Source organism: Lolium perenne, chromosome 7 (genome assembly GCF_019359855.2).
Source record: "Lolium perenne isolate Kyuss_39 chromosome 7, Kyuss_2.0, whole genome shotgun sequence".
In the NCBI taxonomy this organism is placed as follows: domain Eukaryota; kingdom Viridiplantae; phylum Streptophyta; class Magnoliopsida; order Poales; family Poaceae; genus Lolium; species Lolium perenne.
Genome location: NC_067250.2, coordinates 257,680,720 through 257,824,898, shown reverse-complemented (window position 1 = coordinate 257,824,898; position 144,179 = coordinate 257,680,720). Strand labels below are relative to the sequence as shown.

The following is a 144,179-nucleotide window of genomic DNA, read 5'->3' as shown; positions in this document are numbered from 1 at the left end:
TATAGCAATCGATGCTTTCCTCTTTGAAGGACCATTCTTTTACTTTTATTGTTGAGTCAGTTCACCTATCTTTCTCCACCTCAAGAAGCAAACATTTGTGTGAACTGTGCATTGATTCTTACATACTTGCTTATTGCATTTGTTATATTGCTCTGCATTGACAACTATCTATGAGATATACATGTTACAAGTTGAAAGCAACCGCTGAAACTTAATCTTCCATTGTGTTGCTTCAATACCTTTACTAAGAATTTATTGCTTTATGAGTAACTCTTATGCAAGACTTGTTGATGCTTGTCTCGAAAGTACTATTCATGAAAAGTCTTTGCTATATGATTCAATTGTTTACTCATTGCATTTACATTGTTTCGAATCGCTGCATTCATCTCATATGCTTTACAATGGTATGATTAAGATTATGTTGGTAGCATGTCACCTCAGAAATTATCTTTTATCGTTTACCTACTCGAGGACGAGTAGGAACTAAGCTTGGGGATGCTGATACGTCTCCAACGTATCTATAATTTCCGATGTTCCATGCTTGTTTTATAACAATACCAACATGTTTTGTTCATACTTTATGTCATTTTTATGCGTTTTCCGGAACTAACCTATTGACGAGATGCCGAGAGGCCAGTTCCTGTTTTCTGCTGTTTTTGGTTCCAGAAAGGCTGTTCGGGCAATATTCTCGGAATTGGACGAAATCAACGCCAAACCTCCTATTTTCTCCGGAAGGCTCCAGAACACCGAAGAAGAGTCGGAGAGGGGCCAGGGGGCCACCACACCACATGGCGGCGCGGGCCAGGCCTAGGCCGCGCCGGCCTAGGGTGTGGCGCCCCCAGGTGCCCCCCTGCGCCGCCTCTTCGCCTATAAAACCTCTTTCGACCTAAAAACGCAGTACCAATTGACGAAACTCCAGAAAGACTCCAGGGGCGCCCCCACCGTCGCGAAACTCCAATTCGGGGGACAGAACTCTGTTCCGGCACCCTGCCGGGACGGGGAAGTGCCCCCGGAAGGCTTCTCCATCGACACCGCTGCCATCTCCACCGCCATCTTCATCACCGCTGCTACTCCCATGAGGAGGGAGTAGTTCTCCATCGAGGCTCGGGGCTGTACCGGTAGCTATGTGGTTAATCTCTCTCCATGTACTTCAATACAATGATCTCATGAGCTGCTTTACATGATTGAGATTCATATGAGTTTTGTATCACAATTCATCTATGTGCTACTCTAGTGATGTTATTAAAGTAGTTCTATTCCTCCTGCACGTGTGTAAAGGTGACTAGTGTGTGCACCGTGTGGTTCTTGTCGTAGGCTATGATCATGATCTCTTGTAGATTGTGGAGTTAATTATCATTATGATGGTATTGATGTGATCTATCTGGTTATGTTGATCTATCTTACACTATAAGGTTACTTAAATATGAACAAATTGTGGAGCTTGTTAACTCCGGCATCGAGGGTTCGTGTAATCCTATGCAATGCGTTCATCATCCAACAAGAGTGTAGAGTATGCATTTATCTATTCTGTTATGTGATCAATGTTGAGAGTGTCCACTAGTGAAAGTATAATCCCTAGGCCTTGTTCCTAAATACTGCTGAGTTACTACTGCTTGTTTCTTGTTTTTCTTTGCGTTACTACTGCTGCAATACTACCACCATCAACTACACGCCAGCAAGCTATTTTCTGGCACCGTTGCTACTGCTCATATATATTCATACCACCTGTATTTCACTATCTCTTCGCCGAACTAGTGCACCTATTAGGTGTGTTGGGGACACAAGAGACTTCTTGCTTTGTGGTTGCAGGGTTGCATGAGAGGGATATCTTTGACCTCTTCCTCCCTGAGTTCGATAAACCTTGGGTGATCCACTTAAGGGAAAACTTGCTGCTGTTCTACAAACCTCTGCTCTTGGAGGCCCAACACTGTCTACAGGAAAGGAGGGGGAAAGTAGACATCACTTACCGTGCCGGCGTCGCCTCAAGGGAGCACTGGCTGCCACTCACACCACCATGGATTCGCCGATCTAAGCGATGTCGATGTCGCCGGCGTCGCCACGAGGGAGCACAGGCGGCCACTCGCCCTGCCGCTCCGTGCTTCTCCTTCGATCCTCGCTCGATGGGGCGGTTGGAATTGTGAAGCCTCCATCTCCGTCTCCTTTTCTCCCCGCACAGCAGCTAGCCAAGATCCGCATCATCCTCCTTCTTCCTCACACACTTCGTCACTCAGAAGGAAGAAAGACTTGCCCTGGCACCACTGCTGACCTCCTCCTCCTCTATGCTGAACTGGAGGTTATAGGAGGCCATCGTTGCAGAGGTTGATGTCGGCGTCGAATTTGAGGTGAGCTTCCGCTAGCCCCGCCCTTATCCCCTGCTTCATCCTCATTGCTGATTTAGGTGCAGTAAAGATTGGGCAGAGTGAAGAGTTTCTTGGATGCAGTAAAGATTCAGGTTTATTTCGTCTTCATTATTTCTTACATGTTACGAGAATTTTGCCTTAAAGCTAGCTGTAGTAGATAGTGGCTTAAGACTTCTGTGTGGATGTGATCTTCTCACAATTATGTAGGTTGCTTACTGCTATTTTCCATTGTCTGCCCTTGCTGACTGAGCCAAACTGACACATGGATTTGAGGTTATCATGCAAATCAGCTGGTGCCAGGTGAGCATTACATGTTTATGGCATGCTCCAAATCTGTGACGATGGTCTAAACTGAATCTACATATGGCTTTTTGATATTTATGTTGATCAGAGTTGAAGATCCAAAACTCAGTTATTTGAACTATATCGTGTCTTTGATTTATATTGGAATAAATAAGTTATGTTTGCCTAACACTGCTCTCCATTAAGATATTTTGTGTATTGTTGTCATATGCATTATATGATTTTGATCTCTCACACGCGCTGAAATCTTTGTGTGTCTGCTGACCGACACCTTTTCCCCCTGCAGCTTGTATGGTAAATGGGTAGACTAGCAGTGTTGGTGTGGTTGATCCTGCCGCACAGGACTTCATGGCGGTGTTGGATAGTTCCAAGGCGCACATGGTGATGTCGGACGGTGAGCATGTTTTTCCCCTGTTGCATGACACAAATTATTTATGCTTGTTGCATCTCTTGATTAGGACACATATTAGTTATGTGCTGTTTATCCACATTATTAGTTAGGTGTCACATTGGTGTATATAAAGCACCCCACCGAGGTCATGGATTAAAATATTTTTATGTGATGGATCTCTTAGTTCTTGCATATTAGGTGTTGCTTGTTGGCCAAGCAACCCTGGATTTTGTACAACCGAGTGGCAAGGAGAAATAAGGAATTAGGCGCCAAAGTAATGAGGTCATGGATTCAAATATTGTTCCGTTGATTTTAATACTCCATGTCTTATCTCCACCACTCTCTAATAAAGACTGATCTGTGTGTATTTCTTGCTGATTGTGCATCACTTTTGTTGATGCCTTGATCTTTTTATAAATGCTTAATATATTACTTGATGAAATGTTCTTTTAAACCCGACTTTAACAAAATGATTATCAGCGTGAAATACAGGGGCCGTGTGTCAAGGCGCGCATCCCTATTTTTGCTCCTTTTATGTATCGCATTCCTCTGCTATACCGTCTGCTGCTCCGCACATGACATCGAATTTGTTACTGTATTTGGCTTCAACTAATTTTATCTTGATAATAGTTATTAATATCAGACATGATTAATTCACTTCTACTCTTTGGTTAGTATGCCACTAATGCCACTTATTCTTTAGCATGCTGATGCAGGTGACCTGAAGCCTCGAACTTATGTCAACATGAGAAAGATTGTTCAGGGCAGATGCCACTCTCGCTGAACCTCTATGTATGTCCCTTGCATGATTTCCTCTTATTTATTTGATGTCTTTTGCGTGCATCTTTTTTTTGAAAGGGGCGTGCTTTAATTATGTGTCTTCATAACATTGGCACATCACAAAGTAGGCCTGGTTATTTGCATTTCTATTTGCATTTAACCCTCTTATGGTAAATCCGCGCGTATCGGTTTTACTTGTATGCATTTGTATAGCAGCCTTGTAGAATCTGATTAAATTCTTATTTATGTAGTTTGTAGTTTTGTGAATTACTTCCTCGTTTACCACATTTTATAGTCAGGGGATGCAAATTATTTCTCTGTGGATAACCTTTGTTTTCTTCTTTGGGGGCTACCTTTGTGCTTGTCTTTTCAAAGGTCTCATTTATGTGCGAAGTGTATCCAGACACGCTACCCTAAAAAGATTACCATGCATATGACAGTGGCATCTAGCGCTTGATTATATAGTGTGGAGTTAAACATCTTATATGCTGTCTTTAGTGCTTGATTATTTTGTCTGCTCATAACTGCAAATTATAACAACCCGAGATAAACATTTGTGGTGAAAAAAACCTGCTTTGCCCCATTGATCCGTGATATAGTTTTAATGCTTAAGATTTTGCATGTTCATCTACATAGAGCCTGAAGAACTATCCGAAGCAAACTAGACCAAAGCTTACGGTGCAGAATATGCATGACATAAAGGGCGTCAAAACAGAAATGAGCCCCAATGTGAATAGTGAGGTTCCAGGTGTTGGAGCAAATCAGGGGCTGATTCAGCAGGAGGCATCATAGAATGTTGTTGCAACAAGCAATCATCAGATAAGAAATTGGGGACTGGTGCACGTTTTCCAAATTCTTTTAGAAACATTAATTCACTTTGCTTCCTTCTATGTGATCTCTCTTGACATATTATACTCTGGTAACTCTTTTTTCTATGGTTTCAGCTGCTTCTAGCCAAAATACTTAAAGGAGTTATCTTGGTTGGCAACTTGCTGTATTTTTACTTGGGAATGCATATGCTAACAATCTATACTCAAATTTATTAGGTATGTGCTGCAGCTCTGTTACGTTTTAACCATGGATGTACAAATTTGCTCGGTCCTAAAGGTAATCAGGTATTTATTACGTGTAGCTTTAGATAATGGAAGCAGATAATGTGATAGATGTGAGTGATTTTATACCACACAACTGAGTATCTTTCCACCACAATCATGCGTTGTTTGCTTCTCAGGCCAGTATTTTATCAATTTATAATCCATATATTCGTATCGTATGTGCATTTGTATGTATTATTTTATGCCTGATTTACAATGGAATTTAGGGTTGCTTAGTTGATTTGCTCACTGCCAATGTTGAAAGAAATTAAATTGGACCATCTGTTCGGGTGCATGCTAAGTCTGATATGTTCCTTCACCGTTGTATTTTACCTATGAGATGGATTTCCAGTGACGAGGTCTTACAGTAAGCACACCGTATTCAAAATGATTATTCTTCAATTTTGTAGTTATCATCCCCTTCGATGGGTTTGCTGCCACCATAGCTTATTTGTGGCTGCTTCTCAAGCATTTGTTTTAGGGGTTAAATTCCTTTCAGTTTCTTCCTTCTGTTTTGGACACTCCTTACAAACAAAAAGTTCCTCCACCGTTGTATTTTATCTATGAGACCGATTTCCAGTGACGAGGTCTTACAGAAAGGTTAGCACACCGTATTCAAAATGTTTATTCTTCAGTTTTGTAGTTATCATCCCTGTCGATGGGTTTGCTACCACTGTAGCTTACTTGTGGCTGCTTCTCAAGCATTTGTTTTTAAGTGTAAAACTCCTTTCAGTTTCGTGCTTCTGGTTCGGACACTCCTTTTAAAAAAAAGATTACATTTCGACCCCTGATGTGTTTTGATCATGCCTTCTACTATTTCGTACTCTGAAGCAGATAGCACTAGGTGTTGTAAAATTGGATTTTTTTCATTTAGCTTGAACATTTCTCTAGCCCTGCGCTAGAGAACTCATTATTTTTCAGATTATATGTGCATCACTCTGACTGTTGTACTTGATTAATGCAGTGATGGACTTTTCAGCGGGGTTTTTCTTGAAGATGCCATGATTCTTGAATGTGGGCACTCATTGGGTGGTCTCGTGTTGAATAAAGTCATTGAAATGGTATGCTTTCAAATTTGTATTCAACCTTTATGGTAGCTATCCATGTTCTGGTTTTAAGTTTGAGAATAAAGGTCACTGTTTATGTGAAAATTGTAGTTCTTGACGTTCTGCTAGCTACAACTGAAGTTGATAGTTGTTTTTTATACTTATTTTGGTTTTAAAATTATGTTATATAATAGAGGCAGAGAACTGTTGTATCAGATAATCCAACGGAAACTTACTGAGAAGAATAGTGCCATTTTTAGCAACCTTCTTGCAGCAAAGGTATGTTGTTGTGTACATAGAAGCTTGAAGTAGTGTATGTTTTTTTCCATCTGTTACAAGTCCAGTTTACTAGGAATTTGGGATTCATCGGCTGACAGCTTTTTGCACGAGAAGAATTATGCATCTATTGAACATGTGCTTGAAGCTTATGAATTGTCTTTCTTTGATTTGCACAAATGAATAATTTGCTCTACTAAATCTCATTTTTGTTGTAATTCAAACAGAAAGACAATGCTGCTCATTCACGGCCAGTTCACGTGCATAAGTACTTACTAGATTGGCGTGGTAGATGACAGATTTCTTCATGCATTAGAGTTGTTGCGAGCTGACATTGGTTTTGCCGCCCTCCTGCATAAACAGGCGAGTTGCGCCTCATATGCAGGATCTAACTTGGTGTTGCAGCTTTCCTCTATTATACGGATGATTAAATTTTGCCTCTGTCTTTTGTCTCCTGCTTGGAAGAAAAGATCCATGTGATTCATAGCATTTCCCTTGCAAACTATAGCATTGCTGAGATCAGTGCTGAAATAGCTGTTGAGATCATCGATCTTGACTGTTTTAAACAACATGTGAGTGCTCGCATACACAGTGTGCAAGCCTCATGGTGTATTACTGTCATGCCGTGGTCGTACATAGTGATTCATCTAAACATTGTGTTCTTACTAACTTCCCATACATGTGGTATGATTTGATTGCTTCTTGAATTAAGGCATGTATTTAGTTTACAATTATTTTCTGCTGTATTTTTGTGGTCACTGGTCAACCTTCTATGTATGAAAGACTATGTGTCTATGCTAATAGTATAGCTCCTGAGAATGCTAGGAATTATTTTTGAACCGATTAATGAAATTTAATGCCATGTGTTACAACTTACAACCAAATGGAGGCAGGACCCAACATCCCTGTCTAATATTCGATTTCTATATTATAAGTGCAATTAATTTCATCTGTCTAATATCGCTGTGTTGATAGCTGTAGCTTTACTCTGAATTGGTTACTCTTTCAACACTAGATTGGAACCTTCATTTTTCTCGGAAGTTTGTTTTCTTGGATAACCATGTCTATGTTGCATCATGCTACTGAGTTCTAAATTTTGCATGCTCTGTCTATATTACCAGATTTATAACTATCAATTGTTTGATCCCAATGAAGAAATAAATGAACAAGAAGAATAACTTTGTTGGTTCTAAAAATAAATCTTTTATGTGGTCCGTCCATCAAGCGTTTCATGTTTTTCCATGTTTCTTTGCGGCGAAGCACCCTCTCTTTCGTAGGTAGATGCAGAAATGACGCAATGCTTGGTTAAACTGATTCTCTCGTGTTTGTTTTCTCTAAAGCTGACTAAATCTTGGTTTGGCTCATATTTATCATACCTGGTCCCTTTTTTTTGCTCATAATTATGTAGCCTTCTAGATCCTTTCGAGTTCTGGACATAGTTTCTAACGTAGTTGTTGTGATTTATACCACTTTGATTTGATGTAGCCAAAAGAGTCTAGGGAGGAATGGACTATATATTCACTCTTGATTAACTAAATATGTATTCTCTTACTTTTTCTATTTGATCAAGGAAAGCATATATTTTATGTGTCCATGACAATGAGGTGTTGGCTGCTCTAAGTTTGCGTGCACCACCATTTAATTTCTCCTGGTTTTCTTTGTGTAGTATTTGTTAGGGAGTAAATTTGGAACATGTCTTCCCTGTATATGTTTTATCTATAGAATGTAAAACAATCCCTTTCTTTTACGTCATGTAGGAAGATGCAATCATTATAAGAACATTGTGAGTTCAGCGGTTGTCATTATTATACAAGACCCAAAATCAAGATTATTGGTGCCTGACAATACGAGCTTATACACCTCATAACAAAATTTAGTTTCAGTTCAGACTTGTTCAGCGACATGAATTTGTACGTGTTGTCTCAACAAAGTTACATGTTATTAAGATTTTTCTCTTGATGAGCTAGGATGGAAGTCTATAAAGTTAGATAGTTCTTAATCTTGCATATGTTTGCAACATTAAGATTGCAGATGTAGTCTATGAAGTTTGGAAAAGCTTCCTTTAGTAGGATGCTGCAAATAGTTATATTTTTATTCTGAATTTTCTCAAATACATATGTGATGTGACTATACAGGTAGATTAATTAGATTCATTCAAGAAGAGTGTATTTATCTTTTGTTCGAAAATCTTTTACTCTCTATGTTCAGTATGTAGTGTTGCTTTGGTACTAAAACATGAAATTTGACTCATCTGCTAACAAATTGAGCCTCGGAGATGAAAATGTAATATGGGGTATAAATTCAATTGTTGTTTGGATACCATGGGAGAGTTTCTTAGCATCTTTCTATTGGTTGCCCTTCTCTTTGTTTTACTAGAAACGCGCAACTTTGAAGAAAAGAATATATAAGATATGCTCAAATGCAATTTGAATACTCAAGAGCTACTTCCATGCATACTTCCGTGTTGTGGCGTCTGATGCAGCCTCTTGAAACCGATGAGAGTACTTGTGTATTTCCATGACAGTGGTTCCATTGAGACCATCAAGGTTCCGACGGGCGTTCTTCTGAAAGCTATGCTGAAGAAGTTAGATTTTCCATGTTGGCTGTTCTTTCGTTTATGGTTGGTAGTTAATCATAGCCTCTATGTAATAAATAGTGAATGGTTTGGCAATGAACCCTGTGTGGGCTCCTCTTCGCATCAAACCATATGCTAATAGCTATTGTAGTGTCTTCTGTATCGACCTTGTGCTAATTACTATTGTAATATATTTTCATATTTCGATGGTGCTATGTAGACAATAAAAAAAATGCACGTTTAGAAAAAATTACACTATGTTGGCTAGGTTTAACCCTATGCAATTGGCATAAGCTAATAGATGACTTTGTATAAGATAAAAAAAACCTAATCAAATCCTCAAAATTATTGTCTATACAAGCGGGGCAAGCAATACACGTTATATTCGGAAATTTTTCTCAAAAAACTATATGGCTTATATATAGAAACGGAGGGAGTATTACTTTTGTTGGTCTTACCTTCCATTGCTCCAAAAATATACTTAGTTGTAGCATGTTCGGCTATTTTCCTGATCATGTATAATCGTTATTTTCCTTTTCTGGTTACATTTGTTTAGCTATAATTAGTTCATCATGTTGACTTTGTTTTCCAAATTCAATAAAACATATTTTTATTTACCTGTAGATCGGTATGAACTCCACGGGTTCATGCGCCAAGGCGCACATCTAAATCTAGTTGGTTCAGTTGCATCCTGTGCTCTGCTCCATCGGCCAAACATCATTTCTCCTGCATGCTGTTCTCGTCCCGGGTGTAGGGGGCAACTGGCAAGCTGACGGTAGGACACGGCCGCAGGCCCGCACCGCACGGACGGGAAGACGACGACGTAATAAATCTACGCGATACCATTTGCCCGAAATCGAAATTCAAGCTGGCGCGGGAAAGACAGGAATTCCAGCCTGGTCTCTGTGTTTACAGAGGTCTGGTCTGGTGTGTTTGGTTTATGCTAACATGACTCTAGTTATCCTAAATAACGATATGCACATTCTCAAGGAACATATCTAAATATCAAGAAATCCAAATGCTAGCTCGGGCTACATGTGACGATTTACTTCGAAAAGTTCCAAAACTCGATTTCAAAATTCAGAAAATTATGAAAAACAAAACTTTGATGTGGTCAATAATTTTAAAAAAAACTAGATGAAGTCAACAATGGCAACAAAAAAAAGCCCGCCCATGTAATCAACAATGTATCCTACACAGCTGCAAAATCTCAACACGAGATAGTATATTTATCGATAAGGAAATATATTAATATCGCGAATATACCAACTATAACCAGCCTCTGCAACAACGATATGTTATAAAGATATTAAGGATGAACACAACCCTACTACAAAAAGAAGAAGAACAAAAATAAAAGATCCTCCTATGGAGATCCAAACCTTGTGGCTGCAACACAAACGACTGCCAACACAACACCCAGAGTTCGTGTTTGATGCTTCTACCTCGCTTCACCTTCGTCGCTCCCGGGTGCTTCGTTCTCGCTTGAGGACATCGAGGACTTTAGCTGGGTTTCTTGTTTATCTTGTGTTTGCTGTGGTGTTGGGTGTTGTAAGTTGTTTTCAGCATTCCTGTATCTTCTAGCCATTTGTGGCTTTGTTTATTCAAAGTTCGGCACTTGTGTGCCTTCTCTTAAAATAATAATAATAATAATAATGTATTTAACAAGGCCATTGTTATGCACAACTAATTAAGGCCATGTCTTAGATTTTCACCCAGAAGTAAGTTCGCTCTCTCAAAACAATGTATTTAACAAGATTATTATCATGCACAACCAATGAAATGTCAGATCTTGAATTTTTACCTAAAATATAGACTTTAACTCCTTATGTGTTGTCGCCCCCGCTTGTCTATATTGCTGCTGCTAGTCAAAAACACCAAGCAAAGTCCTCTTCACCACAAAGACTCAGTTCGTCATTACTATATCTCACACCTCAACCACCATAACATTCGGTGCGACTGTCTTCTCCATGAAAATCGAAACAACATGTCACTGTTAATTTTCGTAGAACGATGCGTGTTCTTTTGGGCCATCGGTTGCATGTTATATAGGCAGGGAAATGCCCCTGCATGGCATTACAAGTTTAGCATGTGCACGATCGAAGTACTACTCTGTATCATACCCATAGTGTATTACTGAAGGAGATATGCCCTAGAGGCAATAATAAAGTGGTTATTATTTATATCTTTATGTTTATGATAAATGTTTATATATCATGCTAGAATTGTATTAACCGAAACATTAGTACATGTGTGATATGTAGACAAACAAGAAGTCCCTAGTATGCCTCTTAAACTAGCTTGTTGATTAATGGATGATTAGTTTCATAATCATGAACATTGGATGTTATTAATAACAAGGTTATGTCATTATATGAATGATGTAATGGACACACCCAATTAAGCGTAGCATAAGATCTCGTCATTAAGTTATTTGCTATAAGCTTTCGATACATAGTTACCTAGTCCTTATGACCATGAGATCATGTAAATCACTTATACCGGAAAGGTACTTTGATTACACCAAACACCACTGCGTAAATGGGTGGCTATAAAGGTGGGATTAAGTATCCGGAAAGTATGAGTTGAGGCATATGGATCAACAGTGGGATTTGTCCATCCCGATGACGGATAGATATACTCTGGGCCCTCTCGGTGGAATGTCGTCTAATGTCTTGCAAGCATATGAATGAGTTCATAAGAGACCACATACCACGGTACGAGTAAAGAGTACTTGTCAGGAGACGAGTTTGAACAAGGTATAGAGTGATACCGAAGATCAAACCTCGGACAAGTAAAATATCGCGTGACAAAGGGAATTGGTATCGTATGTGAATGGTTCATTCGATCACTAAAGTCATCGTTGAATATGTGGGAGCCATTATGGATCTCCAGATCCCGCTATTGGTTATTGGTCGGAGTGAGTACTCAACCATGTCCGCATAGTTCACGAACCGTAGGGTGACACACTTAAAGTTGGATGTTGAAATGGTAGTACTTGAATATGGAATGGAGTTCGAATATTTGTTCGGAGTCCCGGATGAGATCCCGGACATCACGAGGAGTTCCGGAATGGTCCGGAGAATAAGATTCATATATAGGATGTCATTTTATGTGAATTAAAATGTCGCGGAAGATTCTATGGAAGGTTCTAGAAGGTTCTAGAAAAGTCCGGAAGAAACCACCAAGGAAGGTGGAGTCCACATGGGACTCCACCTCCATGGCCGGCCAACCCTAGTGGGGGAGGAGTCCCAAGTGGACTCCCCCTTAGGGGGCCGGCCACCCCCCCACATGGGAGGTGGAACTCCCACCTTTGGTGGGAGTCCTAGTTGGGCTAGGTTTCCCCCTCTTATGGAAGGTTTTTGGTTCGGGTCTTATTCGAAGACTTGGACACCAACACTTGGGGATCCACCTATATAATGAGGGGCCAAGGGAGGGGGCCGGCCACCCCTAAGCACCACAAGGTGGCCGCACCACTAGATGGCCGGCGCCCCCCTCCCAAACCCTAGCCGCCCCCTCTCTCCTCTATAGTTCCCGCACGCTTAGCGAAGCTCCGCCGGACTTCTCCACCACCACCGACACCACGCCGTCGTGCTGTCGGATTCAAGAGGAGCTACTACTTCCGCTGCCCGCTGGAACGGGGAGGTGGACGTCGTCTTCATCAACAACCGAACGTGTGACCGAGTACGGAGGTGCTGCCCGTTCGTGGCGCCGGAAGCGATCGTGATCAAGATCTTCTACGCGCTTTTGCAAGCGGCAAGTGAACGTCTACCGCAGCAACAAGAGCCTCATCTTGTAGGCTTTGGAATCTCTTCAAGGGTGAGACTTGATACCCCCTCGTTGCTACCGTCTTCTAGATTGCATCTTGGTTTGGATTGCGTGTTCGTGGTAGGAAAATTTTTGTTTTCTATGCAACGTTATCCTTCAGTGGTATCAGAGCCGTGTCTATGCATAGATGGTTGCACGAGTAGAACACAATGGTTTTGTGGGCATTGATGCTCTTGTTATCTTTAGTTTGAGTACTTTGCATCTTTGTGGCATAGTGGGATGAAGCGGCCCGGACTAACTTTACATGACCGCGTTCATGAGACTTGTTCCTCGTTCGACATGCAACTTGTATTGCATAAGAGGCTTTGCGGGTGTCTGTCTCTCCTACTATAGTGAAGATTCAATTTACTCTTCTATTGACAACATTAGTATCACCGTTGTGGTTCATGTTCGTAGGTAGATTAGATCTCTCTCGAAAACCCTAAACCACGTAAAATATGCAAACCAAATTAGAGACGTCTAACTTGTTTTTGCAGGGTTTGGTGATGTGATATGGCCATAATGTGATGATGAATATGTATGAGATGATCATTATTGTATTGTGGCAACCGGCAGGAGCCTTATGGTTGTCTTTAAATTTCATGTTGAGTAGTATTTCAAAGTAGTTGTAATAGTTGCTACATGAGGTGAACAACCATGAAGACGGCGCCATGAACCTTGACGTTACGCCGACGATGATGGAGATCATGCCCGTTGATGATGGAGATCATGTCCGTGCTTTGGAGATGAAGATCGAAGGCGCAAAGACAAAAGGGCCATATCATATCACATATGAACTGCATGTGATGTTAATCCTTTATGCATCTTATTTTGCTTAGATCACGACGGTAGCATTATAAGATGATCCCTCACATTAATATCAAGATAATAAAGTGTTCTCCCCTCGTATGCACCGTTGTAACAGTTCGTCGTTTCGAAGCATCTCGTGATGATCGGATGTGATAGACTCAACGTTCACATACAACGGGTGTAAGCCATGTTGCACACGCGGAATACTTGGGTTTGCTTGACGAGCCTAGCATGTACAGACATGGCCTCGGGACAACGGAAACCGAAAGGTTGAACACGAGTCATATGGATGATATGATCAACATATTGATGTTCACCATTGAAGCTACATCATCTCACGTGATGATCAGTTTTGGTGTAGTGGATTTGGATCGTGTACCACTTAACAACTATGAGGGATGTTGTATTAAGTGGGAGTTCATTAGTAATTAGATTAAAACATGAACTAATTATCATAAACTTAGTCTGAGTAGTTTTTTGAATAATTTTGTAGTTTTGGCATCCGTTTACTACTATGCGCTAGTCTTGTAATTGAGATAGAAATACTGTTAAGATCTGACAAGAAACTATACGGACTGGTACCGTATTTGTTAAAGAATCAAGAATTGATTAAGTCCTATTGCAAACTTTTAGTAAACCTCACATTGTTGATTCAAAGAACTAAGGTTTCAATTAGTACCTAAAGTTATCTTGTCTCCGTGAAACTTGAAGTTCAAATCTGTTTGAAAAGTAAGGAGCTGAAAATTTAGTTTTCAGAAATTATCAAGGTATGAGATATATGTGATATCTAAGACCTTATTGCAAGATGATAGAATATAATTTGGTGAGACTACATGAACTCATAAGTTTTATGGGAATGTACGAAGGTTGAAGACGCAAGGCGTCACAATCCTCCAACTATTGGGGCACTAACGATATTAACATATCCATGAAGTGACCATCCTTAATATGCACCGTTGCTAAGACTCGTCGTTTCGAAGCATCACGTGATGATCGGGTGTGATAGATTCTACGTGTGCATACAACGGGTGCAAGCTAGATTTGCACATGCAAATACCAAGGTTAAAACTTTACGAGCCTAGCATGTACAGACATGGTCTCGGAAAGTCGTCATGATATGATGGATAAAATTATGAGTGAAATTGTTCATCATATTACAAAGTTATTAATAGTGAAATCTAGAAACACTTATCATATGATGATCAACTTCAAAGTAAGAACCTCAAGGTTATTGGTATTTGACCAACAAACCTAGAAGTTAATGATGTTGAAGTGTTTTTCTGAATAATGAGGAAAGCTAAAAGAGAAACTGCAAAAGATATTTTGGCAAAAAGAAAAGAAAAGACTAGAAAGTCTAGCTCAGGTGTATATAAATGATATACATGTTATGGTTGTATTCCTAGTTAAGTCACACTATGAAATTCTTGGGTATTAGTACTATATTGGTTGGTATGAAGTGTCATACAAAACAACGCAATACAAGAATGCAATGGCCTAAGTGACTGACAAGGAATATGATAGAAATGCACGTCTAGAACAAAATAAAGTGTTATTATGTTTGTCGTTGGCATTCTATCTAGCCCTTAGAATTTATAATAAAGAACTTAATAATTGTTATTTTGCTCTGGTCAAATGAAAACAATGAGTTGTTCAAATTATCACATTACTCCATGTATGATGAAAAAGTTATTATAAATCTTAATGGTGAAACACACATACATAACACTGACGCTAAAAATGCCATAAGGCAAATGATTTGAATTCCACTTATTTGTGGAACCGCCATTTAGGTCATGTTAGAAAGGAACGCATGAAGAAACTCCATGCAAATGGATTTTTGGAGTCATTTGATATTTTGAATCATTTGGCGCTTGCAAATCTTTTCTAAAGAGAATGATTAAAATACCGTTCATAGGCCAAAAGTTGAACGGGCAACTAACTTAGTGAAAAAATACATGATGATGTATGTGGTTCACTGGACATAGTTGTGTGCGGGAGATTCTTCTACTTCATGAAAACTTTCAACAATGAATTGAGTATATATATGTGGATATATTCAATAAGGAAGAAGTTTGAAACATTTGAATGGATTCAAATAAATTTCAGCATGAAGTAGAAATCATCGTAATAGAAAAGTCAAATATCTATGATTGGATCATGGTGGAAATATTTGAATTACGAGTTTTAGCGAACATCTAAGAGAGTTATGAAATTGTTCTACAACTCACATTTCTTGGAGTATCATAATGATGATATAGTATCCGAGATATGTATCCAAACCTTGTTGGATTAATGATGAGATAAAATATTAGACGCCATTATATTTTTGTGAATTCTGCTTTAGTGACTACTGCTTTTACACTGAATAGAGCATCATCATGATCCGTTGAAATGACACCATACGAGTTATGGCATGGGTATAAACCTTAATAGTCCTTTCTTTAAATTTTGGTCTAAGAGTTTTCAACCAAAATCGGATGAATGTCTTTGTTGGTTATCCCAGAGATTTAATTGGGAATTCTTCCCATGAGACAAAGACAAAAGTGTTTGTCAATGTTTCTTATTTCCAAGAAATTGTTTCTAGTGAAGTTTTTGAGTGGGAGGACAATATAATTTGATAAGGTTTATGAACCTGAGCATAATGATCAGAGTAGCGCAGCATCGGAATTGGTTTCGGAAGCGGCTACGACGATCATGGCTCCCATGACTACAAAGTGTTTTAGCCATGGAGATCGAAGCACATATTGAACCTTGTAGGTATGGTTTACTTTGTGATCAAATAAATGATTTGTGGACAAAGGATTGATTTTGAACAATGATAAACCAACTACAAACAAAGAAGTTATGATGGGCCCTGACTCCGTTAAAATGGCTATACGCCATGAAATCCAAGATAGATGAATACTTTTTGAAAGTAAATGGATCTATGAAATTGATGGACTTGGATGAAATATCATTAAAGAAGCTCGACTTGTCGAAAAGTTGTTTACGACAAAGTTCAAAGAGTTGACTACGATAAGATTAGATCTTCCGTAGCAATGCTTATAGTCTATGTGGATTATTCTAGTAATCACTACATATTTCTTTTATGAGATATGCTAGTAGGATGGCAAAATACACTAGTTAACAGAAGTATGTATACAAGATACAACCAAGAGTTTTGCTGATCCGTGGAATACTAGATAGGTATACAAACTTCAATTTGATGAAGTGAGTATCGCGGAGTTGGAATCTTCACCAGATGAAATAGTCAAAGAGTTTTTGATTTCATCAGAAACGATGAAGAGGCTTGCATTTGCAAAAATTAAGTGGGAGCGCTAAGACACATTTATTACACTTTATGTAGGTGACATATAGTTGGTTATAAATGATGTAATTATATACTTGATTAAAAGGTTTCATTGAAAATTAACTTCAATGAAAGGATATGGACTGAAACATATCTAGTGTCAAGATCTATGAAGATAGATTGAAACACATAATAAGTTTAAGTCAAAGTACATAGAATGGATATTGAAATAGTTCAATATAGAAATATTAAGAAAATGTTCTTGTCATGTTAAAGGTTTAACAAGACTTGAGTGTATCTGACACTCGATAAGTAAAAACACATGAGTGATTTTAGATCACGAATAATATGTACAAAATCAGATATCTTGTGCTCTAAAATGTTATGAGCATTTACCAGAATGATTCATAAGATGATCATGGGACGACAGTAAGAATATCCTTGAGTACTTTAGAAGAACTAAGGATATATATATATATATTTTTGTATGAAGAAATGACAAACAAATCGCTGTAAGGTGTTACACCAATATTGGTTTTGTCACATATAAAATATAATTTCAATCTCAAATTAGACTAAGTGTTGTTTAAAAGGTAGCACAATGAGCTAGAAGTTGTCTATGCTAGATTTAGAAGAGTTCTAAATATTGTGACGGATTCTACAAACGAAGGCAGAGTATGTCATTGTTTTGACAAATGACTGAGGATGTTGAGTCAAGAAGTTCTTTGAGAACTTGGTGTAGTTCCGATAGTGTCAGAACTTTGAAGCTATATTGTATGTGACAATATTAGTGACATATTTCAGACCGCGGAATTAAGGTTCCACCAGAAGATCAAACATATTTAATGCCAACTCATTTGGAAATGAGTGATGCGTTGAGACGCAATTGAATTACAAAATACATACGTTTCTGAGCGTATCAGATCCGTTGACTAAAACCTCTCCCGTGAGCAAAACATGATAAAGCACCAGAAGGCCAAGGTGTTATATCTTTACAGATGTAAACTAGATTATTGACTCTAGTGCAAGTGGGAGACTGAAGGAGATATGCCCTAGAGGCAATAATAAAGTGGTTATTATTTATATCTTTATGTTTATGATAAATGTTTATATATCATGCTAGAATTGTATTAACCGAAACATTAGTACATGTGTGATATATAGACAAACAAGAAGTCCCTAGTATGCCTCTTAAACTAGCTTGTTGATTAATGGATGATTAGTTTCATAATCATGAACATTGGATGTTATTAATAACAAGGTTATGTCATTATATGAATGATGTAATGGACACACCCAATTAAGCGTAGCATAAGATCTCGTCATTAAGTTATTTGCTATAAGCTTTCGATACATAGTTACCTAGTCCTTATGACCATGAGATCATGTAAATCACTTATACCGGAAAGGTACTTTGATTACACCAAACACCACTGCGTAAATGGGTGGCTATAAAGGTGGGATTAAGTATCCGGAAAGTATGAGTTGAGGCATATGGATCAACAGTGGGATTTGTCCATCCCGATGACGGATAGATATACTCTGGGCCCTCTCGGTGGAATGTCGTCTAATGTCTTGCAAGCATATGAATGAGTTCATAAGAGACCACATACCACGGTACGAGTAAAGAGTACTTGTCAGGAGACGAGTTTGAACAAGGTATAGAGTGATACCGAAGATCAAACCTCGGACAAGTAAAATATCGCGTGACAAAGGGAATTGGTATCGTATGTGAATGGTTCATTCGATCACTAAAGTCATCGTTGAATATGTGGGAGCCATTATGGATCTCCAGATCCCGCTATTGGTTATTGGTCGGAGTGAGTACTCAACCATGTCCGCATAGTTCACGAACCGTAGGGTGACACACTTAAAGTTGGATGTTGAAATGGTAGTACTTGAATATGGAATGGAGTTCGAATATTTGTTCGGAGTCCCGGATGAGATCCCGGACATCACGAGGAGTTCCGGAATGGTCCGGAGAATAAGATTTATATATAGGATGTCATTTTATGTGAATTAAAATGTCGCGGAAGGTTCTATGGAAGGTTCTAGAAGGTTCTAGAAAAGTCCAGAAGAAACCACCAAGGAAGGTGGAGTCCACATGGGACTCCACCTCCATGGCCGGCCAACCCTAGTGGGGGAGGAGTCCCAAGTGGACTCCCCCTTAGGGGGCCGGCCACCCCCCCACATGGGAGGTGGAACTCCCACCTTTGGTGGGAGTCCTAGTTGGGCTAGGTTTCCCCCTCTTATGGAAGGTTTTTGGTTCGGGTCTTATTCGAAGACTTGGACACCAACACTTGGGGATCCACCTATATAATGAGGGGCCAAGGGAGGGGGCCGGCCACCCCTAAGCACCACAAGGTGGCCGCACCACTAGATGGTCGGCGCCCCCCTCCCAAACCCTAGCCGCCCCCTCTCTCCTCTATAGTTCCCGCACGCTTAGCGAAGCTCCGCCGGACTTCTCCACCACCACCGACACCACGCCGTCGTGCTGTCGGATTCAAGAGGAGCTACTACTTCCGCTGCCCGCTGGAACGGGGAGGTGGACGTCGTCTTCATCAACAACCGAACGTGTGACCGAGTACGGAGGTGCTGCCCGTTCGTGGCGCCGGAAGCGATCGTGATCAAGATCTTCTACGCGCTTTTGCAAGCGGCAAGTGAACGTCTACCGCAGCAACAAGAGCCTCATCTTGTAGGCTTTGGAATCTCTTCAAGGGTGAGACTCGATACCCCCTCGTTGCTACCGTCTTCTAGATTGCATCTTTGTTTGGATTGCGTGTTCGTGGCAGGAAATTTTTTGTTTTCTATGCAACGTTATCCTTCAATTACATACGCTAACATCCCCCCTAAATATAAACCACGGGAGAGGCAACAAATAACAAAGTTTTGTGTCAGTCCCTCATGAAGTTGTAGCCGCACAATTATAATATAGATGCACACGACCAAATCTCATCCGATTTAGCATCTACATGCATCAGGGGCCCAACGAATATCATCGGCGGAATGCACACAACCATTGTAAGCACGGATACTATGATCTTTAATTTGGTTAAAACACCAAGCCTAGTTCTCATGAGAAATTGCATGAGTACCAAGAAAGAATTGTTCTGAAGTATAAATAGAAACCCTGATTCATATGCGTGAGTATTTGAATATGTTTATTAGATTTGTACATCCAATACCCCAATCATTTGAGTTAGGCTTAGAGCATCTCCAGCCGCGTCCCCCAAAGCATCCCCCAAACCGCGTCGGATTGAGCGTTTGTGGGACATATTTTGTTCGTGCCACGTTTGGGGGACGCCGCTCCCCAGCCGCGTCCCCCAAACGCCGCCCCCAATCAGAAATTCAAATTGTTGCATTCAAAAGAGATCGTTCCCGCCGAACCGTCGCGATCAGAGTAGCGGCGATCAAAGTACTAGGAGCGCGATCATATTACAGACCATGATGCATGCTAAATTAGAAGAAGGAGTTGGCCGACGGCGACGTATCCTGAGTCGACGCAGGCCCGTCGATCACGATGACCTCGTCGCGATCTGCCTGGTGCTGTGCATGCTCCGTCTGCTCTGCCGCTTTCGCATAGGTCGATGCAGGTGTAGCGGTCGAAGACGCGTCAGCCTGCTCTTGCTCTGCGGTTGCTGCCGCTGCCGCTTCCTGGGCCGCCGCGTCGACCGCAGCGTCGGCCGCCGCCATTTTGACTTCGATGTCGTCGAGAATCTGGCCTTTGAAAAAGTTGTGCGCCACCCGCGTTCGGGGAGACATTCCCTCTGTCAACGCTCTCAGCAGGGACATGTCGTCCCTGCGTTTCTTGAGCTCCAACTTCTCCTCTTGCCTCTTGAGCAGCTCCACCCACCTTTCGTCGGCCTTTTTGTCGCGGGAGAGAAAGGTCGAGGAGACGTCCGCGAGGCATTTCGTGATCGATGCCTGCGTGTTCTCACACGACGCGGCGTCGGCCAAGGCGGCCTTGGCAGCCTTGTTGCCAGTAGGACGCCTGCCGACGTTGCCAACGGCGCATCCAGATCAATGGCGTCCTTCCCCTTGGACAGTGACAGGCGCGTCAACCGCCATTTCTCGTTCACTTTGAGCTTGCTATAGCAATGCATCAGCGCAAACGACTTATGCCCATCCGAGTTCCTCCGGTAAACCTCCATGGCCCTATCAAACTAGCCAAAGGAAGCGGAATCATTTCATCGAACACAATGTAGGCGCTACAGATTATGGAAGAAAGAGTCGTACCATTTGGGAGACGTCGGCGCCGCTGTCGGCTCTGATCACTAAGTCCTGATGGTATCCATGGAAGGAGTTCACCGACGCCTGGATGATGGTCCATCGCGTCGACATTGCCTTTTGGCTCCTCTTCATTGTCACTTTGTTGTAGTCGCTGTTGATGAGCTTGCGCTCATCGAACTCGGCCTTGATCCTCGCCCAATACTTCCCATATTTTTGGTTGGCGCCGATGATGGAGTCATGGCTCACCGTCGCCCACGACTCGCACAGACAAAGATCCTCCAAAACCGTCCACTTGGGGCCTCGTGTGCCCGACGCCTTCTTCTTCTTTTTCTTCTTCACGCCGTCCGCGTCCACCTCCACGAGATCATCGTCACCGGCACCCTCCTCGTCCTCTTCCTCGCCGCCTTCTTCGTCCACGTCGTCGTCCTCGTCCTCCACCTCCTCCTCTTCATCGTCCTCCTCGTCCTTACCCCCGCCCTCTTCCTCAGCACCCTCAGCACCGGCGCCGTCGAATTCGAACGCCCCTGCGTCCAGTGAAAGGGTCGCCGTCCGCACCGGGTCCTGGCTCGCGCTGCTCGTACACCGGGGAGTAGAGGTTGTTGGGGTTGAAGCCTCCATGCGGCAGCACATCCTGGTAGTGGGGCGACAAGTTAGGCGTCACGCACCCGGGAGTGCCGGAGGGGCCGTCGTTGTAGAAGGCGGATGACGACGGAGAGAACACTCCCGGAACGTACACCGGCACGTTCGTACTATATGGGCTCGCGTTGGTGGCGGCGAGACACCCGACCATTATGTGCTGGTGCTGGCGCGCTGCCAGAGCCTTCTTCTCCTGCTCCGCCGCCCTCCGTCCTTTCCGCTCCGCCGTCGCCATCTTCCGGCGCAGACAGTCTTGATGCCACTGATCATCGGTCCATCCTTTCGACTTTTTCTTCGGAGCCGGCGCCTTCCGCGGCTTCGCGAACGACGCTTTCGCCCCTTTCCTCGCATTGCCCGGCGGCTTCTCGGCCGCTTGCTTGGCCATCTTTTTGGGGACTGTCGGCGGCGCCATGGAATGGGGAGAGGGTAGCGGCGGCGGGTGGACGGCGGGAGGGAGAAACAAATCGGCGGGATAGGAGAAATGAATTGGCGGCGGGATATGTGTTGGGAGGCCAGAAATGCGCGGCGAGATAGGCGCGATATGGCGGGAGGGGCGGGATTTGGCGGGAGTGGGAGACGATTTTTCACTGAGCCACTGACGCGTCGGGCCCGTCTCGGTTCGCCTCGCTTTTTGTTGTGTCCGGCGTGCCCGGAGCGTCCCCTGTGGGACGGGGATGGGCTCAGGGCGCCGGACACCGTATCGGAGCGCGCCGGACAAAATTGGGCTTTGAGGGACGCGACTGAAACGGATTTTTGGTCCGGTGCGCCCTAAATTATTTTGGGGGACGCTTTGGGGGGACACGGTTGGAGATGCTCTTAGTTCCTTATGTTTACCCCAATCATTTGAGGTTTTCCATAGTTGGAACTGCTAACTTGCTAAGTAGCCTTTCTTTTGAACGTATCCCATTACACATAGCACAAGATATACTCATCGACACAATGTTGATTTACAGAATACTGGAGCCACATCAGTGGAACACGCACCCTGGGCGGTCTTCGTTGTGGTCGCGCGAAAACAAGTGCTCCGATTTTCTTATTCAGCGTGCTAATTAAGTCAGTCTAGCGTTTGTCCGAAGAAATGCGATTGGATCACTCACTGCCTCGGCCTGCAGCTTGACGTGGATTTGGTCGCGAACTAACCATGCTCAGCTGCCTAGTTTGTTGTCGCGTCATCGCACAATAATCCCCCACCTTTTGCTCTGGACAAGTGTAACGCACGGCAGGGGCCTACGGTTTTCCAGCCCTACACTAGCAAGAAACAACAAGCGCCATAAAGCGAAAAGTGCCCCCAGAGGATAGAGCTAGTTTTGAAGAAAATAATTGAAACCTTATCCTAAAACTTTCTTTTGCAAAAACAAATACAAGTGCGTCCAAACTTTCATTGCACATTGGATTGGTTAAAGTAGTACTAATAAATGTAGTACTAATTTGTCCGATTTTTTCTAAAATATTGACTAAATTAGAACGGAGGAAGTACATCAAAATAGTACAGAAATAAGGAATCAAAATAAAGTTTGTTTCTAGTTAGAACCAGAATTTTGTCATTTTTGCACAACCTAAAAATACAATATCATCTCACCAAACTTTATGGAATTTTAGATCACATCTGCACATACATAAGGGAGCTTAGAACCAAATCGACGCAATCATGTAGTATGAGGGAAGAATGGACATGAGACTGTTATATGTAGCATTTTGATTCATGAAGTCAAAACATCCACAAAAAGTTATGCGGCTATAAAATAAATAAATCAATCAACATATGCATATATAAATTAGAGTGGATATTTTTGGCTCCCGGCCACCAGTGATCACATTGTTTTAAAAATATGAAAATTTGCATTTACGAGTTTCAACTAAAATTGATTTTTTTTTGGACGTAGTCAACGATTTATCCCACGAACTTGCGAAATACCAATCTCGAATAACGCGCATTTTAGGCTACATAAAAAATGAGAAACGTGTGGATCTAGGTGTGTATTTTCAAATCTCCAAATTTTATCAGATTTGTACTTTGCATGCTTGTAGTTACATTATTGACCATGTGTAGATTTGTTTTCCTAATTTTCTGTAACTTAGATTTTTTAAATTTGCTAAGAAGAAAGAGTTTACTGGAGTTCGAGAGCGAAAGACACTTTCGGTACCAATTATAATTGTATTATTTCGCATCAAAAAAAGTTAGCTAAAAAATTAGCCAGACCGTGTTATCTTGGCCAATAAAAATGGCAGCCCAACAGGCCATCACCAATTGCTTACCTGTTGCCATGTTCTCCTCCCCAAAACGAAAAATATGTTTTCCTAGTCCGGCCCGTGAAGGGTGGAGGCCGAGTGCAGCTGCAGTGCGCGGACGTGAGCAAAGAACGGCTGAGGCTGCGCGCCCACAACAAGGCGATTCCCGTCCTCTAAAAAACGGGAATAAATTACGCGCCTTGCTCCAACCGGGTCCACACGACCCGTGTCAATGCCCCAAAAACTGACGAAACTGCCCTCGGACCCCTGCTGCTTGGCCAGGGGCAGTCCGGTAAATGGAGCAGACGAGCCAAAAAGCCCTCGGGGAATCCCAAAAGGGATTGCCTCCTACCTCACAAACAAGGAGGCGGCCGGACAAGGAAGGAGTGCTCCTCCGGCCGCACCAACCCCCGCCCCCCCTCCACCTCGCCGCCGCCCCCCACCCCCACTCCTCCAACCGGAGCACGGCTGACATCTTCGAACGGACGGGCTCCTCCAACTGCGGCTGCCGGCGGCCACGGGAGGCGCGATTCAGGTCCTTGGTAAGGAAGCCCTAGCCGCTCGCTCGTTATTTTTTCCTAGGCTTCTATTTGCCGTGCCCAATCGAATCCAAACAGGCAAACCAAATGTAAATCCTCAAGGCGCCGGCGTATATTTCTGGTGCCACTTTATCTTCAGAAAAAAGGAATCTTGGGGTTCAACTGAACCCCCACTCCCCTCCTTGTTTAAGTCCGCCCCTCACTGATCTGTCCATGATGATAGCCACTGAGTCTAATTAGCCAATGAAAACCTGTAATTTCAAGGGTTTCACTTGTGCTAATTAACTGGTAGCGGAGAGGGGTCCGGATTTATTCGTGCTGTCCATTTTTTTACTAGACAAACACGGCTCAGAATATGCTCATTGTTATGACCGTCAATGCAGTTTGGGCGGCCATACACCTTCGTCCCGCGTTTGAAGACTTAGCCAAAACATTTTTTCCAACCCATCTCTTTGTAGCGGCAGTGTATCTTCAGACAAATAAGTTTTGGGGTTCAACTGAACCCGCACTCACCTTGTTTAAGTCTGCCCCTCGCTGATCTGCACATGATTGTAGTCAGTGAGAGCCAATCGAGACCAAGAATTTTGACGGCTTCACTTGTGCGCTAACTTATTGGTAGCGGAGAGGGTTCGGATTTATTCGTGATGTCCATTTTTTATAGATGAATGGCTCAGAATATGCTCATTTCTTGTGACCGTCAATGCAGCGCAGGCGGCCATCCACCTCCATCCCGCATTTGGAATCTGAGGCAGAACCGTTTTCCAAGCCATGGCGGCGACGATGGTGGCGATGACGGCCAAGACCAAGAACTGCAGGCTGGCCACAGAGAACAAGAACACGTGGGCCATCCCGGAGCTGCGGTTCCCCTGGGACTCACAGGAGGACAGGAGCTGCTCGCTGAGCCTGCACGACGGCCTCCTCTCCCCCGCGCACGGCGGGCTGTTCGCCAGCGTCAGCCTCAAGGTCTCAACAGCCGCCCCAGCAGTCGCGGCGGCCGGCCCGGCAGAGCAGGAGTTCAAGATCCCTTTCGCGGACCACTGCATGAAGTACGTCTCCTCGGCGGTCGGGTTTCCGAACGTGGCTGAGCCTGTCGGGGAGGACGTGGTGGATGGCAAGGCCAGGAAGAAGGCCGGTAAGCGCAGGCTGAAGCTGAAGATCAAGATTGGGAACCCACATCTGAGGCGGCTCGTTAGTGGGGCTATTGCGGGGGCTGTGTCGAGGACCTGCGTGGCGCCGCTGGAGACCATCAGGACGCATCTGATGGTTGGGAGCAATGGGGACTCCATGACTGAGGTGTTCCAGTCCATCATGAAGACGGAGGGGTGGACGGGGCTGTTCCGTGGGAATTTCGTGAATGTTATCCGTGTTGCTCCAAGCAAGGCGATTGAGGTAAGTTGTTGCTTTCGGTTTATGTTATATTTTGCTATTCCTAGGAGGTGTCCTGGTACCGAAATGTATCGTGTGGTGTAATGATGCTATTGAGCTTCTTCGCTTATTAGCCATTATACTAGGGTATCAACTTCACTGCCAGTTGTGTTCATTGAGTGCTATTTCTTACACTTCGCGGTGATGTTAATTGTGGGGCAAACTTAGAACAAGAAGTTATGCTAGCTAATATCTTAAAACATCTTCCACTCTGCCATGGATTTTGAGTCGACGGGTCGTTCTGGGGCGGCGACTCGGAGACTAGTCAAGACTAGTCTTGACTCAGCAAGACTCATGTTTAATATTATACTAATATGTATAATGTAGGATATAATATAAGGTTGGGGACATGGGAATGGGGGAAAGCCTGGGCAATTCATGCATCTCTTCTTGAATTGTAGGGGTTGTTTTGGTGCACATATTGACCACTGTAAACCCCTAGCAAGATTCTTCTTCATCCTATAAGGCCCAGAACCAACTTTTTTGCCACACAGATTACATTGCAGCTTCAATCTATCATCAAGATCTGGCCAGAATGCATATTCTATATTGATTCAGTAGTTACAAAATGGGGAGGGGAGGAAAGAATGGAAAAAATCATGACATGTGGGGTCATTTTTTAAGTCGACCGACTCACAAACCTGGACTAGTCGGGACTAGTCAAGACTAGTCGATCGATGCATCAAATGAGTCAAGTCGACTGGCCGAGTTGGCCTTGCAAATGCGACTCATGAACTAGTCGTCGACTAGTCGTTCGACTCGAAATCCATGCACTCTGCTAATAGATGCAGCAAATTTCATGTGGAAGGAGGGCCGTAACAATAATGGGGGAGCACCACTTTGTAGTCAGCGTTACGCAGCACCCAGGCTGCACTTTGTAACAATAATGGAGTAGGTATAATGATTTATGTAATTTGTACACACACATTCTGGAAAGGAGTTTGGGTTCATCTTACTGGCGTTGATGTTTTCTTACATTTGGTTACAATTGAGTTTCATCTTTGTTGTGATCAAGGATCTGTCCTCTGAAATTAGTATCTGGTGGTCCTGAGACTCTTAGCAAAATCAAACTGTTAGCAGCACTTTTAGCTTCTGTTTATATCCCCTTTATTAGTTTTACTCCCTAATCTGAATGATTAGCTGAACTGCAGCTGTTTGCTTTGTTATATTTTGTCTTAATGTTATGTGCACACTCTTTCTGTTCACAAATGCCCTTATAGGCTTCACTAGACACTCTCTAGATGACAGGACATGATTACTGTATAAACTTGGCTTGGCAAATACCGATTGTTGTGGAAAATATACTTGTAGAGCAATTGCTTTGCTTGTTGTGTTGGTAACGAAATGTGTTTGGTTGTTATGATTATGAGACTGCATGGTTAAGTGTTACACAGTAATTAGTTGTGCGACTTTCCATGCCCAATTCTCCTTTTTTGCTTATGAGTTTCTTTTGGATTTTACAGTTTCTGCTATGAATTTAATATAATAGAAGGTCTAATATTTGTAATAAGGGATCAAACATGCTATGGTTTGCCTATACGGACATGACACTCATCTTAATTTGATCGATCTGTTTCCATCCAAATGCAGCTATTTGCTTTTGACACAGCCAAAAAATTCCTTACTCCAAAGGCTGATGAGTCCCCTAGGACTCCCTTCCCTCCATCACTTGTTGCTGGAGCACTTGCAGGAGTCAGCTCAACATTGTGCACATATCCTTTGGAATTGATCAAGACCCGTTTGACTATAGAGGTGAATATAACTCTTTGCCAAGAACGTTCAGAAGTGATGTTTCTTTGTGCTCACCTGACTTCTACTTGCTTCTGCAGAAAGATGTTTACAACAACTTTCTCCATTGTCTCGTCAAGATTGTACAAGAGGAAGGCCCCGCAGAGCTTTACCGTGGTCTGACACCGAGTCTGATAGGAGTAGTGCCGTACGCCGCGACCAATTACTATGCGTATGACACCTTGAGGAAGCTCTACAGGAAGACATTCAAGCAGGAGGAAATCAGCAACATTGCAACTCTCCTGATTGGATCAGCTGCAGGTGCCATCTCGAGCACCGCCACCTTCCCCCTTGAGGTAGCTCGCAAGCAAATGCAGGCCGGTGCAGTGGGCGGGAGGCAGATCTACAAGAACGTGTTCCATGCACTCTACTGCATAATGGAGAAGGACGGGGTCGGCGGTCTTTACAAGGGGCTTGGACCTAGCTGCATCAAGCTTATGCCTGCGGCGGGGATCTCCTTCATGTGCTACGAAGCCTGCAAGAAGATACTAGTTGAAGCTGAGGAGTAGAGTGAAGCATGTGCGCTTGAAGAAATGGGTGAATCTTTAAGAAGAGGCAGGATGATGAAATCTATCTTTTTTTTACTAAGAAAACAAAATTGGATGATTGACTCATTAGAAATTTAGGTGCAAGATAATTGAGATATCTGTTAGATGAAGTTTTGGCTTCCATTAGTTGTGTTTTGAGTTGAAGTCCATAAACAATATTCTGACTAGCGGAAGCAGTTTTGTCATACTTTGCTTCTCTACCGGTTCTGTTCTGTTTTATTACCATGAATAATTCTCGGTATTTTTGCCTCCCAGGCACACCATGCAATATTTACAGAAAATGCCAGTATGCTGCAGAGTCGATCAGTACAGATGAGTTATTCTGGTGGCTTTCTCATGATTTTGTGTCATTAAGCTGCCAGAATTCATAAACAAGGTCTTTGGAACTGTTGATTTTCCAGATTCCAAAAACGCTTTCTCTGGGTTGTGATGACTTTCAGGTTTTGAACCGTGATGATCTTTGGGTTCTTACCCTGAAAACCTTTTTTTAAACCAACCCCTGAAAATCTAGTGTATATATCTTTACACACACAGGCATAAACAGAGACAAACATGAAAATAATACTTAACAAACTGTAGCACTGTAGTATTTTCAAATAAGCAGAGCTGGCGAAGAGAAACCACACAACCCAGTAGCATAACCTAAAAGTGAGACGGAGGGAGTAACAAACTACGTAGCACTACTATTTTCAAATAAGCAGAGCTGGCGAAGGGAAAACCACACAACCCAGCAGCAGGTACTAAAATTAAGTTACAGCAGCGGCTCAAATACTTCATTTAGCTCAGTTCCTCTCCCTCCACAACTCATCAAATATCTCCATCTTTTGCGTATGACAGGATCAGCAAACAAACAACGCTGCATAGTCGAATACTACACATATTATGATGGGATACCAGTTAATTTTCCAGAATTTAGAAAGAAGATCTCTGAGACTAGTTTTTTAATGGTTCAGTAACACGATCTTTGGCTGTGCCAGTCTACAAATTTTAAGACATGACCTTTGGGTTCTGAGCCTTAAACCAAATGCATCTTACATGGCATGCCGTGAACATAAGTCTGACACGAAACAAACAATTCAAACGATATAATATGAAGCAGATCAACCAGCATACCATGAAGACAACAAACTACTATTCAAACGAATCAAATAAGCAGAGCTCTTTGATTACACAAGTGTATCTTCTCTTGCAGGCCAAGAGATAGAACACATAATCTAAAAGCAGGTACTAAATTAAGCTACAACAGCGACCCAAGATAGTTTATTAGCTCTGTTCCTCGCCCTCCTCAGCAGCTGCAACTTCCCTCTCGGCAGCAGCAGCGGCCATCAGCTCATCGAAGTTTTCTGTCTTGCCCAGCACTATTTCAATCTGGCATGTCAACAGTTCCAAGGATGAGCAAACAACAACCTACTAATTCTCAAACACTGCTACATTAGAATTGCTCACTGGAATTAGGAAGAAAGCTAACCTTGGCCTTTTGCATGGGGCGGCCCCTTGATTCGTCATTGACATCAACAGTTGATGTCATGATCTCTGCAAAGCCAATTTGATTGAGTAACTAGAGAGGAGAAAAATGCGAACATGATCTACAAACAACAAGGTAACATGTATCTTACTCTTTTCAACAGCAAGGCCATTATTTTTCAGGATTTCAGCAACAGTCACCACAGTGGCGATGGCTGAAAGGATAAACAAGAAATTAATCAGCTCAGAAGCAGCATAGCAAAGGATCAATGAGCATGACAAGTGGAATAACACAAGATGAATACAAGTGTCACTAACAAGCTTTAACGTCTGAGTGTACCAGATAAACAGCAGAATCACAAATTAGTTTTTGATGTTACGGGGATGCATATTTGACAATATAGTTTCCTAGAGAATCCCGATCAACATACAGGAACATCAACAGCAGCCAAAGCAACAAAGTTGATCAAACCATGGCAATTTGCAGCTGCACTTGAATATAAAAAACTACTCATGTAACAATATGGCATCTCAAATGCGAATAAGGTACAACACTGTCCAATCTTGTTAATTCTGAGAAGTCATCAGAATTATAAATGCTTGCACTAGTGCCTGACCCTTCTTCATAAAGGACACAAGGAATTACCAGTCAACCATCAGCAGGGGCAAAATCAGATGACTGCCAACAAAGTTGTTATGTTACCAAACATGACATTACAAACAATTCATTGCACATCACGGTCAAATGTTAAAGGGCCTAGACAATCGGTTCTAAGATGAAGTCAACCAACATGTGTGCTTCATTGCAGAAACCCAGCAGCAATTACGAATGGCTAGTAGCCTAGTATACCAATAACAGTTAAAATCATCCAAGAGGGCGTGGGAGCTTACCCATGCCGAGGGCCGAGAGCTCCACCTCGGTATGCAGCTGCATGTACCTCTGCAAAATCACCACCGCAACAACATTAGCTCTCGGGGATTTACCAAAACCAGCACACACGAAGCTAAATCTCGATGCCCTCAAAATAATATACGCCGTACAGACCAGCAAACCCCGTAAATTTAACAACGGAAAGAAAATACAGAAAATTTACTGTACTCCAATAAAAATACCTTCTGCAATTAAATTAATACACATGATAGATAGGCAGGCAGGATTGAAAGGCAACTTGTCAGGGTTTAAGACCGAAAACTACGACGGCGGTTCGAAGCAATCCCTACTAATCGTCTAAGACAGACCAACAATCACGGGGGAATAAATCTGACAGAATCTTTCACCTTGGCGAGGTTGACATAGAAGAAGAGCGGCTTCTTGGTGTTGGAGACCTGGATCCGGTTCTTCTTGTGCGGCTCCGTCACGGCCAGGTTCTTGACGCCCTCGGTAACCTCCTCCATCTCGCTCCTCCCCCGACACGAAACCCTAACTCCCAAGAGCAAACCCTCCGCCGCCGCCGCCGCGCGAGAGGAGCAAGGCACCAAAACTAGAAAAAGTCGGAATCTGGGGACCGGGACGCAAGAAAAATAGATATCGCTGGATTCGGCGGCGAAGCCCTATCCTGTGGGTCGGCTGGGTTATATGGGACTGGGAGGCAGTTCGTGTTGGGGTCCAACTGAACTCGGGCCCGAGCCCGACGAGGCCCACTATCGGGCTTTCCAAGTGGGCCGGTATCCTGAAAGATTCGTCAGTCGTGGGCCAAGCCTTGGACAGACTTGGATCTACACAGAATTCGAAGCTCAAAAAAAATAAAAAAAATCTACACAGAACTCCCGGTGTTGACTCCTGAGGCGATTCCATCCCTCTATTTTTTGCGGGTAATTTTTTAAACATAAGGCCAAAGTCCAGCTTTAAAGAACAGCTTACAACACAACGAAATTACAAGCAAACACCAGAAATACTTGAAGAACAACTTGCAACAACATAGTCCTCTTCAGCTATCTGCAACCTAGTGCCGAAGAATTCAAGAGGGAGCCGGCCTGTGTGGCTTGACAAGGGAGAAACACAAGGTAGTTGCACAACAACCACATCCAGTCCATCGTCGAAGAAGGCTCCCTGCCTCCTCGCCCTGGCTCGAAGGGCACCGCACCATCGGCCGATGGAAACGCTCCCCTGAGCCTGGATGCAGACTGTTGGTGAGGACCGAAGTAGACCAAACCAAGCAAGCAGCGCCAGGCCAAGCACATCGAGAAGCACCTCAGCGGGCCGGATATCGAACACGTCAGAGACGAAGCTGCTGAGAACGTTGGAGAAAACACTGGCACACCTGCAACCGCACATCAAACACCCACACCCACTCAAGCACCCCAAGGCCGCACCTTCAGCAAGGGGAGCGACGCCACAGCACCACCGCGGCATAATCCAAGATTAGGTTTTCACCCGGGGTCAAAGGAGGAGGGGGAAGGACAGTACCTCGATGGTGCCCCCAACAGCAGCCGCATTGACCATGGCGAGCCCGACGCGGCGTTCCTCCCCTAGCCACCGCGCGGGGAGCCAAGAGCCCAGATCGGGAGCGGAAGTTTTGACAGACACCAATCTCGACAACCTAGAAAGGGTGGAACTTTTTCCGGGTAATCCCCTCCATGTCTTGCCTCCAATTGTTTTGCCTCAAATTCTTCATGGAAAAGTTGGGCAGATTGTTCAGCTCACAGTTGGCCGGAGAAGCTACAGAGTTATCTAGAAAAATCATGACCTGGCATGTCACATGCAGAGGCGGAGACAGGCCCCAGGCGTAGGAAGTACTACAACTAAGTACTCTTTATTTGTCAAAAAAAAGTACTGCTTAAATGGTAGTACTAGGAACCAGCAAATTTTGATTTTATAATCGAAAATACTTTTGTACTTATACATATGTGTGTGGGTGTTTCCGTTACGGTCTGTTTTGCTTTGAGATTTGGATAAAATGAGAAGAGAGAGCTATTTATCCATCTACCACTGCAAACGTAAATCTCGAGAAATAAATCGACGGTCTAGAAATCTTTTATAATGCATCTGCAGCTCAAAGCTTCAAACATCACGCAGTAAAAGCTTTTTTTTATATATAAAACAGAGGCAAAAGAAGAGGTTTTACAAGTTACAACGGAAGCACTATAAAAGTGAATACAAAACGGATTACTTGTACCTGAAGAGTAGCATTGTGAATTTATTATTGGGAAGTCTATCATGTACCGGAGGGCTGGAGATAAATTAGTGAAGTCTCCGTTCTCCAGTCTGATGCTAATTATTCCTCTGAAAGCCAAACGCATGTACCACTCACTTTGAATCATGTGTTGCAATGCATGAAGCCATAAAGTGTTATTTTCCTGTCAGAATGTTCAACGTTCAATTTTTCATGTACTGTCACAGTGTTATTGATCGGATGTCAGTTTCTTTTGAACAAGCGCGAGGATTATCTGTCTACCGATGCTAATTGGGATCTCGCCAACGACCAGTGTAGGAACTGGCCAACCAATTAGTCATCCATGCCACTGTCACCACACTGCTGAAATAATTAAGATTTCATTTCACTTTTGTTCGACGATGGGAGGCTTTTATTAATTTAACTGCTGCATTTAACTGATCCAAAATACCAATACAAAAGGAGGGCTGCTCAGAACAAAGTTGAAAGATTATAGTTTTTTTTTTCCTGTGTTGAGTCCACCAAAGCCCATATCCAGCCCATGTATACCCGTCTATATTAATACGGTATATGTACGTCGCGTAAGAAAAAAAAAGGTCACATGAGCAAAATCTTTATAGGATCTTTCTATTTCGGCACACGCACGTGATTGTAGATACATACAAAAACGAGGTACAATACAACGGGAGCCGTACGGGCCGTACATGGCTATACGGACGGTGGACCTACACTGAAATTACGAACGTACTCCGCTTACGAACAGGTATGGGAAGATCTCCACCGTTGTAATGTTTGAGACGCCCAAAAAATTTCTAGGTGAGGAGCACCGGAGCAGAGGTGATACAAAAGAGTAATAAAATGGCCCCAAAGAGCAAGGAAAAAACTACCAAGGAGAATCGATCTGAAGCCTAGACTGCCATCCACGTGTGCTGGGTAAACACTGCTTTGGCCACCCTGTCCAGTTGCACATTCTCAACCGCCGTTGTGTCCATGAGTATACATGCTGAAGCGGAGAAGTGTTTCTCTTGTCAAAACTGCATCATTTCTACAACTAATAAGCAATACCAACCAGCAAGCAACAAAGATCCGCCGCACAAGACCTGGGCCCTTAGCTTTATACCATTAGTACCATGCAACCAGTTACCAAAAGATAACTGAAAAGAAAGTTCACGGTGGATACAAATTGGACGCCACCGCTGGGTGATTGATGATTGAGCGAAACGCCACTGGCTCGAGTCTTACTCCTGAAGCTTTATTTCAGGACTACACATCAGCCAGCTGAAATCCTGAAACAAGGGGCAATAGACAATTCTACAACACTGCAACTTGAGAAGAACACCTCACAAAATAGTTAAACTGCTGACTGAATAGAACAGGTTACCGACAGGGATAAGAAGCTACTGTTGGGAGAAGACTATGTGCAACAGTCAAATCCATGCTGCAGGGTTGACTAGTTTGTTCCCGAGAAAATTTTGGGCCTGGCAGCTTCTGTGAGGACATAGAAAATTAATTGCTCATGCATATCGTTCCGACTACGCAGTTGAAATAATTAAGTTTTTCCTTTTCACTTATCCGCTGCATGAGTGGAAGTGGCCCTGACTGAACGATGCCTTGGAGGCTTGGAACCTGGACAGGAGTATACGTCAGCCATCTGAGATAAGAGACGGTTCTGCAGTGCAAAGACTTTACAGCTAACTATCCACTGAAGCATTGACGAAACAGAGCAAACAATCACTCAAGAAAAGACGAGCACCTAACAATGTTCTAGGAACTGGCTGCTCCTATAATAGAGTCCATTTAAGATCATTCTAAAGATCAACTCGAGTGCCTCAAGTCTGCAGCAAATATGGATGCACGCTCTACCTCTCTGCTCCTACTAACTTCGATCCATCTGCTTTTGCGCATCTCTGCTCGCGAATTCCTCTTGCCAGGCTCCTCTCTATCCGTAGAGGATAGCTCCGACATGCTCCATTCACCAGATGGTACTTTCACCTGCGGCTTCAATAACGTTTCCCATAATGCATTTGTCTTCTCTATTTGGTTCTCCAACACAGCTGAAAAGACTGTCGTCTGGAGCGCAAATCACCTCCACCCCGTGTACTCCTTGGGATCCCAAGTGATGCTACACAAGGATGGCCGAATGGTTGTAGAAGATTACGATGGCCAGCTCGTGTGGGAGAATGGTGTGAACTCTTCATCAAATGCCAAACAAGCTCAGTTGTTGGACACAGGAAACCTCATCGTGATGGGCCAAGGTGATATCATTCTATGGCAAAGCTTTGATTCACCTACCGATACATTGCTACCCAATCAGAACATTACTGCTGCTACAAAGTTGGTATCTGCTGATAGGTTACTAGTTCCTGGGCATTACAGTTTCCATTTTGATGATGAACATTTACTCACACTGTTTGATGATCAGAAGGATCTCTCTTTTATCTATTGGCCAAAGCCCGATATCAATACATGGGCAAAGAAAAGATACCCATTTAGTACCACCACATTTGGGTTCCTTGATAACTGGGGATATTTTCTTGGAAGTGACAATTTAACTTTTAAGGCTGCCGATTGGGGTCTAGGGGTTATGAGGAGGCTAACATTGGATTATGATGGAAACCTTAGATTATACAGTCTAAGTAGGGAAAAGCGAAAATGGGCAGTCACGTGGATAGCATTTCCGACCTGCTTTGTACATGGTTTGTGTGGTATGAATGGAATATGTGTGTATACACCTATACCTGCTTGTGCATGTGCCCCAGGACATGAGATCATCGACCAAAGTGACCGGAGAAAAGGTTGTCGGCCAAAGTTCAACCTCAGTTGCGATGGGCAGGAGATGAAGTTTGTGAAACTACCGACCACTGACTTTATAGGTTATGATCAAAGTAAACGTATTGTTTCCTTTCATGATTGCAAGAAGATGTGCTTGAATGACTGCAATTGCAAAGGTTTCTCATACTGGCAAGGAGATGGAACTTGCTATCCAAAGTCGTCCCTTGTTGGTGGTGTAAGCAGACCGGATTTATCTGGTTCTATCTATCTCAAGCTTCCGAAGACATTACAAGTGCCAACGTCCTCAATTCCTCACTCGCAGCCTTTTGGTCTTACATATGTTCCTAACTGTAGTGCAATGAACAAATATTTCACTGCAAATTTTCCAGATGAACCCAAGAGCAGTAAGAGTGGACCACAGTACTGGTACTTCTATGGATTTCTATCAGCGATATTTTGTGCGGAGGTAATATTTGTGGCACTAGGATATTGGTTTATGCTGAAAATGGAGGGCAAACAGTTAACAGGAGTATGGCCAGCTGAGGTTGGCTATGAAATGATAACCAACCATTTCCGCAGGTACACTTACAAGGAGTTGCAGAGAGCAACTCGAAAGTTCAAGGATCAGATTGGGAGGGGAGCATCTGGTCTTGTATACAAGGGGGTCTTGAAAGACAAGAGAGCTGTAGCGGTCAAAAGGTTGGAAGACATAAACCAAGGCGAAGAAGAATTCCAACATGAACTGAGTGTGATTGGAAGAATTTACCATATGAATCTGGCGAGGGTTTGGGGATTCTGTTCTGATGGTCCACACAGGATACTGGTTTTAGAGTATGTTGAGAATGGCTCGTTGGATAAAATCCTTTTTAGCAGCAAAGGCTCACAGACCTTACTTGAATGGAACGAAAGATTTAAGATTGCTCTAGGGGTGGCAAAAGGATTGGCCTATCTTCATCATGAGTGCTTGGAGTGGGTTATCCACTGTGACCTGAAGCCTGAGAATATACTGTTGGATGAAAACATGGAGCCGAAGATCACCGACTTTGGCCTTGCAAAACTTATGAATAGAGGTGGATCCAATAAAAATGTATCGCGGATTCATGGAACTAGAGGTTATATAGCTCCTGAGTGGGTTTCTAGCCACCCAATAACAGCAAAGATTGATGTCTACAGCTTCGGAGTGGTTCTCCTAGAACTACTGAAGGGGGCTCGTGTTTCAGACTGGACATCAAATGCTGACGAGGAAGTGGAAATGGTTCTTCAAAGGGTCATTAGGATGCTTGCCGAAAATCTGAAGCTGGAGGGCAGCAAACAGTTATGGATAGCTGACTTCATTGACTCCAGATTGAACAGCCAGTTCAATAGCTTGCAAGCAATAATGATGGTCAAGCTTGCTATTTCATGCGTAGAAGAAGATAGTAGGAAAAGGCCGACCATGGAAAATGTTGTGCAGATGCTTCTTTCGGTTGATGAGGTAGTGGCATAATTCAGCAGTATTCTACCAGCTAAAAGAAGAGTTATTTGATACAGTAGGCAGCATCTATGCATATTCTTAGATCCAAAACAAGATATCTATGATGTGTATCCATGTAAATCAAGAACCGCATGAGTCGCTTGTATACCAATATTAAATTTCGTATTTGACCACACTATGCCAAGTTATGTAGTGTCATAACACTAATACTTGTGCAAAGGCTATGCTAGCATGTATTGTAAGAAGTTCAAATTTTGTGTGATCAGTTGTGATTTACCATCAATGCAAGATATGTTGATGGTTTGGTTTTTCCTTTCTGAGAATGCATGTTGCCATCTTGGCTGAACCTACTATGTCGATATTCAGATTTATTAAATCTTAGGACCACTTGTTTTGCGCAGAATTTCACTTACACCTGTTTCGCTTATACCAAGGAGGCAAGTTCAGTCGCTGAAGACAACTATGAACCCTGTAGAAGTATAACTAACAATGCATAGTTCAATCATGTCGCGGCAAAAAGAAGTTCAGAGTCAAAACGACTTCATCGATGGCTATATATATAACTTAAGATGCAAATAGCCTACTTTTCATTTCACAAAGGCAACAAGGAGTGGAGCGAGATGGGAGTATGTATTGTACCCCAAATGAAAAAAAAAGTATCGATGGGTTAATATGCACATAACGGCGTAAGTAATCTGTTACCAGAGCATTTTTAGCCCTCAATCTACAGCCCAACGCGTATGCCACTTTGCCACCAATTTGTAACACAATTTAGCTTAATTCACAGTAACAACCTAGCATGGCGATTCCCTAGGTCCAGAACACTACAAGCATGCCCTAATAAATCTGCATTCAATCAGTAAGCCCAAGATTTCTCCGTATCTCTATCGCAACAGAAGGTAGCATCAACTCTTCTACCAATGAAACTAGAGATGCAAACAAGTCAACAGTTTTTTTTTTTTCAAAAGTGCTGAGATTTTTGAAATTTTGGTTTATTTGATAGAGCTAAAGAGGGTTGGAGGGTACACTAAGGGTCACCAATTTGCATCCTTAAATGGAACTAGTAGACTTGTCACGGAAGATTTTGGTGGTGATTACTTTGCAGTACTCCTGATATATGAATCTAGTTGATGTTTACCAAAAGGAACAAAGTGTGCTCAATTTTCTCAAGGATTTCCTAAGCACAAAATGGACTCATCTTTCTTTCCAAATTGATTTGTCCACTGCTCATACAGGTCGGTGCCAGTTCATCCTCTAGCAACTGGCAAGTATTTTAGGCAACGAAATTTTTAAAGAACGCACTGAAAAGTAACACTGGGATCAATACTACTTATTGCATATATTTTCTAAGTGAGATGTTTTCTACAAGTCAGTAGTATTCATATATCATATCATGATTCAAAGTGTGAGAACAGCGTCTCTTTATTTTGCAAGTGTAAGAGCAAGATCCATATCCCGTGTTTTGTGTGTTTGATAACAACACTCGAACAATTCTAACCGTGCACAAAGTTTGTCATTGATAGGTTTGCAAGATGCACAGTACCCTCGCTGAGCACATTATGATCAGAAGACCGAAGCGTAGCTCTTAGGGTTTTCTGGTTTTGTGTGTGTGTCGTGAGGTAACTTGGTAGGAGAGAAAGAGAGGAAAACATGTTTTAGCCATAGCGGTACTACCGGTACCAGGAGCGGTAGTACCGCTACCTCTACTGGTACCGCCCGTGATACCGCTCTGAGCCTTGCACATGGATATGCCCACAGAACACGTTGCGGTACCTTCACGGTACCTGGAGCGGTAGTACCGCTTGAGGGCGGTAGTACCGCCCACGGTACCGCGCTAAGTACCGTAACGCGTTACGGTAGTACCGCTCTGGTACCGCTCGGGTACCGCTTGGGATCCAGTAAGGTCTGGACCCTATTGCGGTACCGCAAGCGGTACCGCGAGCGGTAGTACCGCAATGTGTCCACGTGGACAAGTTCAGTGGGGAATTTGAACTCAGAGCGGTAGTACCGCTTCCAGAAGCGGTAGTACCGCTTAGGCAAAAATAGCTGGTAACGGTTGGATTTGGAGGGACCTATATAAAGGCCCCTTCTTCTCCAGCCAGCCTTAGCTCTTCTCTCTCTCTCTCCTCCATTGTTGCTGAGCACAAAATTGAGGGGATCTCCTCATCCACCCAACCAATCTTGTTCATACTTTGTGTGGTGGTGGAGGAGACCCCGATCTATCATTCTACCAAGAGAAAGTTCACCAATTCGTGGTAGTCCTTAGTGGATCTTGTTGTTAGGGTTCCTTGGTGGAAGAGCCTCTTGGTGGAGCACTGGAAGAGCTTTTTTGGTGGAGCACTGGAAGAGCTTCTTGGTGGAGCACTGGAAGAGCTTCTTGGTGGAGTATTGGAGGGGTTCCTTTGGTGGAGCATTGGAGATGGGTTCCTATGGTGGAGCATTGGAGATGTGCAACTATGGAGTCTAGCTTGGTGATGTACTAGCTCCATAGGGTGTTGGGAGCATCCTTGTGTGTGGAGCTCGCCCCAACCTTGTGAAGGAATCACCGCCTCGACCGGTGCCTTAGTGGAAGAGGGAGAGCACCTCCGTGGAGCTCTCTCGAGGAAGAGGGTGAGGCCTTCCTTCGTGGTGTGGCCGCCTAGTCTCTTGTGTGAGACTAGCACCTCCTCAACGCAGACGTACTTCCTTTAGTGGAAGGAACTGCGGGAAACAAACCTCGACTCGCCTCGCCCCCACCCACGGTTGTCTCGCTCCTTACTCTCGTTATCTTGTTGATTCCTTTACTTGTTGCACATGCTCTAGCATCATTGTAGGAACACCGTATTGCAAAAGTTGTCACCTTTACCTTCCGTTGCGCTAAAACTTGAAAAAGGTTAAAACTTGCCGTAGCGCCATTCACCCCCCCTCTTGTTCGCTACGATCCGTTCAAGTGGTATCAGAGCAAGGTTTTCTTGCTCGGGCTTTACCGCCTAAGAAATGGCCGAACAAGAGGTGGTTGTGAATGGAGTCCTTCCCCGTGAGCAATCATCTCCATCATCAAGTGCCGATAATACTCCGGCTACTTTGTATGACCTCAAGAAATTGGAGTCATCCATTGTATCTCAATTGAAGGCGATGATGATGGAGTTGATTACTCCAAAACCTAACCCCATCATAGATACAAATAGAGGTGTCAATGTTTCCCCATCACAAGTCGACTCTTTTCCTTGTGTTGAGATTGTTGAGCAATCAACAAACTCACATAGGGAAAAGGATCTTGAGGATGTTGACACCTCATCAAAGGGGAAGGATGCATCTCCATCAAGTGATTATGACTCAAATGCTCATGCCTTGCATTATGACTCATGGTCCTCCACCATTACTTGAATCTAATAGCTTTGGTGATTGGAAACTATTAATGCATTCTCATGTGTGTAGCACCTCTACCGAGCTTTGGCGGATCATTCAAGAAGGATATTCACCACAAGACCCAATGAACTTGACAAGAAGGGAAGTGGTGGATCACCAACTCAACGCCATCGCCATCGACATGATTCATTTGGCCATTACTCCCAAGGAACGCGCTCATATCCAATCGCTCAAGACCGCCAAGGAAGCTTGGGACGAACTTGACAAGCTCTTCCTTGGAAATGGAGACATCCAATGCTCTCATCTTAGTGAAGCAATGGCAAATGACTTTGTCGTGATAGAGGGAGAATCGCCCGAAGAGATGTACAAACGCCTTATTGCTTTCGCCATCCAAATGCAAGATCTTGGAGCGACTTTTGTGGATGACCGTTGGATCGAGAAAAAGTTCTACAATGCTCTACTTCCTTGGAGTGGAAACAAGAAACCAAACTCGAGATCAAGGAACTCTTGCTACAATTGTCGCGACAAAAGTCACTTCGTTGCGGATTGCCTCTACAAGCAAAGGGACTTATATGGTGGATACCTCATTCGTAAGAGCAAGTTTCAACCCCTTCCCAAGCGGCTCCCCAACAACCACATCACCAAGAGATCCTTCACCGACAAGCCTAGAAATAACATGCTTCAAGATGAAGACCATATGGTGGAAAATGAAGGACTTGAAAAGAAGAAGGAATTGGAGATTATCTCTCTCACCCAAGCTTATGAGGAAGAAGTGTGCATGCGTATGACTCTTGAAACTAGTGCTCTTATTCTTGAAGACTACAACAACTCTCTCATCTCCCAACTCAAGGATCGAGATTATGCTCTTGGTTGGTTGGACAAGCTCAAGACAAAGAAGAATTATCTTGAAGAAGATCATGAATGGTCAATTGAGGATGTTGCAACCTTTGCCAAGAAGAAAGAAGATGAAGGTCCTAATTCATGTTGTGACAAGCTCCTTGACGAAGTATGCTTCTTGAGAAAACACAATGCAAAGTTCTTGGATGTCATCTCAACTCAAGAGGAGGCCTTAGATGAATACTATCGCTTGAGTAAAGAGAAGGTGCAATGTTGTGATCATGAAGAAGAGATTGCCACTCTAAAGAAACACAAGGCCAAGCTAGTTGAAGTCAATGAGAGGCAAAATGAGTCCTTGTTGGAGTGGATCCGTTCGAGCAGAGAAAAGGTCACTTGTTGTAACCATGAGGATGAAATTGCTTATCTTAAGAGGAGCAAGGACAAACTTATGGTGATCAAGCTTATGCAAGATGAAGCCATAGAAGAATACAAACGCTCTAGCAAGGACTACATTTGTCGCAATCATGAGGACGACATTGCCACCTTGGAGAGACACAATCATTCACTCGAGAGAAGGAATTCTCTTCTTGAGGAAGCTCTAGTGGACCGAGAAGATGAAGCTAATGACTTGAGGTCCGAGATTGAGAGTCTCCAAATTCAAGTCCAATTCTTGGAAGGAGTCATTGAAGCCCACGAGGACTTATGCCATGAAGGAGAAGTGGCAATTATGCCAAAGAAGATTAAGAGAGAAGGAAGGATCAATGAAGCAAAGAATATGAAGGTAGAGCCCATTGAAAAGTGGGCTCCTATTTCCAACTCTTGATCCATGAAGGGCCTTGCTTTCGGAGGTGCTTATTGGGTGGTTATCTTGAAGCCACAAGTCTTATGTCCGGAAGCAAGGAATTTGGTGTCGTCATCAAATCCTTATATCCATCTTTCTCATGACGACGACACAATCAAGCTTAAAGAGATTGTGTTTTGTAGGAATTGTGTTGAAAGGAAATGCATCATGATGAAGCTTCTCAAACAATTTCGATACAAGTTCTATGACATAATCCTTGCAAGAAGAGGCAACAATGGAACGGAGTTTGTTCTCAAGATCTTGGTTTTCTTCATTGGCAAAGAAGGAATCCACCTTTCACTCCTAGCCATACTCTTACCCTAACCTCATAGGGTTGCCGGAAGTGAGAGACAAACCTAAAAAGACACTCAAGCATAATGATGGAGTATGAGTCTATTGAGAGGCTTGTGGTATTGAGTGATGAGACTTCTCGATAGATATGATAGTTCTTTGGAGAAGGCGGAGTGCTTCTTGTGAGAAAGGAGATGTAATTCCCCCGATTACCATAGGAAGGATGAGTGTTGGCACTCGCCAATCTCAAACGCTACCTTCTATGAGTACCGGGGAAGGACGAAGTTCCATTTATATGGAGCCATCTACACCACAAGGCCAAGTCACCTCCATTGGACAACCAAGTGCTAAGTCACCTCTTCCACAACCTCAAGTTCGGCATCAACATCAATGACGTCAAGGCGAGGACCCAAATCTTGATGCTGATCAAGGAACCTCACACGAACCTATCCTTTTGATCTTCTCTCGCCGGGATGCTAATGCGTCAAGACTCCTTCATAATCCAAGCAAAGCACAAGATATTCTCAAGAGCAAGATGTGATGGGATTCAACGGTATAGCAATCCCAAGGATCTATTCTTCCCGAATGTGCCCAACAAGACAATAGACTCACTCTCTATCGTTTATCGTCAAGGTTTGCCTCTCTACCCTTGTGCTTCTCATTTGGACATTGTGTCATAAGTGGATACCTATACCACTCTTGTGCCATATGTCTAGATGTAAAGCACGCATGGACATAGGGGGAGTGCGGTTTAAATTATTGAGCTATCCCTCCCCCCATGATGCACAAAGAAACCCAAAGCATATGCTATTCGTCAATCAAGTGACTATGAGTTTCATGTTGAGTAGTAGTCGTGAGTCCTAGGTCTCTACGCGACCTCACACTACCAAACTCTTACACGGTGGCCTCGTCCACCAAACCTCCTCTTCGAGGAGTTGTTGTTCTCTTTGTGTTCTTTTTCTTTTCTCTTCTTGTTTTTGTTTGTCATTTCTTCTTTCCTCTTTGTTTCTTCTCGGGAGATTCACCCAAGCTTGGCTTTTCTAGCTTTGATTCTTGCAAGCTTGGTTGGGTAGTACCTTAACAGTTCCGTAATCTAATCCCAAGCCATCACCTACCTCTTGAGCCAACTCTGTCTAAAAGCACAAGTCTACACCAAAATCTGAGGTTTTTGAGTTTGATGGACGGTACTACCGCTTCTTGGGCCGGTACTACCGCTCTGGGGCAGTTCTCTGACGAAACTGAATATTTCTCCCCAGAACGGTACTACCGCTTCAAGTACCGGGCCAGTACCGGTAAGCGGTACTACCGCTTCTAGGAGCGGTACTACCGCTTGCACGTTTTGACTTGAGGTACCGGTTGGGGTCGAATTTCCCCCAAATCCTCACAACTCCTCTTCCACCTCAAGTCAAAGCTCTTCCCCAAGCTCAAGACCTCGAGGAGATCGGCCCCGATCTCCTTTTCCAGCCGCCATCGGCCCAATCTCCTCCGTGGAGAAGCTTCCCCAACCTCTTCTCCGCCATGTCCTCCGGTATGAACCCTAAATTCTCTCTCTAGGGTGAGTGGATCTCCCTAGATGCATATGCTAGGGTTTGTTGGAGTTTTGTGGTGGAGAAGCACTCTTGGAAGCTATTCATGTGTAAGGATACTAGCTAGCAACAATGTGTGACTCTAGAGTCGATTTCGCCATGAACCAATCTCAATCTGGTTGTGCGAGCTTGAGCGGTAGTACCGCTCATTCTTGGGCGGTACTACCGGTCAAAGCGGCACTACCGGTTGAAATTGCGGTACTACCGCTCTGCATAGAGTCACCAATGTTGCTTGTTAGTGTCCATTTTGATCTCTAATTTCTTGGCTTGTGCACTTATCCCCTATTCCCTCCCAAACCTCTGTTGTTCACAGGTGCACCAAAGACCCGTGGTGGCAAAGTCAAGCCATCCTCTCGTCGTCATCGCGATGATGAGCAAGAGGAGATCATGCCAACAAGGACCACCAAGAGACAGAGAGATGCAGCAGCAGGGGCAAGGGGACCTCAAAAGTCAATGCTTGATGTGAAGAAACGCCAATTCTTGGAGGTGCGGGGAGCCAATCCTTATTTGCTCCCAAGAAATGCTCGCCAATGCCCCAATACCTACTTTCATCATATCAATCAAGAGAAGATCTACTACGAGGTCTATGGGGCCAAAGAGTTCAAGTGTTGCCCCCCAATACTCCATAAGCATGGACAAGCTCCGCTCCGACCTCGACTACTTTGGAGAAGCTCTGGAGATATGTGAAGAACAAGGTCTCATTCCTATCATGAAGTTCTCTCATGACTTCTCCCGGGAGGTGATTTGCCAATTCTATGCCAGCGTGGTCTTTCTTGAGGATGAAGGAGGCTATCGCTCTTTGAAGTGGATGACCAAGGAGCATGTGATGGAGGCCTCATGGCAAGACTTTGCTCGATGCCTTGGTTATGAACTCCCCGAAGACAACTCCAACTACTTCCGCATTCATCTCCAAGCCAAGCCCATGGCCAAGGAGAAGATGGCCGACCTCTACATTCGTGGGAGGATGTTGTGTGGGAGCACCAAGGGCCTCCTGCCGGTCTATGATATCATGAACCGCATCTACCGCAGCACCATCAACGCCAAGCATACCAACCACGACGAGGTGCACGGATTCCTTGTGAATCTCCTTGTGCGCACACATCAGCTGAGGGGCTGCGACAAGCAACTGGACATCATGGACTACATTTGGCATGAGATGCGTGATTGTGCCTTCCTCCGCAAGCTTCCTCAGTACGCTCCCTATCTCATGAGGCTCATCTGTCTCAAGTGGGATCAAGAAGGCCGCGGAGATCTCTTGGAGCAATGCCGCCCCAACATCACCATTCACAAGGAGAAGAGTCCTCTTGTCAAGGACCATGACCTTCCAAGGTTTGGCAAAGGAGCTCCCAAGGACAAGGACGAAGACGAAGCCGACAGCGACGACTCCGACTATGTGCCCAACTCCATCAAGCAAAAGGGCCTCTTCGCCAAGCTCACCGCTCGCCTCAAGAAGTCCTTTTGCTTCAAGAGGGACCTCGAGGATAGGATGTACCAAGCTCATCACGACAACAAGAAGATCCGCTAACGCCAAAAGGCGATGATGAGGCATATGCAACTCCCGGTCTCCGAGGGCTCCGAGGACAACATCACTCCTCCCGGTGAGTGGAAGTCAAAGCTTGTTTGGTCTAGCTCCGAGGAGTCCATCCCCGAGCCACCTCATGGCAAAGGACTTGCCCAAGATGAAGAGTATGAGGATGAAGAGGAGGAGGACGTCGAGGATGATGGTGATGACATTGAGGATGATGATGACGAGGAGGATGACGACGACGAGTGATTCCCTTGGGACGCTAGTATGCTCCTTCTCCCTTTTTGGTGTCTCGATGCCAAAGGGGGAGAAGTTGATCTATTAGGACGGGAATTTGCAAGGGGATGCCAAGGGCTTGGTGGCTTTATTTTGGTTCTTTCGGCCTTGGCATCAAACTTTTCCCCTAGTTATTCGGAACTCTATTCGTATGTGTGTTTGCTACTCTATTCGTGGGTCTCCCGACCCCCCGTTTGTATTAAGACTTAATCATGCGTAGCTTTATGGTCAATGGTCTCCATTATTCATTCTTTGATTGGCCATATCATTCCTATGGAGGCACTTATTATTATTGTGAGTTTGGGTTTTCTCAAGGCAAAGGTATGAAAGGATTCACCCAAACTCTCCTATATACAAATATTCTTGCCTCTATAGTGTACTTGTGCTACATTATCTTGTCATATGATCATCTTAGCACTTGTGCTTGGTTTGTGAAATTTAGGGGGAGTTCTCTCTAGGATGTGTGCATTTGTATACAAATGCATATTTTAAATATGCACGCATCTAGGGGGAGCTTCGCCTATACTTGCAAACCAAACTATCTTATCATAATATCCTATGAATTAATTGCAAATTCGTGTGTTGTCATCAAACACCAAAAAGGGGGAGATTGTAAGAGCAAGATCCATATCCCGTGTTTTGTGTGTTTGATAACAACACTCGAACAATTCTAACCGTGCACAAAGTTTGTCATTGATAGGTTTGCAAGATGCACGGTACCCTCGCTGAGCACATTATGATCAGAAGACCGAAGCGTAGCTCTTAGGGTTTTCTGGTTTTGTGTGTGTGTCGTGAGGTAACTTGGTAGGAGAGAAAGAGAGGAAAACCTGTTTTAGCCATAGCGGTACTACCGGTACCAGGAGCTGTAGTACCGCTACCTCTACTAGTACCGCCCGTGATACCGCTCTGAGCCTTGCACATGGATATGCCCCACAGAACACGTTGCGGTACCTTCACGGTACCTGGAGCGGTAGTACCGCTTGAGGGCGGTAGTACCGCCCACGGTACCGCGCTAAGTACCGTAACGCGTTACGGTAGTACCGCTCTGGTACCGCTCGGGTACCGCTTGGGATCCATGAAGGTTCCGGACCCTATTGCGGCATGCAAGCGGTACCGCGAGCGGTAGTACCGCAATGTGTCCACGTGGACAAGTTCAGTGGGGAATTCGAACTCAGAGCGGTAGTACCGCTTCCAGAAGCGGTAGTACCGCTTAGGCAAAAATAGCTGGTAACGGTTGGATTTGGAGGGACCTATATAAAGGCCCCTTCTTCTCCAGCCAGCCTTAGCTCTTCTCTCTCTCTCTCCTCCATTGTTGCTGAGCACAAAATTGAGGGGATCTCCTCATCCACCCAACCAATCTTGTTCATACTTTGTGTGGTGGTGGAGGAGACCCCGATCTATCATTCTACCAAGAGAAAGTTCACCAATTCGTGGTAGTCCTTAGTGGATCTTGTTGTTAGGGTTCCTTGGTGGAAGAGCCTCTTGGTGGAGCACTGGAAGAGCTTTTTTGGTGGAGCACTGGAAGAGCTTCTTGGTGGAGCACTGGAAGAGCTTCTTGGTGGAGTATTGGAGGGGTTCCTTTGGTGGAGCATTGGAGATGGGTTCCTATGGTGGAGCATTGGAGATGTGCAACTATGGAGTCTAGCTTGGTGATGTACTAGCTCCATAGGGTGTTGGGAGCATCCTTGTGTGTGGAGCTCGCCCCAACCTTGTGAAGGAATCACCGCCTCGACCGGTGCCTTAGTGGAAGAGGGAGAGCACCTCCGTGGAGCTCTCTCGAGGAAGAGGGTGAGGCCTTCCTTCGTGGTGTGGCCGCCTAGTCTCTTGTGTGAGACTAGCACCTCCTCAACGCAGACGTACTTCCTTTAGTGGAAGAAACTGCGGGAAACAAACCTCGACTCGCCTCGGTTGTCTCGCTCCTTACTCTCGTTATCTTGTTGATTCCTTTACTTGTTGCACATGCTCTAGCATCATTGTAGGAACACCGCTATTGCAAAAGTTGTCACCTTTACCTTCCGTTGCGCTAAAACTTGAAAAAGGTTAAAACTTGTCGTAGCGCCATTCACCCCCCCCCCCCCCCCCCCGTTCGCTACGATCCGTTCAGCAAGTTTCCTTGAGTAATATGTGGTGTTGTGTTGTCGGAGTACTTTGAGCTACTGAACATTTTGTCAAGAGCTGCAGGTCTTTAATTTCACATTCTGGACAGATCGTTTAACACCGTGCCTACCCTTCTAGAAAATCCTCCATTCATCACATAGGGATACACAGGAATAAATCCACGAAGTCAAGCAAGCATGTTACCACTCACGTAGCAACTTTTTTTTTGGCAGCCAGCAAATCCCAAGCTGAAGTGAACTTTGCATCAATCGAAGTTATCCCCAAGAAGGGATTAGCGGAACTCAGCATAGAAGTACGAATGCAGCACGGAGAGTGACCTGTGGAATGGAAGCGGAGCGCTGGTTCTGCTGTCGGCGCCGTGAGATCCGGTGGCGACCTCGCCGGCAGGGTCCGCCGTGGGCGGGGACACGGGGAGGTGGAGGCGACGAGGGGAACGGGAGGGCGTGCGTGCTTCATAGGGCGAGAGGGGCCGAGATGGGCCTTTGCTGGTCGCGGCGGCAGCTGAATACGGTGGCAATTTGGACAAAAATAAGCCAAACTTGTAACAAATTTTAAAAATGAATATTTCGCAAAACAATTTCATATCATCTAACCCTTTTCTGCCGCCCTGTCTCTACGACGGCAACCAATTGTGTGGCGCCGTAGGTTGGGACGTGGCAACCTATTGTGTGGCGCCATAGGCTAGGGCGCAACAAAAGAAGAAAGAAAAGTGCAACGCCATGGGCTGGGCCGCGGCACACCATTGTGTGGTGCCGTAAGCTGGGGCGCCACTCTATCGGTTGCCGCGCCGTAGAAACAGCCACAACACAAAAGAATGAGATCGGTAAATTTGTTTCGTTAGAAGTTTATTCGTCGAAATCTTTTTCACTTTAGATTATTTTTGTCCATTTTGCTGAGTATGGTGGGCTAGGACTGAAGATAAAATATTTTCCTGTTCTGTCCACATCATCAACTGCCACCCCATAGTATATGACTTCCAGTTATTTTTCCAATCCTGCCGTGCTCGTTGTTTTATTTGAAAGATAATGGTATATCCAGTCTGAAAAGATAAATGAAATATTCATTCTGCAAAGGGTCATCAACCTTACAATCAATGACACGTAGTCACATACTTCACACAACACAAAGTTAGGTAGAAAAATCAGGACCTGGCATGTTTCCATGCGTGCGTACATCCGCCGCCGGTGTGGACAAGTCCCTCCCGCGCCGGCGAGCACTAAAACAAGATAGTGACGGAGACAAGCGAATAGAAACACCCCAACCCTCCCGCACCCCCGCACCCCAACCCTCCCGCCGCCGCCGCCGCCGCTGGCAGCGCCGCCGGGGCAAAGATCTCGGGGCGTGGCGGCGGCGGGGGCCCTCCCTCGTGACGCGTCGAGAACGGCGGCCAAGGAGTCTCTCACGCGGCGGCGGCCCCTTCCGCCTCCCGGGGCGGTGGCGATCGGACGAGGATGGAGGGCGGCGGCGGTCCTCCCAGGGACGATCTGCTGCGGGCTGCGGCCTCCCCGCCTCCCATCGGCGGCATGCCGGTGGTGGTGGCTGGTGGAGGCGGGCGGCGCCTTTCCTCCGCCTCTCGCCGGTGAGGGGCGATGATCTTGGGCTTCTCCCGCGGTGCACGAGGACGCCCGGGGCAGCAGCCTTGGGTTCGACGGTGGAGGTGACCCTCTTCTTCGCCGGAGAGGATCGGCTGCGGTTGGTGGTGGTGGATCTTTTGATCTATCACCGCGTTAAACAGCGAGATGGAGGTGCTTGAAGCCGGCGATGGTGTCGCCGGTGGAGGGTTGGAGTGGCCAGCCAGGGATGGTCGCCGACGTGGGGGTCCGACCTGAATAAAGGCGGCGGTCCTAGGGCCTCTCTTGCGTGAAGAGGAGGACCCACCGAAGGCTGGACTCGTGATCCGGCCGAAGTGTTGAGTTCGGAAGGCTCCGCCGGCGAATGTAACATGATGCTTTTGCTCGGAGTTTGCTGGATCGGAGGTATTCGGTCGTGCGCACCCATGTTTTTATTCCGACCGATTGGTTACGGAGGGAGCGGCGCGAAGCTCTTTTACGTGTTGACATCAAGTGACTATGGATCCATGATGAAAGTCGGAAGAAGAGAATTTCATGAAGGTCGGAGGAGGACTAGCTAAGGGAGGTTCAAGTCTCTGCGCTGTTGAGGGACTTGCTTGGTGTTCCGGGCTTCACGGCAGCGGTATGAAAGTGGGGGCGACAACACAGGTGAAGTGCAGAGTCCTACCTTTCAGGGTGAAAACCCAAGGTCTGGCCTTAATTGGTTGTGCCTGGCAATGATCTTGGTGGAGGCATTGTTTTGAGAGCGGGGACTATCTTCAGGGTGAAAACCTAAGATCTTTGATCGGGCGACGACGGTGTTTGAGCACTGTTCCCTTCTTGGAGGCGTCGTTTTTGGAGAGTCTGTAATTCAGGTATTGTCTTGGCGGTGGATGTATTGCTGTTGTTAGGCCCGAGATACTGTAGCGGGACTTTTGTTTCTTAGTTTTCTTTTCTTGTTTTTTGGCTGTGTGCATCCATAGTGCCATTAGGGTGGTGCGTTGTTGCAGAGGCTGGGTGTAATTGGTATCTTCTTGATATTAATATATTCCCTTTATCGAAAAAATGTTTCCATGCGTAGGGAAGTACCAACGAACTACTGGTTCGAATGGTAGGAACCAGTAAATTTAGATCTTGTAATGCCCCTGCAGCTCAAAGCTTGCAGTGAAGTCACAACGCGGAAAGTTGATGTTAAAAGTTGAACCGACAGATTGTACAGCTAACTATTAGCCGAAGAAGCTATCAGTATTTTATCACGGTGCATCTCCCCAACGAAAGTTTCATGTCCAGTAGACTTTTCTTAAGGGCACACTATCTTGAGGGAGCATCTCACATGTAATGGATAAGTAAGCCAGTTAGTAATCGACAGGTGAAATGTTTTCAAAGTAAAATAGTTACCCAAACGCGCCAGGGAAGCAAGCACTGACAAAAAAAAAAAAAAAAACGCTTGCTCAAGAGGATTCACATGGTGCAGCTCATCCTTTGTCATTGTGATTGGCAAGCTTATTGCTGTAGCTTCAGAATTCAGAGCACTAGTGGTCATGCTCTCCGATGACTGGAGATAAATTTGCGAAGTCTCTACTGTCCAGGTCTGATGCCTACCTATTCTGCTGAAAGCCAAATGGATTGACAACTGCGAGTTCAGTTTGAACCACGTATTGTAACGCGTGAAGCCAGAAACTGTTATTTTCCTGTCTGATTGTTCAACCTTTGAATTTTCATGTGCTGCTATTGTCAGACAACAGTTTCTTTTGAAAAAAGGCGAGGACTATCTTTCTACCTGCAGCAAATCAGCAATGAAATCATTATTGCCAAGTTTACCTTTCCTTCCTGATAGTAACGGGGATCTGTCGATAGCCTGTGTAAGAAGTAGCACACGAATTACTCATGTATATCATTGTCTGCACACTGTTGAAATAATTAAGATTTTAACTGGTGGATACAAATTGGACACCACATGAATGATAGACCACGCAGACCTGGCAAAGTGGATACAAATTGGACACCACATGATGGATGGTTGAACGAAGCACAACTGGCTCAAATCATACACCTGGAGCCTTTATTTGAGGAGTATACATCAGCCAGCTGAAAGCCAGAAACAAGGGATGATTCTACAACGCTGAAACTTGGAAGACAAATACTTCCCAGAGTAGTTCAATTGTTGACTGAATAGAACAAGTTTCAACTCAAGGACATCAAGATGTTTGAAAGATGGATATGTGCAACAATGAAATCCATACTGCAAAGAGACCATTTTAAATTGGACCTGGCAGCTATTGTAGGACATAACAAATTAATTGTTCATATACATCGATTCTCACCGCACAAATCGAGGTAATCAAGTATTTTTTTCACTTACCATTTAAGCACGAGTGATCCAAATTGAATGATGCCTTGGACTTGGAGTCAAGCCAACCAAACAAAGAGAAAAGTCTACAGCTCTTAAAATTGAAAAGGACATTTCAATGGATCTTTGACAAAACAGAGCAAACTATCACTCTCAAGAAAAGACAAGCATATACCAGTTTTGTATTAAATTAAACTATAGAAGTATATCACTTCCTTTGGAGTGTGTATTGCTAGCTGTTTCCTATAATAGCGCCGTTTGTGATCATTCTAAAGATCAACTGAGTGCCCTTAGCCTGCAACAAATATGGATGCACAGTTTGCCCCTCTGCTTCTACTAACTTCATTTCATCTGCTTTTGCGCATCTCGGCTCATGATTTCCTCTTGCCAGGCTCCTCTCTCTCTGTAGAGGATAGCTCTGACATTCTCCATTCACCAAATGGTGCTTTCACGTGTGGCTTCAAGAACATTTCCCATAATGCTTTTGTCTTCTCCATTTGGTTCACTAACACAGCTGAAAAGACCGTCGTCTGGAGTGCAAATCAGCTCCACCCCGTGCACTCCTGGGGATCCGAAGTCCTGTTAGATATGGATGGAAGAATGGTTGTAAAGGATTACAATGGCCAGCTCGTGTGGGAGAACGATGTGTACTCTTCATCAAATGCTGAGCAAGCTCAGTTGTTGGACACAGGAAACCTCATCGTGATGGGCCAAGGTGATATCATTCTATGGCAAAGCTTTGATTCACCTACCGATACATTGCTACCCAATCAGAACATTACTGCTGCTACAAAGTTGGTATCTGCTGATAGGTTACTAGTTCCTGGGCACTACAGTTTCCATTTTGATGATGAACATTTACTCACACTGTTTGATGATCAGAAGGATCTCTCTTTTATCTATTGGCCAAAGCCTGATATTAATACATGGGCAAAGCAAAGATACCCATTTGGTACCACCACATTTGGGTTCCTTGATAGCTGGGGATATTTTCTTGGAAGTGATAATTTAACTTTTAAGGCTGCCGATTGGGGTCTAGGGGTTATGAGGAGGCTAACATTGGATTATGATGGCAACCTTAGATTATACAGTCTAAGTAAGCCAAATGGAAGATGGTCGGTCACATGGATGGCATATCTTCAGACCTGTTTTGTACGTGGTTTGTGTGGTATGAATGGAATGTGTGTGTATACTCCTAGACCTGCTTGTTCATGTGCCCCTGGACATGACATCATCGACCAAAGTGACTGGAGCAAAGGTTGCATGCCGAAATTCAACCTCAGTTGTGATGGGAAGGAGATGGAATTTGTGAAGCTACCCAGCACTGACTTCATAGGATATGATCAAAGTGCGATTAGTTCAGTTCCCTTCCATACTTGCAAGAAAATATGCTTGAAGGACTGCAGTTGCAAAGGATTCTTATATAGAGATGGAAGCTGCTATCCAAAGCCATTCCTTGGTGGTGGTGTATCTAGTCCACAGTTACATGGTTCATTCTATCTCAAGCTTCCTAAGACATTACAGGTCTTAGGATCATCAATTCCTTGCTCGCAACCTTTTGGTCCTAGATATGTCCCTAACTGTAATGTCAATGCAGATTCTCTGGATAAACCTAAGAGCAGTCAGAGTGGGTCGCCGTATTCGTACTTCTATGGATTCTTATCAGCAATATTTTGTGTGGAGGTAATATTTGTGGCATTAGGATGCTGGTTTATGTTGAGAAGGGAGAGCAGACAGTTAACAGGAGTATGGCCAGCTGAGGTTGGCTATGAAATGATAACCAACCATTTCCGCAGGTACACTTACAAGGAGTTGCAGAGAGCAACTGGCAAGTTCAAGGATATGATTGGGAAGGGGGCATCTGGCCTTGTATACAAGGGGGTCTTGAAAGATAACAGGGCAGTAGCTGTGAAAAGGTTGGCAGACATAAACCAAGGTGAAGAAGAGTTCCAACATGAACTGAGTGTGATCGCAAGGATTTACCATATGAATCTGGTGAGGGTTTGGGGATTCTGCTCTGATGGTCCACACAGGATATTGGTTTTAGAGTACGTTGAGAATGGATCGTTGGATAAAAATCTATTCAGTAGCAAGGGCTCACATATCTTACTTCAATGGACCGAAAGATTTAAGATAGCTCTAGGGGTTGCAAAAGGATTGGCCTATCTTCATCACGAGTGCTTGGAGTGGGTTATCCACTGTGACCTGAAGCCTGAGAACATACTGTTGGATGAGAAAATGGAGCCAAAGATCACCGACTTTGGCCTTGCAAAACTTCTGAATAGAGGTGGGTCCAATAAAAGTGTATCTCGGATCCATGGAACTAGAGGTTATATAGCTCCTGAGTGGGTCTCTAGCGCCCAAATAACAGCAAAGGTTGATGTCTACAGTTTCGGAGTGGTTCTCTTAGAACTACTGAAGGGGGCTCGTGTTTCAGACTGGGCATCAGATGCTGACGAGGAAGTGGAAATGGTCCTCCGAAGGGTTATTAAGATGCTTGCAGAAAGTCTGATTCTGGAGGGTGGTGAACAGTTATGGATCGATGACTTCATTGATTCCAGATTGGACAGCCAGTTCGATAATGTGCAAGCAAGAACGATGATAAAGTTGGCTGTTTCATGCATAGAAGAAGACAGTAGGAAAAGGCCCACAATGGAAAATGCTGTGCAGATGCTTCTTTCGGTTGATGAGGCAGTGTCATGATTCAGCAGTATTTTACCAGCTAAAAAAAGAGTTATTTGATATAGTAGGCAGCATCTATGCATAGTCTTAGATCCAAAACAAGATATCTATGATGCGTATCCATGCAAATCAAGAACTGCATGAGTCACTTGTATACCAATATTAAATTTTGTATTTGACCACACTATACCAGCTTATGTAGAGTCATAACACCAATACTTGTGCAAAACCTATGCTAGTATGTATTGTAAGAAGTTAAGATTTTGTGTGCTTGTGATTTACCATCAATGCAAGATATGTTGATGGTTTGGCTTTTCCTTTCTGAGAATGCATGTTGCTGTCTTGGTTGAACCTACTATATCGATATTCAGATTTAGTGAATCTTATGACCATCTGTTTTGCAGAGAATTCCACATTTCCACTGACACCTGTTTCGTCATATCCAGAGGCAAGTTCAGTCGGTGAACACAACTTATGAGCCCTGTAGAAGTATAACTAACAATGCATAGTTCAGTCATGTCACGGCAAAAGGAAGTTCAGAGTCAGAACAACTTCATCGATGGCTATATACCTTAAGATGCCAATAGCCTACTTGTCATTTCACAAAGGCAACACGGAGTGGATCGTGATGGGAGTAAGTATTGTACCCCAAGTGAAAAATAAAGTATCAATGGGTTAATATGCACTAACGGCGTAAGTAATCTGCACCCAGAGCATTTTTAGCCCTGAATCTGCTGCCCAGACACAATTTAGCTGAATTCAGCCTAGCATGGCAATTACCTAGGTCCAGAACGCTGCAAGCATGCCCAAATAAATCTCCATTCAATCAGTAAATCCTAGAAATGGAACTAGAGATGCAAATCTCCGTATCTCTATTGCAACAGAAGGTATCATCAACTCTTCTACCAATGGAACTAGAGATGCAAACACCCTCTTTAGTTCAAAACAAATGAACTGTTTTTTTTCTTCCAAAAGTGTTGAGATTTTGAAATTTTGGTTTTGGTAGAGCTAAAGAGGGTTGGAGGGTACACTAAGGGTCACCGATTTGCATCCATAAATGAAACTAGTAGACTTGTCATGAAAGATTTCGGTGGCGATTACTTTGCAATACTCGCTGATGAATCTAGTTGATGTTTACCAAAAGGAGCAGTTGTACTCAATTTTCTATAAGGATTTCCTAAGCACGAAACGGATTCATCATTCTTTTCAGATTTATTTGACCACTGCTGATACAAGTTGGTGCCTGTTCATCCTCTAGTAATTAGTAAGCATTTTAGGCAAATAATTTTTAAAGAACGTGCTAAAAAATAACATGGGGAGCCCAAGTCAGTAGAGTGTGAGAACAGCGTCTCTTTATTTTGTAAGTTTTCCTAACTGTTATGTGGTGTTTTGTTGTCGGAGTACTTTGAGCTATTGAACATTTTGTCCATGCAGGTCTTTAATTTTGCATTTTGGGCAAATCGTTTAACACCGTACATTCACCCTTCCAGAAAATCTTCTATTCATCACAGAGGGCTACACAGGAATAAATCCACGAAGTCAGGCAAAGCATGCTACCACTCACATAGCAAAATATTTTATGCAGTAAACCGATCCCCAAGCTGAGGTGAATTTTGCATCAACCGATGTTACCCCCAAGAAGGGATTAGCGGAACTCACTAGGAAAGGTAGGAGTGCAGCACGGAGGGTGACCTATGGAGCGGAAGGGGAGCGCTGGTTCTGCGGTCGGCGCCGCGGGATCTGGCAGCGACCTCGCCGGCAGGGGGACACATGGAGGCGGAGGCGACGAGGGCAACGGGAGGGCGGCCCGCGGGGGAAATGCTCGGTAGCGCGCGCGCGACTCCTACGGCTGTTTCGCCCGCAGGGCTCCCCCGTGTTCCGCGGCCCACGAAGCCCAAAAAGCGTCAACAAAATCCATCGCATGGGTATACTGGGTGGGTACAACTTGTATGCGATCTGGGCATCACGTGCAATCAATGGATCGAGCATACCAACTAGACTGAAGTACTAGAAAAGAACAAGCACAACAAGGTAAGGCTTTGATCTACCTGTAACCCATAGGTTCGAGTCTTCAACTAATCACTGGAGCCTTGACCTGAAACATCAAGCACTGAGACGTCACTCCGAGAAGCAACACCAAATCAGACTAGCACCTCCGCCGTAAGTGGGGGACACATGAAGGCGGAGGCGACGAGGGCAACGGGAGGGCACCGATGAGGAGGCGGGGCCGCGGCGCGGCCCGCGGGGGAAATGCTCGGTAGCGCGCGACTCCTACGACTGTTTCGCCCGCAGGGCTCCCCCGTGTTCCGCGGCCCACAAAGCCCAAAAAGCGTCAACAAAATCCATCCCATGTATACTGCTCTTCAGAGCATCCCCACTCGTTGGCGCTCTCCACGTCCAAATCTGGCGAAATTTTCGTTCGGATTGGACGAAAATTTGACCTGGGGAGCGCCGAAGTTCCAGCCGTCCCCCCGGCAGGAAACCCCCAACCTCGACCATTTGACATATTTCAAACAAATTCGACATAAAATTTGACAAGTTCGGCGAGCAAGAGTCCGAAAATTGCTGAAACAAATTCGGCGATAATCAGTACAATGTTTAACAAGTGCTGAAACAAATGAAGCACACAATTTCACAATTTTTGAAATAAATTGTGACAGACTAGTTGGTGTCAGCGTTGGCGTTGCCTCGGAGCATCCATATGTGCTCTACCAGATCATCTTGCAGTTGCTGATGCATTGTAGAGTCTCGAATCTCCTGGCATAAGCTCGACGAACATCTGCTCCTCCTCTTCGTCCGAGTCCATGGCCGGCGAGGCAAATGGACGAACACCTGACGGGCGTGGTCGAGGCAACCCGAGCCGCAAACGACGAGGAGTAGGCCGTCGTCGGAAAACAGGCCGGCGGAGGAGCAGCCAGATAGGCCGTCGTCGAAAGACGGCGGAATATAGGCAGGTGGGGGAGGAGGAGCGGCGAAATCTGGGCAACACGCCGGTGGGGTGGTGACGGCGGCGAGAGAGATACGAGGGGTGGGAGAGATTTTGAGTGGGGTTCGTGTGTCCAGTCGCCGACAGAGCGGGCCCTTCCCCGCTTTTCACTCGTCCGGAGTCCCCGAGCGCGCCTCGGGGGACCGGGGTTGGCGTGGGCTCGCCGGATGGATTTAGGGCCAAATCCGGACGAAAACGAGAAACCGGGGGCGCGACTGGGCCGAATTACGCCATCCGGATGAAAAAAACGTCGATCGGGGACCTCGTCGGGGAGACGAGTGGGGATGCTCTCAGGCTTCACCAATGAGGGGAAAGGAAATGGATGTGTGTTTTCTTCCACGTGACCACGTCCAGGTTACCCAACGCTCTATTTTCTTTACTTATTATTTTGTCTTTCTTCTTTTTCCTTGGTTTTCCTTATAATATTCATTCTATTTTAGTTATTTTTTCTTTGTTCTCATGATTTATCATTTATAGTAGCGTATAGAAACTGCCTCTCGGCAAGTAGTCAGAATCCCGATCCAACTTCTAGAATCCTACGATTTGATGATCCTACAAGATCATATCGATTCAAATCCACCTACGAATTTCAACATGGTAGAATCCATGTTTACTCCCGGTTCGAATCATATGATCCTTTACAATATTGCAGAATCTGGATCTTGTTTATAGACTTTTCCGATTTTACTCATTGGTTAGTATAGTCACCCGCTTAACTGTGGCAGCATACTATGTCAATATCCAAAGCTATTTCCACTTGCCTCACAAACCTTTGTTTACCCCCCAACCCCCAAATAATCAGCCGATAAGATCTTTGATCTCTCTTAAAAAAACATTGCATCAAAGCTCTGCACTTCTCTTACAAACTACCAATTCATCGTCACAAATCATATTGCTAGAAAGTTTAGAGACAGATGTGATTGATCGGCATGTAAAGTAGACCTCATAAGAAGGAGCCATCAAAGTAGATTGCAAGAGACCTAAAGGTCACACACTCTAGATCGGATTGGCACGTGACATGCTACTTGCATACTCAATATTTTTAATTTAATCGTTATAATATACGTCAAATAATCAAGAATGTCTGCCATACATAGTACATCTAGTGTATGCTCTCATCCACGGCTCAATACTAATTAATGGAAGGGTAAATTCTACAACGTCTTTTCGTTGAGAAATTTGCACCAAAGAAATCTTTTTACTATTTTTTTTGCTACATTAGTGTAAATCTTTTGTCCCCTTCTATACTACCATACAAAATTTTAGCATGAATAAAATATTCAGTGAGAAATCTAATAATATTTTGATGTGAGTATAAACTTTTCTCCTCTAATAGGATTCGGATTCGGATTATCCGGCCTAGGGAAACTTTTCTCCTCTCTTTTTCTTGCTTTTCAACATGAATTCGATCAAGTATAAACTCTACACCATTTCAACGCACATCAATGTATCACACATGTTGTCATCAAACACACAAAACCATAAAGTTGGAGAGGTGTTCTTTCAATGACCGGAGAACAAGGTAGTCATAGTCGGGATTCGGATTCGGATCAATTTTCTACAACGGCACGATTTTGTGGGGGGTATAAATACCCCCCTTCTGCCCCAAGCTCAAGCTGCTCACTCTATCCAGGTTCATCCACCATTGTTGAGACACAAGAATCACTTGATCTCCTCCTCCAACCATCCAAAGCTCTTGATCTTTGGAGAATTGAAGGAGAAGACCCCGATCTACAACTTCACTGAAGTGATTTACATTTTCCCCTCATTTGCTTGAGGGCCCCTGTGACGCCCCAAAACCGGTACTATGCGGATTCAAGCATTCCCGCCAAAATCCGCACAATATCGATTTTAGGAGATGCACCACCAAGCGCCTCGTACACGCCGAAACATGCAAGTGATGCGGGTGGAATCAATCACAAGTAGTAATCATTACAACAAGTCACGACAGAGCCCACAAGAGGACTTATATTACAACAATGACTCCAAAGAGCTAAGAATACAAATAGATACAATTCAGAGATCCAAATCATACATAAAGCCAAATACATCCGAGTACGGATAAGAATACAAATGGACTAAGAGTCATGGAGATAACCAAGTGGCGTCCATACCCTTCCCAGGTCAAGCCGGAGGGGTAACCTCGCCAGCGCCGTTCTTCATCGCACTGATCTTCATACCTGCCCGGTTATGTCCCAAAGCAGCAATAAGTACGGGTTCGTACTTAACAAGACTTCAAGACGTATAAGCATTCGTCAACCAGTCGTCCTTTGTACTTGAGGCTTGCAGGGGACTTAGAGGACGCAAGAGGACGTCATAGGCAATATGGTGGGGTTAGGCGGAAGCGCGCAAGCACTAAAAACCTATAGAGACACTCACAACTTACAGGTGCTAGAATAGAAAAGAAAGCGCATAACTAGCAGTTCTATACTCTGCAAACATAACCCAGCCGAAGCGTTCCCCCTTTCGCAAAGAAAGTACTTGCAAGGGCACTCACACGGTTGACAAGTTTTAACCAGTTGTTATTAAAGTTGTGCTAACTTACTACGCAAGTTATTATTAATGAATCAACAGGTGTTGTCTATGGTCGAGTCATACAGCTCCAAGTCGTCCATAACCGCGGACACGGCTTATCGATAAGATTTAACAATGTAGGGGTGCCCAAATGTGCCCACACGCACGATCAATCCAACCTGGCGAGGGTAAGATATCACGACTCTCACAACCTTCACCACAACAATATCCAGGAAGCCACCTAACCAAGTTGAACCCGAATCAAAGTCCGACCGAATCTCCGAAGCGGACCTAGCTATGTGCGCCAGCGTGCTAGGTGGTTTAGCACACACTGGGGCGATAAACCACTTCACAAAGGCTCAGCGACCTATACGTGCATACTAGAGACAAGGGATACAAGGCACCCAGGGGCTTCCCAAAATAAATAAGTAACAAGCTGGCATGCACGCAATAACAAATGGTAAAACATTACGAAACTAGTTGTGGCCACTAGAAAAAGCTGAAGATTCCAGGAGTGGTCGAGGGGAGACCCAATAAACATACCCACGTGTGGTTAGAGCGCTCAGTTTCGGAACAGATAACAAGAACTCGGGATCCTAGATTTCATGGAAACACAAGTGAGCCGTCATAAGACGAGCAACTGACCCACCGATACCTCCGCTTAATAATTATTAACAACTAAAGTAACCATGATAAGCTCCGACAGATATATCCATAACCCATGTGTCATGTTCCCCAATAGATAACCCGATAAGATAGCGGTAACGATAACGAGATATAAATAGCACTAGCATGCACTACGACTCGCAAGGCAGACCCGATAACCAAACAACAGCTGTAGGAGGGTGGTGGAGGCAATATGGGATGCTTGATGTAAACATGTGGATAGGACACGTGACAAGAATGCAACTCAAAGCTAGCATAAGAGAGAAGGAAAAATAAAATAGGTAAGAGACTTCTGCAAAGACAGAATTGTGGAAATGCTTGCCTGTTAAAGCTTGCCGAGGAACATCCAGAGAACTTGTCGTAGCTCGCATCAACTCAACGTCCTATCCGGGAAGAAGCAAAGTTCTACAACAAAAAACGAGTGCAACACTTACTACTACGGTAAAAGAAATGGCACGATCATGATATGATATGCATGGCATGTCAACAATAATGCGGTGCAACTTATCCAATTTAATCGGAATCCCGACACACAATTATATGGTTCAAGTTATTTTTCTACCGGCAAGTTAAATGGTGATTAGCATGGCAAGACAAAGCAAGGGTGAGCTACTCAAAGTTAAATGGAACCCGGATAAGGTAACGATTTCGCACAATTCCATATTTAGGTTATTAGGTGAATCACTATTTTACCGGAACCCACAAGATATGCGATGCAATGCAACATGTATGATTGATGCAACAAGTTAGATGGCATATTTATAAAAATAGGGTTGGTCATGGTCGGGATCTCACGGTATCGGAACAAAGACGATTGCCGGATTGAAGAGGAAGAAGAGGAAGCCGAGGTCTCGGCCTTCGGATCCGGGAAGGAGAACTTAGTTCGATGCAACAACGGAGTTGGTTTTGCACCTTGGGTTTCCGTCTTCATATCGATGTTGAAGATCTTTGGATGCATGATGTAGATTCTCAGGTTCGACTTCGAGAGTTAGCGGCGAACTTGCAGATGACGAACTTGGTAGCTAACAGGTTCAACGTTCACAGCAACAGCGGCAAAGACGTCTCATGAGAGGAACGGAGTAGCGACTTGATGACTTTGTCAGATAGCAAACATGCACCAGCACCGAGACAAACAACAACACGGAGGCGATGGCGCGGGCATCCACGGAAGCACCCGGAAACAGCCGACAAAGGAGGCAGAACACGAAGTGCAGGGTGCGGTTCACACTGTTGGCGCGGTGCATGCGCACAAGGTTGCAGGGTTGGGAACGATGGCCATGGCGATGTACGCACGGCTGACACGGTAGCAGAGACGAGGAGGCCGTGGCTGTCGGTTGCTGAGGAGGCGGGCGGCAGAGCTTGCGACTCGGGGACATGATGGCCATGCAGAGGAAGCAGGGACGTGGCTGCGGTGCCGGACCTACCTGGCGGCGGCGGTCGACCTCACCCGCGCGGAGAAGAGGGAGGTGGACGCGTCGGTATTGGCGATGGAGCAGGCGATGGGGAGGTGCGGGCGGGACGGCCGACGAGAATATAGGAAGGAGGAGCAGACGACATCGGGGCAAGGTGAGGGGCGGCTCACGCGGGAGGTGGAGGCGAGCGGCAGCTCGAGCTGGGGAACGAGGGGCTCGGAGGTCGAGCGGGGCGCGGGTTTGAGCGGGGCTGAGGGAGGGAGACTGGGTTTGGTGGGAGGACCAACACAGAAAAGAGAAGAGGACCATGGGTTATTACAAAAGGGACTAGCGGCGGGGAGGTGGACTGCGATAGTGCCAAGGGTGGCCGGTGGGTTGGTTAGGGTTTGCTAGGTGGCTGGGGGAGAGGGCTGTCGGCTGGGCCTTTTGGGCCTAGCCGGTTGGGAGGTTGTTTACCCTTTTCCTCTTTTATTTAATTTTTTTATGTTTATTATTTTCCTGTTTCTTTTAAAACCATTTTAAAATAGTTTCAGGAAAGAAAATAAGTAGAGAAAATGGAGGAGTTTAATTTGAAATAGAGGGAGTGAAGATTTTAAATAATAAAATAGTGTTTTAGTAAAATAATTTAGGGTTGAAAATATGCATGATGCCATGATTATGCACAAAAGAAAAAGAACAAACAATTCTAATATGGGGATTTTCCTGGGTCGCTACAGCCCCTTTGCTAGTGTTCCATTTGGAACCCTAGTTGTTGTTGCTTGATTTGTTCTTGTTGTTGTGTTTTTACAGCTATTGGGAGCCTCCGATTCGATTGTGGATGTATGCCCCAAGAATCTTGTAAAGGACCGGTTTCCGCCTCGAGGAAATCCCTTAGTGGACAAGTGAGCTAGGCCTTTGTGGCGTTGCTCACCGGATAATAGGGTGAGGCTTTCGTGGCGTTGGTTAGACCTTTGTGGCGACCACGCCCCTCCAATGTAGACGTACTTTCCCTCAAAAGGAAGGAACTGCGGGAATCATCTCTTGTGTCTCCGCGTGCTCCACTCTCGGTTACCTCTATCCTTGATTGCATTATTATATCTTGCCTACCTATATCTTGCTTAGTTGTATACCTTGTCATCTAGGGAAATTCACATAGTTGCATATCTAGAGAATTTACATTTGTGTCAAGCCTTAATTGAAAAAGAACTAAAAATTGGGTAGCACCTATTCACCCCCCCTCTAGGTGCAACATACGATCCTTTCCGTCGTCCACGCGGGTGACTCCGAAGACTCCAAGATCTCTTCCTCAAGCTCCTTCTCATTATGCCCTCTCCCAGCCATCGCTGGTGCCGCCATGGCGGCGGCGCCTGCCTATCAAAGACGGTTGGGAGGGTAGGCGCATCCCGATGGGGCCATCCCTACACATGGAGCGATGCCGGTTTGGGGGCGGAGGAGGCGGCGCTGATCTGAGCGCGCGCTGGCGCTGAGGCAGCAGGGTGAGGCGGCGGTGCCATCCATGGCGTGGTGGTGGTGCAGCCAAGTGCGCCAGCATGAGAGACGTTGGCGAGGCCGACGCGGACCTGACCTAGGCCCGATCCAGGCTGGCACGCAGCGCGACTTCTCGACCTGCTCTGCATATGGTGATTGTGAGTCTCCTATTCAGCATCCCGACAGCTCTCCTCCTCTCAGCGTACCGGCTGGTGGCATGGGGGCTATTGGCGTGGCTTTTAGTAAAGCAGGTTTTCATAGGGTTCCGACTTATGCCAAGATGATGATTTGCTAGATGCGAGTCCCCAGATCTGGCTGGAGTGTCATGTTCCGGAAGGCTACGAGTTTGAGCACTCTCGGGTAAACATCCTTGCCGACAAGCTCAAGGTTGCCGAGGAAGCACTTGAGGAGGCGAAGGCATCCCTGGAGACTGTCGAGCAACATTTAGAGGACGAGAAATCTGCACGAGGAACCCGTGAAGGGGACATCCACAAGAGACTCGAAGCTCTCAACACTTCTCTCCTTAGTAAGTATACTTGCTTTTATTTTGAGTTTATCTTCGACTCATTTCTTGTATTTGATGCGATTCAACTTTTGCTCACTGAACATCCGACAGTGCTCCTAGACCACGAGAAAGTTGACTCGACGCTTGCTCCTCTCAAGTTGCTGGAGGGGAACATCATCTATGGTTGCAACATGATCAACAATCGCCTCAAAGCCCTTATTCGATTGCACGGCCATGTCTTCCCAACTGAGAAGCTGGACGAAGATTATGATCTCCTCGAGCTCGTCAGGTCCTTCACCGCTTTCGTCGATCCTCTCATCAACTATTGTTGACCACAATGGCAGTCTAGTGTGGAAGTGGTGATGGCGACGTTGATGGTGCACGGCGAGCTAGTAAACTAGAAGAAGGTGAGATCCTCGTACCCGAAGGATGCTACTAGCAAGTGGAAGGACGTACAGCCTATCTCCTCGAAGCTCAAAAGTAATTGGGTGCTTTTGTTGCCACGATGAAGCCGATACGGGGAGCTTCATCATCTGCTGCTCCTTCCACTGGCACCCCCGCACTCGAGGTGCAGTAGATTGCCTTTGCTTCCTAGATTTCTTTTTTGTTTTTTTGTCTTGTAATGACTCTCGCCGTACGTACGGTGCTTCCGACTTTTGTTTATGTAGTATAAACTAGGAAAAATACCCGTGCGTTGCAACGGGAAAAAACCCCAAACAAAAGAAAACATAAAATCATCTTCCTTCTTTTTCCTCCTAGCAAACTTTTCATAAAAAAATCGAGAAACCTGCACGCCATGAACGATGCAATAGTTATGGCCATCCTTTTTTGTCTTATATTTGTGTAACTATAGTTTTTGACAGACGTTGTACAACTCGAAGGACTGTCAGTAGATATAAATATGATGCGGAAGAAAACTTTGTTTCGTATCTTCTAGACTAAATTAGGGTTGTTCAGAAAAGATATTTTCTAAAAATAAATAGTAAAAATGCCCGACACTATATATCCTAGTTCGAAAATTATAAAACTGCTATCATCATCCCGGATCCAAGTGTGTGCTCCTACATATTGCGCCGGCCGCTAGCCGACCGGCAGCCTCATTTCTTGATGGAAATGTTAAGCCCCGTTGTTGTCATAACTTTTGTTCGTCGAATATTTTGTTCCTTCTAAATTTTCCAACAAATACGGGTACAGAGTCTAGAAACCGCAGATTTGCGCTCGCCCCCTACGATCCGTTTGCAAACCAGCCAGTCATGATGTTGGTTGTGTCTTGTCCGATTGGCCTGCTCAATGGATTTGATCACTAAAGCAATGGCAGTCTGCTCCCACACTCGTTTTCTCGCAAGGACACTCACGAATAGGTATTTTCAAAATTCCAGATTCCTCATACAATAGGGGCAAAAACAGCGGAAATTCAATTCGGCTCCCGGGTGTGTATGCTCCCTCTACCAAAAAACCATATTTTGAAATGTCGAAAAATTTAGACAAAAAATTCTACATGTACATTAAGAACAAGTAACTGCGTGTATGGTTGCCCTATGTGGGAGCGCTCCACGATAGCCACTTCTTGCGATTTTGTTGGCCAAAACTTTTGCTCTTTGGCTTGCAGTCTCGTGCTTTGCGGTTGGCTGGAGGCGAGTAACACCGCCGGGTCGTGCTGTTTACACACTGCCCATGGGCCTTGATACTTGTGGCCCGCCTTGTCATTGACTGGCTGTTGTGTGAATTGCTGTGTTTTCGAAAAGCTCACATGCACTGCGCTCTGGATTGGGTCAGACATATGGGATTGGGTCAGACAGAGATGGGTGCACCAACACGACACAGCTTCTACCCATTATGCACTGCACGTGGGTCCAGTCCTGTCCATGGCCCACCCGTCATGTTCAGAGCGTGTGTTCTTTTCGGCCATTGTGTTTTTTCTCAAGGCCCCCACACGCTGGCTGCCAACGCGAGTGCGCTTCCTGCTATCGTCCTTTTTTCCGTAAATTGTGCAGACGCGGATGTTGTATTGGCGTTGCTTCTGCATACGGGCCATCTACTGACTTGGTCCTACATGTCATGCTCTACGTGGGTAAGGATTTGTGTGTAGTGGTCGATTCCCTCTGTTTTCGGTGGGTCCAGGGATAGGACCATTTGTTCCTACCGGTTTGTTTATTTTGTGTGAGCCTTCTGACCCGTAGCTCTCTGCCGGTGGACCCAATAACTTCCTGATCCTATTTGTCTGTCTCCTTTTGGCTTCAAATACATGCCCAGTGGAGCAGTGTTGTTTCTTTGCGTGATGCCTGCAACGCGGCCTGTGGCTCTGCCGCCATTCTGACCGAGACCCAGAACCAGAGCTCGTTTTCGTTCTCGTTTCATCCTCTTCGAGCTCATCCCAGCTGCTGGAATACTAGAATAGCGCCGCCTCAAGATCTTCTACCTGCTGCCGTTTCGTGCGCGACTTTGGTTTAGGTGCGTTGGTTTTTGTTAAGGATTTCCTTGTCTGGTCGTTGCGTGCTAACTTTATCCTTCATAGACAGTTGTTCGTCGCACCGCGCTGGATCACTGCTCGATGTTAATTCACCAGTGATTCGTCAGGAGTACTACACCTTTCTTTGTTCGGCACGGGAGGGAGGAAGAAAACCGACTGAACCTTTCCTATCTCTCAGCACCCTCTCAAAGAGCCCAACCGACCCCGTCCCAATCTCCTGGCGGCGGCGCAGCGGCTGCGGCAACCGGGCGAGGAGAATAGCGGCGGCGAGCGGCCGGTAGCGCCACGACGACGAGGTCAACACCCCGGGAGACCGCCTCCGCACCACCGGGAGAAGGAGATGAAGGGGAAAGAGATCCCCTTTTCCTCGCCCCTCGCCGGTGCTGGCCACTATCACGCATCCCGCCTTCGCGTCGTCACCCACCCTTTCAACATCGTGTCATCGAGCTGGGAACTCGTCGGCTGGGTCCGGCGTAACCGGTCTACGGTGGTCTTCTGGGAGAAGGACGACATGCGCCCCTAGATGTGCCTCCGCCGCAACATGGAGGCTGACCTGCTGATGCTTCTCTCCTCCAGTGCAGGGGACGACGGGCTGCCGCTGCACACCAGTGAGTAGGGGTGGGTACTCATTGGAATCATGTATGTTCCTCTCTTGCAAATGGAATTTCGCGGTTTTCTTATTTCTCTTGCACTGGTTTATGGTAGAGCCAATGCGGCGGTGACGGCGAGGATGGGTGGCTCCGGGTTCACGAGAGCGCCCGACAGGGCTGATGCAGCGGCGTCTTTCTGGTATAAAAGAAGGAGAAGGAGGGGGCGATCTCTCGACTAGCATCTTTGACGGGGGATGATAGACCAGATCAAACAAGTAAGCCCTAATACTCATCGTGTTTTATTGTTCATCTATCACACTTCTTTTTGCAAACATGTGTTCCATGTAAGTGCTAGGAGGTAGAAGGTGCTGCCACATTTAATATCAGGTTTATCCAGCTATGCTCTTTGATTGAATCTTTGTAGATGTTTGGTTTCTGTTTCTTACACGGGCTTGGTTAATTTCTTGCTTGGTGGTGCTTTCGTCTGATGATTCACAAGGACCCCATAAGTGGGATATCTTTGTCCTGCCTCTCCTTTGTCCTCCTTAATTTGTTTGTGCAATGAATGTTTTATTTCGACAGTGATGATTTGTTTGTACAATCCATGCTTTAGTCTTAAAAATGATTAGATGGAATGATTGTGGTTATTTATTTTTCCTTTGAGGCATTAGGTTCCGTATAAGCTATGAATGTATAAAAATTCAGAATCTATACGAAGATCGATACAAAAATATTCAGGTGATATCATTCTATACATATGTGCATCTATGGTGATCATTTGTTCTTCCGTTGTGTTCTTCTCATTCAGAACTCTTAACTTTAATTTTTTGGTTGGTTCTCCAGACATGATTGCAAATCTGCGGAGGTTTAGAAGAGGAAGAAGCTATGGTAGAAAATTTATTAAGAAGCTGCCAAAGGTTTCATACCAGCCTCTTGCTTTTCATAATAAACCAGAGTAAATATCTTTCTTGAATCATGTTGTGGTGTATCCACTCCCATCAGTTTGTCTAAATGTACCCATAGTATTTTGTAGTTCACATGTCCAGTTTTCATTCTATACTGCAGTTGAAAAAACCCATCTGATCGTGTGATCATTTGCTATATCAGCAATCTAGATGAGCCCAAAATCAACCCTATGCAGAGGCACATGATATATTTACTTAATCTGCCTGTTTATTCACTAAGAGTTGTTTGAACATTGTGTGACTAGATTTGTTCACTGCACATTCTTTATTTGGAAACTCTGCATTTCGTAACCTACCCTTACAACCTGAGCTGTACGAACCTCCACAGTGGGTATTACTAGAATTGGCCATGAGGCATTCTCTTGACAAGGATAAGACACTTAATTTCTTTTGACTGCAGTTTTGAATTGTGTGCATGTCAATCAGGTGATATAATCATGCCTTTTATTTGTTTGTAGCGAGAATTTTTCACCAGTTTGATTGTTTTTTGCATCCACTCGGTTAAGATCTCGTTTAATTTTTTTTCCAGAGTTCTTGAGGGACACACAGCTGGCCTAGAAGATGGACCTTCATGTATGCCCCATCTAAACCGCATCTCTAATTTATAGTACCACACAACAGCTTTAAGCAAACAAAACTCATGAGCTAGCCAATCTTCAGATCTATTACCTATCTAATGCTTTGTATAAAATCTTGAGATATTAAAGTGAGTTAACTACTACTTCCTTAATAACAAATACAGTTGACTGTTCTCCAACTTAAGTTGGAAGGCACACAAATATTAGGAGCCAAAATGGAGCAATTATCTTGGACATACTAGAAATTCTTGGAGTCCAGCTGTTATATTGAAAGGTTGATATCCCATCAAGATCTTCTTTCTGCTTCTGCCCCTGATGTTTCTCGGGGTGCTGTTGTTGCACTACTTAATTTTTCCATGGAATCTTACTATGCATTGGGTGTTAAATTGAGATTTCCTCTTCGTGGGTTAATATCTTTTTCCTGAAGTTCAGTTATGTACTTGGGCAGATCTGCCACATAATACCTACTCTACAGTAGCATAAAAGTGTTGGAGAGTTGGTTCCTGCTATTCAGTACCATGTTTTAACACACCACTTTTTCCATGGGCGCTACTATGCATTGGGTGTTGAATTCCATGCAGCCAAAGGTCAGTGTTTAATATCTTTTCTCTTTGTGTCTTTCAGTCTACAAGTTCTTTATCTTACTGTGGATGAAAGGTAGGTTTGCAAAGTCAAATTAAACATAGTCGTGGTCATGCTGCTAGATTGTAGAATTTTATTTGAGACTTTTGTGTTTTGTGTTTGGTCCTGTAGTGTTAGATGTTCATGATATATACGTAAGATGGGCCAAATTATGTTAAAATTTTACGATTACTAGGACTGTCATTTCTCTCTGTATTTTTCGACATGCATGCGATGCATTTCTTGAAGCATTATTCGTGTGATATTGTGGGTTTGCTCAGCTATCTTCTCTTCTTCACATATTCTGGGGTAATCCTATGGTACAATAGCATGGAAGTGTTGCAGTACTGTAAATATGTTCATTTGTTTGTGTTGTGTTTGAAGACGTGAAGCCTTACCTGTATGGAGCGTTTTTCACATCTCGGTGCGAATTTCTTATAGGCTCCGTGGGCAATATTTGAAAGAACCCATAAATATTTGGAATGCATATTAGAACTTGATGAGCTCAAGCTACCTACATTGTACTGCAATATTGCTGATAGCCTCTCACTTTCGTTTAGTTACTGAAGTACTGAGGTTGTACCTAAAGCTGGTCTATAATCTGGTTTGCGCCACCTTGTTCTATTATATTGCAATAAATGTTTGTTGCCCTTTTTCTGTCTATGATATGATTTTGTATCTACACCTTTTATATCGTAAAGGTTAAATTGTTTCTGCCTGCTAAAAAAAACATTTACACTGTTTTCTCCAGGTCTGTTCATCAATCTCATGGCATGAGCTCTTTAATTGCTTCTTCGTATCTGCCATTGGAGTAACATAGGTCAACATACATACATAGCATGTTCCGTACAGTTTTATGTGGAGCCTTTCTCATGTTCTCTATCTTGTTGTATATATAATACATTCTCTGTGTTTTACTGCATGAGGATCTCTTCATGTTGTTCCTTTTGGTTGCTCTACACAATTATATGTTATTGAACACAACAGTTCTAGCATCTACGTTGGATTTATGTGAACTATGTGTAGTCTAACTCACTTCAGCTATATAATAGCTTTGTTTGTATCTTCTACTGGTGCTGATTTATTTTAGTGCGTATACAAGCAGATATTTTGTCTTTGCAAATGCACTTCACACTGAAAGAATAGAAGAAACATAAGATAGTTTCACATTTACAAATACCATGGTGTAAAAGGAATCTCGATGAATTTCTACACACGCTTGATTTTCCTATGTAGAGAGGAGAGCGCTTGATTTTTCTATGTAGAAAGGAGAACGATAAGTAGTGTGAACACTGGAAAAAAAAGAAAAAAAAACTCACATGGAATGAAACTGGGCGTGGATTTGGACAAGATTGGGCCGCCATTGACCAGTGAGGAGGCGCCCCAAGGGGCGCCCCAACCACTAGTCTCTATAATATACGTGGGTTCATCAAGTTTCACGAAAAACCAATATTTTGTGTGGTCTATATAAAAAAGAGAAAGTTTATCTTGTGAAAAGCACTATCTTTAGCACTGATTTTTGTCTTTTTTACACACGTCACATGATAAGTTAATTTTTGATGAAACGACTTTGTGAGCACGTAGCACGTGAAGATGTACGTGCGAACTTTTAGTTTCAATTTTTTAAAAAATTTAAAATGTATGTAAGATGCATTTCAAAATATAGGGAGCATATGCATCCATGTTCCAAAACACCACTCCCAGATCAGATTGTACAAGTAACGAAGGGACGCTCCCCTCGGTCGCCTCCTCCAGGCGACGGGGGAGCCAAACCCTAGCCCTCCCGCCGCCGCCACCTAGTCCCCGGCCTCTCCCTCGTCGTCCCCCGAGGCCGCCGGCGGCAAAGCCATCCGCCGCCGATGAAGGGGACGGCGAGGCTCTATACCTCTCGGGATCTCGCGCGGCCGCCTCGGAGGGAAGACGCCGCCCTGGACCCCGGAGGTCGTCGCCGTCCTGCGCCTCTCGCCGTGGCGTCGCGCCCTCGGCCTCAACGCCGCCTCCTGCTGTTCGCCGCCCGTCGTCGGCCGGCCTTGGCGAGGGCTGGCGGGGAGGGCCACGTGGCGCGGGGGATCTGTGGCCGGGCCCGTTCTGGGCTTCGGAGGGTCTGCATCCGGGGCGACACCATCGCGGCCTGGGCTTCCGGCGGCTCGGCGGCCGGCGGCCGGATCCGCTGCCCCTGCAATGGCCTGGCCGGTTTGCGCTCCGGCGTGTGGTGGTTGTTTTGGTGGACGGCATCTCGGCGGCGGCCACGGCAAGGGCCCTGGGCCGGGAGGGCTGCGCGGAGGCGGCTTCGGGTTGGCCACAAGGTTGCTGCGAGAAGTCTGCGTTGGTGGCGTGGTTGGAGCTGTGCGGCGCGGTGGTGGAGTGCCGTCGCCGGCGTGTGGAGGTCAGGGCGGGCGCGGCATGTTCCTGGGAGGAGGTGCTTGGTGAGGGGCGCGACGGGGCGAAGGCCTCGGTTTTCTCGGCGGTGTGGTGGCCGCGTGGGCAGCGTGGCGGTCGGATCTGGGAGCTCTTGTCTGCGGGCTTCGGCGTTCGTCTTCGGGCTCCGTGTTGGTGTTGGTCGGCGTCCCCTCTATGTGGCGTTCCGGCGGCGCCCACGGTGTTCTTCGGCGATGCTTCGTTGGCTACAGGCGCGTTGCTCCGGGGTTCGCGTTTCGGCGGAGGCAGGTGGTGGTCTGTGCCGGTCCTCTTTTGGGCGGGCGTGAGTTTCTTGGGACTCTTCGCTGGGCGAAAGCTTTGTCTTGGCGGCCGGCCAGGACCGACGACGGTGACGCCCGTGGGCGCCGCTTCCTTCTTGAAGGCGTTGTCGAAGCGGGTGTCTCTTGATCTCCGCCCGGGCTCTCCGGGGGAAACCCTAGATCCCTCTCGGGATCGGGCGAGGGCGGCGCTCTGGTGTCGCTTTGCCTCTTGGGGCCTCGCTTTGGACGTCCACTGGTCAGAGGGGTTTGTGGAGCGTTTTGGCGGTTCGGTGGAGGCGGGTTCGTCTTCGGCCAGGTGGGACGCGGCCTCGGGGTCGGTGTGGTAGTTGGAGCGGTGGCTCCGGACTTTTTGCCTCCGCCTGTTGCGTTGAGGTGTGGTGTCGACCTGGTTGGTCGTCGACCCGTGTGGAGCGCAACCTCGGGGCTGGCGTGTGGTATTGTGTTGTAACGGTTTTCGGCCAGTTTTCCTCATAAACGGGCCATCTCTTTTCTCCTATATCTATGAAAGGCAAAGCTTTTGCCTCGTTTCAAAAAAAAAAAAAACACCACTCCCCAAAAACAGTCATTGTCCCAGCCCATCAAAAGAAGTTTATCTGCTATGAGGATACGATCACACCGAAAAAGGTACAAATGAAGAACGGTGATTTTTTAGAGACCACTGTTTCTATACGAGGTTGTTAAAACTCATGCCCAGATCCGTGTTAAGCTGAGCTTGTTGGTTTTTACAAATCCCTTCAAGCAGATAACCAGTTAAAATATGCAATTTCTATCCCATTTGCTACCTCTCGCCCTGAACCACTGAAGGGATGTAATTGATGCAAATTTTCGCCGGTACTATTTCTCGGTCTGGGCCAACTGAAGACAATTGAATCGATCGATCCATGATGCTAGCTTGCAAGCTCCGAAAAGAGGAAAGTAGCCCTCGGCTGTTTCTGGCGTGGAATGATGAACAGTTCGGACGTGGCCGTTCAGAAGATGAGGATTGCAGTTGAAAATAGCCTGCAGTTCAGGGCAGCACTGCCGTAGATTTCACGCCGCCGAGTGCAAGGGGAGGTCTGTGCCGGTGAGATTCAGACGCAGGTAGTTCTTAGTGCCCATTGCGATGATCACCGATGTTGCCGCCGATGAGGTTCAAATGCAGTTAGTTCCTGATGGCCATTGCAACGACCACATACTTTTGGGAGGCGACGGCCACATCCATCCCCGTCGCCCGGCACCACTGGCGGTCATCCTGGCCACAAGCCCTGCCAACAATGCATGGAAGGAACAGGGAGGGCAGGGCCTTGAGGATTCCGGGGGCGGTGTTGTGGGCAGTTCCCCTGCCTAGGAGCTCGTCTCGCAAACGGATTGTGGGCAGGGGCATCGGAACGCGTAGGTAGCAGCAGCAGTTGTGCTCCTCTATGTGTTGTTGCATCCTCGTACATAGGCAGCTGGCCGGACTCTGCGGTTTCCCGTCCCGTCCCGCCCCGCCACCTCCTTGTGCTTCGACGCGTTGCTGGGTTGCCTTGCCAGAAACCTGACGCCGGACAGCCATCCATGCTACCGGTATTCCTTAGCCAGCCATGCCGCCGTGCTGCTATCTGCACCCGCCTGCGAGAAAGTCTTAGTCGGCCCGCGCTAGGTTTACCGACTCCATCCATCAGCTAGAAAGCTGCACGGAGAGCAGCACCTCGACCTTGGCCAGCGCGTGCCCCGCCGGTGTCCTAGTACGCATGTTGTTTCGCCTTGGCCCGACGGCCACTTACGCGTGCGACCTTTGCGAGCTGCTCCGTCACACCCCTGCTCCATCACGTAATCCATTAAGATGTTGATTGCAACCGAGTAGGCAGGTTCAGCCTTGATTTGTTGCGGACGTGTACCGATAGTTCCCTGTGATTGATGTTGTTGGCGGCAGCGACCATCTCGGCAGACGATGGTGTGGGATGGCGATGACCGCCTTGTGGTGGCGCTGTTCAATAGTTCCATAGCAATGTACACTGCACCCGGTCGGCAAAACGGTGGCCGCTGGCGAGCAGTAGAGTACCTCCAACGAAGGAGAAGACGGAGTTAATCACGATGTTGGAAATTGGGCCAGATCAGGTTGATTAGCAGTACGCCGGCATGAACTTTATCTCGGTCAGATCCTCGATGAATAAGCTCCCACAAAATTCGATTGATTTGTTCAGATACCTGATCGAGCGTCTGTATATATGAGGGTTTGCGAACCATATGTTCACCATCTGGATTCTTTTCCAAGGAAGGCCAGGAGTCCAAAATCAGATGGGTAAGAATAAGACCGGGACTCACATGGTAGGTAATCGTACGATACCAAAAACGCTCTGGTGCGACAAACCACGGACGATGGATGACGCTCTCGTGCGACAAACCACGGACGAAGAAAAACAACCGGGGGAGGAGTCGTGCATACCTTGGACACTCCTTTCCTTTGTTGTCGCTCCGTTACCAATATGAACGCATCGATTCAAACGAACGGCAGCCTGACAAACGACGGACGACGACGGACGACGGAAATAGAACGGACCAAACCAAGGAAACGCTTCTCCCTTTATTATTAGGTATAGGTATAGATATCGTTGCCTTGAATGAGTATTCCAGTTGATTGGCTTCCTTCCCAATTCTTTTCGGAGTTTTTATGTTGATCCCTTTACTTCGTCTATCGACCTTGGCTTGTGCAATCCCTCGGTAGCGCCAAAAGTGTGTCTTGATTTTGGGGTCACTGATCCAGTACCCGAGGCACAAGATTCCTTTTTTGGATGAACAAAGTCTGCGCGTCGAAGAGCTTCAAACGAGTTGTCATCTTTGAAGAAACAACTTCTGGCTGCTCTACGAAAGTCGAAGCATGTTGTCGACAATCATAAGAAACTCCAAGATGCATTAAGGGAATTGACACGACTTGCCGAACGAGAAATGCATCTGCTTGATATGGTCTCAAGGGCGAGGGATGACTTATCATGTAAGTGACACAGAGCCCCGGAATATTTTTGTACTATATTTTGTTGACGTAACTCATCCTTGCAGACGTGTTCTTGAATCCAGAGGCAGAAAATTCTCGCGTTGAAGGGGGGTGCAGACTTTGACGGAACTACCAACGTCGCAGAACGTCGACTTCTGGTCCGATCACTACAGGACCACCATGTAACATCCCAAATTTTAAAACAAAGAGAAACTGAATTTTCCTTTTTCCAAAAATGAGAACCAACAAAAACTTTTATTGAATAAGGTGCTATACCTAGTGCTCTTGCTTGATATTGGTGTTCTTGCTAAAATTTCTTATGTGAGCTACTTTTTAAATGTTCTTAAACCCTAAACCTCACCCTTCTTTTTCATCCTCCAAAAGAAAACAAAATAAAAAGGTTTTATTTTTTAAAAAAAAGGCCTATGTGAGCCTATGGATATTTTTGCAAATGATGAGTTAGGCCATGTGCTACCTTGTTGGATGAGTTGAAGTACCTCAACAAAACCAACCTAGTGCTTACTCACCATTTTCCTTTGTGAAACAAAAAAGAAAATAAAAAGGTACATGGAGGCATATGTGACACTTAGCCAAAATGGCCAATCTTGCCCTATGCCCTCATACCCTACCCAAATGGTTTGAAATCTTTAGCAATCTCAATCTAACTCTAATTAGACCCTAACACATGCCCACTTGGGTCAAGTGAACCAAATTAGAATATTAAGAAAAATCCAATCGAACACACACATGTGTTTAGGGCCATTTTGGAAAACTTTGATCTAGGCCAATTTGGCTTGAGCCATTGTTTGTAGAATGTTACTAAACACTTAATAACACTTTTTGAACCAAAGAAACCCAAGTCAAATCAAGAGAAAATCAAAAACCAAGTCCCATATGATAATGGTCATATGTGCAACTTTTAATATCTTACCCACTTTGAGCCTCTTTATTAAGAGTTTTCTAAAACAAACTTTGCCAACCCTTTGCACCTCATCCAAGACCACATCAAGGTGAACAACTTTTCTCAAAACCTCCCCTGCAAATTCCTTTCCAAATTCAATCAAGGATCAAGCAAAGTTGGGACTTTAAATCAGATTCTAGTTTCTCCCCTATGTGAAATTTTGCAATTCTTTGAAACTTTGAAAACCACCACCACCAATGTGTGTCTCTGGTCATTTGAAGCAAGTCCACCCAATCCCATTCAAAAATTTCAAAAATTGTTTCATGAGGCCATTTTGGCAAATTGTTGGAAAACCAAATCAAACCAAATCCTTTATCACTATTCTAAATAGTGTTTGGCCTAATCCTTGTCTCCACTTGCACCAAGCCTGTCCCCTGGTCCCCTCTCACCACAACCCCTGCCATTAAAACCCTAGAAGAGGGCCAAACATGGCATAGACATGGCCATGCCGGCCATGTTCCCCATGGCATGCTCCCCCTCTCTCCTTCACCCTCTAGCCCTGGCCACCATGCCAAACTACTCCACCTCACCCTACTACACCCACCTGAGATAGCCCTGGTCGAAGAAATGCCCCCCAAGCACCAGACACGCGCGCGCCCACGACGCCCAGGTCCATGCCGACGATGGCATGGACGCGCCCACGGACGCGCGCAGTGCACGCGTCGCCTCGGCGACACAGGCCACCCCCGGACCCCCTCCTCTGCCTGGAGCTTCTTCACCACACCAGGAGCCCGCCAGACACGCTCCATTGCCCGCGCGCACGCTGTCGCCATCGACATCGTCGCCGTTTCTCCGCCACCGTGCCGCACGGCATCGCACTCGCCAGCGCTAACCCGACCGTCCCCATCCTAGCCAACATGCTCCCTAGCGTCGCCTGGACGTCGCCTACGCAACCCTGCCCTCGCCTACCCCTCTGGCTCACCGTAAAGCTCGCGCCATGGTCGACTTCGCCGCACCCCCGCAGACCTCCTCGCCTCTATAAATAGAGCACACCCCTGGACGAATTCTTCACACTCCCTTGCTCCCCTCTCTCTTCTCAGCCTCCTCGTCCACTCGCCGCTCCACATTAGCCACCGGAGCTGCTCAATTCGTTGCCGGAGCCCCACGAGAACACCTGCAAGCCGCCGTCGATTGCGACCACCGCTCGACTCGCCGTCGTCGACAACCTCCAGCACCGTCGACACCCTGCCTCGCCGACCTCCGGCGAGCTCGCCCGCATCAAACCCTCGCTGCCAGTGAGTCCCCTCTCGTCGGAGACGACGACGAACCTCGTCCGTCTTTCTCCCTTCTAATCCAACGCCCCTCCTTCCCCCATACCGCTTCGGCGTTTTAAAAGCACAGACGCGTGGGATCCACCCGTCAGACGGCCCGCTGAGCATCAGCGCGAAGCTGGGCCGGCCCATTTCCTTCCCGCGCCCGTTTCAAATTTGAATTTAGTTTTAATTTATTTCTGCTAAATTGCTCTCAGATGCTTTGCTAAATATTTAATATCTCCAAATCTACTTGGCCAAATTTAATGAATTTGGTATTGTTGGAAAGCTTATGAAAAGCTCTATCCAACCACACTGATTTCAAACCAAAATCTTAGGTAGAATTAATGTGACAAAAATAACAAGTCAGAGAGTTTTTAGATTTCAACTAAATTTTAGAAAATCAACCATGATGAATTTGGAGGTGATTCAAATTCTCATAAATCACATTTCAAAAACTCTAATTGTTTATGAAAAAATATCACATGGTTACTTTGTATGATCATGGGCTAGAATCAAAAATTGGCTAGGTAGTCAATACTAGCCCATTTAAATCTTTCTCAAAATTTAGAATTTGCCATCTATGAGGGTAGCACCTCATTTAAATCATCTTCCCAAGTGTTGTGAAGTAATATGATGACCCTTGTTGCATGGTATAATCTTTGCTTACTTGAGGATCTTAAATCAAATAGTTGCTTAAATTGCATGAGGTACTCTACCTCATCTAAATCATTTTCCCAAATGATGATTATGGATGGTTGACCTTGGTCAACATTGGTTCATATATTATTCATTTGAGGATATTAAATCTTAACAAGATTCCATGAGAGGAAATGATTTCCTCAAAGACTGAAAGAGAAAACCTAATCAAAATTGTAATGAGAGGAAATTATTTTTCCTTAAGAAGAAAACAAAGTCAACCAACATGCTAGTAATGTGGTGATGATAGATTAGTTTGTGTGAACCTTGTGTGTGCTTAGTCTAGCCCTTTAAGCTTGTGTGGTGATTGTTACCTCGTATCCGTTTTTAGACGCTAGCACAGAGGAGTACCAGGAGGAGGAGGTCTACCACCAAGAAGAGGAAGACCACTTTGATCAGTACACCAACCAAGGCAAGCTAATATTCTTGCAAGTGCAAAGCTCTATTGGAGCAAGGCACCAATACTTTTACTTTATGCTCAAGGATCCTATCCCCAGTTTTTACCTTACAAGTTTTGTTTATTCAAGGTTTACTTTTTGATTCATGATTCACTTGGTCTAGTTAGCAAAGTAGTCAAGAGTATCACCCTTAGCCTAAGAAGCTTGTGAAGCTAGATAGCACCCTTATGACTAGTGGCTAGTGCTAACCAATAAAATTTGACTACTCTAGATGGGAACTTGTGAAGTGAAATGAAATGACTTTGAAAACCTTGGAAAGATGAGTCTTTCTATTGAAAGACTTTTGAAGGTGAATATGACTTGTGAATGACTTGGTGAAATTTACCAAAAACTGATAGTCGGGTTTGGATGCGATACCTTTCCAATTTTTGAGTACCCCCACAATACCTGATTATGGGTAGGGCTTAACTGGAAGTTTATACATCTTAGTATGGGTTCCCTCTGAACAAGCATCATAGGGGTTATGCCGAGGCTGCCTCCGTTGCAAGTAAAATGATGTGAAATGAGGTGAATGTACGGCCCAAGCCCTGTGCAGTTCCCAGGTTGACAGTTGGTCTTCACTGGGAGGCCAAGCTCATGGGGAGAGGTACCTATACTATGGTATGTAAGTGAAAGGTTATGGTTGATGATCCGCGTACTGAGTTACGATGATTCAGGGTCATCCCTGACGGATGTAATCAAATGTTGTGGCACAAGTGTGCAACCTCTGCAGAGTGTAAACTATTCGAATAGCCGTGTCCACGGTTACGGACGGCTGGAAAGGCCATACTGTACCAGTTGTCAGTTGTTTTCTTGAAAAGGGTTGATGAATAAGAATGGTGACTTGTGACTTGAGTTTGAAAGGTGATTTTGACTTTGAATCACAACAGAGTTGTGGGAATGACACTAGTGTTCCCACTTGAGTTAGTTAGCAAATGAAGAGTCTTTTATGAAATGCTTGTGAACTAAAATTGGCTTTATGCAAATAAACCTAGAGCTTAGTACCCCTTTACTCAACTTAGTAGTACTTACCCTAGTATTAGTTTGCGAGTACTTTAAAGTACTCACGGCTGTGTCCCTGGCTATTCAAATGGCCAGACTATGAAGACGAGAGCAGCAGTACCAGGAGGATGGACAACAAGACGTCTATGACAACTAGGGAATCTTTTGACATCAGACGTTGGCCTGTGGATTTGATAGTCCACTTTCATTACGCTTCCGCTATGTAATATGTTCGTTGATCATTAGATCAACTATTTGTGTAATATTGGATCATGTGATTTTTATTTGTAAGACGACTATGGTATGTAATGAACGATGACTTATGATATCAACTGTTATGTCTTGCAACAACAATATTCCTGGGATTGCGATGTATGGCATAACAGGCATCTGGACTTAAAAATCCGGGTGTTGACAAGTTGGTATCTGATCCATTGTTTGACTTTAGGAGACCCTAGTTAGAATGGACGTCTGAAAAACTTAGTTTCAAAACAAATGAAGTGAATATTTATGAAAACTTATTCTTACTCTTACCCTTGAGATCTTTTAAAAAGGAGAAACCCATGATCTACTTTTCTTTGTACTACCACCTAAAATTTTGGACACACTTGCTCACCTGTCTAAACTACTCATCCAATTTCTTCACAGATGGAGTACAAATATGAGTCCTATCAGCTTGGTCACGGAGGAAACCTAATGTTCGAGAAGGATTTGAAGCAACTAGTTGAATATCTAGGACGCCCGTATCCCGAGTTCTTCAGAGTGCCCCTCAACAATTCATCGGGAAGACAACCTCGGTGGGAAGTTACTGCAGATCTGAGAGGAAAGCTTGGAGCCCCAATTCGGGAAACCATCTGGTTTTCTGTAACGGGAAACACTTGGAAGGAAGGAATAGTCAGAGCTATACAAGAAGCAATTACCCGTCTGTGTGGGCAGAATGAGAACAAGATCAAAAACACTCGCTTCACCTACTACCCAAGACATGACCCCATGGGAAGACCAATAACCATGCCACCGCACCCGGAGATGAACCACTATGTGACACATCTGGATTTCATGATGTACAAGACCCGCAAGGAGTTGGGCAACACTCTCACCTTTCGCCAAGCATATTACCCGTGAAGATGAAGAATCCACCCTGAAGAGTAGTATCACTAAAGCACTTGAGTAGGTGTGAGTTTGTATCAGGACCCCCTTGTATCGTAGAACGAATGAATGGTTCTTCAAACCAACGATGTGTTAGCTTTGTAATGTGTGATGTTTGGTATAAATGAAAAAGTGTTGTTGGTTTTTACCCCCTCAACACTACTCAAGTTTTCAAGTTTTGAACTTTTGAACTTCTTGAACTTTAAACCAAACAAACCATAGAAATTTCCCTCTTATCTTATCATCTACCTCAATGTTCAGATGGCCCCACCAACCCGCAGCACCAACCAAGACGCCATGATGTAGATGCTGGAGATGATGATGGCAGACCGAGAAGCCGAGAGAGCTGAACGCCAAGCCAACATAGCTGCACTGCAACAGATCGCTAACAACAATCACGGCCATGGAAACCACGACCATTTAGGGTCAAAGCTGAAGAACTTTCAGAATACCAACCCACCCATTTTCAGCAAGACCGAAGAGCCACTTGACGCAGATGACTGGCTCCAGACAATGGAGAACAACCTAGAAGTTGCGGGAGTAGAAGCCGCAGAGAAAGTACTGTTCGCCACCCACTACCTGTCAGGACCTGCAAGAGCCTGGTGGACCAGCGCCCGCGCAATGAATGCGGGACAGATGATGACCTGGGAGGACTTCAAGCTCAAGTTTAGCAAATACCATGTGCCCCAAGGACTGATCAAGAAGATGAGTGACAAGGGATTAACTTATCAATGCCTACGTATTGTAGACTAGGGTTTAGTTGGAAGTAGAGGGCAAGTAGATCTCGAAGGTTTCAGCCGAAAAGTACTCGACGATTATGAAAACTAGGGTCGCGTAAACAATGAATCGATTGCTATCTTTGTCCCTCGACTCCCCCTTATATAGGAGGCGGAGCCGAGGGATTCGTAATACACAAGTTACAGAGTCCGGGAGGGTTTCCAACTCATTGCTGCGCGTAGTTGACGTATGTCTTTCCGTTCAACACGCGTCCGTTGGGAACCCCAAGAGGAAGGTGTGATGCGTACAGCAGTAAGTTGACCTCAGTAAGAAACCAAGGTTTATCGAACCAGTAGGAGCCAAGTAGCACGTTGAAGGTTGCTGGTGACGGAGTGTAGTGCGGCGCAACACTAGGGATTCCGGCGCCAACGTGGAACCTGCACAACACAACCAAATTACTTTGCCCCAACGTGATAGTGAGGTTGTCAATCTCACCGGCTTGCTGTAACAAAGGATTAGATGTATAGTGTGGATGATGATTGTTTGCAGAGAACAGTAGAACAAGTATTGCAGTAGATTGTATTCGATGTAAAAGAATGGACCGGGGTCCACAGTTCACTAGTGGTGTCTCTCCCATAAGATAAATAGCATGTTGGGTGAACAAATTACAGTTGGGCAATTGACAAATAAAGAGGGCATGACAATGCACATACATGTTATGATGAGTAGTGTGAGATTCAATTGGGCATTACGACAAAGTACATAGACCGCTATCCAGCATGCATCTATGCCTAAAAAGTCCACCTTCAGGTTATCATCCGAACCCCTTCCAGTATTAAGTTGCAAACAACAGACAATTGCATTAAGTATGGTGCGTAATGTAATCAACAAATACATCCTTAGACATAGTATTGATGTTTTATCCCTAGTGGCAACAGCACATCCACAACCTTAGAACTTTCTGTCACTGTCCCAGATTTAATGGAGGCATGAACGCACTATCGAGCATAATTACTCCCTCTTGGAGTTACAAGTAATGACTTGGCCAGAGCCTCTACTAGCAACGGAGAGCATGCAAGATCATAAACAACACATAGATAGATTGATAATCAACATAGCATAGTATTCCATATTCATCGGATCCCAACAAACGCAACATGTAGTATTACAGATAGATGATCTTGATCATGTTAGGCAGCTCACAAGATCCAACAATGATAGCACAATGAGGAGAAGACGACCATCTAGCTACTGCTATGGACCCATAGTCCAGGGGTGAACTACTCACACATCAATCCGGAGGCGACCATGGCGGTGAAGAGTCCTCCGGGAGATGATTCCCCTCTCCGGCAGGGTGCCGGAGGCGATCTCCTGAATCCCCCGAGATGGGATTGGCGGCGGCGGCGTCTCTGGAAGGTTTTCCGTATCGTGGCTCTCGGTACTGGAACTATTATCGACGAAGGCTTAAGTAGGCGGAAGGGTAGGTCAGGGGGCGCCACGAGGGGCCCACACAACAGGGCCGCGCGGCCAGGAGGTGGGCCGCGCCGCCCTGGCGTGTCGCTGCCTCGTCGCCCCACTTCGTTTCCCTTTCGGTGTTCTGGAAGCTTCGTGGAGAAATAAGATCCTGGGCGTTGATTTCGTCCAATTCCGACAATATTTCCTTACTACGATTTCTGAAACCAAAAACAGCAGAAAATAGCAACTGGCTCTTCGGCATCTCGTTAATAGGTTAGTGCCGGAAAATGCATAATAATGACATATAATGTGTATAAAACATGTGAGTATCATCATAAAAGTAGCATGGAACATAAGAAATTATAGATACGTTTGAGACGTATCAAGCATCCCCAAGCTTAGTTCCTACTCGTCCCGAGTAGGTAAACGATAACAAAGATAATTTCTTAGGTGACATGCTATCATAATCTTGATCAATACTATTGTAAGCACATGTAATGAATGCAGCGATTCGAAGCAATTGTAAATACAATGAGTAAACAATTGAATCATATAGCAAAGACTTTTCATGAATAGTACTTTCAAGACAAGCATCAATAAGTCTTGCATAAGAGTTAACTCATAAAGCAATAAATTCAAAGTAAAGGCATTGAAGCAACACAAAGGAAGATTAAGTTTCAGCGGTTGCTTTCAACTTATAACATGTATATCTCATGGATATTGTCAGCATAAAGTAATATAACAAGTGCAATATGCAAGTATGTAGGAATCAATGCACAGTTAACACAAGTGTTTGCTTCTTGAGATAGAAGGAAATGGGTGAACTGACTCAACATAAAAGTAGAAGAAAGGCCCTTCGCAGAGGGAAGCATTGATTACTATGTTTGTTCTAGAGCTTTTATTTTGAAAACAAGAAACAATTTTGTCAACGGTAGTAATAAAGCATATGTATCATGTAAATTATATCCTACAAGTTGCAAGCCTCATGCATAGTATACCAATAGTGCCCGCACCTCGTCCTAATTAGCTTGGATTTACATGGATTATCATAGCATAGCATATGTTTCAACCAAGTGTCACAAAGGGGTACCTCTGTGCCGCCTGTACAAAGGTCTAAGGAGAAAGCTCGCATTGGATTTCTCGCTTTTGATTATTCTCAACTTAGACATCCATACCGGGACAACATAGACAACAGATAGTGGACTCCTCTTTAATGCATAATCATTCAACAACAGATAATATTCTCATAAGAGATTGAGGTTTGTTGTCCAAACTGAAACTTCCACCATGGATCATGGCTTTAGTTAGCGGCCCAATGTTCTTCTCTAACAATATGCATACTCAAACCATTTGATCATGATAAATCACCCTTACTTTAGACAAGACGAACATGCGTAGCAACTCACATGATATTCAACAAAGAAATAGTTGATGGCGTCCCCAAGAACATGGTTATCGCTCAACAAGCAACTTATAAGAGATAAGATGCATAAGTACATATTCAATACCACAATAGTTTTTAGGCTATTTGTCCCATGAGCTATATATTGCAAAGATAAAGAATGGAAATTTTATAGGTAGCACTCAAGCAATTTACTTTGGAATGGCGGAGAAATACCATGTAGTAGGTAGGTATGGTGGACACAAGTGGCATAGTGTTTGGCTCAAGGATTTTGGATGCATGAGAAGTATTCCCTCTCAATACAAGGTTTAGGCTAGCAAGGTTATTTGAAACAAACACAAGTATGAACTGGTACAGCAAAACTCACATAGAAGACATATTGTAAGCATTATAAGACTCTATACCGTCTTCCTTGCTGTTCGACCCTTACTAGAAAATATCTAGACCTTAGAGAGACCAATCATGCAAAGCAAATTTTAGCAAGCTCTATGTATTTCTTCATTAATAGGTGCAAGATATATGATGCAAGAGCTTAAACATGAGCACAACAATTGCCAAGTATCACATTATTCAAGATATTATACCAATTACCACATGTAGCATTTCCCGTTTCCAACCATATAAAAAATTAACGAAGCAGTTCAACCTTCGCCATGAATATTATGAGTAAAGCCTAAGGACATATTTGTCCATATGCAACAGCGGAGCGTGTCTCTCTACCACACAATGAATGCTAGGATCCAATTTTATTCAAACAAAACAAAAACAAAAACATACAAACGTCCAAGTAAAGCACATAAGATGTGATGGAATAAAAATATAGTTTCACTAGAGGAACCTGATAATGTTGTTGATGAAGAAGGGGATGCCTTGGGCATCCCCAAGCTTAGACGCTTGAGTCTTCTTGAAATATGCAGGGATGAACCACCGGGGCATCCCCAAGCTTAGAGCTTTCACTCTCCTTGATCATATTGTATCATCCTCCTCTCTTGATCCTTCAAAACTTCCTCCACACCAAACTCAAAACAACTCATTAGAGGGTTAGTGCATAATCAAATATTCACATGTTCAGAGGTGACATAATCATTCTTAACACTTCTGGACATTGCACAAAGCTACTGAAAGTTAATGGAACAAAGAAATCCATTAAACATAGCAAAACAGGCAATGCGAAATAAAAGGCAGAATCTGTCAAAACAGAACAGTCCGTAAAGACGTATTTTTCTGGGGCACTAAACTTGCTCATATGAAATTGCTCAAATTGAATGAAAGTTGAGTACATATCTGAGGATCACGCACGTAAATTTGCATAATTTTCTGAGTTACCTACAGACGGGGCGACTCAAATTAGTGACAGTAAGAAATCTGTTACTACGCAGCAATCCAAATCTAGTATCAACTCTACTATCAAAGACTTTACTTGGCACAACAATGCAATAAAATTAAGATAAGGAGAGGTTGCTACAGTAGTAACAACTTCCAAGACTCAAATATAAAACAAAAGTACTGTAGTAAAATCATGGGTTGTCTCCCATAAGCGCTTTTCTTTAACGCCTTTCAGCTAGGCGCAGAAAGTGTGTATCAAGTATTATCAAGAGATGAAGCATCAACATCATAATTTGTTCTAATGATAGAATCAAAAGGTAACTTCATTCTCTTTCTAGGGAAGTGTTCCATACCTTTCTTGAGAGGAAATTGATATTTAATATTACCTTCCTTCATATCAATGGTAGCACCAACAGTTTGAAGAAAAGGTCTTCCCAATATGATGGGACAAGATGCATTGCATTCAATATCCAAGACAACAAAATCAACGGGGACGTTAACCATAATAAGAACATTATCAATCCTCCCCAAAGGTTTCTTTATAGCATTATCAGCAAGATTAACATCCAAATAACAATTTTTCAATGGTGGCAAGTCAAGCATATCATAAATTTTCTTAGGCATAACAGAAATACTTGCACCAAGATCACATAAAGCATTACAATTAAAATCATTGACCCTCATCTTAATGATGGGCTCCCAACCATCCTCTAACTTCCTAGGAATAGAAGTTTCGCGTTCTAGTTTCTCTTCTCTAGCTTTTATGAGAGCATTTGTAATATGTTTTGTAAAGGCCAAATTTATAGCACTAGCATTAGGACTCTTAGCAAGTTTTTGTAAGAACTTTATAACTTCAGAGATGTGGCAATCATCAAAATCTAAACCATTATAATCTAAAGCAATGGGATCATTGTCCCCAATGTTGGAAAAAATTTCAGCAGTTTCAGCAGTTTTAGCAGTTTCCGGCAGTTTTGCAGGCTTTGCATTAGAAGTAGAAACATTGCCAACACCAATTATTTTACCATTGACAGTGGGAGGTGCAGCAACATGTGGAGCATTAGCATTACTAGTAGTGGTAATAGTCCAAATTTTAGCTACATTATTCTCTTTAGCTAGTTTTTCATTTTCTTCTCTTTCCCACCTAGCATGCAATTCAGCCATTAATCTTATATTCTCATTAATTCTAACTTGGATGGCATTTGCTGTAGTAACAATTTTATTTTCATTATCCTTATTAGGCATAACTTTCAATTTCAAAAGATCAACATCAGCAGCAAGACTATCAACTTTAGAAGCAAGTATATCAATTTTCCCAAGCTTTTCTTCAACAGATTTGTTAAAAGCAGTTTGTGTACTAATAAATTCTTTAAGCATGGCTTCAAGTCCAGGGGGTGTATTCCTATTATTATTGTAAGAATTCCCATAAGAATTACCATAACCATTACTATTATGAGAAGGATATGGCCTATAGTTGTTACTAGAATTATTCCGATAAGCATGGTTGTTGAAATTATTATTTTTAATGAAGTTCACATCAACATGTTCTTCTTGAGCAACCAATGAAGCTAACGGAACATTATTGGGATCAACATTAGATCTACCATTCACAAGCATAGACATTATAGCATCAATCTTATCACTCAAGGAGGATGTTTCTTCAACAGAATTTACCTTCTTACCTTGTGGAGCTCTTTCCGTGTGCCATTCAGAGTAATTAATCATCATATTATCAAGAAGGTTTGTTGCGGCGCCTAGAGTGATGGACATAAAGGTACCTCCAGCAGCTGAATCCAATAGGTTCCGTGAAGAAAAATTCAGTCCTGCATAAAAGGTTTGGATGATCATCCAAGTAGTCAGTCCAATGGGTTGGGCAATTTTTAACCAAAGATTTCATTCTTTCCCATGCTTGTGCAACATGCTCAGTATCTAATTGCTTAAAATTCATTATGCTACTTCTCAAAGATATAATTTTAGCATGAGGATAATATCTACCAATGAAAGCATCCTTACATTTAGTCCATGAATCAATAATATTCTTAGGCAGAGATAGCAACCAATCTTTAGCTCTTCCTCTTAATGAGAAAGGAAACAATTTTAACTTTATAATGTCACCATCTACATCCTTATACTTTTGCATTTCACATAGTTCAACAAAATTATTAAGATGGGCAGCAGCATCATCAGAACTAACACCAGAAAATTGCTCTCTCGTAACAAGATTTAGTAAAGCAGGTTTAATTTCAAAAAATTCTGCTGTAGTAGCAGGTGGAGCAATAGGTGTGCATAAGAAATCATTATTATTTGTGTTTGTGAAGTCACACAACTTAGTATTTTCAGGAGTATTCATTTTAGCAATAGTAAACAAAGTAAACTAGATAAAGTAAATGCAAGTAACTAATTTTTTTGTGTTTTTAATATGGCAAACAAGATAGTAAATAAAGTAAAACTAGCAACTAATTTTTGTGTGTTTTGTTTTAGTGCAGCAAACAAAGTAGTAAATAAAATAAAGCAAGACAAAAACAAAGTAAAGAGATTGGAGGTGGAGACTCCCCTTGCAGCGTGTCTTGATCTCCCCGGCAACGGCGCCAGAAATTTACTTGCTGCGCGTAGTTGACGTATGTCTTTCCGTTCAACACGCGTCCGTTGGGAACCCCAAGAGGAAGGTGTGATACATATAGCAGTAAGTTTCCCTCAGTAAGAAACCAAGGTTTATCGAACCAGTAGGAGCCAAGAAGCACGTTGAAGGTTGTTGGTGACGGAGTGTAGTGCGGCGCAACACCAGGGATTTCAGCGCCAACGTGGAACCTGCACAACACAACCAAATTACTTTGCCCCAACGTGATAGTGAGGTTGTCAATATCACCGGCTTGCTGTAACAAAGGATTAGATGTATAGTGTGGATGATGATTGTTTGCAGAGAACAGTAGAACAAGTATTGCAGTAGATTGTATTCGATGTAAAAGAATGGACCGGGGTCCACAGTTCACTAGTGGTGTCTCTCCCATAAGATAAATAGCATGTTGGGTGAACAAATTACAGTTGGGCAATTGACAAATAAAGAGGGCATGACAATGCACATACATGTTATGATGAGTAATGTGAGATTCAATTGGGCATTACGACAAAGTACATAGACCGCTATCCAGCATGCATCTATGCCTAAAAAGTCCACCTTCAGGTTATCATCCGAACCCCTTCCAGTATTAAGTTGCAAACAACAGACAATTGCATTAAGTATGGTGCGTAATGTAATCAACAAATACATCCTTAGACATAGTATTGATGTTTTATCCCTAGTGGCAACATCACATCCACAACCTTAGAACTTTCTGTCACTGTCCCAGATTTAATGGAGGCATGAACCCACTATCGAGCATAATTACTCCCTCTTGGAGTTACAAGTAATGACTTGGCCAGAGCCTCTACTAGCAACGGAGAGCATGCAAGATCATAAACAACACATAGATAGATTGATAATCAACATAGCATAGTATTCCATATTCATCGGATCCCAACAAACGCAACATGTAGCATTACAGATAGATGATCTTGATCATGTTAGGCAGCTCACAAGATCCAACAATGATAGCACAATGAGGAGAAGACGACCATCTAGCTACTGCTATGGACCCATAGTCCAGGGGTGAACTACTCACACATCAATCCGGAGGCGACCATGGCGGTGAAGAGTCCTCCGGGAGATGATTCCCCTCTCTGGTAGGGTGCCGGAGGCGATCTCCTGAATCCCCCGAGATGGGATTGGCGGCGGCGGCGGCTCTGGAAGGTTTTCCGTATCGTGGCTCTCGGTACTGGAACTATTATCGACGAAGGCTTAAGTAGGCGGAAGGGTAGGTCAGGGGGTGCCACGAGGGGCCCACACAACAGGGCCGCGCGGCCAGGAGGTGGGCCGCGCCGCCCTGGCGTGTCGCCGCCTCGTCGCCCCACTTCGTTTCCCTTTCGGTGTTCTGGAAGTTTCGTGGAAAAATAAGATCCTGGGCGTTGATTTCGTCGAATTCCGAGAATATTTCCTTACTAGGATTTCTGAAACCAAAAACAGCAGAAAACAGCAACTGGCTCTTCGGCATCTCGTTAATAGGTTAGTGCCGGAAAATGCATAATAATGACATATAATGTGTATAAAACATGTGAGTATCATCATAAAAGTAGCATGGAACATAATAAATTATAGATACGTTTGAGACGTATCACTCATCCCGCAAGATTACAAGTATTACTTTCGTAATACAACTCTAGCTTTCCTTAACAGTTGATAGCGTGTATACACACGTCCGTTGGGAACCCCAAGAGGAAGGTGTGATGCGTACAGCAGCAAGTTTTCCCTCAGTAAGAAACCAAGGTTTATCGAACCAGTAGGAGCCAAGAAGCACGTTGAAGGTTGATGGCGGCGAGATGTAGTGCGGCGCAACACCAGGGATTCCGGCGCCAACGTGGAACCTGCACAACACAACCAAAGTATTTTGCCCCAACGAAACAGTGAGGTTGTCAATCTCACCGGCTTGCTGTAACAAAGGATTAGATGTATAGTGTGGATGATGATTGTTTGCAGAGAATAGTAGAACAAGTATTGCAGTAGATTGTATTCGATGTAAAAGAATGGACCGGGGTCCACAGTTCACTAGAGGTGTCTCTCCCATAAGATAAATAGCATATTGGGTGAAGAAATTACAGTTGGGCAATTGACAAATAGAGAGGGCATGACAATGCACATACATGATATGATGAGTATTGTGAGATTCAATTGGGCATTACGACAAAGTACATAGACCGCTATCCAGCATGCATCTATGCCTAAAAAGTCCACTTTCAGGTTATCATCCGAACCCCTTCCAGTATTAAGTTGCAAACAACAGACAATTGCATTAAGTATGGTGCGTAATGTAATCAATAACTACATCCTCGGACATAGCATCAATGTTTTATCCCTAGTGGCAACAGCACATCCACAACCTTAGAACTTTCATCACATTGTCCTGCATTTAATGGAGGCATGAACCCACTATCGAGCATAAATACTCCCTCTTGGAGTTAAGAGTAAAAACTTGGCCAGAGCCTCTACTAATAACGGAGAGCATGCAAGATCATAAACAACACATAGGTAATAGATTGATAATCAACATAACATAGTATTCTCTATCCATCGGATCCCAACAAACACAACATATAGCATTACAGATAGATGATCTTGATCATGTTAGGCAGCTCACAAGACCCGACAATGAAGCATAATGAGGAGAAGACAACCATCTAGCTACTGCTATGGACCCATAGTCCAGGGGTGAACTACTCACTCATCACTCCGGAGGCGACCATGGCGGTGTAGAGTCCTCCGGGAGATGATTCCCCTCTCCGGCAGGGTGCCGGAGGCGATCTCCTGAATCCCCCGAGATGGGATTGGCGGCGGCGGCGTCTCTGGAAGGTTTTCCGTATCGTGGCTCTCGGTACTGGGGGTTTCGCGACGAAGGCTTTAAGTAGGCGGAAGGGCAGGTCAGGGGGCCACACGAGGGCCCCACACAACAGGCCGGCGCGGCCAAGGGCCAGGCCGCGCCGCCCTAGTGTTTGGGCACCTCGTGGCCCCACTTCGTATCATCTTCGGTCTTCTGGAAGCTTCGTGGAAAAATAGGCCCCTGGGCGTTGATTTCGTCCAATTCCGAGAATATTTCCTTACTAGGATTTCTGAAACCAAAAACAATGAAAACAAAGACAAGCGGCTCTTCGGCATCTCGTTAATAGGTTAGTGCCAGAAAATGCATAATAATGACATATAATGTGTATAAAACATGTGAGTATCATCATAAAAGTAGCATGGAACATAAGAAATTATAGATACGTTTGAGACGTATCAAGCATCCCCAAGCTTAGTTCCTACTCGTCCCGAGTAGGTAAACGATAACAAAGATAATTTCTTAGTGACAATGCTACCAACATAATCTTGATCAATACTATTGTAAGCACATGTAATGAATGCAGCGATTTGAAACAATGGTAAATGACATGAGTAAACAATTGAATCATAAAGCAAAGACTTTTCATGAATAGTACTTCAAGACAAGCATCAATAAGTCTTGCATAAGAGTTAACTCATAAAGCAATAATTCAAAGTAAAGGTATTGAAGCAACACAAAGGAAGATGAAGTTTCAGCGGTTGCTTTCAACTTGTAACATGTATATCTCATGGATATTGTCAATGTAAAGTAATATAACAAGTGCAATATGCAAGTATGTAGGAATCAATGCACAGTTCACACAAGTGTTTGCTTCTTGAGGTGGAGAGAGATAGGTGAACTGACTCAACATAAAAGTAAAAGAAAGGTCCTTCAAAGAGGAAAGCATCGATTGCTATATTTGTGCTAGAGCTTTAGTTTTGAAAACAAGAAACAATTTTGTCAACGGTAGTAATAAAGCATATGAGTTATGTAAATTATATCCTACAAGTTGCAAGCCTCATGCATAGTATACTAATAGTGCCAGCACCTTGTCCTAATTAGCTTGGATTACCGGGATTATCATCGCAATACACATGTTTTAACCAAGTGTCACAAAGGGGTACCTCTATGCCGCCTGTACAAAGGTCTAAGGAGAAAGTTCGCATTGGATTTCTCGCTTTTGATTATTCTCAACTTAGACATCCATACCGGGACAACATAGACAACAGATAATGGACTCCTCTTTAATGCATAAGCATGTAGCAACAATTAATGTTCTCATATGAGATTGAGGATATATGTCCAAAACTGAAACTTCCACCATGATTCATGGCTTTAGTTAGCGACCCAATGTTCTTCTCTAACATTATGCATGCTCTAACCATTAAATGAGTGGTAAATCTCCCTTACTTCAGACAAGACGGACATGCATAGCAACTCACATGATATTCAACAAAGAGTAGTTGATGGCGTCCCCAGGAACATGGTTATCGCTCAACAAGCAACTTAATAAGAGATAAAGTGCATAAGTACATATTCAATACCACGATAGTTTTTAAGCTATTTGTCCCATGAGATATATATTGCAAAGATAAAGAATGGAAATTTTAAAGGTAGCACTCAAGAAATTTACTTTGGAATGGCGGAGAAATACCATGTAGTAGGTACGTATGGTGGACACAAATGGCATAGTGGTTGGCTCAAGGATTTTGGATGCATGAGAAGTATTCCCTCTCGATACAAGGCTTAGGCTAGCAAGGTTGTTTGAAACAAACACAAGGATGAAGCGGTGCAGCAAAACTCACATAAAAGACATATTGTAAACATTATAAGACTCTATACCATCTTCCTTGTTGTTCAAACTCAATACTAGAAATTATCTAGACCTTAGAGAAACCAAACATGCAAATCAGATTTTAGCATGCTCTATGTATTTCTTCATTAATAGGTGCAAAGTATATGATGCAAGAGCTTAAATATGAGCACAACAATTGCCAAGTATAACATTATTCAAGATATTATACCAATTACCACATATATCATTTTCCAATTCCAACCATATAACAATTTAACGAAGAAGAAACTTTCGCCATGAATACTATGAGTAAAGCCTAAGGACATATTTGTCCATATGCAACAACGGAGCGTGTCTCTCTCCCACACAATGAATGCTATGATCCATTTTATTCAAACAAAACAAAAACAAAAACAAACAGACGCTCCAAGCAAAGTACATAAGATGTGACGGAATAAAAATATAATTTCAGGGGAGGAACCTGATAATGTTGTCGATGAAGAAGGGGATGCCTTGGGCATCCCCAAGCTTAGACGCTTGAGTCTTCTTGATATATGCAGGGGTGAACCACCGGGGCATTCCCAAGCTTAGAGCTTTCGCTCTCCTTGATCATAGTGTATATCATCCTCCTCTCTTGATCCTTGAAAACTTCCTCCACACCAAACTCAAAACAAATTCATTAGAGGGTTAGTGCATAATCAAAATTCACATATTCAGAGGTGACACAATCTTTCTTTATACTTCTGGACATTGCACAAAGCTACTGAAAGTCAATGGAATCGAAAAATCCATCAAGCATGACAAAACAGGCAATGCGAAATAAAAGGCAGAATCTGTCAAAACAGAACAGTTCGTAAAGACGTATTTTTAAGAGGCACCCGACTTGCTCAGATGAGAAAAATTAAAACTAATGAAAGTTGCGTACATATCTGAGGATCACTCACGTAAATTGGCATAATTTTCTGAGTTACCTACAGAGAATTAGACCCAGATTCGTGACAGCAAAGAAAACTGTTTCTGCGCAGTAATCCAAATCTAGTATCATCCTTCTATTAGAGACTTTACTTGGCACAACAATGCAATAAAACTAAGATAAGGAGAGGTTGCTACAGTAGTAAACAACTTCCAAGAATCAAATATAAAACAAAAGTACTGTAGTAAAAACATGGGTTGTCTCCCATAAGCGCTTTTCTTTAACGCCTTTCAGCTAGGCGCAGAAAGTGTGTATCAAGTATTATCAAGAGATGAAGCATCAACATCATAATTTGTTCTAATAATAGAATCAAAAGGTAACTTCATTCTCTTTCTAGGGAAGTGTTCCATACCTTTCTTGAGAGGAAATTGATATTTAATATTACCTTCCTTCATATCAATGATAGCACCAACAGTTCGAAGAAAAGGTCTTCCCAATATAATGGGACAAGATGCATTGCATTCAATATCCAAGACAACAAAATCAACGGGGACAAGGTTATTGTTAACCATAATACGAACATTATCAACTCTCCCCAAAGGTTTCTTCGTAGAATTATTAGCAAGATTAACATCCAAATAACAATTTTTCAATGGTGGCAAGTCAAGCATATTATAGATTCTCTTAGGCATAACAGAAATACTTGCACCAAGATCACATAAAGCATTACAACCAAAGTCATTGACCTTCATCTTAATGATGGGCTCCCAACCATCCTCTAGCTTCCTAGGAATAGAAGTTTCGCGTTCTAGTTTCTCTTCTCTAGCTTTTATGAGAGCATTTGTAATATGTTTTGTGAAAGCCAAATTTATAGCACTAGCATTAGGACTTTTAGCAAGTTTTTGTAAGAACTTTATAACTTCAGAGATGTGACAATCATCAAAATCCAAACCATTATAATCTAAAGCAATGGGATCTTTATCCCCAATGTTGGAAAAAATTTCAGCAGTTTTATCACAGGCAGTTTAAGCAGTTTTAGCAGTTTCAGGTAGTTTTTCGCGCTTTGCATTAGAAGTGGAAACATTGCCTACACTAATTATTTTACCATTATTAGTAGGAGGTGCAGCAACATGTGTAGCATTAGCATTGCTAGTGGTAGTAATAGTCCAAACTTTAGCTATATTATTCTCTTTAGCTAGTTTTTCATTTTCTTCTCTTTCCCACCTAGCATGCAATTCAGCCATTAATCTTATATTCTCATTAATTCTAACTTGGATGGCATTTGCTGTAGTAACAATTTTATTTTCATTATCCCTATTAGGCATAACTTTCAATTTCAAAAGATCAACATCAGCAGCAAGACTATCAACTTTAGAAGCAAGTATATCAATTTTCCCAAGCTTTTCTTCAACAGATTTGTGAAAAGCAGTTTGTGTACTAATAAATTCTTTAAGCATGGCTTCAAGTCCAGGGGGTGTATTCCTATTATTGTTGTAAGAATTCCCATAAGAATTACCATAACCGTTACCATTATTATAAGGATATGTCCTATAGTTGTTACTAGAATTGTTCCGATAAGCATTGTTGTTGAAATTATTATTTTTAATGAAGTTTACATCAACATGTTCTTCTTGTGCAACCAATGAAGCTAACGGAACATTATTAGGATCAATATTTGTCCTATCATTCACAAGCATAGACATAATAGCATCAATCTTATCACTCAAGGAAGAGGTTTCTTCGACAGAATTTACCTTCTTACCTTGTGGAGCTCTTTCCGTGTGCCATTCAGAGTAATTAATCATCATATTATCAAGAAGCTTTGTTGCTTCACCAAGAGTGATGGACATAAAGGTACCTCCAGCAGCTGAATCCAATAGGTTCCGCAAAGAAAAATTCAGTCCTGCATAAAAGGTTTGGATGATCATCCAAGTAGTCAGTCCATGGGTTGGGCAATTTTTAACCAAAGATTTCATTCTTTCCCATGCTTGTGCAACATGCTCAGTATCCAATTGTTTAAAATTCATTATGCTACTCCTCAAAGATATGATTTTAGCAGGGGGATAATATCTACCAATAAAAGCATCCTTGCATTTAGTCCATGAATCAATACTATTCTTAGGCAGAGATAGCAACCAATCTTTAGCTCTTCCTCTTAATGAGAAAGGGAACAATTTTAAGTTTATTATTTCACCATCTACATCCTTATACTTTTGCATTTCACAAAGTTCAACAAAATTATTGAGATGGGCAACAGCATCATCAGAACTAACACCATAAAATTGTTCTCGCATAACAAGATTTAGTAAAGCAGGTTTAATTTCAAAGAATTCCGCTGTAGTAGCAGGTGGAGCAATAGGTGTGCATAAGAAATCATTATTATTTGTGGTTGTGAAGTCACACAACTTAGTATTTTCAGGAGTATTCATTTTAGCAATAGTAAATAAAGTAAACTAGATAAAGTAAATGCAAGTAACTAATTTTTTTGTGTTTTTGATATAGCAAACAAGATAGTAAATAAAATAAAACTAGCAACTAATTTTTTGTGTGTTTTGTTTTAGTGCAGCAAACAAAGTAGTAAATAAAGTAAAGCAAGACAAAAACAAAGTAAAGAGATTGCGATGTGGAGACTCCCCTTGCAGCGTGTCTTGATCTCCCCGGCAACGGCGCCAGAAAAAGAGCTTGATAGCGTGTATACACACGTCCGTTGGGAACCCCAAGAGGAAGGTGTGATGCGTACAGCAGCAAGTTTTCCCTCAGTAAGAAACCAAGGTTTATCGAACCAGTAGGAGCCAAGAAGCACGTTGAAGGTTGATGGCGGCGAGATGTAGTGCGGCGCAACACCAGGGATTCCGGCGCCAACGTGGAACCTGCACAACACAACCAAAGTACTTGGCCCCAACGAAACAGTGAGGTTGTCAATCTCACCGGCTTGCTGTAACAAAGGATTAGATGTATAGTGTGGATGATGATTGTTTGCAGAGAATAGTAGAACAAGTATTGCAGTAGATTGTATTCGATGTAAAAGAATGGACCAGGGTCCACAGTTCACTAGAGGTGTCTCTCCCATAAGATAAATAGCATGTTGGGTGAACAAATTACAGTTGGGCAATTGACAAATAGAGAGGGCATGACAATGCACATACATGATATGATGAGTATTGTGAGATTCAATTGGGCATTACGACAAAGTACATAGACCGCTATCCAGCATGCATCTATGCCTAAAAAGTCCACTTTCAGGTTATCATCCGAACCCCTTCCAGTATTAAGTTGCAAACAACAGACAATTGCATTAAGTATGGTGCGTAATGTAATCAATAACTACATCCTCGGACATAGCATCAATGTTTTATCCCTAGTGGCAACAGCACATCCACAACCTTAGAACTTTCTCACATCGTCCTGCATTTAATGGAGGCATGAACCCACTATCGAGCATAAATACTCCCTCTTGGAGTTAAGAGTAAAAACTTGGCCAGAGCCTCTACTAATAATGGAGAGCATGCAAGATCATAAACAACACATAGGTAATAGATTGATAATCAACATAACATAGTATTCTCTATCCATCGGATCCCAACAAACACAACATATAGCATTACAGATAGATGATCTTGATCATGTTAGGCAGCTCACAAGGCCCGACAATGAAGCATAATGAGGAGAAGACAACCATCTAGCTACAGCTATGGACCCATAGTCCAGGGGTGAACTACTCACTCATCACTCCGGAGGCGACCATGGCGGTGTAGAGTCCTCCGGGAGATGATTCCCCTCTCCGGCAGGGTGCCGGAGGCGAGCTCCTGAATCCCCCGAGATGGGATTGGCGGCGGCGGCGTCTCTGGAAGGTTTTCCGTATCGTGGCTCTCGGTACTGGGGGTTTCGCGACGAAGGCTTTAAGTAGGCGGAAGGGCAGGTCAGGGGGCCACACGAGGGCCCCACACAACAGGCCGGCGCGGCCAAGGGCCAGGCCACGCCGCCCTAGTGTTTGGGCACCTCGTGGCCCCACTTCGTATCATCTTCGGTCTTCTGGAAGCTTCGTGGAAAAATAGGCCCCTGGGCGTTGATTTCGTCCAATTCCGAGAATATTTCCTTACTAGGATTTCTGAAACCAAAAACAGCAGAAAACAGCAACTGGCTCTTCGGCATCTCGTTAATAGGCTAGTGCCGGAAAATGCATAATAATGACATATAATGTGTATAAAACATGTGAGTATCATCATAAAAGTAGCATGGAACATAAGAAATTATAGATACGTTTGAGACGTATCAACAGTGATTTTGGGCTTCCGATTCTTCTTATTCTTCGAGTCGTGGGCCTTCAGTAAACCCCGGGTACCATCTTCGGCAGGCCCATTGGGGATGCCTATGTCAATGAGAGACGAGTTCCGAGAACTCAAGCAAGGCAGAATGTCCGTGGTAGAATACCGCGACAGATTCCTCACTCTGTCAAGGTACGCCCCGGACGAAACCGACACCAACGAGAAGAGGAAAGAGAGATTTCTGAACGGACTGCACGACGAGATACAGACTGTACATGTCAACATTCCCTTTGCTGACCTAGAAGCCCTGGTGGACTCTGCCATCCAGATGGAAGGGAAGCTTCACCAAGCCAACGAGAACCGCAAACGCCGGATGATGAACCAGAATGGGTCCAGCAATACCCAGAAGTACCGCAACAACTCAACTGGAGGGTTCGCCCCAAGAAACAACAGGCCACCTGCTCAGAATTACCGCCCAAACTACACTAACCACCATGGAGGACCCCCGAAGCCCGGAGGCAACAACAACAACAATCACAACAACAACAACCCCAACAGCAACAACAACAATGGGAAGAACAACAACACCAACACTGGTCCGAGGACTGGAAGCAATGCCATCCCCGTCGCCCCCAAGGACAAGTCAACAATAACTTGTTACGAGTGTGGAGTGGTGGGACACTACTCCAATGATTTCCCCAAAAGGATAACCAAGACTGCCACCAACCCTGCTGCACCTGCCCAGCAACAACGCCGTTTCGCAGCCAGAAGGAACCAGAACAACCACAACGGCCGCCTCTACCACATGAATGCAACAGAAGCACAGGAAGCACCTCAGGCCATGCCAAGTATGTTTTCCTGTTAATCCAATTGCCCAATCTCTCTTAGGAACCTAACTTTTCTTAAAATCTCGGGACGAGATTTGTTTAAGGGGGAAGGGTTTGTAACACCCCAAATTTTAAAACAAAGAGAAACTGAATTTTCCTTTTTCCAAAAATGAGAACCAACAAAAACTTTTATTGAATAAGGTGCTATGCCTAGTGCTCTTGCTTGATATTGGTGTTCTTGCTAAAATTTATTATGTGAGCTACTTTGAAATATTCTTAAACCCTAAACCTCACCCTTCTTTTTCATCCTCCAAAAGAAAACAAAATAAAAAGGTTTTATTTTAAAAAAAGAAAAGGCCTATGTGAGCCTATGGATATTTTTGCAAATGATGAGTTAGGCCATGTGCTACCTTGTTGGATGAGTTGAAGTACCTCAACAAAACCAACCTAGTGCTTACTCACCATTTTCCTTTGTGAAACAAAAAGAAAATAAAAAGGTACATGGAGGCATATGTGGCACTTAGCCAAAATGGCCAATTTTGCCCTATGCCCTCATACCCTACCTAAATGGTTTGAAATCTTTAGCAATCTCAATCTAACTCTAATTAGACCCTAACACATGCCCACTTGGGTCAAGTGAACCAAATTAGAAGATTAAGAAAAATCCAATCCAACACACACATGTGTTTAGGGCCATTTTGCAAAACTTTGATCTAGGCCAATTTGGCTTGAGCCATTGTTTGTAGAATGTTACTAAACACTTAATAACACTTTTGAACCAAAGAAACCCAAATCAAATCAAGAGAAAATCAAAAACCAAGTCACATATGATAATGGACATATGTGCCACTTTTAATATCTTACCCACTTTGAGCCTCTTTATTAAGAGTTTTGTAAACCAAACTTTGCCAACCCTTTGCACCTCATCCAAGACCACATCAAGGTGAAAAACTTTGCTCAAAACCTCCCCTGCAAATTCCTTTCCAAATTCAATCTAGGATCAAGCAAAGTTGGGACTTTAAATCAGATTCTAGTTTCTCCCCTATGTGAAATTTTGCAATTCTTCTAAGCTTTGAAAACCACCACCACCAATGTGTGTCTCTGGTCATTTGAAGCAAGTCCACCCAATCCCATTCAAAAATTTCAAAAATTGTTTCATGAGGCCATTTTGGCAAATTGTTGGAAAACCAAATCAAACCAAATCCTTTATCACTATTCTAAATAGTGTTTGGCCTAATCCTTGTCTCCACTTGCACCAAGCCTGTCCCCTGGTCCCCTCTCACCACAACCCCTGCCATTAAAACCCTAGAAGAGGGCCAAACATGGCATAGCCATGGCCATGCCGGCCATGTTCCCCATGGCATGCTCCCCTCTCTCCTTCACCCTCTAGCCCTGGCCACCATGCCAAACTACTCCACCTCACCCTACTGCACCCACCTGAGCTAGCCCTGGTCGAAGAAATGCCCCCCAAGCACCAGACACGCGCACGCCCATGACGCCCAGGGCCATGCCGTCGATGGCAAGGACGTGCCCACGGACGCGCGCAGTGCACGCGTCGCCTCGGCGACACAGGCCACCCCCGGACCCCCTCCTCTGCCTGGAGCTTGTTCACCACACTAGGAGCCCTCCAGACACGCTCCATTGCCCGCGCGCACGCTGTCGCCATTGACATCTTCGCCGTTTCTCCGCCACCGTGCCGCACGGCATCGCACTCGCCTGCGCTAACCCGACCGTCCCCATCCTAGCCAACATGCTCCCTAGCGTCGCCTGGACGTCGCCTACGCAACCCTGCCCTCGCCTACCCCTCTGGCTCGCCGTAAAGCTCGCGCCATGGTCGACTTCGCCGCACCCCCGCAGACCACCTCGCCTCTATAATTAGAGCACGCTCCTGGACGAATTCTTCACACTCCCTTGCTCCCCTCTCTCTTCTCAGCCTCCTCATCCACTCGCCGCTCCACATTAGCCACCAGAGCTGCTCAATTTGTCGCCGGAGCCCCGCCAGAACACCTGCAAGCCGCCGTCGTCGACAACCTCCAGCACCGTCGACGCCCTGCCTCGCCGACCGCCGGCGAGCTCGCCCGCATCAAACCCTCGCCGCCAGTGAGTCCCCTCTCGTCGGAGACGACGACGAACCTCGTCAGCCGATCTCCCTTCTAATCCAATACCCCTCCTTCCCCCATACCCCTTTGGCGTTTTAAACGCACTGACGCGTGGGATCCACCCGTCAGACGGCCCGCTGAGCATCAGCGTGAAGCTGGGCCGGCCCATTTCCTTCCCGCGCCCGTTTCAAATTTAAATTTAGTTTTAATTTATTTCTGCTAAATTGCTCTCAGATGCTTTGCTAAATATTTAATATCTCCAAATCTACTTGGCCAAATTTAGTGAATTTGGTATTGCTGGAAAGCTTATGAAAAGCTCGATCCAACCACACTGGTTTCAAACCAAAATCTTAGGTAGAATTAGTGTGACAAAAATAACAAGTCAGAGAGTTTTCAGACTTCAACTAAATTTTAGAAAATCAACCATGATGAATTTAGAGGTGATTCAAATTCTCATAAATCACATTTAAAAAACTCTAATTGTTTATGCAAAAATATCACATGGTTACTTTGTATGATCATGGGCTAGAATCAAAAATTGGCTAGGTAGTCAATACTAGCCCATTTAAATCTTTCTCAAAATTTAGAATTTGCAATCTATGAGGGTAGCACCTCATTTAAATCATCTTCCCAAGTGTTGTGAAGTAATATGCTGACCCTTGTTGCATGGTATCATCTTTGCTTACTTGAGGATCTTAAATCAAATAGTTTCTTAAATTGCATGAGGTACTCTACCTCATCTAAATCATTTTCCCAAATGATGATTATGGATGGTTGACCTTGGTCAACATTGGTTCATATATTATTAATTTGAGGAGATTAAATCTTAACAAGATTCCATGAGAGGAAATGATTTCCTCAAAGACTGAAAGAGAAAACCTAATCAAAATTGTAATGAGAGGAAATTATTTTTCCTTAAGAAGAAAACAAAGTCAACCAACATGCTAGTAATGTGGTGATGATAGATTAGTTTGTGTGAACCTTGTGTGTGCTTAGTCTAGCCCTTTAAGCTTGTGTGGTGATTGTTACCTCGTATCCGTTTTTAGACGCTAGCACAGAGGAGTACCAGGAGGAGGAGGTCTACCACCAAGAAGAGGAAGACCACTTTGATCAGTACACTAACCAAGGCAAGCTAATATTCTTGCAAGTGCAAAGCTCTATTGGAGCAAGGCACCAATACTTTTACTTTATGCTCAAGGATCCTATCCCCAGTTTTTACCTTACAAGTTTTGTTTATTCAAGGTTTACTTTTTGATTCATGATTCACTTGGTCTAGTTAGAAAAGTAGTCAAGAGTATCACCCTTAGCCTAAGAAGCTTGTGAAGCTAGATAGCACCCTTATGACTAGTGGCTAGTGCTAACCAATAAAATTTGACTACTCTAGATAGGAACTTGTGAAGTGAAATGAAATGACTTTGAAAACCTTGGAAAGATGAGTCTTTTTATTGAAAGAGTTTTGAAGGTGAATATGACTTGTGAATGACTTGGTGAAATTTATCAAAAACTGATAGTCGGGTTTGGATGCGATACCTTTCCAATTTTTGAGTACCCCCACAATACCTGATTATGGGTAGGCCTTAACTGGAAGTTTATACATCTTAGTATGGGTTCCCTCTGAACAAGCATCATAGGGGTTATGCCGAGGCTGCCTCCGTTGCAAGTGAAATGAGGTGAATGTACGGCCCAAGCCCTGTACAGTTCCCAGGTTGACAGTTGGTCTTCACTGGGAGGCCAAGCTCATGGGGAGAGGTACCTATACTAGGGTACGTAAGTGAAAGGTTATGGTTGATGATCCGCGTACTGAGTTACGATGATTCAGGGTCATCCCTGACAGATGTAATCAAATGTTGTGGCACAAGTGTGCAACCTCTGCAGAGTGTAAAACTATTCGAATAGTCGTGTCCACGGTTACGGATGGTTGGAAAGGCCATACTGTACCAGTTGTCAGTTGTTTTCTTGAAAAGGGTTGATGAATAAGAATGGTGACTTGTGACTTGAGTTTGAAAGGTGATTTTGACTTTGAATCACAACAGAGTTGTGGGAATGACACTAGTGTTCCCACTTGAGTTAGTTAGCAAATGAAGAGTCTTTTATGAAATGCTTGTGAACTAAAATTGGCTTTATGCAAATAAACCTAGAGCTTAATACCCCTTTACTCAACTTAGTAGTACTTACCCTAGTATTAGTTTGCGAGTACTTTAAAGTACTCACGGCTGTGTCCCTAGCTATTCAAATGGCCAGACTATGAAGACGAGCAGCAGTACCAGGAGGATGGACAACAAGACGTCTACGACAACTAGGGAATCTTCTGACGTCAGACGTTGGCCTGTGGATTAGATAGTCCACTTCCGTTACGCTTCCGCTATGTAATATGTTCGTTGATCATTAGATCAACTATTTGTGTAATATTGGATCATGTGATTTTTATTTGTAAGACGACTATGGTATGTAATGAACGATGACTTATGATATCATCTGTTATGTCTCGCAACAACAATATTCCTGGGATTCCGATGTATGGCATAACAGGCATCTGGATTTAAAAATCCGGGTGTTCACACACCACCATGGTACTACTGCAGGACCGAGCATCTGCGGTGAACGAGTACTTGGAATGCTGCCGGTATGCTCTCGAGATGATCTACAACACCATGTTTCCTCGGAACGCTGCAATCCAAGGTTTGGATGCTCTACTGCGAAAATCCTCCCACGCCGAAGTTATCCGGCGATTCGTACGCATTCAACTTGTTGTGGGTGCGAAATTCTATCTTGCGTGGGTGCTCGTTCATCAATCGAGGGTTGACTTTGACGCATTTGATGGGATTCGTAGCATAGAAAACAAAAAATTTCCTACCGCGAGAACGCAATCCAAGCCAAGATACAATCTAGAAGACGGTAGCAATGAGGGGATGAACGAGACTGATACGCGTACAGCACGCGTCCGTTGGGAACCCCAAGTGGAAGGTGTGATGCGTACAGCAGCAAGTTTCCCTCAGTAAGAAACCAAGGTTTATCGAACCAGTAGGAGCCAAGAAGCACGTTGAAGGTTGATGGCGGCGAGATGTAGTGCGGCGCAACACCAGGGATTCCGGCGCCAACGTGGAACCTGCACAACACAACCAAAGTACTTTGCCCCAACGAAACAGTGAGGTTGTCAATCTCACCGGCTTGCTGTAACAAAGGATTAGATGTATAGTGTGGATGATGATTGTTTGTAGAAAATAGTAGAACAAGTATTGCAGTAGATTGTATTCGATTAAAAGAATGGACCGGGGTCCACAGTTCACTAGAGGTGTCTCTCCCATAAGATAAATAGCATGTTGGGTGAACAAATTACAGTTGGGCAATTGACAAATAGAGAGGGCATGACAATGCACATACATGATATGATGAGTATTGTGAGATTCAATTGGGAATTACGACAAAGTACATAGACCGCTATCCAGCATGCATCTATGCCTAAAAAGTCCACTTTCAGGTTATCATCCGAACCCCCTCCGGTATTAAGTTGCAAGCAACAGACAATTGCATTAAGTATGGTGCGTAATGTAATCAATAACTATATCCTCGAACATAGCATCAATGTTTTATCCCTAGTGGCAACAGCACATCCACAACCTTAGAACTTTCTGTCACTGTCCCAGATTTAATGGAGGCATGAACCCACTATCGAGCATAAATACTCCCTCTTGGAGTTACTAGCAAAAGCTTGGCCAGAGCCTCTACTAACAACGGAGAGCATGCAAGATCATAAACAACACATAGGTAATAGATTGATAATCAACATAACATAGTATTCTCTATCCATCGGATCCCAACAAACACAACATATAGCATTACACATAGATGATCTTGATCATGTTAGGCAGCTCACAAGATCCGACAATGAAGCACATGAGGAGAAGACAACCATCTAGCTACTGCTATGGACCCATAGTCCAGGGGTGAACTACTCACTCATCAATCCGGAGGCGACCATGGCGGTGTAGAGTCCTCCGGGAGATGAATCCCCTCTCCGGCAGGGTGCCGGAGGCGATCTCCTGAATCCCCCGAGATGGGATTGGCGGCGGCGGCGCCTCAGTAAGGTTTTCCGTATCGTGGCTCTCGGTACTGGGGGTTTCGCGAAGGAGGCTTTAAGTAGGCGGAAGGGCAACGCGGGGGGCCACACGAGGGCCCCACACGTCAGGGCCGCGCAGCCAGGGGCTGGGCCGCGCCGCCCTGTTGTGGCGGCGCCTCGTGGCCCCACTTCCTTTCCCCCTCGGTCTTCTGGAAGCTTCGTGCAAAAATAGGACCCTGGGCGTTGATTTCGTCCAATTCCGAGAATATTTCCTTACTAGGATTTCTGAAACCAAAAACAGCAGAAACAAAGAATCGCTCTTCGGCTTCTCGTTAATAGGTTAGTGCCGGAAAATGCATAATAATGACATATAATGTGTATAAAACATGTGAGTATCATCATAAAAGTAGCATGGAACATAAGAAATTATAGATACGTTTGAGACGTATCAAGCATCCCCAAGCTTAGTTCCTACTCGTCCCGAGTAGGTAAACGATAACAAAGATAATTTCTTAGTGACAATGCTACCAACATAATCTTGATCAATACTATTGTAAGCACATGTAATGAATGCAGCGATTTGAAACAATGGTAAATGACATGAGTAAACAATTGAATCATAAAGCAAAGACTTTTCATGAATAGTACTTAAAGACAAGCATCAATAAGTCTTGGATAAGAGTTAACTCATAAAGCAATAATTCAAAGTAGAGGTATTGAAGCAACACAAAGGAAGATAAAGTTTCAGCGGTTGCTTTCAACTTGTAACATGTATATCTCATGGATATTGTCAATGTAAAGTAATATAACAAGTGCAATATGCAAGTATGTAGGAATCAATGCACAGTTCACACAAGTGTTTGCTTCTTGAGGTGGAGAGAAATAGGTGAACTGACTCAACATAAAAGTAAAAGAAAGGTCCTTCAAAGAGGAAAGCATCGATTGCTATATTTGTGCTAGAGCTTTGGTTTTGAAAACAAGAAACAATTTTGTCAACGGTAGTAATAAATCATATGAGTTATGTAAATTATATCCTACAAGTTGCAAGCCTCATGCATAGTATACTAATAGTGCCCGCACCTTGTCCTAATTCGCTTGGATTACCGGGATTATCATCGCAATACACATGTTTTAACCAAGTGTCACAAAGGGGTACCTCTATGCCGCCTGTACAAAGGTCTAAGGAGAAAGCTCGCATTGGATTTCTCGCTTTTGGTTATTCTCAACTTAGACATCCATACCGGGACAACATAGACAACAGATAATGGACTCCTCTTTTATGCATAAGCATGTAGCAACAATTAATGTTCTCATATGAGATTGAGGATATGTGTCCAAAACTGAAACTTCCACCATGATTCATGGCTTTAGTTAGCGGCCCAATGTTCTTCTCTAACAATATGCATGCTCTAACCATTAAATGAGTGGTAAATCGTCCTTACTTCAGACAAGACGAACATGCATAGCAACTCACATGATATTCAACAAAGAAATAGTTGATGGCGTCCCCAGGAACATGGTTATCGCACAACAAGCAACTTAATAAGAGATAAAGTGCATAAGTACATATTCAATACCACAATAGTTTTTAAGCTATTTGTCCCATGAGCTATATATTGTAAAGGTAAAGAATGGAAATTTTAAAGGTAGCACTCAAGCAATTTACTTTGGAATGGCGGAGAAATACCATGTGGTAGGTAGGTATGGTGGACACAAATGGCATAGTGGTTGGCTCAAGGATTTTGGATGCATGAGAAGTATTCCCTCTCGATACAAGGTTAAGGCTAGCAAGGTTATTTGAAACAAACACAAGGATGAAGCGGTGCAGCAAAACTCACATAAAGACATATTGTAAACATTATAAGACTCTATACCGTCTTCCTTGTTGTTCAAACTCAATACCAGAAATTATCTAGACCTTAGAGAAACCAAACATGCAAATTAGATTTTAGCATGCTCTATGTATTTCTTCATTAATAAGTGCAAAGTATATGGTGCAAGAGCTTAAACATGAGCACAACAATTGCCAAGTATCACATTATTCAAGATATTATACCAATTACCACATATATCATTTTCCGATTCCAACCATATAACAATTTAACGAAGAAGAAACTTTCGCCATGAATACTATGAGTAAAGCCTAAGGACATATTTGTCCATATGCAACAGCGGAGCGTGTCTCTCTCCCACACAATGAATGCTAGGATCCAACTTTATTCAAACAAAACAAAAAAACAAAAACAAACAGACGCTCCAAGTAAAGTACATAAGATGTGATGGAATAAAAATATAGTTTCAGGGGAGGAACCTGATAATGTTGTCGATGAAGAAGGGGATGCCTTGGGCATCCCCAAGCTTAGACGCTTGAGTCTTCTTGATATATGCAGGGGTGAACCACCGGGGCATCCCCAAGCTTAGAACTTTCACTCTCCTTGATCATAGTGTATATCATCCTCCTCTCTTGATCCTTGAAAACTTCCTCCACACCAAACTCGAAACAAACTCATTAGAGGATTAGTGCATAATCAAAATTCACATATTAAGAGGTGACACAATCATTCTTTATACTTCTGGACAATGCACAAAGCTACTGAAAGTCAATGGAACAAAGAAATCCATCTAACATAGCAAAACAGGCAATGCAAACTAAAAGGCAGAATCTGTCAAAACAGAACAGTTCGTAAAGACGTATTTTTAACAGGCACCAGACTTGCTCAGATGAGAAAACTTAAAACTAATGAAAGTTGCGTACATATCTGAGGATCACTCACGTAAAATGGCATAATTTTCTGAGTTACCTACAGAGAATTTACCCAGATTCGTGACAGCAAAGAAAACTGTTTCTGCGCAGTAATCCAAATCTAGTATCTTACTTCTATTAGAGACTTTACTTGGCACAACAATGCAATAAAACTAAGATAAGGAGAGGTTGCTACAGTAGTAAACAACTTCCAAGACTCAAATATAAAACAAAAATACTGTAGTAAAAACATGGGTTGTCTCCCATAAGCACTTTTCTTTAACGCCTTTCAGCTAGGCGCAGAAAGTGTGTATCAAGTATTATCAAGAGACGAAGTATCAACATCATAATTTGTTCTAATGATAGAATCAAAAGGTAACTTCATTCTCTTCCTAGGGAAGTGTTCCATACCTTTCTTGAGAGGAAATTGATATTTAATATTACCTTCCTTCATATCCATGATAGCACCAACAGTTCGAAGAAAAGGTCTTCCCAATATAATGGGACAAGATGCATTGCATTCAATATCCAAGACAACAAAATCAACGGGGACAAGGTTATTGTTAACGGTAATGCGAACATTATCAACTCTCCCCAAAGGTTTCTTTGTAGAGTTATCAGCAAGATTAACATCCAAATAACAATTTTTCAATGGTGGCAAGTCAAGCATATTATAGATTCTCTTCGGCATAACGGAAATACTTGCACCAAGATCACATAAAGCATTACAATCAAAGTCATTGACCTTCATCTTAATGATGGACTCCCAACCATCCTCTAGCTTCCTAGGAATAGAAGTTTCGCGTTCTAGTTTCTCTTCTCTAGCTTTTATGAGAGCATTTGTAATATGTTTTGTGAAAGCCAAATTTATAGCACTAGCATTAGGACTTTTAGCAAGTTTTTGTAAGAACTTTATAACTTCAGAGATATGACAATCATCAAAATACAAACCATTATAATCTAAAGCAATGGGATCATTGTTCCCAATGTTGGAAAAAATTTCAGCAGTTTTATCACAGGCAGTTTCAGTAGTTTTAGCAGTTTCAGGCAGTTTTTCGCGCTTTGCATTAGAAGTGAAAACATTGCTAACACCAATTCTTTTACCATTATTAGTAGGAGGTGCAGCAACATGTGTAGCATTAGCATTGCTAGTGGTAGTAATAGTCCAAACTTTAGCTACATTATTCTCTTTAGCTAGTTTTTCATTTTCTTCTCTTTCCCACCTAGCATGCAGTTCAGCCATTAATCTTATATTCTCATTAATTCTAACTTGGATGGCATTTGCTGTAGTAACAATTTTATTTTCATTATCCCTATTAGGCATAACTTTCAATTTCAAAAGATCAACATCAGCAGCAAGACTATCAACTTTAGAAGCAAGTATATCAATTTTCCCAAGCTTTTCTTCAACAGATTTGTTAAAAGCAGTTTGTGTACTAATAAATTATTTAAGCATGGCTTCAAGTCCAGGGGGTGTATTCCTATTATTGTTGTAAGAATTCCCATAAGAATTACCATAGCCGTTGCCATTATTATAAGGATATGGCCTATAGTTGTTACTAGAATTGTTCCGGTAAGCATTGTTGTTGAAATTATTATTTTTAATGTAGTTTACATCAACATGTTCTTCTTGAGCAACCAATGAAGCTAATGGAAAATTATTAGGATCAACATTTGTCCTATCATTCACAAGCATAGACATAATAGCATCAATCTTATCACTCAAGGAAGAGGTTTCTTCGACAGAATTTACCTTCTTACCTTGTGGAGCTCTTTCCGTGTGCCATTCAGAGTAATTAATCATCATATTATCAAGAAGCTTTGTTGCTTCACCAAGAGTGATGGACATAAAGGTACCTCCAGCAGCTGAATCCAATAGGTTCCGCGAAGAAAAATTCAGTCCTGCATAAAAGGTTTGGATGATCATCCAAGTAGTCAGTCCATGGGTTGGGCAATTTTTAACCAAAGATTTCATTCTTTCCCATGCTTGTGCAACATGCTCAGTATCTAATTGTTTAAAATTCATTATGCTACTCCTCAAAGATATAATTTTAGCAGGGGGATAATATCTACCAATAAAAGCATCCTTGCATTTAGTCCATGAATCAATACTATTCTTAGGCAGAGATAGCAACCAATCTTTAGCTCTTCCTCTTAGTGAGAAAGGAAACAATTTTAATTTTATTATGTCACCATCTACATCTTTATACTTTTGCATTTCACAAAGTTCAACAAAATTATTGAGATGGGCAGCAGCATCATCAGAACTAACACCAGAAAATTGCTCTCGCATAACAAGATTCAGTAAAGCAGGTTTAATTTCAAAGAATTCTGCTTTAGTAGCGGGTGGAGCAATAGGTGTGCATAAGAAATCATTATTATTTGTGGTTGTGAAGTCACACAACTTAGTATTTTCAGGAGTACCCATTTTAGCAACAGTAAATAAAGTAAACTAGATAAAGTAAATGCAAGTAACTAATTTTTTGTGTTTTTGATATAGCAAACAAGATAGTAAATAAAGTAAAACTAGCAACTAATTTTTTTGTGTTTTGATTTAGTGCAGCAAACAAAGTAGTAAATAAAATAAAGCAAGACAAAAACAAACTAAAGAGATTGCGATGTGAAGACTCCCCTTGCAGCGTGTCTTGATCTCCCCGGCAACGGCGCCAGAAATTTAGCTTGATACGCGTACAGCACGCGTCCGTTGGGAACCCCAAGTGGAAGGTGTGATGCGTACAGCAGCAAGTTTCCCTCAGTAAGAAACCAAGGTTTATCGAACCAGTAGGAGCCAAGAAGCACGTTGATGGTTGATGGCAGCGAGATGTAGTGCGGCGCAACACCAGGGATTCCGGCGCCAACGTGGAATCTGCACAACACAACCAAAGTACTTTGCCCCAACGAAACAGTGAGGTTGTCAATCTCACCGGCTTGCTGTAACAAAGGATTAGATGTATAGTGTGGATGATGATTGTTTGCAGAAAATAGTAGAACAAGTATTGCAGTAGATTGTATTTGATTAAAAGAATGGACCGGGGTCCACAGTTCACTAGAGGTGTCTCTCCCATAAGATAAATAGCATGTTGGGTGAACAAATTACAGTTGGGAAATTGACAAATAGAGAGGGCATGACAATGCACATACATGATATGATGAGTATTGTGAGATTCAATTGGGCATTACGACAAAGTACATAGACCGCTATCCAGCATGCATCTATGCCTAAAAAGTCCACTTTCAGGTTATCATCCGAACCCCCTCCGGTATTAAGTTGCAAGCAACAGACAATTGCATTAAGTATGGTGCGTAATGTAATCAATAACTATATCCTCGAACATAGCATCAATGTTTTATCCCTAGTGGCAACAGCACATCCACAACCTTAGAACTTTCTCACATCGTCCTGCATTTAATGGAGGCATGAACCCACTATCGAGCATAAATACTCCCTCTTGGAGTTACTAGCAAAAACTTGGCCAGAGCCTCTACTAACAACGGAGAGCATGCAAGATCATAAACAACACATAGGTAATAGATTGATAATCAACATAACATAGTATTCTCTATCCATCGGATCCCAACAAACACAACATATAGCATTACAGATAGATGATCTTGATCATGTTAGGCAGCTCACAAGATCCGACAATGAAGCACATGAGGAGAAGACAACCATCTAGCTACTGCTATGGACCCATAGTCCAGGGGTGAACTACTCACTCATCAATCCGGAGGCGACCATGGCGGTGTAGAGTCCTCCGGGAGATGAAGCCCCTCTCCGGCAGGGTGCCGGAGGCGATCTCCTGAATCCCCCGAGATGGGATTGGCGGCGGTGGCGCCTCAGTAAGGTTTTCCGTATCGTGGCTCTCGGTACTGGGGGTTTCGCGACGGAGGCTTTACGTAGGCGGAAGGGCAACGCGGGGGGCCACACGAGGGCCCCACACGCCAGGGCCGCGCGACCAGGGGCTGGGCCGCGCCGCCCTGTTGTGGCGGCGCCTCGTGGCCCCACTTCCTTTCCCCCTCGGTCTTCTGGAAGCTTCGTGCAAAAATAGGACCCTGGGCGTTGATTTCGTCCAATTCCGAGAATATTTCCTTACTAGGATTTCTGAAACCAAAAACAGAAAAAACAAAGAATCGGCTCTTCGGCATCTCGTTAATAGGTTAGTGCCGGAAAATGCATAATAATGACATATAATGTGTATAAAACATGTGAGTATCATCATAAAAGTAGCATGGAACATAAGAAATTATAGATACGTTTGAGACGTATCAGAGACTAACCCTTGAAGAGTTCCAAAGCCTACGAGATTAGATCTCGTTGTTGCAGAAGATGCTCACTTGCCGCTTGCAAAAGCGCGCAGAAGATCTTGACGGTGCCACAATCGGGCAGCACCTTCGTACTCGGTCACACGTTCGGTGTTGATGACGACGTCCTTCTCCCCGTTCCAGCGGGCAGCGGAAGTAGTAGATCCTCCTCGGAATCCCGGCAGCACGACGGCGTGGTGACGGTGTCGATGGAGAACTCCGGGAGGGCTTCGCCTATGCGCTGCGGGAGTAATATGTGGAGGAGGGGCGCTAGGGTTTGGGGAGAGAGGGTGGCTAGGGCGCCGGCCATGGGCACCCTTTGATGGTGCAGCCAAGAGTGGGCTGCCCCTCCCTATCCTCCTCATTATATAGGTGGAAATCCCCAAGAGTTGTAGTCCAAGTCTTCGAATAAGACCCCAACAACAAAACCTCCCATAGGTGGGAAACCTACTCAAGGGGGGAGTCCTACTCAAGGTGGGACTCCCACCTTTCCTTGAGGTGGGGTGACCGGCCACCTTAGGTGGAGCCCACCTGGGACTCCTCCCCTTAGGGTTGGCCGGCCTAGCTAGTGGAGTCCCTCCGGGACTCCGCCTTCCATAGTGATTTCTTCCAGACTTTTCTAGAACCTTCTAGAACCTTCCATAAATGCACCGGATCATTTTCAAACTTATAAAATGACTTCCTATAAATGAATCTTATTCTCCGGACCATTCCGGAACTCCTCGTGATGTCCTGGATCCCATCTGAGACTCCGAACAAAACTTCGAACTCCATTCCATATTCCATATCTACTTAAACGACATCAAACCTTAAGTGTGTCACCCTACGGTTCGCGAACTATGCAGACATGGTTGAGACTTCTCTCCGACCAATAACCAATAGTGGGATCTGGAGATCCAATAATGGCTCCCACATATTCAACGATGACTTAGTGATCGAATGAACCATATACATACAATACCGATTCCCTTTGTCACGCGATACATTACTTGTCCGAGGTTTGATCATCGGTATCTCTATACCTCATTCAACCTCGTCTCCGGACAAGTACTCTTTACTCGTACCGTAGTATGTGGTCTCTTATGAACCATTCATATGCTTGCAAGCTAATTAGACGACATTCCACCGAGAGGGCCCAGAGTATATCTATCCGTCATCGAGATGGACAAATCCCACTGTTGATCCATATGCCTCAACTCATACTTTCCGAATACCTAGTCCCACCTTTATAACCACCCATTTACGCAGTGGCGTTTGATGTAATCAAAGTACCCTTCCGGCATAAGTGATTTATATGATCTCATGGTCGAAAGGACTAGGTAACTATGTATCGAAAGCTTATAGCAAATGAACTTAATGACGTGATCTTATGCTACGCTTAATTGGGTGTGTCCATTACATCATTCATATAATGACATGACCTTGTTATTAATAACATCCAATGTTCATGATCATGAAACTATGATCATCTATTAATCAACAAGCTAGTTATACAAGAGGCTTACTAGGGACTCTTTGTAGTTCACATAACACACATGTATCAATGTTTCGGTTAATACAATTATAGCATGGTATGCAAACATTATCATAAACTCAAAGATATATTATAATAACCATTTTATTATTGCCTCTTGGGCATATCTCCAACAGTCTCCCACTTGCACTAGAGTCAATAATCTAGTTTACATTTGTAAAGATATAACACCTTGGCCTTTTGGTGCTTTATCATGTTTTTCTCATGGGAGAGGTTTTAGTCAATGGATCTGACACGCTCAGAAACATATGTATTTTGCAATTCATTTGTGTCTTAACACATCACTCATTTTCCAAATGAGTCGGCATTAATATGTTTGGTCTTCTGGTGGAACCTTAATTCCGCGGTCAGAAATATGTCACTAATATTGTCACACACAATATAGCTTCAAAGTTCTGACACTATCGGAACTACACCAAGTTCTCAAAGAACTTCTTGACTTAATATCCTCAGTCATTGTCAAAATAATGACATACTCTGCCTTCGTTTGTAGAATCCGTCACAACATTTAGAACTCATCTAAATCTAGCATAGACAACTTCTAGCTCATTATGCTACCTTTTAAACAACACTTAGCCTAATTTGAGATTGAAATTTATTTTTATATGTGATCAAACTAATATCGGTGCAACACTTTACATCGATTTGTTTGTCAGTACCCCATACAAAACTATCCTTAGTTCTTCTAAAGTACTCAAGGATATTCTTACTGTCGTCCAATGATCATCACATGAATCATTCTGGTACATGCTCATAACACTTTAGAGTACAGGACATTTGATTGTGTACATATTATTCGTGATCTATAATCACTCATGTGCTTTGACTCTTATTATGTGTTTCAATCTATCTTCATAGATCTTGACACTAAATATGTTTTAGTCCATTTCCTTTCATTGAAATTAATTCTTAATGAAACCTTTTAATCAAGTATATAATTAAATTATTTATAACCAACTATATGTCATCTACATAAGTATTATAAATATGTCTCAGCGCTCCCACTTAATTTCTTGCATATGCAAGCATCTTCATCGTTTCTGATGAAATCAAAAAAAAAAACTCTTTGACTATTTCATCCGGTGAAGATTCCAACTCCGCGATACTCACTTCATCCAATTGAAGTTTGTATACCTATCTAGTATTCCACGGACCAGCAAAACTCTTGGTTGTATCTTGTATACTCCTTTAATACACACTTCTGTTAAGTAATGTATTTTGCCATCCTACTAGCATATCTCATAAAAGAAATATGTAGCGATTACTAGAATAATCCACATAGACTATAAGCATTGCTACGGAAAATTTAATCTTATCGTAGTCAACTCTTCGAACTTTATCGTAAACAACTTTTTGACAAGTCGAGCTTCTTCAAGGATATTCCATCCAAGTCCATCAATTTTATAGATCCATTTACTTTCAAAAAGTATTCATCTATCATGGATTTCATGGCGCATGGCCATTTTAACGGAGTCAGGGCCCATCATAACTTCTTTGTTTGTAGTTGGTTTATCATTGTTCAAAATCAATCCTTTGTCCACAAATCATTTATTTGATCACAAAGTAAACCATACCTACAAGGTTCAATAAGTACTTCGATCTCCATGGCTAAAAGCACTTTGTAGTCATGGGAGTCATGATCGTGTGGCCGCTTCCGGAATCAATTTTCGATGCTGCGCTACTCTGATCATTATGCTTAGGTTCATAAACCTTATCAAGTTCTATTGTCCTCCCACTCAAATACTTCGCTAGAAAACAATTTCTTGGAAATAAGCAAGTAACATTAACAAACACTTTTGTCTTTTACTTCATAGTGGAAAGAATTCCCAATCAATTCTTTGGGATAACCAACAAAGAAATTCATCCAATTTTGGTTGTAAACTCTTAGACCAAAATTTAAAGAAAGGACTATTAGGGTTTATACCCATGCCATAACTTGTATGGTGTCATTTCAACGGATCATGATGATGCTCTATTTAGTGTAAAAGCGGTAGTCTCTAAAGCATAATCCACAAAATATAATGGCATTAATTTATATTATCTCATCATTAATCCAACAAGGTTTGGATACGTCTTTCGGATACTTCATCATCACTATGATACTCCAAGAAACGTGAGTTGTAGAACAACTTCATAACTCTCTTAGATGTTCGCTAAAACTCGTAATTCAAATATTTCCACCATGATCCAAACATAGATATTTGACTTTTCTATTACGATGATTTCCACTTCATGCTGAAATTTATTTGAATCTATTCAAATGTTTCAAACTTCTTCCTTATCGAATATATCCACATATATATACTCAATTCATTGTTGGAAGTTTTCATGAAGTGGAAGAATCTCCCGCACACAACTATGCCCAGTGAACCACATACATCATTTATGCATGTTTCCATTAAGTTAGTTGTCCGTTCAACTCTTGGCCTATGAACGGTATTTCAGTCATTCTCTTTTAAAAAAGATTTGCAAGCGCCAAACGATTCAAAAATCAAATGACTCCAAAAATCCATTTGCATGGAGTTCCTTCATGCGTTCCTCTCTAACATGACCTAAATGGCGGTTCCACAAATAAGTGGAATTCAAATCATTTGCCTTATGGCATTTTAGCGTCAGTGTTATGTATGTGTGTTTCACCATTAAGATTTATAATAACTTATCCATCGTACATGGAGTAATGTCATAATTTGAACAACTCATTGTTTTTCATTTGACCAGAGCAGAATAACAATTATTAAGTTCTTTATTATAAATTCTAAGGGCTAGGTATAATGCCAATGACAAACATAATAACACTTTATTATGTTCCAGACGTGCATTATTACCATATTCCTTATCAGTCACTTAGGCCATCGTATTCTTGTACTGTATGACATCTCATACCAACCAATCTGGTACAAATACCCAATAATTTCTTTATGTGACCAAACAAGGAATACATCCATAGCATGTATATCATTTATATACACCTGAGCTAGACTTTCTAGTCTTTTCTTTCTTTCTGCCAAAATATCTTTTGTATTTTCTCTTTTAGTTTTCCTCATTCTCAGAAAACACTTCATCTTCAATAACTTCTAGGTCTATTGGTCAAATACCAATAACTTTGAGGTTTTTACTTTGAAGTTTGATCATCATATGACAAGTGTTCTAGATTTCACTATAGTAACTTTATAATATGATGAACAATTTCACTCATAATTTTATCCATTATATCATGATGACTTTCCGAGACCATGTCTGTACATGCTAGGCTTGTAAAGTTTAACCTCAGTATTCGCATGTGCAAATCTGACTTGTACCCGTTGTATGCACACGTAGAATCTATAACACCCGATCATCACGAGATGCTTCGAAATGACGAGTCTTAGCAACGGTGCATACTAAGGACGATCACTTCATGGATATGTGAATATCGTTAGTGCCCAACTTAGTTGGAGGATTGGGACGCCTGGCGTCTTCAACCTTCATACATTCCCATAAAACTTATGAGTTTATGTAGTCTCACCAAATTATATTCTATCATCTTGCAATAAGGTTTTAGATATCATATATATCTCATACCTTGTTTATTTTTGAAAACTAAATTTTCAGCTCCTTACTTTTCAAACAGATTTGAACTTCAAGTTTCACGGAGACAAGATAACTTTAAGTACTAATTGAAACCATAGTTCTTTGAATCAACAATGTGAGGTTTACTAAAAGTTTGCAATAGGACTTAATCATTTCTTGATTCTTTAACAATACGGTACCAGTCCGTAAAGTCTCTTGTCAGATTTTAACAGTATTTCTATCTCAATTACAAGACTAGCGCATGGTAGAATACGGATGCCAATACTACAAAATTAATTCAAAATACTACTCAGACTATGTTTATGATAATTAGTTCATGTTTTAATCTAATTACTAATGAACTCCCACTTAATACAACATCCCTCATAGTTGTTAAGTGGTACACGATCCACATCCACTACACCAAAATGATCATCACGTGAGATGATGTAGCTTCAATGGTGAACATCAACATGTTGATCATATCATCCATATGACTCGTGTTCAACCTTTCGGTTTACGTTGTCCCGAGACCATCTCTGTACATGCTAGGCTCGTCAAGCAAACCCAAGTATTCCGCGTGTGCAACATGGCTTACACCTGTTGTATATGAACGTTGAGTCTATCACATCCGATCATCACGAGATGCTTCGAAATGACGAACTTTGGCAACGGTGCATACGAGGGGAGAACACTTTATTATCTTGATATTAATGTGAGGGATCATCTTATAATGCTACCATCGCGATCTAAGCAAAATAAGATGCATAAAGGATTAACATCACGTGCAATTCATATGTGATATGATATGGCCCTTTAGTCTTTGCGCCTTCGATCTTCATCTCCAAAGCACGGACATGATCTCCATCATCAACGGGCATGATCTCCATCATCGTCGACGTAGCGTCAAGGTCCATGGCGCCGTCTTCATGGTTGTTCACCTCATGTAGCAACTATTACAACTACTTTGAAATACTACTCAACATGAAATTTAAAGACAACCATAAGGCTCCTGCCGGTTGCCACAATACAATAATGACCATCTCATACATATTCATCATCACATCATGGCCATATCACATCACCAAACCCTGCAAAAACAAGTTAGACGTCTCTAATTTGGTTTGCATATTTTACGTGGTTTAGGGTTTTCGAGTAAGATCCAATATACCTACGAACATGAACCACAACGGTGATACTAGTGTTGTCAATAGAAGAGTAAATTGAATCTTCACTATAGTAGGAGATACAGACACCCGCAAAGCCACTTATGCAATACAAGTTGCATGTCAAGCATGGAGCAAATCTCATGAACGCGGTCATGTAAAGTTAGCCCGAGCCGCTTCATCCCACTATGCCATAAAGATGCAAAGTACTCAAACTAAAGACAACAAAGCATCAACGCCCACAAAACAATTGTGTTCTACTCGTGCAACCAATCTATGCATAGACACGGCTCTGATACCACTGATGGGATTCGTAGCATAGAAAACAAAAAATTCCTACCGCGAGAACGCAATCCAAGCCAAGATACAATCTAGAAGACGGTAGCAACGAGGGGATGAACGAGACTAACCCTTGAAGAGTTCCAAAGCCTACGAGATTAGATCTCGTTGTTGCAGAAGATGATCACTTGCCGCTTGCAAAAGCGCGTAGAAGATCTTGACGGTGCCACAATCGGGCAGCACCTCCGTACTCGGTCACATGTTCGGTGTTGATGACGACATCCTTCTCCCCGTTCCAGCGGGCAGCGGAAGTAGTAGATCCTCCCCGGAATCCCGGCAGCACGACGGCGTGGTGACGGTGTCGATGGAGAACTCCGGCAGGGCTTCGCCTATGCGCTGCGGGAGTAATATGTGGAGGAGGGGCGCTAGGGTTTGGGGAGAGAGGGTGGCTAGGGCGCCGGCCATGGGCACCCTTTGATGGTGCGGCCAAGAGTGGGCTGCCCCCTGCCTCTCCTCCTCATTATATAGGTGGAAATCCCCAAGAGTTGTAGTCCAAGTCTTCGAATAAGACCCCAACAACAAAACCTCCCATAGGTGGGAAACCTACTCAAGGTGGGACTCCCACCTTTCCTTGAGGTTGGTGGCCAGCCACCTTAGGTGGAGCCCACCTGGGACTCCTCCCCTTAGGGTTGGCCGGCCTAGCTAGTGGAGTCCCTCCGGGACTCCGCCTTCCATAGTGATTTCTTCTGGACTTTTCTAGAACCTTCCATAAATGCACCGGATCATTTTCAAACTTATAAAATGACTTCCTATACATGAATCTTATTCTCCGGACCATTCCGGAACTCCTCGTGATGTCCTGGATCCCATCCGAGACTCCGAACAAAACTTCGAACTCCATTCCATATTCCATATCTACTTAAACGACATCAAACCTTAAGTGTGTCACCCTACGGTTCGCGAACTATGCAGACATGGTTGAGACTTCTCTCCGACCAATAACCAATAGCGGGATCTAGAGATCCATAATGGCTCCCACATATTCAACGATGACTTAGTGATCGAATGAACCATTTACATACAATACTGATTCCCATTGTCACGCGATATATTACTTGTCCGAGGTTTGATCATCGGTATCTCTATACCTCGTTCAACCTCGTCTCCTGACAAGTACTCTTTACTCGTACCGTGGTATGTGGTCTCTTATGAACCATTCATATGCTTGCAAGCTAATTAGACGACATTCCACCGAGAGGGCCCAGAGTATATCTATCCGTCATCGGGATGGACAAATCCCACTGTTGATCCATATGCCTCAACTCATACTTTCTGAATACCTAATCCCACCTTTATAACCACCCATTTACGCAGTGGCGTTTGATGTAATCAAAGTACCCTTCCAGCATAAGTGATTTATATGATCTCATGGTCGAAAGGACTAGGTAACTATGTATCGAAAGCTTATAGCAAATGAACTTAATGACGTGATCTTATGCTACGCTTAATTGGGTGTGTCCATTACATCATTCATATAATGACATGACCTTGTTATTAATAACATCCAATGTTCATGATCATGAAACTATGATCATCTATTAATCAACAAGCTAGTTATACAAGAGGCTTACTAGGGACTCTTTGTTGTTCACATAACACACATGTATCAATGTTTCGGTTAATACAATTATAGCATGGTATGTAAACATTATCATAAACTCAAAGATATATTATAATAACCATTTTATTATTGCCTCTTGGGCATATCTCCAACAGCATTTTCTCGGGACCTTACGTCTCATCGGGGTTCGAGGGAACCTTGCATGGACCGCTTCTACAAGAAAGCTCCTGAACCAACCAGCCGATGATGATGATATAGAAGCTCCTGTGCAATGACTAACTTTTCATCGATGCGTGAGGCCTTTCCGTCTTTTATATCGATGCCTTTTTTTCTCAAATCGATGTTTACTACTCGGGCCAAGACGCTCTTAAAAAGTATTTGCAGCCCCCGAGTTATTCAGGTGTATTTATTAAGAAGCACACAATCGAAGCCCCCAAGTATCGGGTGGAAAGCGATGTAAATAACAAAACACAGTATGAGGGAATTTATCTTTATTAACGCTGAAATACCAAGGTACAATATGATCGGTTGGACACAACCGAAGTCCCATAGGGCGACGGACTCGATACTATGGCTAAGAAACCTTATTTATGAGTAATCTAAATTGTTCGGCTAAGAACACTAGCCATATGCCTTATTCTTGAATACGAAACCTAAATACTTAAATGTAGAAGTGACGTAGATGTTGGATGTTGCACGGGTTTGACTCCATCTGGCCCGTCTTCTTGTCCTTAATCCGGTATGCTCCTCTGGGAATAACTTCTGTGATGATGTAAGGCCCGATCCAAGGAGGCTCGTGCTTCCGATGTTTCTCTTGCTTCAGTCGAAGGACTAAGTCACCGACCTCAAATGATCGAGGTCGTAATGGTAATTTCGCAGGTTCTGCTGATACGCCATGGCCCGGGCAAGTGCCACATTGCGGGCTTCATCGAGTATGTCCACGTCATCTTCAAGCACTTTCTTGTATGTGACCTCTTCATATTCTGCAACTCACGGGGCATCATGCGTGATCTCGACTAGAAGCACGGCTTTAGTGTCGTGGACCAGGAAGAAAGGAGTTTCCTACATGGTTGTGTTTGGAGTTGTTCGCAAGCTCCACAAGACAGAGGGAGTTCCTCGACCCAAGCACCCTTGGCCCTTCTCAACGGTGTTAGAAACCGCTTTTTGATGCCACTGCATAATGAGCCCATTGGCCTTTTCAACTTGTCCGTTTGTTTGCGGGTGCGCCACTGAGGCAAACTTCAGTTGGATGCCAAGCTTGTCGCAAAATTCTTTGAATTCTCCAGAGGTGAAGTTGGAGCCATTGTCTGTGATGATACTATGAGGCACGCCAAAACAAAATAAACGTTCAACTCCACAAAGTTCATTGCGGCCGTCGCCTCGGCTGTTGTATATGGCTTCGCTTCAATCCACTTGGTGAACTTGTCGACTACGACTAGCATATATAGACGTGTCCTCCTGGCAAAGACTTGTGCAATTTTCCAACAATATTTAAACCCCACTCAGCAAAGGGCCATGCTAGAGGTATCAGCATCATCTATGTCGCTGGTGCGTGAGGTATCTTGGCAAACATCTGATATCCCTGGCATGTTTTGATAATCTCCTTGGCGTCTTTCACAGGAGTTAGCCAGTAGAAACCTGCTCTGAAAGCTTTGGTTGTGATCGCTCGATAACTTGCGTGATGCCCGAAGATCCCTTCGTGTATGTCTTTAAGGATAGTCTGCCCTTCTACGAGTGTGACACACCGATGAAGTACGCCTGTGATGCTCCTTTTGTATAACTCGCCGTCCACCACCCGAAAAGCTTTAGAACATCGAGCAATCCTTCCTGCTTCGACCCGGTTGTCCGACAACTCTTTGTTTTGCAGGTATGCTGAGTATGGATACATCCATGTGACCACCACTATCAGAACTTATTTTGCTCCTTCGAATGTGGTGTTGTCCACTTCCATATCCTCGGGTGCACTCGCAGCCCCCGAGTTATTTTTTCCCTTTTGTATTTGCGTCCTTGGACTTCCCTGCCTCAGGTGGTTTCTTCTCCTTGATAGAGCGTTCCTTGATCTCTTCTTAGAATACCCCAGGTGGAACTAGTAAGCATTGGGACCCGATGTTTGCAAGCATATCAGTTTCTTCATTGATTGATCTTCTGATGTGTGAAGCCTCGCACCCGTCGAACAATCCTTCGAGAGTGATGCACATATCTCGGTATGCTATCATGTTGTCACTTACGGCATCACATTTGTTCATGACTTGCCTGACCGCAAGGTTGGAGTCACCAAAGATCTTGAGACGAGTTGCACCGCATGCTTTTGCTATATGCATGCCGTGCAACAAGGCCTCATACTCTGCTTCATTGTTAGACGCGTTTGAAAAACTCATTCGAAGAACATAGAGCATCTTATCTCCTTGTGGTGATATCAACACCACACCAGCTCTGACGCCTTCGAGACTTGGACCCATCAAAGTACATCATCCACGCACTCGATAGATCTGGGGGGGGGGGTCCTCTATTCTGTAGATCCATCCACTATGTCGTGACGCCAGGCAGTACTTGAGACTTGATCGCCTTGCGTTTCTCATACGTGATGTCTCGAGGGGAAAACTCGATTCCCCAAAGGGAGACACATCCAGTTTCCTCTGGATTGTTCAATATATTCGACAGGGGTGCTTCACTATGATCGGATGCTCCGAAAAGTAGTGGTGCAACTTCCTTGCTATCATGAAGACTCCATACGCTAGCTTATGATACTGTGGGTACCACTGCATTGAGGGAGATAACAACTTTCTCAGGAAGTATACGGTTCATTGGAACCCATGAACCTTTCCTTCCTCTGGTTGCTCAACTACCAGGGCTGTTCTTACCACCTGGTTTGTAGCCGCGATATAAAGATATAGTGTTTCCTTTTCCTCGGGTGCGACCAGAACTGGTGGTGTGGAAAGCACTCACTTCAGGTCTTCGAAAGCTTGGTCTGCCTCGTCGGTCCACTCAAATTTCTCCGACTTTTTCATCAAGGCATAGAACGGTAAAGCCTTCTCACCCAACCGTGCGATGAATCGAATCAAAGCTGCAGCGCGACCTGCCAGTTGCTGGATGTTCCTTAAGTTCGTCGGCTTCTTCATTGTGAGTATAGCTTGAATATTTTCTAGATTTGCTTCGATTCCTCTTGCCGAAACCAAGAATCCGAGGAGTTGCCCAGCTGGGACACCAAAGGAACACTTGTTCGGTTTAAGCTTGAGGCGAAACTTGTCGAGGTTGTCGAACGTTTTGCGTAGGTTGTCCATTAACGAAGCTCTTTGTCGCGTGGTGATTACCACATCATCGATGTAGACTTGTATATTCTTGTCGATCTGCTCTCCTAGACACTTCTGCATCATCCACTGGTACGTAGTACTCGCGTTTTTCAACCCAAAGGACATCGTCTGGTAGCAGTATAGACCATAGGGCATGATGAACGCCATTTTTTCCTGGTCTTCTTCCTTCAATCTGATCTGGTGATAACCATAGTATGCGTCCAGGAAGGAAAGAAAATCTGGTGATCGGCTGTGCTTTGGATCTGGAGGAACTCCGCGTGCATCCCGATGGTTTCTAATATCTTATGGAACTCTCTATCGCAGGCGTCAGAGCGAGCGAAGTTTCCTTTGACAGTAATGACTCTGTTGGGTCCTGTCATTTTCAAAAGAAGATATGTGTGGTGAGAGACCGCCATGAATAGAGAATATGTAGGCATGCCTAGTATCGCATGATAATGTGAAGGAAAATCCACGACTTCTAACTCTAGCTTTTCTCTTCTAAAGTTTTCCCTGGTCCCGAAGACTATGTTAAGCAAAATCTTTCCCAAAGGAATCTTTGGCTTTCCCGGAACTATATATGTCGTGGAACCCAGCATCCGAGGGTATCAAGTTGGTGAGAGAGATGTTCATTTCTCGCAGTGTTTTGGCGTACATCAGGTTGAGAGCACTTCCCGCGTCAAGGAATACTCTGTTGCATTCATACCCGTCGATCTGAGCGTCAAGGACCAGAGGTGAGTGACCTGGTCGGGGGATTTTTAAGGGTGATCCTCCCTACCAAATCCTATGTAATGATCTGACCAATCGAGATATTCTGGCATGGGCGGTGGCGCCTGGATCGCGAGGTTTACTTGTCGGGTGATTATCTTTTGCTGCCTATTAGCTGGCCTGCTCTTCTAGATCATGTTAACTTCTCCTTTGGAATTAATGTATTCATATTGTGGATTATTATTGTTTTTCATTGCTCCCTATATCACAAGCATTGGATCTGTGGAGGTAGTGGTGGCGGAGGTGGGTGCAACGAAAGCGACCGACCCTGGCGCCGCAACAAAATCTTGCCTTCGAGCGTTCTAATTTGATCTTTCAAATACTAGGAGCATCCACTGAAGGTCCTGCAGTCCTTCAACAAATGATTTGACTGCCTATGGCCCTCGGAGTCGAAGTAAAAGTGCATGGAGCACGACGCATTAAGCATCTGCTTCTCTGTCATCTCAGTCTGCGGCTGAAACCTTGGCCTAGGCTTGTATGCCTACCTGCTAGAGCTTAGCTCATCCCGATAGTTGCCTCGATATCTACTGTTGCGGTAATCATCTTTTCTATCATCTTTGCTTGTGAAACCAGCTGCAATTTGTGTAGGTCGATCATAATCGGCGAAGTCCCGTGGTCGTCGCCTGCGATTGTTTCCACGCCTTGCCCGATCTTCTTAGGGTTACCTTCCTTGTTTGTTGCTTGTTGTGTCTTCGCTGCTAGCCCATTTGTTGGCCAGGTCCATCAACTCTCCTAATGTCCTTGGTCTGGCTCTTCCCATCTCTTCAACAAAGTCTGTGCGGTGCAACCCGTTGTTAAACACATCGATTGCTCGCTCGGCGGAGATGTTTCCGGCTGAGTTTTTGATCATGCTCCACCTCTGAAGGTACAAGCGCATTGATTCTCCTGATTTTTGTACGCACTTCCGAAGCTCTTCGATTGATGTTGGGCGCTTGAAAGTTGAACGGAAATTTCGGATGAACTGATCACGTAAGTCATCCCAGTGCTCTATCGATCCTTCTAGCAACTTCCGAAGCCAAGATCTTGTGTGTCCGCTCAAGAAAAGTTGTAGACTCTGCATCGTGGTAGCCTTAGTACCTCCATGCACCCTGATTCTTTGCAAATAATCATCCAACCACGATTTAGGTTCTTGGAACCCTTCATACTTTATCTTGTCCGTAGGGAGCTTGAATCCCTTTGGAACAATTGTCTTGCGAACCTGGCGAAAAAACATGTTGCTCCGCTAAGATCTTCATCATCATCTTCATAATCATGATCGTACTCGCCTTCACCATCCCTTCGACTTCCCCGCTCGACACGTGCTCTGTCGATTCTACTATGTGTGATATTGTTCATGTCATCGCCCTTATTTCTGGCGGTTGCTCGGGGTTGGCGCGGAGATCTTGATCGTTGGGTTTCCGCTTCCTGCCGAGAACTATTGCGACAGCCTGTTGGTGTTACATTCTGTCGAGAGGGGTTATTTGGCGTTGCCACTTCATGTCGAGTGGGATTGTTTGGTGGTCCTGCTTCGTGCCGCGCTGCGTTACTCCGACCTGGTGATCATGCTTCCCGCCGAGGAATTTCGTGACGGCGTGGAGTAGCATCCAAGTGCTTCCCAACAACGTTTAGACCTGCGATCAAGGGTCTGTGCATCTGTGCTCATGGACCATCCTCTGGTTTTGTTGTCATAAAAAATGTTTGGGCTGCCACAATCGCTGCTTGCAGCGTCGTAGGGTGCAAGTTTCCTCTCGAGTCGTAAGTCATGAACGATGCGTCGAGGTCTCTAGTCATCCATCATCGTTCATCTTCTGGTATCCTATCCAACCAAGATGATTCTCTTAGATTGTGATTTCCTGATGTTGCTGCTCTTGCGGCTCCCGCTCCTACACTTTCGTTTCCCGTGGAACTCAGGTCTGCTCGTCGGTGGTTAGACGCATACGCTCTTTCCTTCCTCGCATTGAGTTCTTGTCTCAGCCTCGTTAGATCCCTTTTCTCCTTGTAAAGCAAATACCTATATGCCAGGAGTTCCTCTCGGGTTGCATCCTCATCCAAGAAACCTTCACGTGCGATAGCGGCCTTTGCATTGTTCCAGGATTCTCGTGAGAGATCCACTAGAGGCCTCCCGCGCCCGCGCGCCGCACTGGCATGCGGAATCTCGGTTCCATCTTCGTTGGTCCGTTGCCGATGTTAGCTCCACCATCAGTGTTGGTTCCATTAGCGCATTCGAGTGGTGGGCGTTGATCGCTTGGCGTGTGATTCGCCCTTCCATATTAAGGCGAGCAGGATAGAACTTTGGGTTTCCATGTTCATCCCACTCTTCTTCCTCATCGGTTACGTCCTCAAGTTCTCCGTCGATCCGAGTTATGTCCACCATGCACACCTGATGACGCGCTAAGTAGGATTTATTAGCACAAACAATTGGATATGAAGAATCTTTCCTGATTCCAGAGTCGGCGCTGTCCTCGTCGTCGTTGCTTGCATTGTCGATGCATTCTATCTTCGAGTGCTGAGACACCCAATCCGACGCATTGTTGTTGGTTGTCGTCGCCGACCCGAAGGATACCCTGTCAAGTAACTCGACGAGATCTTCCAAGCTTGCGGCAGAACCGATGTTGCTTCTTTCCATCACGTCCGAGCGTTTACAGCCCGTGGATCCGATGGATGATGTTCACAAAGCTTTTGGCGATGCCGATGCCCACCGTTGATCCCGAATAAGTCGGTTCCGATCGGCGAAAACTTCCTTGAGTTCCGATGTTGAAGTCGTAGATCCTGATCGTCAGATCCCTCCCTCTACTAAAGTCGCTAAAAGCCGGGAGAAGGGCCGGCGGGTGCGAACGGAAATTTGTTGATCCGAGGAGCACCTGATCACCTGATCTAGTTGAGTTATTACTTGAAGAAGAGGTCATCGACTTCGTGCTTCCAGCGTCCAAGCTTCCCACAGACGGCGCCAATGAAAAAGGGTTAACCTTATCAATGCACATCTTGATGGACTTGGGTTTCTAGGAAGGAGGACACTGGCGAATCAACAAACTGGTCAGCCAAACTAGGCAGCCGACGAAAAGTATGATCAAATGCTCTCACCGAGATTGTATTATATGAATCTGGGGTTACAGGGTGTATCGTGTTGTTGAATTTGTGTCTTCTCGGTGGCTCCTCCTAGCCCTTATATAGCGGGCTACGTCTCACAGTACACCTCGAGGTCGAGTTACATCATAGATCGGTTCACCCGACATGGGCCTAGCTTTCCTAATTTACATAACACAATATCTTCGGCTTCATCTGGATTTCTTCATGGGCTTTCCCCTATTATTTCATGGGATTTATACCAGAGACGCCAATGTTGAGGAGCCGATATGGCATATCCATATCAATGCATGCATCTGTAATGTCCCTAGGGAAATATGTTGTTGCAGAGGCTGGGTGTAATTGGTATCTTCGTGATATTAATATATGCTCTTTATCGGAAAAAAATTATGTTCCACATGTGCTGACATTTTTCCTTAAATAGTCGTGATTTATACTACGTGTGTTAAATTTTTTGTTCCATGTAGTCTATAATGGAGATCCGTCGGTAGCCCTTCATGCCCTAAATATTGTTTTTTAGTCTTAAATTCGTCTACATTCTGGTTCTATTCCTCACTCAATAAATTTGTGTTCACTATGTTCCATATTTGTGTTTAACCTATATCATGATGCATGCATTCCATACTTCCGTGTGTACTTAAATATTATTCCACATGATATATTCATGATTTATTTCGGTCTAAAGAAATTCCGCTTGATCTAACCTTTTTTTTACATTAATGTGATTTTGTTTCTTAGTCGCTAAAGTCATAGACTCGTCTGGGGTCATGACTTTATTCTATTTGGTCTACATATTTGTTCCTTACGCAGGCGAGTTGTGTTCCTCTGGTGCTATTATTTACATTATAGATTTGATTTTTGTTTCTCGTGCACTAAAGTTCTTGCCCAAGTGTACTCGTGATTTTGTTCCACTCGATCTATATATGTGTTCCTCGTGCAAACGAGGTTTCTCCCTGAGACGCTAAAATTTTGTTCCTCGTAGATGCGACTTCTGTATACATATATTTTCCTCATGTGGACGAGGTTTGTTCCAAGGTGCTAAATATTTGTGATTTCTTATTCTGCCTGTTGTATCGAATTTTTCCCACGATCATTATTCTTTTATTCCATCGGCGCAATCCTCCTAAATGGGCCAAGTTTGGCCAGTTAACATGTTATTTTATATTTTTTGTAAAATTGTAGAAATTACATTTGCTTTCTAAAAAAATTACACTAAAAAGTTCCTCAAAAAATACAAGAAAATTGTGTGTTATAAAAATAGTGTTCACATATGTCGAACTTGATATTTACATGTATATGAACAAATGTTCATACAAACACTATTTGACCCCTGCAGGCCGCAGAAAAGTTATTGTGCACCCAACATATTTTTACATTGTTACATCCATAAGTTTATGTTTTGTATACTAATAAATATTGAATCACAACAAAAAAAAAACATAAAAACACAATGTATGAGTCATTACAGTTCAAAATATATTGAAAAATATGTATTTTACGTCGTATTTCTAGACGTCACGTGAAATAGGGATTTCCCAAATCTTCATGTATTATATAAATAATTCTTATGCCTATAAATAAATGTTCTTGAGTTAGTTAAGTTACTTATACATGATACAAATGTGCATATATCATAAATTTAATATTATATGTCATACAAATAAATAAATAATGTTGAGACATATTAAAATATTTTTCAAGCATATGGGTAAAGTAAAGGTATTTTACAAAATAAGCATGTGTTTACAAACAGAAAAAAATACAAAATAAAGGAAAAAAAAGGAAAAAAGGTGAAACGGAAAAACAAAAAACATAAGAAAATAACCAGAAAAAACATATTTGCACTCTTGACAAGTCCTTAAGATTCCCACTGACATAGGCATCCCGAATGGGCCTGCCGAATAAAGTACCCGAGGATGGCTGAAGGCCCATGACCCGAAGTTTATGAAGCCCGGAAGCCCAATAAGCATCGATATGGAAAGTAGAGATAGACTAGGAATAAAGAGTCTTGTAATAATACGGGAATGACTCGTATAGCCTCCCGGACTTTGTAACTTTTACGATATAAAAGCCTCGGCTCCACCTCCTATATAAAGGGGAGCCGAGGGAGAAGAAGTGATCGAATCCATTGTTAACATAACCCTAGTTTTTTTTATAGTCGAGCACCTTTTTCGATTGAACCTTCGAGATCTATTTGCCCTCTACTTTCTACGAAAACCCAAGTCTACAATCTGTAGGCATTGACAAGTTAAACCCTTGTCATTTGGCGCCGTTTGTTGGAATTAGAGGCGTCAAGGAGGTGATCTCGATGGCATCGTCAACATCATCGACAGCAAGCAACATGATGGACAGAGGTAAACAGGTCAAACCTGATCTCATAGATTTTGTTCCTCACCCTGCCGCCCGTTTGCATGCATATGCCCATCTGGAGGAGTCAATGGAGATGACGTTCGGGAGCTTCCACTTCCACATCGGGAAAGAAGGATCGCATCGCATGGTGGCACCGATTTTTTCGGGACCGTTAGTGGCCGATTCCGATTTCTCGGGATCATCATCATCATCAATCGAGTCAGGCAACAAGGAGGTTTCGCTGCCAAGGTTCATCAAGTCCGCCATCGGTGGAGAACTCGTCGATCTTCTCGGCGACATGTCTTTCGGGTCGTTCACGGGCTCCGATCTGAGCAGCGACTCGAACAGTGTCGACAACTTCGACTTCATCAACAGATCTACTTCTATTCAGGAGGTCTTCGCCGATCGATACGATGGTGTCAACGATCCTGAAGATGTGTTATCACCAGATTTTGGACAAATCCAGAGGTGGGCCGTAAGAGAGATGGGCTTAGAGGACCACACGTGGAAGATCTCTGAAGCGGCCTTGCACGGAGAATTTGGGCTAGTTTGCCCGTGTATCTTTAATTGTAGTAGGTTATATCTTAGATCAAGATTTAGAGTTTGTATCGCACACGGTGGGATATTCCCACGTTAGAAAGTCCGCTGGACTATAAATATGTATCTAGGGTTTATGGAATAAACAACAACACAACGTTCACCCCAAAAACAAACCAATCTCGGCGCATCGCCAACTCCTTCGTCTCGAGGGTTTCAATCAGGTAAGCGACATGCTGCCTAGATCGCATCTTGCGATCTAGGCAGCACAAGCTCCACGTTGTTCATGCGTTGCCCGTACTGAAGCGCCTTTGATGGCGGGCAACGTAGTTATCATAGATGTGTTAGGGTTAGCATAGTTCTCCGTATAACATGCTTACGTAGTGCAACCCTTGCATGTCTAGCCGCCCTCACGCCTATCTCAGGCGTGGGGGCGGCACCCTGCTTGTTCTTTATTTAGTAGATCTGATCCGTTACGATTGCTCCTTGTTATGCAAGGATTAGTTTAATATCTGCAATAGTTAGGCCTTACAAAGGGGGGGAGGATCCAGTGGCACGTAGGGTGGCGTTCGCAAGTCCTAAACAGGATGTTCCGCGGATCAACATCATTGTTGGTTCTTTGGCCTTGTTTAGGATCGGCTTATGAGCACCGTGCGTGGCCGCGAGGCCCAACCTGGAGTAGGATGATCCGATTATGCGGTGAAAACCCTAAATCGTCGTAGATCTCATTAGCTTTATCTTGATCAAGCAGGATCACCAAGTATTCGTGCACCCCGTACGAATCATGGGTGGATCGGCTCTTTGAGCCGATTCACAGGATAACCTGAGAGCCGATCGAGGCTCGTATTTAATGTTTACGTGTATGCCATGCAGGAACTAAGCGAGGCATCCCCATCACCTTCCTGACCAGGTATAGGTCAGGTGGCACGCCCTTGCACTTCGCATCGCCGCGTGTGACCAGAAGAGCATTGCGGGCCGTCGCTCGGAGGGGTCTCAGCCAGCCGCAGCTCTAGGCTCTTCCCGGCTCTACCGTGTTGATAGGCCGCTGCCCGCCGGTGGGTTTTGGCGATCAACACATTCTGGCACGCCCGGTGGGACAATCGTCTACATCAACCACATCGCCATCTACATCTGAGATGGCGACGGACGGCACGCCAGTCACCTACGAGGAGCTGCCTGCTGAGCTCAAGAAGAAACATGACGAGATCAAGGCCACCCTCGAAGCCGACCTCATCGGCTCTTTTCAGAGAACCCGTACCCATGGCATCAGATGGAAGGGGTTCTCACCACAAGGTGCACTCGATGGGATAGATCTCTCTGCCCCGTCGGAGGAACGCACTGTGGCCTGCGGCAGGAGATCAACTACTTGGTGGCTCACTCGCTACACCGCCACTCTGAAAACTTGGTCAACGTGTTGGAGCGTCTCGCTCTGCGCGTGATCCAGGAGATCATGAGCCACCAGTACTCGCCGTCAGGACCAGCTCTCGGGACGCACCAAGGAGAGTTGCCACTCCAGTCCCGTCCACCGCTGCCATATGCGTTGGCAGCACCACCTGAAGTGCCGGCTACACCGGCATTCGTCGTCTACAAGATCGGTGGTGACCCTAGTGACTACCAGTTCTTGGCTGAGGCGCCTAAGGAGATCCCTCAAGGATACGCGTGCACGTATGTGCCAGATTGTGGCAACTGGGCACTCTCAAACCAGGCCACAACGTCAGGGACTCCGGCGCAGACAGGAGGGACGTCAGCGACAGAGCTTGAGAAGCAGACGTGGCTAACTAAGTACGCCACCCCGACGAATCTTCAGAGTGCATCTCCTGCAGCCAGCACGGCGGATCAGATTAGTACCATACTGAGAGACCAGTTCGGCATTATGCCGAAAAGGAGGGCAATCGGCTATTCTAAGCCGTACCCCGACGAGTACGAGATGATCCCGCTGCCACCTAAATATCGGCTCCCTGACTTCTCCAAATTCAGTGGATCAGATGGCTCCAGCTCCATCGAGCACTTCGGCCGATATTTGGCGCAACGAGGACCGGCTTCGTGTCGGATCAGCTACGTGTGAGGCTCTTTTCACAGTCCCTCACAGGATCGGCTTTTGGATGGTATACCTCTTTGCCAGCAAACTCCATCCAGTCTTGGAAGCAATTGGAAGAACAGTTCCATATGCAATATCATTCAGAAGCTTCCGAGTCTAGCATTGCCGATCTAGCACAATTACGTCAGAAGCGCGGAGAAACGGTGACAGAGTACATCCAGCGCTTCAGGAATCTTAGGAACCGATGTTATTCGGTTCGTATAACTGAAAAGGAAGTAGTCGAGTTGGCAGTAGCTGGCCTTGCAACACAGCTCAAGGACATGGCCTCCCAAGCAGATTATCCTCGCCGGGCGCACATGGTTCGTAAACTATCAGGCATATGAACAGCGCCACCCAGCACTGTACCAAGACAAGTTCAAGCGTGCAGTAGTCATGGTCGATACAGAGGAAGGTGAAGTGCTGCGGGAGACCAAGAAGTAGCAGTGGCTGAATGGACTCGGGGAGGAACCCCGTGTCCCGCAAATGGGTAAAGCCACCAGGGCCGCCTGTGGGATTTGATTTTGACGTGACCAAGACTGAACAAATCTTCGACCTCCTGCTCAAGGAGAAACAGTTGACGATTCCTAAAGGTCTCAAGTTCCCTACGGCGCAAGAGCTAAACGGAAAGCCATACTGCAAGTTCCACAACTCGCTTTCCCATGCCACCAACGACTGCAGGGTGTGGCGTCAGCACATCCAAGCGGCGATAGAGAAGGGGCGTTTAATTTTCAACCAGTACGCCATGAAGGTAGACACCCAGCCCTTCCCCGCCGTTAACATGGTAGAAGTCATCTACCCTGAGAGTTGCCAGCCAGGTCCCACGTTCAGCATCAACATGGTAGGACCTAGGAACCACTCTGGCAAAGATGGAGATGAGGGCAGCTGCTCTCATAGCAAGGATACGAGGAGGCCGCTCCACGCGATCGGCTCCATCATGATGGCAAGCGCTACGTTACGAGAGGGAGAAGTGAAGAACATAAGATATCAACGACCTCTCTCTCGATCACCTCCTCAACAAATATGTGAGACAGTATGACCAACGCCGACGGTCCAACTATGATGATGAAGGAGATCGTCTGGCTAGAGAAGCCAGAAGACATCGTCGGCAGGATCGCTATGAGGAGGAGCACGAGCGCCGTGCCACGGACACATCAAGGGAGCAAGATGACAACGCCAGACACCGGGACTGCCCTTTCTTCGTATTAATCGCTGGGATTCAGGAATGAGCCGATTTCCCACAATAGGCCATTGCCATAATGCAACAAGAAGAAGAAGGAGGCAGCCAACGTGTCTGTGTTTGAGCGCTTAGGGCCTCTCCCACCACCAAGCAAACGTGCTGAGTCACTTCGTTGGGCAGATCTTGAGGATTCCGAAGACGAAGGACTAGAAGAAGAAGAAGACAGGTGCCACCGTCCGAGGTGGTGCCCTGACGGACTCAGCCGTTCACAAAAGCGCAGGGTTCAACGTTTGCGCGGCCTGGAGGAAGCCGAAAGGTTATACCTGCATACGCTAAGGAAGGCACGGCCTGATCTGGCCGCAAAGGTTCAGCGAGCCCTGGATGAAGAGGGTCGTCCACGAAGAATGGAGTGGCGTCCCAAGCAAAAGAAAGCCGATGATGAAACATCGGCTGGCACAAACATGGTGCTTGTCTTGCCGACGGAGCTTAGTGTTCCACGATTATACGATGCACTTAAGGTGGACGACAGCAGGCGCGTCAAGTCAGAGGTTGGGTTGGTTTTATCCAGCCTAACCGAGTAGCAAGATTAAACCAATGAGCAAACCGTGCGAGGCTGATCCTTGTGATCGGCCCCAAAAGTTTATGGAGGGACATTACAAAACCTTCATCGAACGAGCAAGGTGGAGGCCGATTCCAGCAATCGGCCAAAATTATCTTCTGCACATATTCTGTTTGTGGTCAGCAACGATCTACTGGGCAGTGGCCACGTCGGCAGATGAAAGTCAGCATAAGTCTTTGCGAAGCCGACGTGCAAGTACAGTGCCCTGACTAACCAAGAAAGCCGATATCTGCAGTCATTCAGCAGATTCGGCTCGGGGGGCATATAGTCAGATGAACATATGCAGATAAACATGTGCAGACATGCGTGCAGTGGAACATTGGGGGCCGGTTAAGGAAAAATCGGCCAAATAAAAAAAAATTCAGAAGCAAAGCCGATGCGCAGCCATCGACTTTAGTACAGTTGCACAGGACCAAGACCTACTGGCTATGTGCTCAAGGGTTTACATCAACGTCGATGATCAGTAGAAAGAAAGCTGATCAACGACTTATGCATCCTCGCCGGTATTCTTGCCTTGATGAAAGCTCGGGGGGCAGCTCGCCCTGGAAGTTCTTCAGAGAGCCGATTTTGATGGAATCGGCTGTTTCTGCGTTACGATTCGGAGGCTGATGGTGACACATGTGGTTGGCTCACGATTGTCCTCGCCTTGATGAAGACTCGGGGGGCAACGGACTACATGAAGATTTGGTTCTTTTAGAAACCAATTGGAGTTGCATCGGTTGATCCTGCGTCGTGATCCTCTCTGGAAGCAGCTCGGTCGCGAAAGAAGATTGCTGAAGCTATGGAGAGGAATCAGGAAGGGAGGCCGTCGGCTTTTACAGATTTTGGATTGTCCTGTCGCTGCAAAGGGATTGGATTCTCAAAATAGCTGATGAGTGGTCATCGGCTAAGGGATTGCGAAGAAAATATGGTCAGATACCAAATCGCAGCCTGAAATTGAGAAGTTCTCGGCCTACGAGCTAATCGACATGAGAATCCAGCTTCATGGGCGTCCAAAAGAAGAAAAAATCGATACATTGCTATCGGTCTTGATATGACAGGCGGAAGGAATGAAATTGGGGCAATTGAAGGATGAATCAAAAGAACAATTTCATTAATTCAGAGGAGCGGCTTTACAAGAAAGAGCCGATGGCTCTCAAAAGAGGGATCTAGTGCCTAGCGCACTGCTACTACTAGTCCTATTCTACTAGTCGTCGCTGTCCTCGTCGTCACCGCCGTCGATGTCGTCGGCGCTGCTCCCGGGGAGCTCCTCGTCGCTGCTACCCCAGCCCATGGCCGGAGCCTCTTCCTCCTCGTCATCATCATCGTCCTCGCTGTCCGCCCAGGAGCGGAAGCGCTTGGTTGGCGGGTACCCGGCGGAAGAGGAAGATTCATCTTCCTCCTCCTCTTCTTCTTCTTCGTCGTCATCTTCATCCTCGCTGTCCGCCCACATACGGGAGCGCTTCTTCAGCGGGAGCTTGGCGGAGGGGAAGGTCTTGGCCTTCGCTACTTCTCCTTCTTTCTTCTCATCATCGGAGGGGAGGGGGTCCACTTCGGAAGAAGGTTTGTCCTCGTTCTTCTTCGGCGAGAATGGGGGGAAGAGGTTTGAGAAGGAGGAGGAAGAGGAAGACATTGCTGAGGGAGAAGAGGGTTTTTTGGGTGCCGATGGCTGGAACAGAGGAAGGGGATGAAGAAAGCTAATCGATCGGCACAGTTAAATAATGAGGAGCCTGGTGGAAATTTACTGTCATTACAGTTTCCAAGGAGATGACGCCAGAGCTATCGAATTTTGCAGAGAAGCTGAGAAGACAGGGCATAATGATAACGGATACTGCAACAGCTCTGCTCTGCCACGACATGACCCGACGGAGGAACGCTTAATGATTTTGGAAAAATTATTTCCAAAACCAGGGGGGCATGTGTTATCACCAGATTTTGGACAAATCCAGAGGTGGGCCGTAAGAGAGATGGGCTTAGAGGACCACACGTGGAAGATCTCTGAAGCGGCCTTGCACGGAGAATTTGGGCTAGTTTGCCCGTGTATCTTTAATTGTAGTAGGTTATATCTTAGATCAAGATTTAGAGTTTGTATCGCACACGGTGGGATATTCCCACGTTAGAAAGTCCGCTGGACTATAAATATGTATCTAGGGTTTATGGAATAAACAACAACACAATGTTCACCCCAAAAACAAACCAATCTCGGCGCATCGCCAACTCCTTCGTCTCGAGGGTTTCAATCAGGTAAGCGACATGCTGCCTAGATCGCATCTTGCGATCTAGGCAGCACAAGCTCCACGTTGTTCATGCGTTGCCCGTACTGAAGCGCCTTTGATGGCGGGCAACGTAGTTATCATAGATGTGTTAGGGTTAGCATAGTTCTCCGTATAACATGCTTACGTAGTGCAACCCTTGCATGTCTAGCCGCCCTCACGCCTATCTCAGGCGTGGGGGCGGCACCCTGCTTGTTCTTTATTTAGTAGATCTGATCCGTTACGATTGCTCCTTGTTATGCAAGGATTAGTTTAATATCTGCAATAGTTAGGCCTTACAAAGGGGGGGAGGATCCAGTGGCACGTAGGGTGGCGTTCGCAAGTCCTAAACAGGATGTTCCGCGGATCAACATCATTGTTGGTTCTTTGGCCTTGTTTAGGATCGGCTTATGAGCACCGTGCGTGGCCGCGAGGCCCAACCTGGAGTAGGATGATCCGATTATGCGGTGAAAACCCTAAATCGTCGTAGATCTCATTAGCTTTATCTTGATCAAGCAGGATCACCAAGTATTCGTGCACCCCGTACGAATCATGGGTGGATCGGCTCTTTGAGCCGATTCACAGGATAACCTGAGAGCCGATCGAGGCTCGTATTTAATGTTTACGTGTATGCCATGCAGGAACTAAGCGAGGCATCCCCATCACCTTCCTGACCAGGTATAGGTCAGGTGGCACGCCCTTGCACTTCGCATCGCCGCGTGTGACCAGAAGAGCATTGCGGGCCGTCGCTCGGAGGGGTCTCAGCCAGCCGCAGCTCTAGGCTCTTCCCGGCTCTACCGTGTTGATAGGCCGCTGCCCGCCGGTGGGTTTTGGCGATCAACAAGATGATGAAAACACAACTGCAATATATCATCAAGTCTACGTAATCGGTGAATCAAGCCGTCCAGAAGAGGTGGCGTCAGAGGCTTTTCGATGATTTGGACAATCCATACATCGATCCCGCTGATCTTACGCGAGGAACCGGAAATAAATACGTCGGGCCTACACCTCGCAAAAAAGTACAACTACCGCAAGCATCTTGGGATAGAGCTCAGAGAGCCATGGACTGTACAGAGGTGATGATGACCACGGCCATAGCAGAAGAACTGCAAGCATATCAATATAGACTCTCTCGTGCCGGACGAGAGCTATAAAAACAAAGAAGGGTACTTGATGAGAGAAGAGTTGCAGCTTCCGTATCAAGTGCACGCAGGGACAACCTGAGCCGACAATCAGGAAGTTCGGGAGATAGTCACAGAGCAGCACGTGCAAGACGAAGATCTCGGCTAGCAAACGTGCCTGAGCATGAAAGAGAGAACCTGATCCAAAACCTCGACATGTCCTTTATATCGATAGATACAAGAGGGCACATCATCCCTAAAACACCAGAAGCAGGATATATGGCGACTCACGCCTTCATGCTAGCATCCAAACCACCTGCGAGAGATCCCAGGGAAGCATTGTATAACATGGTCATGGCAGGAGTAGGAATCATGGGGACAGCACTACAAGGAACAAGTACACCGCAACCCGAGAGTTCTCCAAGACAAAATAGTCCTCGACCAACTACGACGGCGCGAGATCCTCCACGAGAAGGTGACGCAAGAAATACAATGATACAAGCACGAGTCGATAGAGCACGACAGGAGAGAAGAGAACGGCGACACTCGCCAGAAGTCAACGAAGAAGACATGTGTGGACTCCCCTGTTTTACCCGACGGGTTCGCAGAACTCGGGTTCCCTCTAGCTTCTAGTTACCTGATAACTATAAAAAGTTTGATGGTTTGCAAGTCCCAGAAGACTGGTTAATCGGTTACCTGGAAACTGGTAAAATTAATGGGTGGAACCAGAGCAACAACAATGCACAACATTCAGGTCCACCTCAGCGGAGCCGCAAGATCGTGGATAAAGAAGTTACAACCGGGGTCCATCGACAGCTGGGAAAGTTTCGAGGACTTGTTCGTGAAGAATTTCCGTTCCACGTGTAAGAAACCCGCATCAATAGAGCAGCTAAGGGCTTGCAAGCAGAATTACGATGAACCCATGAGGATGTATATCCATCGATGGAACATCATAAAAAATTCGGCCGAAAACGTATCTGACGAAAGAGCAATCGACGCATTTGTTGCGGGGATCCGAAGAAGAGACCTAATCGAGGATCTGGGTAGATCCAACCCGAGAACAATAGCAGAGCTCATGGAGATGGCGAATCGCTGGGCGGATGGCGAGGATGCTGTTCAAAACAAACGGCATAGATCACCCGAGGAGGATCGCAACAGAAACAACAATCAAAATAGGCGATGATACTCTCGCCAATTCTCAGATTACAACAGTCCCAACCAAGTGGCGGCTGGTTTCCGAGGAAATAGTGGAGGAAATCATCGGGATGACTATTAGAGAAGCAACGAGCAGTGCAATGATCACAGAGACGCGCCAAACTATAGCAGACAAAATAATCGACCAATGTTCCAGAGGCCATACAACATATCACCCGAAGATCTTCTGAACGGGCCATGCCAGATGCACTTTTACCTCGACAGTGAAGGGAAAAGACAACCATGCCATCTTCAGAAGGACTTCCGAACTTTCCAAGCTTTGCATAGGTACGCGGAGCACACCAATGCACAAGCAGCAAACAGAGGGCATGTACAGGGGCCAAGGAGTGAAGTCCACCTGCCACCACCACCCGCAATTACCAGCTCCAACCAGCATCAGTTGCAGTTGGTGGCACCTCCAGTCAACAATGGTGGCTACATTGACACAACAGGAGCAGTGTCGATGATTCAGAAAGGCAGGCCCTCGAATTGGGCTTAGAAGTTAATTTCACAACAAGTATACATGGCAGAGAAGATGCCTCCACCGACCATTGAGTACCTTAATTGGTCAGATCAGGAAATAACATTCACTCAAGCGGACCGCCCGCCTCAAGTCCCACGACTAGGGCAACCAGCTATGATTTTACCGGCGGTGATTGCAGGATTCGAGGTCTTGCGCATATTCATCGACGGAGGAAGTAGTTTGAACCTCATGTACGCAGATACGTTGAGGAAGATGAATATTTTTTTGGAAAACCTGACACTAACGGACACGCGTTTCCACGGCATTACACCGGAGAAGCTGAACTATCCTATGGGAAAAATAAATCTCAACGTACAATTTGGAACTCGAGAAAATTTCAGGAGGGAGAAGCTGGAGTTTGATGTTATTGATTTCCCATCAAAGTACCACACTCTCTTGGTACGACCCGCATACACCAGATTCATGGCTGTGCCGCATTATATATACCTGTTATCCCTGGAACGAAGGGCCCAATCACGGTGAAAGGAAGCTTTGCACTGGCAGATAAATGCGACAAGGATTTCCATAGGCTCTCCGAGACCTTCGGGATGCAGGCTAAGTACGAAGCATCCAAACTCACCACCAACTACGACGTGTTACCTGACGGAGGAAGATCCTTGCAGGAGCAAGCTTTCGACACCTCCAAGAACTATAAGGAAGTGTAGATTCACCCGACAGATCCCAAGAAATTGACATCCATTGCAACAAACATGGATAGCGCATAGGAAAGCGCGCTCGTCGAGTTCCTCCGTGAGCGCTGGGAAATCTTCGCATGGTGTCCAGCTGACATGTCAGGAATACCCAGGGAACTTGCCGAGCACCCTCTTAATCTAGATCCAAGAGCCAGACCAATTCTACAACCTTTGCGACATTTTTCTGAGCCAAACCGTAAAGCTATGCTATTTGAGATCCATCGACTCAAAGAAGCGGGTTTCATTAAGGAGCTACACACCGAGGCCACATGGGTTGCCAACCCAGTGCTGGTCCCGAAGAAAAACATTGGGCTCCTTCGCATGTGCGTCGACTTCACGTGCCTCAATAAACATTGGCCAAAGGATCATTTTCCCCTAACGATGATCGATCAAATTATCGACTCCACAACGGGTTGTGAACGTCTTTCCTTCCTGGACGCGTATTCTGGTTACAATCAGATTCGCTTAAAAGAAGAAGATGAAATCAAAACAGCTTTCATAACCCCTTATGGCGTGTTCTGCTATAGGAAAATGCCCTTCGGGTTGAAACACGCGGGAGCCACATATCAAAGGATGATGCAGAAATGTCTCGCCACGCAGATTGGCAAGAACATTCAAGTATACATCGACGACGTCGTCATCACAACAAAGACAGGGTCCTCTCTCATCGATGACCTACGAGAAACCTTCGACAACCTAGACAAGTTATGCCTGAAGCTGAACCCGACGAAATGTTCCTTTGGAGTCCCTGCGGGAGAACTTTCTCGGATACTTGGTATCAGCCAGAGAAATCGAGGCTAACCCAGAAAAAATACAAGCCATCGTGACGATGAGGAAACCAACTAAGCTTAAGGAAATACAGCAGCTCACTGGGCGAGTCGCAGCTTTGAGCAGATTCATCGCAAGGTTAGGAGAAAAGCGCTGCTCTTTTACGCGCTCATCAAGCAAGGATAAAAGTTCGAGTGGAACGAAGAAGCGGATAAAGCTTTTGAGCATCTCAAGCAAACAATTTCGACACCACCAATACTGGTGGCTCCGAAAGATAAGGAACCTCTCATGTTATACATCGCGGCCAGACCTCAGCTAGTCAGCACATTTCTCGTGGTAGAGCGAGAGGAAGAAGGAAAGATTCATGGGGTGCAGTGGCCAATATATTTCCTTTGTGAAGTCTTATCACCATCCAAACAACGGTACCCGCAGTATCAGAAGCTGGCATATGGAGTTTTCATGTCAGCAAGAAAGCTAAGGCACTATTTTTCGGCACACCCGATAATAGTGGTTAACGAGGCTCCTCTCTCAAATATATTGAACAATCCAGAAGCTACAGGAAGTGTCTCCCTTTGGGGAATCGAGCTTTCCCCTCGGGACATCACATATGAAAAAAGAAAGGAGATCAAGTCGCAAATTCTGCCTGACTTCATCTCGGAGTGGATGGAGTTGCAAAATACGGGACCCCAGATTTTTCATGTACCTAGCACATGAATTTCGACGGGTCCAAGAGGCTAGAAGGAGTAGGAGCAGGCGTAATACTGGTCTCACCCCAAGGTGACAAGATGAAGTACATACTGCGGATGACCTTTCCCAATGCATCAAACAATGAAGCAGAATATGAGGCTCTGATTCACGGGATGAAGATGGCCAAGGCAAGCGGTGCTACCCGCCTAAAAATATTCGGCGACTCCCAGTTGGTGGCTCAACAAGTGATGAACAGGTGCGACGCAGTCAACGACAGCATGATAGCTGCTGACGTGGTAGTTGGATTGCAACGGTGCCAGAAAGTAGCTTCCTTGTGACGGTAAAGCACTCGTCCGTTGGGAACCCCAAGAGGAAGGTATGATGAGTACATCAGCAAGTTTTCCCTTAGTAAGAAACCAAGGTTTATCGAACCAGTAGGAGTCAAGAAAGCACGTTGAAGGTTGTTGGTGACGGAGTGTAGTGCGGCGCAACACCAGGGATTCCGGCGCCAACGTGGAACCTGCACAGCACAATCAAGATACATTGCCCCAACTTAACAGTGAGGTTGTCAATCTCACCGGCTTGCTGTAACAAAGGATTAGATGTATAGTGTGGAAGATGATGTTTGCAAAGAACAGTAAGAACAAGTATTGCAGTAGATTGTATTTAATGTAAAGAATTGGACCGGGGTCCACAGTTCACTAGAGGTGTCTCTCCGATAAGAAATAGCATGTTGGGTGAACAAATTACAGTTGGCCGGGCAATTGACAAATAGAGAGGGCATAACAATGCACATACATATCATGATGAGTAGTGTGAGATTCAATTGGGCATTACGACAAAGTACATAGACCGCTATCCAGCATGCATCTATGCCTAGAAAGTCCACCTTCGGGTTAGCATCCGCACCCCTTCCAGTATTAAGTTACAAACAACAGACAATTGCATTAAGTATGGTGCGTAATGTAATCAACACAAATATCCTTAGACAAAGCATTGATGTTTTATCCCTAGTGGCAACAACACATCCACAACCTTAGAACTTTCTGTCACTGTCCCATATTTAATGGAGGCATGAACCCACTATCGAGCATAAATACTCCATCTTGGAGTTACAAGTATCAACTTGGCCAGAGCCTCTACTAGCAACAGAGAGCATGCAAGATCATAAACAACACATATATGATAGATTGATAATCAACATAACATAGTATTCCATATTCATCGGATCCCAACAAACGCAACATGTAGCATTACAAATAGATGATCTTGATCATGATAGGCAGCTCACAAGATCTGACATGATAGCACAATGAGGAGAAGACAACCATCTAGCTACTGCTATGGACCCATAGTCCAGGGGTGAACTACTCACACATTGATCCGGAGGCGATCATGGCGATGAAGAGCCCTCCGGGAGATGATTCCCCTCTCCGGCAGGGTGCCGGAGGCGATCTCCTGAATCCCCCGAGATGGGATTGGCGGTGGCGGCGTCTCTGGAAGGTTTTCCGTATCGTGGCTCTCGGTACTGGGATATTCGCGACGAAGGCTTTAAGTAGGCGGAAGGGTAGGTCAGGGGGCCTCACGAGGGCCCCACACGCCAGGGCCGCGCGGCCCCACCCTTGGCCGCGCCGCCCTAGTGTGGCGGTGCCGCGTGGCCCCACTTCGTTTCCCTTTCGGTCTTCTGGAAGCTTTGTGGAAAAATAAGACCCTGGGCGTTGATTTCGTTCAATTCCGAGAATATTTCCTTACTAGGATTTCTGAAACCAAAAACAGCAGAAAATAGCAACTGGCTCTTCGGCATCTTGTCAATAAGTTAGTGCCGGAAAATGCATAAATATGACATAAAGTGTGTATAAAACATGTGAGTATCATCATAAAAGTAGCATGGAACATAAGAAATTATAGATACGTTGGAGACGTATCAAGCATCCCCAAGCTTAGTTCCTACTCGTCCTCGATTAGGTAAACGATAACAAATAATTTCTGAAATGACATGCTATCATAATCTTGATCAATACTATTGTAAGCATATGAGATGAATGAAGTGATTCGAAGCAATGTAAAGATAATGAGTAAACAACTAAATCATATAGCAAAAACTTTTCATGAATAGTACTTTCAAGACAAGCATCAATAAGTCTTGCATAAGAGTTAACTCATAGAGCAATAGATTCTTAGTAGAAAGCTTTGAAGCAACACAAAGGGAGATATAAGTTTCAGCGGTTGCTTTCAACTTCAACATGTATATCTCATGGATAATTGTCAACACAAAGTAATATGATGAATGCAAATAAGCAAGAATGTAAGAATCAATGCACACGGTTGACACAAGTGTTTGCTTCTAAGATAGAAAGAAGTAGGTAAACTGACTCAACATAAAAGTAGAAGAATGGGCCCTTCGCAGAGGGAAGCATGGATTGCTATATTTGTGCTAGAGCTTTTGTTTTGAAAACATAGAAACAATTTTGTCAACGGTAGTAATAATTCATATGTGTTATGTATAAGATATCCTATAAGTTGTAAGCCTCATGCATAGATTACCAATAGTGCCCGCACCTTGTCCTAATTAGCTTGGATTTACATGGATTATCATAGCATAGCATATGTTTTAACCAAGAGTCTCAAAGGGGTACCTCTATGTCGCCTGTACAAAGGTCTAAGGAGAAAGTTCGCATTGGATTTCTCGCTTTTGATTATTCTCAACTTAGACATCCATACCGGGACAACATAGACAACAGATAATGGACTCCTCTTTAATGCATAAGCATTCAACCACAGATAAAATTCTCATATGAGATTGAGGATTGTTGTCCAAACTGAAACTTCCACCATGGGTGGCTTTAGTTAGCGGCCCGATGTTCTTCTCTAAAAATATGCACACTCAAACCATTTGATCATGATAAATCACCCTTACTTCAGACAAGACGAACATGCATAGCAACTCACATGATATTCAACAAAGGAGTAGTTGATAGCGTCCCCAGGAACATGGTTATCGCTCAACAAGCAACTTATTAAGAAATAAGATACATAAGTACATATTCAATACCACAATAGTTTTTAAGGCTATTTTTCCCATGAGCTATATATTGCAAAGACAAAGAATGGAAATTTAAAGGTAGCACTCAAGCAATTTATTTTGGAATGGCAGAAAAATACCATGTAGTAGGTAGGTATGGTGGACACAAGTGGCATAGTTTTTGGCTCAAGGATTTGGATGCACGAGAAGTAATCCCTCTCAATACAAGGCTTAGGCTAGCAAGGTTGTTTGAAGAAAACTCAAGTATGAACCGGTACAGCAAAACTTACATAAGA

The 144,179-nt window shown here is 44.2% G+C and overlaps 4 protein-coding genes and 3 long non-coding RNA genes across 17 annotated transcripts; 4 read left to right on the top strand and 3 right to left on the bottom strand.

The window, feature by feature from the left end:
- Positions 1–24,210: 24,210 nt before the first annotated feature.
- LOC127313517 (adenine nucleotide transporter BT1, chloroplastic/amyloplastic/mitochondrial) lies at positions 24,211–28,415 on the top strand. 2 transcript variants are annotated; one of them, XM_051344008.2, is made up of 4 exons: positions 24,211–24,368; positions 25,072–25,754; positions 27,381–27,542; positions 27,620–28,415. In XM_051344008.2, exons 2-4 carry the CDS (start codon positions 25,134–25,136, stop codon positions 28,085–28,087), a joined length of 1,251 nt encoding a protein of 416 aa, XP_051199968.1. In that variant the 5' UTR covers positions 24,211–24,368; positions 25,072–25,133; the 3' UTR covers positions 28,088–28,415. The 2 variants fall into 2 exon arrangements, with proteins under 2 accessions (XP_051199968.1, XP_051199969.1); XM_051344009.2 differs by having other exon boundaries at positions 24,219–24,368; positions 25,077–25,754.
- An 802-nt stretch (positions 28,416–29,217) lies between these two features.
- LOC127313514 (uncharacterized protein At2g34160) lies at positions 29,218–31,146 on the bottom strand. The gene is made up of 5 exons (XM_051344007.2): positions 30,869–31,146; positions 30,482–30,530; positions 29,743–29,805; positions 29,595–29,659; positions 29,218–29,494 (listed from the first exon to the last, which is right to left on the bottom strand). Exons 1-5 carry the CDS (start codon positions 30,983–30,985, stop codon positions 29,390–29,392), a joined length of 399 nt encoding a protein of 132 aa, XP_051199967.1. The 5' UTR covers positions 30,986–31,146; the 3' UTR covers positions 29,218–29,389.
- Positions 31,147–33,792: 2,646 nt separating this feature from the next.
- On the bottom strand, positions 33,793–48,282 carry LOC127313516 (uncharacterized). Its single transcript, XR_007859048.2, has 3 exons — positions 48,089–48,282; positions 34,089–34,329; positions 33,793–33,989 (listed from the first exon to the last, which is right to left on the bottom strand). It is a non-coding gene; the product is annotated as an uncharacterized lncRNA (long non-coding RNA).
- On the top strand, positions 34,498–37,266 carry LOC127313511 (putative receptor protein kinase ZmPK1). Its single transcript, XM_051344004.1, has one exon. It carries the CDS (start codon positions 34,550–34,552, stop codon positions 36,959–36,961), a length of 2,412 nt encoding a protein of 803 aa, XP_051199964.1. The 5' UTR covers positions 34,498–34,549; the 3' UTR covers positions 36,962–37,266.
- Positions 48,283–50,640: 2,358 nt separating the features above from the next.
- Positions 50,641–56,241, bottom strand: LOC127313515 (uncharacterized). The gene is made up of 3 exons (XR_007859047.2): positions 56,013–56,241; positions 51,301–51,409; positions 50,641–51,179 (listed from the first exon to the last, which is right to left on the bottom strand). It is a non-coding gene; the product is annotated as an uncharacterized lncRNA (long non-coding RNA).
- LOC127313513 (putative receptor protein kinase ZmPK1) lies at positions 51,900–54,671 on the top strand. The gene is made up of 2 exons (XM_051344006.1): positions 51,900–53,160; positions 53,269–54,671. Exons 1-2 carry the CDS (start codon positions 51,978–51,980, stop codon positions 54,372–54,374), a joined length of 2,289 nt encoding a protein of 762 aa, XP_051199966.1. The 5' UTR covers positions 51,900–51,977; the 3' UTR covers positions 54,375–54,671.
- Positions 56,242–66,156: 9,915 nt separating the features above from the next.
- On the top strand, positions 66,157–70,195 carry LOC127313510 (uncharacterized). Of its 10 annotated transcripts, none has more exons than XR_007859043.2 (6): positions 66,157–66,354; positions 66,419–66,991; positions 67,079–67,238; positions 67,807–67,880; positions 68,458–68,501; positions 68,671–70,195. It is a non-coding gene; the product is annotated as an uncharacterized lncRNA (long non-coding RNA). The 10 variants fall into 10 exon arrangements; XR_011748139.1 differs by having other exon boundaries at positions 67,807–68,780; positions 68,955–69,093; positions 69,879–70,195; XR_007859034.2 differs by having other exon boundaries at positions 68,458–70,195.
- Positions 70,196–144,179: the final 73,984 nt, after the last annotated feature.

What these genes read in the sequence shown, in the direction of transcription:
- LOC127313517 (XM_051344008.2), top strand. Translation starts at nt 25,134, where the DNA reads ATGGCGGCGACGATGGTGGCGATGACGGCCAAGACCAAGAACTGCAGG. An exon ending in CTCCAAGCAAGGCGATTGAG is followed by an intron (nt 25,755 to 27,380) that starts GTAAGTTGTTGC and finishes ATCCAAATGCAG; the next exon opens with CTATTTGCTTTTGACACAGC. An exon ending in AGACCCGTTTGACTATAGAG is followed by an intron (nt 27,543 to 27,619) that starts GTGAATATAACT and finishes TTGCTTCTGCAG; the next exon opens with AAAGATGTTTACAACAACTT.
- LOC127313514 (XM_051344007.2), bottom strand. Translation starts at nt 30,985, where the DNA reads ATGGAGGAGGTTACCGAGGGCGTCAAGAACCTGGCCGTGACGGAGCCG. An exon ending in GCTCTCGGCCCTCGGCATGG is followed by an intron (nt 29,806 to 30,481) that starts GTAAGCTCCCAC and finishes TTATCCTTTCAG; the next exon opens with CCATCGCCACTGTGGTGACT. An exon ending in GCCCCATGCAAAAGGCCAAG is followed by an intron (nt 29,495 to 29,594) that starts GTTAGCTTTCTT and finishes TTGACATGCCAG; the next exon opens with ATTGAAATAGTGCTGGGCAA.
- LOC127313511 (XM_051344004.1), top strand. Translation starts at nt 34,550, where the DNA reads ATGGATGCACGCTCTACCTCTCTGCTCCTACTAACTTCGATCCATCTG.
- LOC127313513 (XM_051344006.1), top strand. Translation starts at nt 51,978, where the DNA reads ATGGATGCACAGTTTGCCCCTCTGCTTCTACTAACTTCATTTCATCTG. An exon ending in ATCTAGTCCACAGTTACATG is followed by an intron (nt 53,161 to 53,268) that starts GTTCATTCTATC and finishes ATGTCAATGCAG; the next exon opens with ATTCTCTGGATAAACCTAAG.